We start from the raw sequence: 111,202 nt of genomic DNA, 5'->3' as shown, positions 1-111,202 counted from the left end.
GTATGTCAAATGTGTTGCTCTGATTGGTTAAAATAAATAAAGTGCTGATTAGCTAGTAGCCAGGCAGGAAGGATAGGGTAGGCGGGACAAGGAAGAGGAGAAGGCTGGGAACAGGAAGGCTGGGAGAGACACTGCCAGCCGCTGCCATGAGAAGCAACATGTAAAGAAACCGGTAAGCCACAAGCCATGTGGCAAAGTATAGACTAACAGAAATGGGTTAATTTAAGATAGAAGAAGAAGATAACAAGAAGCCTGCCACAGCCATACAGTTTGTAAACAATATAAGTCTCTGTGTGTTTTCTTGGTTGGGTCTGAGAGACTGTGGGACTGGCGGGTAAGAGAGATTTGTCTTGACTGTGGGCCAGGCAAGAAAACTCTAACTACAGTACCACTGGGCCCACAGCCACTCAGACCCAAGTAAACACACAGAGATTTACATTACTTATAAACTGTATGGCCATGGCAGGCTTCTTGCTATCTAGTTCTTATATCTTAAATTAACCCATTCTATTAATCTATAAGTTGCCACATGGCTTGGGGCTTACCAGTACTTTACATCTTACTTCTCATGGTGGCAGCTGGCAGCATCTCCTGACTCAGAATTCTCCTCTCTCCTGTCCCGCCTATACTATACTTCCTGCCTGGCTACTGGCCAATCAATGTCTCATTTATCAATCAATCAGAGCAACACATTCATGGCATACAGAGCCATATCCACATCAGCGTAAGATGCTGGACTGCAGAATCATTCTTCTTTTCGGTGATGAGATCTCCTGAGGAACTGTTCTCCGCAACAGTGGCACCGGTCTCCATCAACAGTGCACAGGGCTTCAGTTTCTCTGCATCCTCACCAGAACTCACTGTTTTCTAGGGTTTTCTCAATAATAGCCATCACAGTGGTGTAAAACTGGATTTCATTTAAGTTTGAATATGCTTTTCTTGTGGTCAGGAATATCAAGGAACTTTTATTTGCTTATTTTATTTTATTTGCTTATTTGTATTTTTCTTTGGGAAAATGTTGATCCAAGTCCTTTGCTCACTTTTTAACTAAGTTTATTGTTGAATGTGACCAAAGTTCATAGCATAATGTATGAAAATGACACAGTGAAACTATTCATTTTTGTACAATTGATATTTGCTAACAAAGTAAAAAAAAAAAATACAGAACTAACCAACTATTAGAGTTCCAACAATAGACATCTTATTTTAAAGTGAAGTATAACGTCATAACAGCATTATTGCTCAGTCAACTTTATGACCCCTGAAGCTCCCACTCACAGTGCAAATAAAAGGCAGTGACTGCAAAGAGGAACTCTGGAGACGATGTGCAGTGAGTCACACACTTAGCCCTCCCTCCTTCCCTCCCAGGAGGAGACAGCTGCCCCACCTCCAGCTCCAGCAACTGGTTTCAGTTAGATTACCTGAGATGGCTGAAGTGAGTAGGGCTTTTGAGGACACAAATGGGACTTCAGTTAAAAAATGTTAGCCAACTTTCTTCCCAGTGGAGTGAAAGAGAAGCCGCTGCCCCAGGCAAATTGTTCTCAGGGTTTGTGGAAACCACATACTCAGGAATTCACCCAAGCTAGGCAAGAAAGGCAGCTCTTGTCTACGAAGATGTCTAGAAAGATAAAACGAACTTGGGGTGGGGGAGGGGGGATGTGCAGAAACTGAAGGGACACCAGACTAGCAAGGGAAGTGACAATCCATAACATTCTAGAAGGAATTATGGGATGGGTTTCCACTTTGCTGAAGAGATGAACTGCAGTGTCAAATTTAAATGCACTGACTTTTGCTTTACTGTGTAAAATGAAGTTCATAACTTAAAAAGAGACTGCTAGCAGAAACTCTAGTGTAGCTTACCAAATGTTTTCTAATGTGGTTGTACAATATATTAGCCCCCAATCAAAACCTAATTTTAGGTTTAAGGAGAAGGTAACAGGAAATGTAAAATAAGAATTCTGCGGATAATAAAGGATTTTAAATTATTAAAGAACTCTACCAAAACTATTATTTAATTTGTATGTTTTATAATAAATAAAGACAGAGTCATTTTACAATTAGTTGAGATTTCTTTCCTTTCAGGAAACAGTAAGATCATCTGAGAGCCCAGGATTATCTTGTACCAATACAGCAATGGTGGCGGTTTGATATTCCACTTCTAGGTTAATCCAAAAAGGAGTTTCACTAGTTCATGAGCCACACAGCCGACGCCCACTGCAGGAAGCAGCTTGATGACGTTAGGGGTAAGACCCCTGTAAAATCCCCTCTTTCCTTCTTTAGTGTATATTTCTTTAATGAGCTGCAACATAGGTATTGTTTCATTTTTCCGGATAGCTATAAATTTTAAAACACAGTATAATTCAATATTTAATACTTACTTATTAATCTAGCCCAAAGATAATGAGAATTTATAGAAATTGAAACCATTTCAGAGGATACTCATATATAGAATGATCCTATGTTGATCAATAGGATAGTAACTATATATGTGACTGTTTAATTAAAATTAAATTAAATTTCTGCTTCTTCAGTCATATTAGTACATTTCAAATGCCTGACAGCCGCATGTAACTAGTGGCTACTATACTGGGCAGTACAGATATAGATGATTTCATCAGTGCAGAAAGTTCCCTTGAACAACTTGCAAGTCTTTCATGAGAGACTTCACAGAAGCATTTGGAAGTAGGACTGAAGGGTAGTTGAACAGAAGAAGGCATGAGTGATGCTAGGCGTGGAAATTCTCCACCTCAATTTTGATATAAATTGAACCCAAAGCCCAACTGAGAAAGAAAAAGCTAAAGCATTATCACCCACCATGAGACCCTGAATTTACTCAAAAGATAGTAGCATTGTGTTGCTTTTGCATCTTTGAACAGTGATCTTTTTTCATTTGTTAAAGTCTAAATCCCTAATATTTCACCAAGAAAATAAAACACACAATCCTTAATATCACCTCCTTGAGCAGACTGAAGTACAGGGAGTCCCAAAGCAGTTTATAACAGTAACAGCAAAACCAAGAAGAGCGACGTGCCTCTGTGGATTAGCTGTTGCTTTGATTTAAAGACAGAAACCCTATACTGCTCTACATGGCACTTCCTAGTTTAAAATTCTCTTAAAGAGATCATCAGTAACCAGAGCAAATGACGGCCCCAGACAGAGCTCTGGAGGGGGGAAAACAAAAACATTTGAAACTTATAAAAGTTTCCAAGAGAAATCATTCAATGGTTAAGAGCACTTGCTGCTCTTCCAGACGACCTAAGTTCAGTTCCCAGGACCCACATGGAGGCACGTGACCGTCTCTAACTCCAGCTCCTAGAGATCTAGTGCACTCTTCTGGCTGCTTCAGGCACTGCACTTAGGGAGAACATGTAGATATATGCAAGCAACACACTCATACACATAAAATAAAATAAATAAATCTTTAAAATAATAACAACAATACATTCAGATCTAATGTTTTAAACTGGTTAGCTTTTCCTTTATCAATTCTATTGGTTTTTCTGTTTTTCAAACCATCAATTCATACTTACTTGAAACATATTCTTACCTTAGTGATGGCATCACTAAACTAAACTACTGAAACACTCACCTGCCTGCATGCGAGTTCTAACAAGGTTCAGGGGGAAGCTGGCTAACTGACCACAAGTATGCGACAGTGTGCTGCATCCCAGCACGATCATTAACCCGGGGTTCACTGAGTTCACGGAGTAGTGTTCCAGCCAATAGTTCTTCAGAAGCTGCTGGAGAAGAGAGGACCTTTGATCTCGCAGCTCTAAGCAGAATTAAGTCTCGGGCCTGAGCCTCACACTCTACATTTGTATGTCTACGTTTCTTATGTGTTGTTGTCTGGCTTTGTTTTTACTTTTGTTTTTTGTTTGTTTGTTTGTTTGTTCCTTTTATTTTGTTTTGTTTGGTGTTCCTTTTATTGTTTTGGTTTTAAAGACCAGAGCAATAATTCTGGACATTCCCACAGAAACTAGCACAATAGCATTTTTATGCCAATCTCAAATCTGTCCTGAGACAAATGTATGATTGTGACCATGAAATGCCTGTGACCCTGCCTGATAAGACTACACTGTCAGGGTTTCACTTTTAGGCTGGCTCTCATCTTTAACCCATGTTTATTATTTTCCTTGATTCTAATCTTCACAACCATGCAAGAATAGTTCTGTTTTCTCAACCTTATCTGCACATCAGATTCTTCTCTGCAGTTAGAAAATCTGAATCCCAGGCTGTTGAGAAATATTTGTTTAACTATGCAAAGGTGTGTTGCTGTTTTACCTTGCCTGCCCAAGGCACCTGATTGGTCTAATAAAAAGTCGAACGGCCAATAGCATGGGAGGAGGTATAGGCAGGACTTCTGGGCAGGGAGAGTAAGTAGAAGGAGGAATTTAGGCTTGAAGAAGAAAGAAAAAGATACAAGGGAGATGCCAGGGGCCAGACAGACATGGAGGAAGCAGGAAAGTAGGATATACATAATGAAAGGTAAAAAGCCCTGAGGCAAAACATAGATAAATAGAAACAGTTAAATTAAGTTAGAAGGGCTAGTGGGACAAGCCCAAGTGAAGGCTGAGTATTCATAATCAATAGTAAGTCTCTGTGTCTTTATTTAGGAGTTGGTTTGGCAGCACAAAGAATATTCCAACTGCAACAGTTCTTCCTGGGATAATTAAATCAGAATACCTCAGGATGTGACCAAGGGGGTCTATTCTTTTAAAGATCTACAAGTGGATGATTCTGATGCATTCCAGGGCTTAAAAACTACTATTTTATCAGAAGTTATGTCTATAATCATCATTACCAAGAAGTACGTTACAAAAAATAAACAAACAAAAATGAAAATGACTAGATTACCAGATGTCTAAGAGAAAGGCAAATAAAACACTCAATTTGATTCTTGATCAGAAGCTATTTCATGAAAAGCCATATCTATATTTCAAAATAAAAATCTTGTGTCACATTGTCAAATATAATGTATAATGTAATACTTTGAGAATGAACTCACCTCAAAGATGGCGAGATCTAAGCCTGCATATGGTACGATGCCTATCATGTTGGGAACGTAGCCTTTGAAGAAGGTCCGAATGCCCTCTGTCTTCAGAAGTTTTCTGCCACAATCAATAATCCCAGAATACTGGCCAGTTTTACCTAAAATCAGCCTGGTCTTCATCACCTAGGTGTAAAAGACAGTAATGTAATAATAGGGTAATGATTAGATTCACCTGGATTATGTAGCAATCTAGTAAGGTTTGTTATATCATGCTTACAAATTTTATAAAAAATTATAGCTTATGCCTGTAATCTCAACACACAGGAGACCAGGACAAGGGATTGCCAGCCAACAAGCTCAGTGTTAGCCTGGGCTGAATAGTGATTTCCAGGCTAACTTGGACTATAGAGTAAGATACTGTCTCAAATAACCAAACACAAACAAACAACAACAATAAAAACACCTCAAACAGTGCAAAACTAAGTGTCTACTTATTAAAATTTCCTTTCCTTGGTTCAACCTGCTATTTCCACTAAAAATGCCTTTCTTCATAATCCCTTGTGTTCAAAGCCTATGCCATGATCACACATTCTGGTCATGTCTTTGATCAAATTCTTAACAAGAAATAAATAAATTCTCCCCTTTGAGTTTCCCTAGCACTATATAGTGAGCTATCTTCTATAACTTTTTTCAATTTTGGATCATTGATATTGATGTATATATTTTATTTTCCCTTATAGACGATGGAATACATGATCAAAATCCCCATCTCAGTCCCCCTTGGATCCTACATGGCACCTAGTAAAATATCTTAAGTTCAGCATGCATACAATCCATATTCACCTACCAAGTGACTAAACGAATGTATTTTCTTGGTCTATCTACAACATCATTTGTCTCAAACAACAACAAAGTATATTGAGACTGATACTTTATACAAGATTCAAATCATACAAAGTTACTATAGTGATCTGGAAGCAATTTTGGGTTCTTAGTTGCATTAAAAGCATTATTTTAATTAAAATGTTATAATAATACATACCTCCATGGGATAAATACAGGTTTGGGAAGTTGCACCAGCCATGGAACCAGCTATAAATCTTTGAAGAACTCCTAAATTAGATCCATCAAAACTAAGAAGTTTCTTATACTGTATAAATAAAAATATTGAAATGTATAGTATTGCTGAAATATATGCCTTTCAAGTTTTATAACAGTAACTACGAGTATAAAATTATATTAAAATATATTATATATCAGGTGCTGAATATTAGTACGACCTAGTACAATACTAAATTTTAGTTTCTATGTAATAGATAAGTTAAAGCTCTCTATTCAGCTTTTTTCTTTTCTTCATTTATTCTATGGAATAATTCAATAGCTACATTAAATTACTTAAGTCTATTCATGAATATGTTATATCATAAGCAGCATGTAAATAGCATAAACAGGAGTTGTACTTTTCTCTCTTTTTGACACTCTGCTTTACACATAGAAGTCAGTGTGTCTGGTAACTAGATAACTAGAAACAGCATGGCAGACTCTCTGGTTACAAAGAGTATAGTAAGGAAGATTAGGACAGTAAAGCTTCTGAGGACTCTGTTAGCCTGCAGGCCACCCTTGTTAGCCATATACAAGAATTAGGGTAGAAGTACAGAGATGGTTCAGTGGCTAAGAACACTTGCTGTTCTTGCAGAGGACTGGGCTCAGTTCCCAACATCCACTTGTGGGCTTACAACCATTCTTAACTCCAATCCCAGGGGATCTAGTATTCTCTTCTGACCTCCACAGACAGTAGGCATACACACAATAAACATATATGCATGCAGGCATACACCTGTAAAAAAAAAAAAAAAAGTTAGGATGCATGTTGTTTGTGGCCTGGGACTTTGCATGTCAGACTTTCAAGGTGACAGAATGCTTTACTTGGCAGAGAAAATTCCAAAGCAGTGTAGCATTCAGGCTGCAGCATGCATTGGCCTCTTTTAGGCCATAAGAACTGGGGGGTGGGATGAGAAGAGCTGAAAGACTCAGAAAATCTACAGCCTGTCCAGAAAAGGGGGTATATAGAAAACTTGCTAAGAGATCAATGCCGTTAAAAAGGAGCCATGTAGCTGAATATAGTGGTGCATGCCTATAATCCCAGCTACTGGGAGACTGAGGTAGCCTTCAAAACAGCAAAATTTCATCTTAAATTTTTTTTAAAAATGAGGGGGTGGGGTAAATGCCTTTTAAAAAAACTAAAATCAAAAATAAAAAGGGTATATTACAGTTGGTATCACAGAAATAAAAATAATTATAAGATACTAGTATGAAGAACTAAAGACCAATAAACTACATAACTTTGTCCCCTAAAATAAAGTCATTACCTGAAATAAGAAGAAACAGAAAACCTGAACAGACCAATAACAAATAAGGAGACAGGATCACCAATCAAAAATCTCCAAACAAAAGAAAACCAATAGTCAGATGGCTTTAATTTAAAAAAAAAAAAAAAAAAAAAAAAAAAAAAAAAAAAAAAAAAAAAAAAAAAAAAACTGATGTTACTCTTTCTCCACTCTTTAAGAAAAATAAAAAGGATACTCCTAAATTCACTTTAAGAGGCCAGCATCACACTGGTTCCAAGCCAAAAACATAATAAAATAAAACAAGAGGCAGTATCCCAAGTGAATATAGATGAAAAAATCCTCAATAAAACACTAGCAAACCAAACTTAAGAGCACACTTCAAAGATCAGCTCCTAGGATGAAGTGGCATGTATTGAAGACAAAGGTTTAGCACACTCACCCGGATCAACATGGTACAACACCTGAGCAAAAGGAAAAACAAACGGTAATACTGTGCAGCCTCTAGAAGCACTCTATAATAATAAAGCACGAATGAAAAGAAAAACCAGTAACATTTACACTGACAATTCTTGCTTATATACACTTGTGCTCTCTTTCACAAACGTCTAAACTTACAAAAAATTAAATTTAAAACATAACCATTTAAAGCCCCATAGTCAATAACACTTTACCTGTTCGTAGGCCGCTACCTTGAGTGCTGTCTCTGGAGCGATTTTTATAACATTCACACCATTTCCTCGCCAAAGAGAAAAAGGTCCTCCTTCTCTTATCATCTGCTTGAACTCATCAACCAATCTCATTTTACTCATTCTTGAACGACGCACCTAGAAATAAGTGGCAAATGTATTTAAATTCATTTTGCTGGTAATATAGAACTACTTCATTGCTGGTGAAGTAATTATACCTGTATACTTCATAATTTTCAACAGCTGTTTAATTTTCCTTCAGTCACATAAATCAATGTTAGTATTTTTTCTTGTTCCCAGATACACATAAAAATCATGTAGCCTTCCCTCTATCCATTGTTTTGCATCCCATGCTTCAAATAAAGTAAAATCACAGAAATAAACATTTCCTGCATTTTCAATTGCATGCTGTTCGGTATAGATGATAAAAATCACCCACCACCTTGCCTTCCAAGGTTATGAGTCACCTTTGTGCAGTGTATCCAGGTGGTATATTCTACCTACCCAATAATCAGTTAGGAGCTATCTCCATTATCAGATCTACTACTGCAGTATTACCATAGTGCATATGTTCAAGCATCCTTTATTATACTTCACTAAGGCCCCAAAGCTCAGCAGTAGTGATGTTTGCAATATGCATGTGCCAGAGCCAACATAAAGTGCTTCCTTAAGTGAGAGATGAAAAGTCGTGTAACTTGCATTAGGGTATATTACTATGATTGTTGTACTTTAGTATTAATGCTGGTAATCTCTTATTTTGCTTAATTTATGAATTAAATTTTATCGTGTGTATGTATGTATGTATGTATGTATGTATGTGTGTGTGTATAGAGTAAAATACAGTATTCTAGAGTTTATAACTATCTGCAGTGTAAGGTAACCAATGGGAAAATTCCCCCAGAGATGGGGACTATTGTAATCTAAAACATCAAAGAAAAATAAAGACAACTTATGGAAGACAGAGACCCTCAGCATAAGCAAAGTGTGTGGTTGCTACCAAAAGTACCCCAAGATTATTAAAGAGCACATTGAAATATTGAAATGCATTGAAAATTGAACTGGATGAAAATACATCAAACTTTCAAGGTGAATACATTGAGACTTCAGGGTATTGTGGATTGTATCGTAGCTCTCAAATATGTCGAAGCCCAGACTCCTATTCCCTCAGGGTGTGGTCCTATTTGGATGGGGTCTTTGCAGATGAAGTCAAGCTGATCTAATATTACCTTTATCCTTATAAAAGGGAAATTTTAACATAGAGAAATAGCACACCAAGAAGGAAGGCAATATGAAGTATCCAAGTCAAGGAAAGGCACCGGGAGCAGACTCCCTCAGCACCCTGGGAGCAGCTGGCTCTGCTGTCTACTTGACTGGTCCTCCAGAACTACAACAACACACTTCTGATTTTATGCCAGGCTGCAGTATTTTGTTACTGAATTGAATTTCTAACAAAGGGAGCTGTGGGAATTACAGGTCAGCTAATGTCTATCTCCATGCTTTCCTGTGTTTTTGTGTTTGTCATCTTATGGTTTTAAAAAAATGTGTGTGTGAGAGAGAGAGACAGACAGACAGAGTCTGACCTGAAATTTGCTATGTTACTGAGGATGACCTTAGACTCCTGATTCTCTTGCCTCCCCTTCCCAAGTGCTAAGAGTACAGGCCTGTATCATTACACTTGGCTTTAATTCATTTCTTATCTACTCTCCCTCCATATTCTCTATTTTTCGATATTTTCCTTTCCTTTTTCACATCCTTTTCCTACTCTGTCTGCTTTAGTTCTTTCCTTTTTTCATTCTTTCCACAACCCCACATTTGCTCCATATTTTTTAATTTGAGATTTCTTTGTTTAATAATTTCATACATAATGTGTTTTGATCAAATGTCTTTCATCCACCCCCTTCCATCCTCCCCATCCCTTCCATCACTTTTCTCTCTCAACTTCATGTGCTTTTTAATCCACTGTGCCCACTCAATGCGCAAGTATGTGCATGGGTCTAGAACCATCTCCTGGAGCACAGCCTCTCAGGGGCCAGCCACATCCTTGGAGATGACACTCCCTCTCTCAGCAGCCATCAATTGCCAATTGCTTCACAGAGACAGGATTTCATAAAGGAGCCTCCCATGCCCATGCTGTGGTTTTAGCTGGCTTGATCTCATTCAGATCTTGTGCATGTGGTTGCAGCTGCTGCGAGTGCACGTGTGCAGCAGCCCCATCATGTCCAGCAAACACTGTTTCACTGCAGATGCTGCTGCATGCTTTTTCACTCTCCCTAATCCAATGACGCATGTGTAGCCTTAGAGATCTAATCATCTCTACTTCGGTGTACCTACAATGTTCTTTCCCAGGTTGTGTGAAGCAAAACCTCTAAAGTAACAATTACTCTTTTCAATATCATATCACCATCGCAGATTTATATGTCTGTAATGTTCTGGACAATAAGAACTATGCTCGTTCATCTTTGCATTTCTAGCACCTAACGTGGAATAAGCACATAAGCCATCTTTCTTCTTAATTTTCCCTCTTGGCCCCGTTTCCATGTCTGTCACCTCTTAACCATGTCTCCTCTGTGTAGCACTGTAAATGTAGCCGAATTTCTAAGCAGTCTTATTCAATAAAGAACACGGAGCCAAATATAGGGGTGAAAGCCTTAGAGATCAGGGAAATAGTGAGAGCCACCAAGCACCTTACCTCACCAGCTCTGTAGCTTCCAAAATGTGAGCTACTTCTTGTCTACCCACGCCTTTCTTGCCCTGCTGTTCTGCCCTCTCATTGGCTCTTAGCCCAGCTACCTCGTTTCCTTGTCACTGCCTGTCTGTACAGACCTCCAGGTCTCTATGGTTGGCACTGGGATGAAAAGTGTGAGTCACCACACCTGGCTCTGTTCCCTAGTGTGGCCTTGAATACACAGAGATCCCGCCTGCCAAGTGATCAGATTAAGGGTGTGTGCTCTCACTGCCTGACTTTTGTGTTAATAGCTTGCTATTTCCTCTGATCTCCAGGCAAACTTTATTTATTAACATACAAATAAAATATCACCACAAACGTCCATATTATTTCTTTTATATGTAATTTTTAAAATTTTTATTGCAGGCTCAGGAACTGGGAAAACTTGGTTTTCTACTTTAACATGTAACAGAACATTTTCAACTCTGTCTTTCCTAACAATTGTCCAAATTTAGCTTCCTAGCTGAATAGAATATGGGTTACACATGGAATCAAACACATAGAAGGGTAATGGGTTAGTTGCTCTATTACCATAACTAAGCTATATTCCCCGTATTTGAGATGATTAAACTAAAGCCTTTATTTCCATTGGATAAATTAACCAAGATATTATTATATAGCTACATGAGACATAAGAAGAAGAAATAAAATAGTATCTATTCTCCCTTGGTATTCCTATGGTACTAGTGTGTTTTCTGTCCAGTTATAATGGCATTTCAATATTTACTATCTAATTATCTATTTGCCTGATGTATTATAATTCCTCTAATGTTAAAAACTTGTGTCTAATGCCCCTGAAGACCTAATACAGGAAGCAGTGGTGCACTTTAATGCCAGCACTCAGGAGGCAGAGGGAGGAGAATCTCTGTGAGTTCGAGGCCAGCCTGGGCTACAGTGTGAGTTCTAGGAAAGGTGCCAAAGCTACACAGAGAAACCCTGTCTCGGATAAATAAATAAATAAATAAATAAATAAATAAATAAATAAAACCTAATAGATAACATACTCTGCTAAACAGGTATGGAATAAATAAATGAAGCTCCCTTAATCCAAAATAATATCCTTCTAACACAATATATATTCTAAAAATTACATATAAATTTAATATTTAAGCAGAGTCACAGATTTTGAGAAAATGAGGAACAATTACAGACAAATTACAAAGTTCTTAATTAGGTAACATTACAATTTTACATAATTATCATAGTATACTATAATAACTATCCATAATTCATCACCAAAGGTTACCAATATCACCAAAACAGCAAAGAACAATAAAACACCCAGATATATCATTTTAATTACCAATTTAAATTCACTATGTTGTTTCTTGATTTTTATATTCTTATAGCAAAAGTATTTATCAAGTATTGAATTATAATTATGAATTTTAATAATTATTGGGTAGACTAGTTATGCTTCTGAAAAACAGTCTAATAGAGGAGTTCTGTTGTTATTTGAAGGTAAAATTCATTTGAGTATTGTATGAGGTCGTGTTTTCACACTGTGAGGAGGCAGGCAGCATACAGGCATGGACTCCTTTCGCCTCAAATCTTTAGAGATTTCTTTCATGGCAGCGAGGCAGTGGAGTTCCCACCATGTGGCAAGGAGCAGAGAGAGCCTGGCTCCCCTTTTCCTGTCCTTCTCCCCTGAGGCCCAGTCTAAGAGAGTGCTGCCCACCTTCAGGGTGATTCCTCTCCCTTAGTGAATCCTCCAGCAAATGCCCTGATAGACCACTCAGGCGAGTGCTTTGTTAATCTGCTAGGCTCAGCTTAGTCCAGTGAAACTGACATTCAAGATTAATCATTCCAAACACCTCAGGAGCCTCTTGAAGAAAATGACGAAATATTTTGATAGTAAAGAGAAAATCATTTAAATTTTCAAGAAAGCATATAATTTCAATGAGAAGTACTATGACATCTGCCAGACACTTAAAAGTAACGTTTTAATGATCAAGGACTCTCCATTCCCTTCAAGGCACACAAACTACCTGCATCAAGACTTTCAAGCGGTCCAAAGGCGCCGTGCACGTCCGCGCAATCGCACTCGCTATTCCCGCTGCGACCAAGCGTTTCCACCATTCCCCCGACCTCTTCTCTTGCTCTGTGAATTCATCAGGAATACTTATACTCTCTCCTATATCAATTATCTGATGAGAGAAAAAAGAATTACACACTGAAATGGAAACACTTGAGAAATAACAGCATAACTTTCTACAAAGCTCAAGAAAAACTTTTCACACAGACCAAAACTTCAACATTTATTTTTCAAATATGTCACTTCCTATACTGAAGATTGACAATTTGCTTAGTACTCGGTGCTTATACTCAAATTACTTGGTATAACACATTCACATACAGATTTAAAATAAAATTTTCATTAAATTAGCTGTTAATTTAAAATAATTCTCAAATCATTTAAATAATCTCTTCCATGAAAACAATGTAAACCTGAGAGCAGGGAACACGTACGTCATTTACACCGTGTCTGCCACATACTAGGTGAGGAATAAATACTGAATAAATCTCCACACATTATTCCAAATTCACACATATGAGTCAAAGTCGGGAGGCAAGAACAGCAACTTACACACTCTGACTTACTCAGTGACCTTCTGTTGACCAATTTTCTCTTTAAAAATGTGTATTACAATGAGTTTATATTTAGTAATTTTACCTTTAGCAACCATAATTTATTTCCTGAGGAGTATTTTTTAAGTGTTGAAGCATCGCGTTTCAGTGACTAGCTCCAAACTAGACTTGGATTCTATTACTGTCGATGAGATAGGTAAGTGGCTGCTCTTCTTAGCTTCCCACTTTGATTTATTCATTCTGTTAACACCCTTTCAGGAACCTTCTCAAATTGTTTTCCCTCTGCCCACAAAGGTTTCTTCTTGACTCAATCGCTTCCTGTCTAATAATGCACAATCATGATTGATTAGTGTACTCTGTTTATTGTTGGCTACTCTTGTACAAAGCAAGCCCGATGAGGCCGACAACCTGGTCTCCCTGTGTGCTGTTGGAAACCTAGATCTCAGCTCCTGAAGACAAGTGTGCTCAATAAACATTGTTGAAGCAAACGTCAACATGCCAGGCTCTGGGCTTTGTATTAGTGACACAGCCATGGTGAAGGTGGTTTCTGCCTCTAGCTTTTACAGAGCTCTGTTATTATTATCTCTATAATACGAGACATAGGAAAAAGATACAATCAACTACAATACAGAACAATAACCACAACAAGAAATAAAAGTGCCCAGGGAAAATCCTACGGAACACTGAATGCCCAAATTGGACTTGATGGGTTAGGAAAGTGGAGACAAAGGTGAATAGGCGGGGAAAGAGGAGTGGATCTGGGAGGAGTTGGATAAGGGATAAATATGATCAAAACACATTGCACAAAATCTCAAAGAACTAATAAAAATAAAATAGTATTTTAAAAATAAAAATCACAAATTTAAAATGGAAGAAAAGAATTCTTTATAGTTAAAGTAACTTAGAAGCCTCAAAGCCCAAATTTGAATTCAAGTGTCAGGACCTCAGAGGCCATTGCTTTATACTATCTTTCTATACCCAAAGGAATGTTCTAGGCAACAAAAATGGTATGCTTAAAGATATTACTTATTCTAAGAACCACAAGATTATATATAGACAAGGAAAGGGATATTTTTAAAAAAATAATAAAATGGCAAAGGTCAATGAGATGGTTCTGCAGATAGAGATGATGGCCACCAAGCCTGGCAAACTGAGTTCATTTTCCAAAACCTATGTACTGACTCTTGCCAGTTTTCCGGTCCTCTCTACAAACCCGCCATGGTGTGAGCACACATACTTACACTAGATTTCATATCTTTCTAAGGGTTTAGATAATCATTCATTAGAAAGCAGAAAGTGATGATGGGTTCATGAGTTTGAAATGCCCACTGTTCGCTAGGTTGGTTGTCAAGAACAAAGAATTTAAGTTTTGAGTTTATATTGTTTCATTCCATGTACAAAATTAGGTTGATCTGTCTAGAGAGGACCTGATATCACAGACCAGCTAATTAGAAAAGGAAATGAAAGTAAGGGATGGCTGAAAGAGAGAAAAAACAGAGGAGTCAGAATAACAAACCACAGACCACAAATTTAAATGCCTTTGGAGGCCAGGCATGAAGTCTCATGCAGGCATCAGGAGAAAGCCCACAGAAAATGGACGTATCTGCCTCTTCACTTTAGCCAGTTTTACCCAGTTTTTCTTATGTAAAATGCATATTGGGGCTCTGTGTTCTTCTAATGTTCCCAGAGAAACCAGAAAGCTGGGATTTATCTATGAAATTCCTCTATTTTTAAGCAATATGTCAGCCAAACAGCACACTTAGCCTTTGATGGATACCTAGGAACTTGTGCCAGAGTGAGCTCCACTCGGTCATACCCACGCCCAGTTTGGGTGATGTTGAGATAACACTTTTATCTTGGGCTTTAAAGGTGGTGGTGGAACAAGTTAGGAATAGAGACTCTGGGAATGATGGGATTTATTTGGGATGTGGCAGTGTAAAATTTGGAACTAAAGAGCAGAATGCAATGGGATGGATGTTGGTGTCCTCCCTCCAATTTCATACACTTAAATCCTAACCCCAGTGTGAATGTGTGTCTTAAGAAGAGACCTGGGAGCTATCTGACTCTTTTTTATTCAATCTGTGAGGGACAAAATATTCCTCTATAACCAGGAAGAAAATTCTGCTAAAAATCGGACTATGGGAGTATGCACCTTTAGCTCAGGGCTCTAGCTGCTAGAACGAAAATACATTGTTTAAGCCACCACACCTGTGTTAGCTTCTTATAGCAGACCATGTTAAGACAAATAAAATCACAATCAATTTTCACTTTTAAAGCAGCTAGAATCAAGAAACTATAAAACCTATGTAGAAAAATAAAAACTCCAGTTAATTGGACTTTAAAAAATAAATGATGAAGAGTAAAGAGGGGTTGCTTACTTTACCAGGTTCAGTGACACTATAGAGCCATGAGCATCAAAAACAGTTCAATAGGGCTATAAAATCAGACAAACATTTAGAAGAGACACACAAAGAAAACTCTGAGAATATTGAGCTATCAGTGGAAGTTTGATATCTGAGCAAAGAGGTACTGTATTAAGAATAAATATGGAATCCATAGATTGGTAAGATTGTGTTGAGAAAATTCCTCAATACAGGAAAACATACAAACACAGCCTTCCCTTAGCCATGTACAAATGCAACTACAGAAGTGTTAAGACCTAAATATAAGAGATGGAACTACATCAATAGAGGTAAAAAAGACCAAGCAATAGTGAAGAAGTCTTTAAAATGCAGGAGTTGAAAGCCCATTGACTTTTGATGCATTGAGTATCAAAACATAAGGATTCCTGTTCAATTAAGAACAATGTGGAGAAAACAAGCAAGTGGGCAAATAACATAGTAGGGAGAAAAGGGATTTGCAAGTCTTAAGTTCAAGAATATGTATCTACAATAAATATGCAATTCCTATGAATAAATAAGAACAAGATAGAAAACTCATCAAAAACAGGCAAAGGCTGTGAACAGACATTCATGTAAAATAACATGAACACATCTGATCTCTTATGAAAATATTTTCAAACTGCATGGAGAATAGGTGATATTCAGTGAGGAATGAGATGGAACCTTATGCCCAGTGGATGGTAAATGTTTGAAAACTGGATGGTGACAAGCAGGAATGGCACTATTAGGAGGTGTGGCTTTGTTTGGAATAGGTATGGCCTTGTTAGAGGAAGTGTGTCACTGTGGAGGCAGGCTTTGAGGTTTCCTATGCTCAAGATACTGCCCAGTGTGTTAGGCAACTTCCTACTGCCTGCAAGAAGTAGGACTCTCAGCTACTATTCCAGCACCACTTCTGTCTGCACGCTGCCATGGTCCCTATCATGATGATAATGGACTGACCTCTGAGACTGTGAGCCCCCTATAAAATGTTTTCTTTATAAGAGTTGCCGTGGTCAGGATGTCTCTTCACGGCAATAGAAACCCTAACTAAGACATAGCCACACCTGGCAGGATCTCATAAGCATTTCCTACCAGGTAACCCACAGCCACCACACTCTCCTAAAAACGTGAGAAAGTTACAGAAACCAAGAAACAAAGCACCCACCCAGCAAAGACAAGGTCAGATAATAGCACCTAGAATTCCAATCATCCCAAACCCGGATTCCTAGACTGCAGGAGGCTGTAGGTGTACACAGTATGTGACAACCAGTGCTCAACAGGTCCACCCACCAGATGAATAACGCTCTGCTGGGGAACCCTAGTAGGCAAAGTCCATGGGGTCACTGGTTGTGGAAACTGGTTGTTTTATGTCTGTAACTTTGTCATGTGCCACCACTTACCTTCCTAAAAAGAACAGCTGTAGGGTTCTTTCCACAGCCCATTGGTAGTGTGTTTTACATCTTTGGGCACACAAAGAGCTGTGAATGGTCAGAAAGATGATTTCTGCTTACGCTGTACAATTCTGATAATACTAGAATACTTTTCATAACTAACACAGGAAAGTAAACAGTATTCTTAGTCGCAAATACAGCTAATTTTAGATTTCAGAGCAAATTCAAAACAATCTAGCTGCCCCTGCAGAGAAAACACAAACATAAGTTCCAGGTGTTTATTGCTGAATCAAGGCCAAAACTGAAGTAACTTTGGGAGACAGAACCTCCTGCAGCAATTCTCTTTCTGCATGTACCCTAACCACTTAAGGTTCATCCAACTAACTGCTATTGTTAAGTGCTGAAATTCAATGCCATTCACTGTCTGGGAAAGAGCTACATGCACGGCCAAGTGCTACTCACTGGCCAGTCAGTGTGACATCTCTAACCTGAGAAAAACTGTGTGACTTATCATGTGTAATAAGAATGGGTTGGACCCTGAAAATGTAACATTTAATTGTCCAGAGTTTGGCTTTGAGAGGGAGAAGGAGGAGTGAGAGAGTGTGTGTAGGTGTGCAGAGGGAGCTGAGGAGAGAGGATGAGTAGACAGGAGAAAGAGGGCAAGAGAGATTTTCAGAAAGAGATTCTGAGATGTATGTCTGTGTAAAGATCTGAGCAGAGGTGAAAGTGTGTGTGTGTGTGTGTGTGTGTGTGTGTGTGTGTGTGTGTGTGTGTATGTGTGTGTTGAGAGAGCAGGAGATGTGTGCAGAGAGAGCTGGGTAGAAGATGAGTAGCTTTGTAGAAGAGAGAGCTTGTATAGCTATATGGAAAAGAAACAGAGGAGAAATGTGTGCGTAGAGGAGAGTGAGTGAGAGAATGAGTGAGTGAATGGTGTAAAAGTGTGTGTGTGTGTGTGTGTGTGTGTGTGTGTGTGTGTGTGTAAAAGACTTGCTGCTATGTAGAGGAGCAATGTGAAGAGATGCGGAGGGAGTGTGTGAGTGTGTATTAGAGTGTGGGGGAGGTGTGCAGAGGAAGCTGAGGAGAGGGGATGAGTAGTTAGGCAGGGGAGAGAGCTAGAGAGATTTTCAGACAGGATTTTTTAAGATGAAGTAAAAGAGAAAGTTACTATCAGAAAGTGTATGTTTCCTTATTTTTTCCCCTCAGATAGAAAAAGTCTAGCCCTCACCACATTCATGGAATTTTTTTTGCATACCCTGGTGCTGACTGGAGGCTGGGCCTCCCAGTTAGCATTACTAGACATCAGCATGAACACATAATCAGTAATAACCAGGGCACTATGTCTCCAGTGGAGCCCAGCAACTCTACCATAGTAGACCCTGAGAAATGCAACATAGCTGAAGACAAGACAAGGACTTCAAAATAACCTTTATAAATATGTTAGAGGTCCTTTAAAGGGATATGAATACATCCATTAATAAATCTATGAAAACACAAACTGAAATAAAATGAAGAACATAGTTCAAGACTTGCAAGTAAAAATGGAATCAATAAAAAAAAAAATCAAACTGAGGGATAAATGGAAAAGAAAAATGTAGGAACTCAAATGGGAACCCCAGAGGCAAGCCTCACCAACAGAATGTAATTGGAAGAGAAACTCAGGCATTGAAGACATGACAGAAGAAATGGATATATTAGTTTAAAAAAAATGTTGAATCTAAAACATGCAGAAACTCTGGGACACTATGAAAAGAACAAGTCTAAGGATTAAGGAAGGAAAAGAAACAGAGGTCAAAGGCACAGAAATTATCTTCAACAAAATGATAGAAGAAAATGCCCCTAACCTAAAGAAGGGGGTACCTATCAAGGTACAAGAAGCATAGAGAATATTAAACAGATTGGACCAGAAAATCAATTCCTCACAGCACATAATAATCAAAACACTAAAGGTACAACAAAATATTAAAAGCTACAAGAGAAGACCAAATAACAGGGAAAGGCAGAAAAACACCTGACTTCTTAATGGAGACTCTGAAGCCAGAAGGGCCTGAACAGATGTTCTACAAACTCTAAGAGACTACAGATGCCAGACAAGAATGCTATGCCCAGCAAAACTTTCAAGAACAATATATGGAGAAAGAAAGAAATCCCATGATGAAACCAAATTCACAAAGTATCTATCTACAAATCCAGCCCTATAGAAAGTGCTAGAAGAAAAATTTCAACCTGAAGACGTTAACCACACCCAAGAAAACACAAGGGATAAATAATATCAGAACAGCAAATCAAAGAAGAAGAGGAAAAAACCCACATCTGTGGGGGCCCACAGAGACTCCATGGTGTGGCCTTACTCCATATTGGCTCAAGGTCAGAGATCTCGTTTTTGTCCCCCAAGGCTGCATAATAGGATGTTTTGGCCAAAGGTGTGGTTACTAGTTGTCTCATACTTCAAGGCCTAATTACAGGATATTTTACCATAAGGCATGGCTACCAGATGTTTTAAAAACTGAGGAAGTGTTTACACTTGTCTGTGCTTTGTACCTTGAGCCATTGTGTCCTTGAGAGGAAGAGGTCTTCTGCCTCTCCACTTACTGGTGTATAAAAATCCCATGAGGGATAAACTCAGGGTGACTATGGTATTGACCCAGAGCCCTCCTGATGCTATTCTGTGTCTCTGTCTTTTTCTTTGCATCTCTATTTTTTATATCTATTATTTCTCAATCCTCACTCCTCCCTTCAAGACTGTTTGATAGTCAGGCAGGACCTGACACACTGTAACAACAAAATAACAGGAATCAACAAACTCTGCTCATTGATAACTATCCACATAAATGGTTTCAATTCCCCAACAAAAGCACACAGACTAACAACTGATGCAAAACAGGATCTATCCCTCAGCTGCATCCAAGAAACACAACTTAGCATCAAGGATAGACATCACCTCAGGGTAAAAGGATGAAAAAATAAATTCTAAGCAAATGGACCTAAGAAGCAAGCTGGGTGTAGCCTTCTTAATATCTGGCAAAATAGACTTCAAAACAAAACAAATCAGAAAAGAGACGGAAAGACACTACATACTCAAAAGATAAGTACACCAAGAGAACATTGCAATTGTTTACATCTATGAAGGAAACACAAGGACACATGAGTTCATAAAAGAAACACTACCACAGTTGAAGTCACATATTGACCCTCACGTAGTGATAGTGGGTGAATTTGATACTACACTCCTGCCAATAGACAAATCATCCAGACAAAAACTAAACAGAGAAATTCTGGAGTCAGCCGACATCATGAAACACCATGACCAAAAGCAACTTGGGGAGTAAAGAGTTTATTTCACTCAGAATCCCATATAACAGTTCATCATCAAAAGCAGTGAGGGCAGGAAATCATGCAGAGCAGGAACCTGGAGCCAAGAGCTGATGCAGAAGCCATGGAAGAGTATTGCTTACTGGCTTGTTCATCGGACGGCTTGCTCAACCTGCTTTCTTATAGAGCCCAGGACCACCAGCCCAGGTGGTGCCACCCACAAAGGGCTGGGCCCTCCTCCTTCAGTCACTAATTAAAATATGTCCTATAGGCTTGCCTGCAGCCAAATCTTATGGAGGCGTTTTCTTAACTGAGATTCCCTTCTCTCAGATCATCAGCTTGTGTCTAGAGGCAGTAAAGACCTTTGACAAAATCTAATAGTCCCTCTTGATAAAAGTCCTAGAAACATTAAGAAACAAGGAACATACATAAACATAATAAAGGCAGTTTACAGCAAGCCCATAGGCAATATCAATCTAATTGGAAAAAAATTTAAAGCATTTTCACTTAAATCAGGAACAAGTCAAGGTTTTCTATTCTCTCCATTCCTGTCCAAGTCTTAGCTAGAGCAATAAAGCAACTGAAGGAGATCAAGGAGGGACAAACAGGAAAGGAAGAAGTCAAAGTATCTTTAATTGCAGATAATATGGTAGTATACATAAATGACCCTTAAAAATCTACTAGAAAACTCCTACAGCTAATAAACACTTTCAGCAAAGTAGCAGAATGCAAAATTAACACACAAAAATCAGTGTCCCTTCTATATACACATGACAACCTCACTGAAAAAGAAATTAGGGAAACCTGAGATCTACAATGATGACTTTCCTGTGAAATGGTAGTACAAAGCTTATGGGAGAAACCAACCAAGATGTGATTTGATTTGGGGGCCATTCCATGAGATGTAACCCATACCCAACACTGCTTGGGTGGTCGAAGACAGGAGACTAGACAGAGGCCAGGCACCTAGGAGAAAATCAAATACTACTACTCTGCAAACAGAAAGTAGCAATAAAATGACTCCCAATGACACTCTGCTGTACTCATAGACCAGTGCCTTGTTCAGCCATCATCAGAGAAGCTTCCTCTTGCGGCAGATGGGAATAATACAGACACCCACAGCCAGACAATGTGCAGAGAATGAGAGACCTTGGAACACTCAACTCTAGAGCATGTATCTCAGTCAAATCCCTCCCCTCAGGGCTCAGAAGAAGTATAAAGAATGTGAGAGCCAGAGGGGATGGAGGACACCAAGGAAGCAAGACCTTCTAAACGCCAGGACCGATGTACATATTAACTCACAAAGACTGTGGCGGTATGCATAAGGCCTGCATGGATCTGTACCAGAGGAGAAGTGGACACATGCCCTATCCCTAACCCAGAAGCTAGCTCCAATTAACCACTTGCCAATGACAAATTCGTTTCTCCACCAGAGATAACTGGGAAAACAAACCACTCTTGAGAATAGGCCTAATGTCCAGCAGGAGATAGTCAACACAAAATGAACTCAGGGGCATCTTAGGAAGTTCTTTGTCTCATTATGTTGTGTCAGGGCATTTTTAACCTTACAGGTCCTTTGCAAATATATTATGGATTCTGGTTTTGTGTTTTTATGGGATTCCTGTGTCTGTGAACATGTGTGTGTCTCTGTATCTATATGTGCTTCTCATGTTTTTTCTCTTTATTTTTCTTTTTCTTTTATTTTCTTTTTAATTTTCCTTTATTAACTTTTTTTCATTTATTTTACATACAGTTCCCCTCCCTCCTCTCCTCCAGTTCCCTCATCCCCTCCGCACTCCATCTACCCCATTCCCCATCCACTCCTCCATCTCCATTCAGAAAGGAGCAGACAGGCTTGAACAAAGCATGGCACACTGAGTTGAGGTAGGACCAAGCTCCTCCTGCTGCATAAAAGGCTGAGCAAAGTACTCCAGCATGGGGAACAGGTTCACAAAAGCCAGCTAAGCACCAGGGGATGGGTCCTGATCTCACTAAGAGCCTTACAAACACAGCAAGCTACACACTGTCACACACACATGCAGAGGGCCTAGGTCAATCTCATGCAAGCTCCCTAACTGTTTGTTGATCCAGGGTCCATGTGCTCTCACCAGCTCATGTCAACTGTGGGTTCCTCTGTCATAGCCTTGACACCACCCCCCCCACCACCCCCCGCTCATACAATCCCTCCTCCCTTTCTTCAGGAGGACTCCTGGAGGTCGGCCTAGTGCTTGGCTGTAGATCTTTGCATCTGCTTCCATCAGTTACTGAATAGTGTATTTCTGATGACAATTAGAGTAGTCACCAATCTGATTACAGGAGAAGGCCAGTTCAGGGCATCCTCTCCACTATTGCTAGGAGTCTTAGCTGGGGTCATCCTTGTGGATTCCTGGGGGTTTTCCTGGCACCAGGTTTCTCCCTGACCTCGAAATGCAACCCCCATCAAGATGTCTCTTTCATTACTCTCCCCCATTCCACTGGGGGAATGGAAACTGTAGTCAGAATATATTATATGGAAAAAAATTGATTCCCAATAAAATAAAGATGTAATAATACATCCCAAGTAGTAGTTATAGGAGATAAATTAAGTGAACATAGAAAGGCTGGTCAAAAAGTAAGAAATCAGATGTGTTATCAAAATACCATAGAAATCAAAACCAGATGAGAAATGATGTTACATCTTCCTCACATGTTCAAACATTCAGGAACACAGATGAAACAAAGTGGCTAGCCTAATAAGTGTTTATTGAAAACACGTGTTCTTAGATTGTTTTAAACACATTAACTAACGTACTAATTGAACTCTGAAAACTCATACAGCTATCTCCACTATCTCACGGGAGAAACTGAGGCACAGATATACTGAGAGTGGGTGTGAGGTGTGGGTTCAAACGTGTGCACTCTGACTCCAGAGCTAGTGGTCTTCTTTCTTGTGGACTGTCTATGGAGAGAAGACAGAACACTGGTGAGAACTGTGTGTTGTGGGTACAGTATTTTAACGCCCCGCCTTGCATCTAAAGAACTTAAAAGACTTTCAATACAGACTTTCCTTTACTCCTTACAACTTCAAGTCAAGGGGCTTATGAGACTTAAAAGAGCAGATAACTTGTACATTCGTTCCCTTTTTACTCTAAATTCTGAAATCTTAATATGTAATTTTATATTCCCAATGCCAAAAGACCCACTCAAGCATGGGATTATCTGTGTAGAAAGAAAACACGTATTTTTCACTTTTCTAGGACAACACAACTACATATAACAACACTATTTTTAACACAGAATAGACCCTTTTAGTAGGCACCTATTAAGATGTAGGTTTTAACAAGCAAACTGTGGTTTCTATGTTTGCACATAAAATACTAACATTCCTTACTAAATAAGAATATTGTTAAAAGTAAATAACACATCTTTAGCCATTGAGACTAGAACTATAATGGGAACTATATAATAATATTTACCACTACAACAGTTAAAGAAAGATAAAAAATAGTAAAATGCAGAGTAACCTTACAGTAGAATGCTTCCAGAAACGAATAATTTCATTGATATTTTTTGCAGGGTGGAGGAAAAAGTAGTCTCTCCATTCATCCCAGTCTATTGTCATTGACCCATCGCTATCCATGCTGAAATACAATTTTAATGGTGTTTATAAGACTTGTAGCAGCACTGGTACGCACATTACTCAAACACTTCTGGGGTCTTTGTCATTGAAGCCACTCCTTTGGATTTTATCAGTATCACTGTATTTTCATTTTTCCTTCTTAAGGAATAGACTGTCTTTTAGAGCAACATCAGATTTTAAGAGAAATGGAGAGGATGCTATAGACAGCTCTTGTATATCGCCATACCTATGCTCTCCTATTGGTTACATCTTACACACTTGTGGTTTACTTGTTACAATCATGACTAATGGCTGACACATTATTCGTAACTAAATTTTATACTTTATTTTCAGACATCCTTCATTTTAAACTAATGTTCTTTTAGCCTCAGTGTCACACTGAGATATAACACTCTATTCAGTTATCATGCTTCCTGAAGCTCTTCCCTACTATGGCAGTTTCCAGACTTTTCTTATTTTAACAATGTTGACATTTCCAAAGAGCACCGATGATAGGGCTAGAGAGACAGCCCAGCATGTAAAATGCCTGCTTGGCAACCACAAGGATTTGAGTTCAGTCCCCAGAACCTATGCAAAAATAAGCCAGGCACGCTGAGGAAGCAGAAACTAGAAGGTCTCCTTCCCTGGCTCACTGGCCAGCCAGCCTCCCATGTGCAGGATGTTCTAGCCACTGGGAGACCCCATCTCAGCAAAGGAAAACAAGCAAACAGACAGAAAGGTGGATGGAGCCTGTGGAACCTGAGCCGGCTTCCACATGCACATATACACATAAGCAGGAGGACACACACACACACACACACACACACACACACACACACACACACACCATACGCACATGCACACACAGGAGTACTGATCAGATGTTTTGTATACTGTCCCTTCACTGGAATCCACTATATATTGCTCTTTTAATTGTTTATTTGAATGTAATTTCCACATGTTCCTCATATTTCTTGAAGAGAAAGATTATTTTAAAGTCATATGCATATCTCTAGCACTAAGCAGTCAAATGACTAAGTTAATAAATCTGACTAAATAACTTTGTATCTTTTGGATCTTCTAGTATTATTTTTGTCTTTGACCTTCTTTTCCTTGGTGGCTTTCAAATCAACTTTAAAGTAACCTTTTATACATAAACTCATTTTTTTATACCCAATACTCCATTTTTACCATGTAAAACTCAGTGTTAACTCAGCCTTCAAACATCTCCAGAGAAGATGGCTCAGTGGGTAAAAAGTGCTTGCCACACAAGGCTAATGACCTGGAACCCACGGTGGAAGGAGAGGACTGACTCCTGAAAGTCGTCTGCCACCTGCCACACATGTGTCATGGCACATGTATGTCTGCACACACACAATAATAAAAATTCAAATTTCATCTTAAAAAAAAATGTTTCTCTAAGTGTGCCTGGAATTTTAGTGGTATTTTTCTAAATGGAAATTTTGTGAAACAAAATTCATTCACCTGACAAGGAGCCTCGTGTCATTTCCAGCTCCAGTGAAAGTATTGTGAACATTCATGCACTGACAAAATGCAGGTAATGAGTGTCCACTGGCACTGTGGGCAGAACTGTGTCCTGTGCAGGGAAGGGAAACAGATGAGCCAATTTTCCATGCTGGTTGCTGGCTTGGGATAGTTTCCAAACAGTAGCATGCAGAAGTGGGAGAACAAGGAGAGAATGAATGGGTAGAACAAACAGATGTGCAACTCAGAGCTCCCAGAGAGCCGGCACTCACAGGGTAAATTATGTATTTAACTGGCCAAATACTAAGTTACAACTGACCCATCAGCCTGACCATAAAACAACTGCAGGACCTGGATGTGGCAGCTCCTACTTGCATTCCCTGAATTCTGGAGGCTGAGACAGAAGAGGTGAGTTCCAGGGCCATTCTGAGCTACCAAGTCGGGCTCCATAACCCTCATCTCAAACAAACAAATAGACCAAAGGGACAAAAGAAAAGAAAGTACTGAAGGTCGTGTGCTTCATTGGGAGTCTGTAGCTGAGCTACATGAGGAAGAAAGGAAGAACAAAGGTGTCCATTTACACAACAGTCCTGTGGAACATACAAGGAGCACTTGCAATAGAGCTTTCCTCCCTGAGTAGAGTTCAGTGGTAGAGAGCTTGCCCAGCACGTGTCGGGTCATAGGTGCAATGCCCAGGACTACGACCAAAATCAAAATCTATTCTTACTTATAACAGAAATCTGGAAATTGATGAACCAATTCTATAATTTAGCAATTTGTAATAACAATGATAAACACAGATAAAGAACACATATACTATTTTAAGCAAATTTAACTTACAATGGTAAGCAAAAGAACTCACAGGACAACTTCATAAATACAACAGAGACAACTCCGGCAGGTTTTCTTCTGACCTCCACATGCATGGGTACCACATATGTGCCAGCAGCCACATACATACATACATACATACATACATACATACATACATACATACATATGTACGTATGTACATACATACATACTAAAACCATAAAAATTTAAAAATAAGATTGGGAGATTTTCAGTAAAATTGCTTTTTTTAAAAGACACACATAAAAGCTGTGGTTAAAAATGAAGAAGAACATAACTATCAATTTGGAGATGGTAAACAGATAATAAGAACATGATGAACAGCTCCCACAGGCCCCATGATGGTCGCTGCAGTCAATATGGTGGCAGCTTGCACCACAGCTCTGTGACAGGCTCGGCATCACAGGTGCCTCCCACCTATCGCTGCCAGAATAGCCAAGACTAGCAGTCAAAAAGCTTGAGACATAGCCATGACCATAAGTTTGTAAACAATTTAAGCCTCTGAGTGATTATTTTATAAGTGGCTGCAGGACTGAGGGGCCAGGCGGGACAAGACAAAACTTTCAACTACATTTGGCTGCCCAACATACTGGCTCAAATTTCCACCTAAAACCTGAGAGAACTTAATAAAACGGATTCTAAAATGGAGCCAAAAACACTTCCTACTTCATGTCTCATGTAGGCTGTGAGACAATGCAGGATTCAGGCTTGACTTGCAGCATAGCAGATTCCTGCTATGGTACACAGAGGCATCTCCAAGCCAGGCAGCACACTGCATGGTGGATTTAGCTTTTGCTAGTACAGGAAAAAAAAAAAAAAGAAGAAGGTTTCTGTGCTACACACTGCTGGATGGAGACATGAACGCACTGCCTCCCAGAGTCAGCAGAGAGCATGGCTCCCAAAGCTGGAGATGAATTATCTCCGCCATGTTGAAAAGCTGAAATGGATGGAGTCAGCAGCCAAGGATGCTGCTTTAGTCCTAAACATGCAGTTTAGCAGTTTAAAATCTCTCCTGGTCAGAGGATTATAGTTTCACAATAAGTCAGATTCAGATGAAATGAAACTCTAAATGGTTTATAGTTGTGTAAAAACATACATAGGCTGGAAGAGAGAGGAAAAAGAGGATAGACAGTTATAAAAAAAATATTTTTAAAAAATGAAGACTTTAAAGAGACAGTAAAAAGTAATATAAAAAAATAAGCCACATAAAGACAGAAATCACACACAGAGTCTGGATTATATTGTCTTTGGGATTTTTAACTACAGAAAGACATTTGATTGTAAAGGCTACTAAATTAAACAAATATATATATATATATATATATATATATATATATATATATATATATATTTATTTATTTTAAAGGTATCTTGACTTCAAAATTTATGTCTAAGGATATGTTGCTTTGGAAAAGAGGTTCTGCTTTTGTTTCCACAGAAGATGAGAACCTATGGACTGCTTCCAAGCTAATATGGTTTGACCAGCCAAGACCCCCTGAAAGGTCTCCAATGACACCATGGCCCAAATGATCCAAAATCCAAAATCAGCTTCAGAATAACTGGCTGAGACAATTCATCCTCACAGACTACAGCCAAGATTTAACTATAATTCTTAATGTTCTCAGGATCCCCATAAGATTACCAGTGCCCCAATCAGCAAAAAGTAGTATGAGATGCTACACCCAAGTTCCCAAAATATTTTTTTATAAATGTTTATTTTTATTTAAAGAGGGTTGATTATAAATACAATCTCTTTCTAAAAATAAAAGGGGGATATTATAGATATGTTAGGATGAAAGGGTAGATTATTAAATGTACTTTTAAAGAGCAACAACTTGTTTAAAATGTTTTACATTGCTATAGATTTTAGTTTATTACAAATTTAAAGTCAATTTTGTTAAACTATATGTATATTTCTACTCTTGTTTAAGGTACTATGTTTATGCAATTCATTTAAAATTATAAAATATAATTAAAAATAGATTAATAGTCATCTATGATAATCATACTTATAGTCATGTTAGTTAAGTTTTTTAGGTATACATAGGTATATTTTAATTAGGTAGGTAATGCTCAAACACTTCAAAGACTTACAAAATATGACATTTAAAATGTTTTTAAAACTTACACTTTCTGGGCAGTGAGACACATCTGCTCCTGGCAGCACCAATTACTTCAAAGAAAAAGATGGGCATTGAAGATACTCTATATGGAGTTTATCTTCTTGACAAAAATAGCCACTTGGGCAAGAAACTGCTCTTAACTGGACTGCTGATCATATGTTATATAAACTAGATAAACAAGACCCATAGGAAGGTGACCACTAAACTTTACAAGGCAAAATGGTTCTTCAGGTTCCTGCTTTGCAGAGGAGACTGCCAAATATTCTACAGGACGCAAAGAGAAGTGACTAAAAAAACTCTAATCCTATTGGCTAAAGATGAATGCCCCAACATTACAGAGGTACTTTGGATGACTGTCCAGGCAGCCAGCTATCTCTGTCATTTCCAAAATTTTGGAAGTTGTTTACAATGCATTTCCTGTTACTTAGGTAATATTATATCCTTCTGAGGTCTTTGATGTAGTTAAAGACTAGATAGTTATAATTTTCCTTGGTTATAATAAAAGATAAATTAGATATGAAACCTTAACTCACAAATATAGGATAAACTATATCCTTTAATTTTACCAAATACAAATAGACTAGATATTGTAACTGTAATTCTTGCTTGATAACTGTTGTTATATATATATATATATATATATATATATATATATATATATATATATATATAACATATATATATATATATATGTTATATATATATGTATATAATTTTACTATATTAAAGCTAAACCTTCCTTTTTGATTAGATAGAAAAGGGGAAATGCTGTGGGATGTCTTTCTGTATGTTGTGAATATATGTTGCTCCCATTGATTAATAAATAAGCTGCTTTGGTGTATGGCAAGGCAGCTTAGAGGCAGGCAGGAAATCCAACAAGAGAGACAGGAAGAAGAGGGGTGGAGTCTAGAAGACACCAGCTGCTGCTGAAGGAACAACATGCCAGCAGACTGGTAAAGCCACAGAACACGTGGCAAAACACAGATAAATAGGAATGGGTTAATTTAAAATAAAAGAGCTAGCTAGCAATATGCCTGCCATAGGCCATGCAATTGGTAATTAATATAAGCCTCTGAGTAATTATTTTATAAGCGGCTGTGGGGCTGCGAACTAGGTGGGACCAGAGAAACGTGGGACCTTGGGGCCAGGCAGGATTGGAAAACTTTCCAACTATAGCACATGTGTTAAGAATTGGCATGTCTGTGCAATGTTCCTCAATCAATAAAATCTCAGTTGTAAAAAAAAATAATATGAGAATATGATGAAAAAACATGTCAATATATTTGAAATATTATTTATTTATATATTTATTATTAGTACACTAATTGTCATAATAATGGGTTTCATTAGGTAATTTTCATATATGTACATGTCTTTAGATCATAATTTGCTTCCCCTTTATACTTTCTTATTCCCCCCAACTTCTTCTGTTCTCTTCCCAAGGAGGAACTTACACTTCCATGTTGTGTGTACTGTGTTCATGTGTGTGTGTGTGTGTGTGTGTGTGTGTGTGTGTGTGTGTGTGTGACCCAATGTGCTTAGTTAGGTTTAGTTAGATTTGCTTACAGGAACATGAAGATTTGCTTAATGGAGCATGGGCACCTAACCACTGAAGAAAATGTCTCCCCTCCCGTCAAGCAGAAACTACATATATATCCTCAGGGGTGGGACCCATGAGTCCCCTCATTCCATGACAGGATACTGATGAGCCCAAAATGGTGAAATCTTGTGCAGGAAACCACAGATGCTGTGAGTTACGAGTGCAAAGACCATACCACGCCCTAAGTCACGTTCCACACAACTTCTCCCCAACTTCCTTTGGCTCTTACATCCTTTTAGCCCTCTATAGTGATACTCCCTGAGCCTTTTAGGGGGTGGTAGAGATGCCCCACTTACGGCTGAGCATCCAACGCTCACTCACTCCTAGCATGTTGATTCAGATACCTCTGACCGCTGCAAAGAGAAGCGTCTCTGACCAAAGCTGACAGCAATAGTAATCCTCTGCTAGACAAAAATAGTTACTTAGAAGGTGATTTGATAGACACATCATAGCCATTCAGCAAAACGACAGTAGCTTCACCAGATGGCCCATGATCTCACATGCGTGCATGAGTGTGTGTGTGTGTGTGTGTGTGTGTGTGTGTGTGTGTGTGCATGCATGCAGGTGCACTCTTCTGTGCTGGCATGTGTGGAGAACTACAGTTGACCTTAGATTGTGTTTCCTCCATCGAGTCTCCAGCTTTTTTTTTTTTTTTTTTTTTTTTTTTTTTTTTGGTTTTTTGAGACAGGGTTTCTCTGTAGCTTTGGAGCCCGTTCTGGACTAGCTCTGTAGACCAGGCTGGCCTCAAACTCACAGAGATCCACCTGCCTCTGCCTCCTGAGTGCTGGGATTAAAGGCGTGTGCCACAGCTTATTTTTTAAGATAGACTCTAAACCCAAAGGTCAGAGTGTGGTGATATTTTATTTGTACTTAAATGTGATTTTATTTGTATATTAATAAAGTTGCCTTGGGGTCAGAGCAAGCCAGAGCAGAAGCTGAGCAGTGGTGGTACACGCCTTTAATCCCAGCACTTGGAAGGCAGAGCTAGGAGGATCTCTGTGTGTTCAAGGACACAGCCAGCATGGTGACACACGCCTTTAATCTCAACCTACCATAGAAGACCTGGAGGTCTGTATAGACAGGCAGTGACTAGGAGGTCATGTGGCTGGGTTTACAACCAATGAGAAGGCAGAACAGAAAGTCTATATAAAAGACAGGACACAGGAAGTAGGTCTCTTGCTGAGAGGAAAGACAGAGCAGCAGTGAAGGGTAAGGTTTTCAGCTCTCAGCTATTGCTCTGACCTCTTGGCTTTTAACTCTGCAATTGGCTCTGTGTTTCTTACTTAACAAGATGGTTACATCTATAGTCAGAGTTTCATCTAGATTGTCTGGATAGCAGACACCCAAGATCTCACTGTCTCCACCCCTGCTACTGGATCACAGGCACAAGCCATTCTGTTAGCTTTACATGAGTTTTGAGGATGGGACTTGGGTCCTCATGCCCATGCAGCAAGCACTTTCCCCACTGAGCCATTTCCCCAACCCCACAGACGGTCTTCAACAGGGTTCTTTGTTTTGTTGTTGTTTGATGTTTTGAGGTCTTTATAGACTTTTAAATATTAATCCTCTGTTGGAGTACAGCTGACAGAATTTTTCTCCAGCTCTCCACTGGGTTGTCTATCCTCATTGCTTTTTAATTCCATATGGTCTCGTTTGTAAATTGCTGCCCTTACTTATTCAGCAACTGCAGTCCTGTTCAGAAAGTCTTTACCTACACCTACATCTTGGAGTGTTTCCCCTGCTTTTCCTCTGCAGTCTCAGAAGGTCTTTGATGCAGTTTGAGTTAATTATTGTGTGGGCTGAGAGATAAGGGACTGGTTTCATTCTCAGCACATCCAGTTTCCCTAACACCCTAAAGGCTGTCTTCTCTCCAGTGTATACTTTGGCATCCTTGTCAAAAAGCATGTGGCATAGTTGCCTGGACTTATATCTGGGTCCTCTATTCTCTTCTGTTGATCTCCCTGTCTGATTTTGTGCCAGTGCCATGATGTTTTTATTACTGTAGCTCTGTAATATAATTTGAATTCAGGTACAGTAATACCTCCAGCACTGTTCTTTTTTGCTCGATATTTGCCTTGGCTACACAGGGTCTTTTATGCTTCTATATAAATTTTAAGATTCTTTTCTTTCTATGGAAAATGGTGGTAGGTATTTTTGACAGATATTGGGTTGAATCTGTAGAGTGCTTCTCATAGGACACACATGGACACACTCACGCGCGCGCGCGCACACACACACACACACACACGCACACGAACACACAAATACAGCTTTAAAAACACAACTTTTTTAAACTGACTTAAGAAGGACTAGAAAGTATGAATGGTTCTGTAACTGTTAGTGAAATTTAATTAGAATTCTCCCACATAGAAAACACAAGATTTTGTGCAAGTTCTTTTAAACTTTTAAGAAATGAAGAACTGTAATGATTAATATTAATTGTCAACTGAACACCTAAGAGACAAGCCTCCAGGCACACCTGTTCAGGACTGTCTAGGTTAAGATTATCCTCTGAGATTGTCAGTGAGGGGTTATCTTGATTATGTTAATTGATGGGAAGACCTGTCTGTGGTGATATATTGTGTACCCTAATAAACTTTGCCTGAAGATCAGGCACTAGATTAAACACAGATGCCAGACCGTGGTGGCACACACCTTTAATCCTAGTACTCAGAAGGCAGAGATCTGTCTGGATCTCTGTGAGTTCAAAGCCACCCTGGACTACATGAGATTGATTCAGTCTAGGAGAGAAACAGAGTCAGGCAGTGGTGGCTCACACCTTTTAATCCCAGTACTGGAAAGCACACACGCCTTTAATCCCAGGAAGTGATGGCTAGGTGGAGAAAGGTACATAAGGTGTGAAGAGACAGGAACTAAAGGCTTTTCAGCTGAAGTGTCTCTTTCAGGTAGAGGCTTTTTCAGCTGAGGAAGCTCATTCAACTAGAGACCTATTGGCTGAAGCTCTCTCAGGCTGAGGAGTTTGTGAGGTAAGAGGTGGTGGCTATGGCTTGCTCTGCGTCTCTGATCTTCAGGCAAAGTTTATTAAGGTGTACAACATATCACCACACCTGCCCATCATGAGCAGTTCTGTTCTTCCTGGACTGTATAAAGTGCAGAAAAGTGAGCTGAGTGCAGGTGTGCATGAGTTAGCTCATGGCTCTCTGTTCTTGCCTATGGATGTAACATGACCTGCTGCTGGAACTGAGAGTCAGATAAACATTTGTCCTTTAAGTTGCTTAGGTCAAGTTATTCTATCACAGCAACAGGAAACATAACTAGGACAATAATCCAACTCTATTCTATGTTTTACAAGAAGACCCCCAACTCATTCCTGGTCAATATACCCTAAAAGGCAAAATTAAGAGAGTCAGCACAGAAGAGCGATTTGGACAATCTCTCTTATGAAAACAATTGCAAAAATTAGGAACAAATTTTAGCAAATTGCATACATCACAAGTGTGTGTGTGTGTGTGTGCATGTACATTCGATTTGTGTGCATGTGGAGGCAAGAGGCCAATCTTTGACGTCATTCCTCAGGAGTCATCTACTTCATTGGCTTTTTTTTTTAATTAAGGTCCCTCACTGAGATCTGGGGTGTCTTGGTTAGGTTTCTGTTGCTGTTATGAGGCCATGACCAAAAGCAACTTGAGGAGAAAAGGGTTCATTTCATCTTACAGTTTATAGTCTATCATATAGGGAACTCAAAAACAGAAGCTCAGGACAGGATCACGGAGGCAGGAACTGAAGCAGAGGCCATAAAGGAACACTGCTTACTGGCTTGTTCCCATAGCTTGATCATTGGTTTCTTACACAACCCAGGACCACCTTACCCAGGGGTGGTGCCCACTGAGTAGGCTGAGTCTTCCTTCATCAGTCATTAACCAAGAAAATGCCCCAGCAATCTGCCTATAGGCAATCTGATAAAGGTGTTTTCTCAGTTGAGGTTCCTCTTCCCAGATAACTTTAGCTTGTGTCAAGTACACACACACACACACACACACACACACTCACACACACACACACACACACACACACACACTCACACAGGACTCGCTGACTAGGCTGGGTTGGCTGGCTAAAGGGTCCAAGGAATTAATCTGTCTCCACATTCCCAAGCATGCCACCATCCCTAGATTTTATGTGGCTGCTGGGGATCGAACTCAAGTCTCATGCTTCACAACAAGCACTTAACCAACTCCCCAGAGCCCATGAGAAAAAAAATTCAATGTGTTTACCACAAGTATGGGTGCAGATGAATTAATAAAGTCAAAACTGAATAACATACTGCACTTACAGACTCAAGAAATATATGTCATCTCATAAATGTAAACCCATTTGAATTTTAAAACACTCTCTCTATAAAATGAGAGAAGGAACTTGAAATGTCACATGTATAGCAATTAGTTTCTGGCACAGACCATAAAACACAAAACTAATAAAAAAAACAGAAGCACAGGCTGACCTTGTCAGGATGTCGTTCGCCTGAGCGAGAGAAATGTGGATTCCCAATGATTTCACTGCATCAATTATTTCTGTAGCATCTATTATTCCTTTAAAAAGTGAAAAATACAAAGATAAGTATCTGAAAAGATGACAAAGCAAAATATGCTTAGAATGCAACTATATTTGATTTAAAAGCCTATGTTTGGTGGGTCTTTACTCCCAAATTCATAACTCAAAGCCTAAGAACTCCAAAAGGTTGGCATCAAGTTTACATTCAGCAGAAAAGTCCCTTTAAATTGAGACAAGATAAGTTTTACTTAGTTATTTGTCTAATTAAATGTGAACACTCATATTTCAGAACAGAAGAATTTATGAGTATAATAGCTCATAGCCCAGACATCACTTAGGATATTAGATATCACAGGCACACTGCATTACTCTAAACTCCAATTTCTAAATTTCAAACCACATCTGGCCCCACAGATTTGACTATTATACCTACTGAAAAGAACTGAGAAAGTTAGTGCTAAAGACCTGACTCAGGGGACAAGAATAAAGGTCTGTTTATAAAGTAAGCTTCAAAAGATCCAACACCCTTAGAGAACCAAGCTCTTTGAACAGGAACATGTACTGTGTTAAATAATTCAAATGATACATGAATGTGTGTGTGTGTGTGTGTGTGTGTGTGTGTAATGTGTACATATAACTAAATTATATTTATGTATATATCATATATAATTAGATATATGTGTATACATATATATAATGAAGTTTTTCCCTCTTGCTGAGCAGGCCTGAAGTCCAATAAAAGATCTGTTGGCAGTAAAAAACAATGGTATCATGAAATTTGCAGCCAAATGGATGGAACTAGAAAATGTTGAGTGAGGTAACCCAGACTCAGAAGGACAAACATATTATGTACTCACTCATAAGTGGATACTAATGAGGGAAGGGATGGCCACTCACATCTGCAACTCACAATCCAGAGAGGCTAGCTAACAGGGAAAGACCCTAGGAAGGACACATGGATGACCCTGTGAAGGAGAAGTAGATGAGATCTACATGAGTGGACTGGGGGGATGGTGACAGAGGGCAAGGAGTTGGGGATGAAAACATAGGGAAATGGGAGGGTCAAGCTGGAACAGGGACAGAGTGGGAGGGCAGTGAGGGAGATACCATGATAGATGAGGACATCCTGGGAATAGGAAGAGGCAGGGTGCTGGGGAGGCTCTCAGGAATCCACAAGATTGACCCTACCTTGGTCTGATGGCAGTGGTCCAGAGGGTGCCTGGACCAGTCTGCTCTGGTGACCAGCCTAGCAAATAACCTAGCTGTCATCATAGAGCCTTTGTCCAGTGTTTGATGGAGGCAGATACAGAGATCACAGCCAGGCACCAGGCTGAGCTCCAGGAATCCAATTGATGAGAAAGAGATACTGCAGGTGAGGGACATCAAGATCATGATGGGAGGATGTGCAGAGATGACTGGCCACACTAGTGGAAGCCCATGAACTGTGGACTGGTGGCTGGGAAGTCCCCATGGGACTGGACTAGGCCCTCTGGATACGGAAGATGGTTGATTGGCTCCAACTGTTTGGGGAGCACCCAGGCGAGGGGATCGGAATCTGTCCCTGGTCTATGAGCAGGCTTCTGGAATCCAGTGCCTGTGTGTGACACCTTGCACAGACTTGGTGCAGTGGGAAGGAGCTTGGACCTGCCTAGGCTCAGTGTGCTGGGCTCTGCTGACTCCCCATGGGAGACCTCCGTTTGGGGGATGTGGGGATGCCAGGTGGCTTGGGAGAGAGGGCTAGGAGGTAGGAGGAGGGAGGAGGGGGGATCTGTGGATAGTATGTGGAGTGAGTAGAAATTTTCTTCATAAAGAAAAATGATAAAAAAGAGAGAGCGCTGTTGGTTTTTACCAAGGCATGTATGCATATGTATATATTTATGCCTACTATACAGTTCATTTTCATGTTGCTAGATGTTGTGAAGGGGAAATTTAAAAAATCCATATTCTCCTCAAACTCCAAAACACAAATATAACACGTATCACTTTCCAAATCAAAAAATAAAGTCAGATTCTTTTCTCTTTACTTTTCTTATATCTTTCTGTTTTTTAAGATTGTAATGTGATTACATCATTTCCCCCTTCCTTTTCCTCCTTCCAACCCTTCCCATACACCCTCCCCTGCCCTCTCAAATACATGGCTTCTTTTTAATTGTTGTGATATATGTGTGTGTCAATATATTTATATCTGTATATATTCTTAAATATGTAAATACACCCTGATTAGTCCACATAGTGTTACTTGTATATACATGTTTTAAGGCTCATCATTTGTTCCTTAATGACCAAGTGGTATGCCCTTCCCTGGGGAAGACTATCTAGCTCTCAGAATTCCTTAGCTGCATGTCACTCTTTGTCTGAGGTTGAAGTTTCTTGAGCTTTCCTCCTCCCACATTAGTATGTCTATTGGAGTAATCCTTGTTTGGGTATTGTTTAGGCAGTCATGTTGGTGAGACTCAGAAGGTGTAACTTTCTGTTCCTCTTCAATAATGTCCCCTGAACCTTAGGTGCAGGAGTTGTATTAGAGATGAGATCAGTTGGAACTGGGCTCCACAGCTCTGCATTTTGATCAGTTGTGATCTTCTAGAATGGTCTCCATCTGTTGCAAAGAGAAATGTCCTTGATGAGGAGGAGTGAAGACCACACTGATCTGTGGGCATAAGGACAAATACTTATAAAGTAGTTAGGGATTGTGCTGGTTTGGTAAGTGGTAGTTATAGGTTCTCCTCCAGGATCCATGACTTCACTAGCCCTGGGTAACTGGCTAGGTTTCCAGTACCAGCCAAGATTTCCCTCTTGTTGAGCAAGCCATAAGTCCAATAAGAGAGCTGTTGGTTACTGCCAAGGTATTTGTGTCACTACCATACCCTTAGGGTTATTGTGCCATGCTGGCTATTGTCGTGGATCCTAGGCATGTCCAAGTGCCACAGTGTGTACGTGGAGGTGAAAAGACAACTTTCAAGAATCAGTTCTCTTCTTCCAGTGTGGGATCAGGGACCAAACTCAGGTTGTCAGGTTTGCACAGCAAGCGCCTTTCTCCCAGAACCATCTCACTGATAATCCTGTGGATTATCCTGATAAATCATGAATTCATGTATCATTCTTATATCAACTTTACTGTCACCTGGTTTTTAAAAAAAAATACATAAAAAAGCTGCCATAAATGCAGTCATACTTTTCATTTGTATAAACCATTTATAGAAATTATGTATGAGAAACTATATACATGTGAGGCATTACTAATCCATCAACAAAAATACTTTTTCATACAGAGTTCTCAATTTTTCTTTATAAGAATCAAATGTCTCAAGCTCCAGACTAGGCAGTTTACTGGCCTACAAACAAATGTTTCTTCAAATGATAAGCTCTAATCCTTACTTAAGGAACTGCAAATATTATGCTCATCTGTTAAATTGTTTTAATTGACAACCTGCTATGTAAATCACCATCTTCACTAGGGTTACTACTGCTACAATGAAGCAGCATGATCAAAAAGCAACTTGGGAAGGAAAGGGTTTATTTCACCCACAGTTCCCTATAACAGCTCATCAAAAAACAGTGGGGGCAGGAACCCAAGCAGGGCAGGAATCTGGAGCCAAGAGCTGATGCAGAGGCTGTGGAACAGTGTTGCTTACTGGCTTGCTCTCCATGGCTCACTCAGCCTGCTTTCTTATACAACCCAACTAATTAAGAAATGCCCTACAGGCTTGCCTACAGCTTGATCATATAGAAGCATTTTTCTCAGTTGACATTCCTCTCGCTCAGATGACTTTAGTTTGTATCAAGTTGACATATTATCTATCACAATCACTATACTAAATGTAATCTAATTCAAAGACTGATAAACTCCCCTAAGGACTTGGCAAATTCATATGAGAGTATTAATATTTTTTTAAATATTTTACATTAGAAACTCCAGTAGTACAATCAGTTAGCACATGGTACTTCTGTAAAGTATATTACATTGTGCTAAATGTATATTAGTTGAAAGATTATAAGCAAAATGGGTGAATAAGAGAGAGTCAAAAATGAAGTTTTGTAAAGGATGAACAAGACACTACCAAAAACATAAAACAGTTCCATAAAAGGAATAGTATGAGCAAAGTGTGACTATTTATTTCACAAAGATCTATTTCAGACTCACACAGTATTAAAAAGTCATGATAATTCATGTGACTCGGGGGAGCATAAAAGGGGCTCTATGATGCTAGTGATGTTCTGCTTCCTAATCTGGAAGCTGTTTTCAAGTTGCATATTTATCTTATAAAAATTTATGGAGTTTACAATTATAGTTTGTAATTCATTAAAATTATAACTTATCCATTTTACTGAATAGATTATACCAATAAGCATCTCTCTTCATGCAATCTCTCCAACTGAGTACCTGGGCTTCTTCCCTAGATGCTCAAGAGGCAGCCCATCAAGACCATAAGCCCTGTGTACAAGTCTTATTAACTTTGCTCACATCTACAAAACCAAAGAAAGTTAAATAACCAGTTCACTAAGACACAGGCCCACACAAAAGCAAAAGTCCTAAAAGCTGTGATTCACTGGGGTAGCCAATGTAAAGCAAAAATACTTAGCCATCCTGAGTTTTTGTTCCCTCATCTGAAAACATGGCTCCTATGAAGACAGTGTGAGATTTAAAAAAAAAAAAATACAGAAAATGCCCTGAACAAACGTAGTATATAGGAAAATATAATAAAAAGGAATTCAGTTCTGTTTCCTCAATCCCCAAAAAGCTCCATGCAAGAAAGAACACTGGTGGTGAAATTATGCTTACTTTATTTACACATTTCCAACTCTGTTTTTTGACCATATGAACAGAACAGAGCAGGAATTCCGAGAAATTTGGGTAGGAATGTTCAAAAGATTAGTTCACAGTAGGACTTGAATGCCTCCAGCTGGTCAGTCTGATAGTACATCAGCCCTCGTGCACCCATCTGCCTCACAAACTGCCCTATAGCCTAAAAAGCTCCCTGCAGCAATGGGTAGAGTCTGGTAAGGACTTAATCCTGTCTACTATTAATGCTTCACTTGTGGTTAACTGAAGACCAGAGGAGGAAAAGTCAGATGCAGTGAGCCAGGGCCAGTACTTAGACTGTGGGGAAAGCATTGGCTCTAGGATCAATGGGAAAATGTTGGAACACAGTGTTAAACTCTTGAACACAAAGGGAATATGAAATAAGGGTTTATTGAGCTATATTAAATGACATCCAAAAGGTGAAAGAACCAGTCCTGGTACAAATCCTCTGAAGTACCAGCACAAAGTCAGACATCAGTTGAAGGGGGAAACATCTTCTAGACCTAAAGAGCCAGGGTGTTATGTGATGAAATTTTGTAGAAAAGAAATACAAGACCTACAGATAAAGGACTGAGACCATGTGAAATGTCAAGAGACCTGGGGTAGGAGGTTAGGCCATAAAGAAAAGTTCCTATTACTCTTGACTAGTTAGATGGTTCTAAAACAAATGTGATGTGGTCTTGGTGTGTGATCTTCCAGCACACAAGAAAAGAATGTGCCATTTTCTTTTCCGCTGATTTCACTTGAATCCACAGATTACAATGACCACCTTTATATCTTTATCTCCATTCTGTGACCTGCAACTTAACTTAGAACATTCCAAAATTCTCTTATCACTAGTAAGTACCCTCTCCTAGCCACCTTGCAAGCACTTTGCAGACTCAGAAGAAAGAGGTTGCATGTACATACGAACTGAAAAGGATGTACCTTAAGACTCTACTATCCTGGTATCAGATAATTCACAACATAAAACAGAGGGGAAAGTATATCAATTTTTATAAGACTGTTGTGGCAAAGCACCCAGAGCTAGATGGTTTAATTCACAACTCCAAAATCAAGGTGTGAGTAGCACTATGGACCTTCTGATAGTTCCAGGGTAGGATCTGTTCTCTGTCTCTCTCCTAGTCTCAAGCTTTCATTGGCATATAGATATAGCATTACAAGTCTTTCTGTCATTATATAACAGTCTTGGCATCACCACCATGATCATCTTTTATGAGAGTACCATTCCATAACAGAATAAAGCCTCATCCTAATACCCTAAACTGATTACACATACAGAGATCATGTTCTCAAATAAGGCCCCTTTCTGGTATGCTGGAGGCTAAGACCTCAGCATATCTTTTTGAAGAGATGCAGCTCAGCCCATAACAAATGAAGGTCTATTAGCAGATGTATTAGTCAAGGTTCTGTAAAGGAACAAAACTGGTTAAATGAACATATATCACAAACAGGATTTATTACATTGGTTTAGACAACATGGTCTGGGTAGTCCAACACTGGTTGTCTATATGCTGAAAAGGCTGAAAACTTCAGAGAGGTTCAGTGCATGGGGCTGGATAGCTCATCAGTCTCATCTTAGAATGAAGGCCCAGAGGTTTCCTGGAGCCACTGGTCTTCAGTTCAGTTTTTAAAGCTGCCTTACTTTTCTATTGCTGCAATAAAACACCATGACAGAGGCAACAAAAGAAAGGGTTTAATGAGGCTTGTGGCTTCAGACATTTAGAGTCCATGATGGTGAGCAAAAGCATGGCAGCAGGAGAGCTCACATCTTGATCCACAAGTAAGAGGCAGAAGGCACACTGGGAATTAAGCAAGGCTTATGAAACCTCAGTGACACACCTCCTCCAGCAAGGCCACACCTCCTAATACTTCCCAAACAGTTCCGCCAACTGGGGCCAAGTTATTACACATATGGACTTGACAGGGACCATTCTCACTCAAACCACCACAAAGACTAAAAAAGCTGGGTTCCAGCGTCAGTCAAAGGATGGTAGAGCAGCAGCAGTAACAAGAGTAGATGAATTCACAAGGCAAAAATAGAACCTCTTTTACCTCAGACCTCTTCATACATTGCTGAAGAGTGCTGCCCTGAAGCCTTCTACCCATATACCAACCCAACCGATACACCACACACCCATCATCTGCCCCACGTTGGGCGCCATATATTGGTGAAATTATTAAGGCCACTCCACGTAGTTAAAAGGGAGGTTTATTTTGTGGGGTAACTTACAAATGAAGGGATAGGTTGCAAGGTCTGGGAAAGGTATGGTGCAGTCTGGCAGTGTTCTCTGGAGAACTCTGCTCGGTCTACCTCCAGTGTCCAGGGTCCTGGAACCAAGAGAAGCCTCTCCTCTCAATCCTGGGTCTTCAGCGTCCTCCCTCAGCCCCGCCTTGTGGGCGTGACCATTACCGAAGCCTCAGTGGGGGTTGGAACTTCCAGGTCAAGGCTGGAATGGCTACCCACTACATTAATTCTTCCAAAAAGTCTCTTAGTAGATTACAAATTAATTCAAGTTGGTAACCAAGATTAATCATCACAATAGGGATAACAGAAACACTATATTTTCCTAAAGGCATTTTAACTTCACTAATTATCTGAGGGTTTTCAGCTCCGCAAATGGTCGTGGTGGTAACAGTCAAGAACAGCATAAAAGTCCACAACACTGGAGTATATCTATGTTAGGGCAGCAAATGACCAGATCTAATTAACCAGACTATAACTAGGTCTAAAAACCTGCGTAAATAATGATGGCACTACTGTTTATAAATGATCAGAACTAACAGTATAAGAATGATTAGATGATTCACATACTGTTACCAGAGTTGTTAGGGTCATAGCCAGGCTAACAAGCCACACTGGGCCACCTGTCCTCAATAAGCCAATTAAAAACAAAATGAGGTTGGAGAAATGACTCAATAATTAAGAATGTGGACAACTCTTGCAGGGGACCAAAATTTGGTTGCCAGGACCCATGTCAGGCTGTTCACAATTGTCTGTAACTCTAGCTCCAGGGAATCTGAAGCATCTGGCCCCCATGGGTACCTGCACTGCACATACCCATGCACAGACACACATACACATACATGCACACATACGTACACATTTTTAAAAAGTAAAAATAAATCAGAATTAAGAAAAAATTAAAAAGGTACAGTGGTGAAAACAAGAAAGGGGGGCAGTTCTTAAGCACAGCCATATTAGAAAGAAAGTGGTCCAGTGCCATACCACCCACCAGGTCCATCTTTCCATACAGTTCAGGTTTAAGCAGAGAGCCAGAGGTATACGGAATGAAGCAGTCCCTGCTCCAGCCTCGCCTTTTCAGCAACATGACAGGTTGTCAGAGCTGTGTGAAGTCTTTCCAGGAGAAAACCTCTCCTTCTGGTGGAAAACAAGCCAGTCTTTTCCTTCTCCCAGCAGAACATTCCTTAGGAAAGTCCTATGACCTGGAATCCATTGCTTCCATAGTCTGATAGCCAAAGGAAGTAGGGCATAGTGTCTCTAGAATATCTTCACTCCTTCCAGGAAAGCCACACACTGAACTATTTCCCAGACACTAAAAATTATGTTTGCAAAAGAAATAAAAACACAATATAACATTAAAACAAACATGGGACACAAAACTACACACACATGACTGTGAGTTCATTTAAAGAAAAAAGAAACCAAGAGAGAAACAAAGTCTATAAGGAATTATGAAACTGATCAAAATGTAAAAAATTGATCTCTAAATAGCAGTGTTAACTGTCAACTTGACAGAACCTAGAATCACCTGGGAGATGACCCTCTGGGCACACCTGGGGGACAATCTCGACTATATTAATTGAGAAGGGAAACCCTGCCCACTGTGGGTGGCACCATCCTTAGATGGTGTCCCAAACTATATAAACTAGAGAAATCAAACTGGAATCCATTCATCTCTCTCTGTCGACCAGCTGCTTCAAGCTCCTGCCATTCTGACTGCCCACCAGGATGGACTGCACCCTTGAACTGTGAACCAGAAGAACCTTTTCTCCTTCTATTGATTTTATCAGTTTTCTTCTTTGACAGTTTCATGTATGTACATAATAAATTTCAGTGATTTTCACATCCTATTACACCCTCTCTCATCCCCCTTTTCCCAGTGAAACCTTTTTTCTTCCCAAGAAATTCCTCTGCTATTTCCATGTCTTTTTCCATGTGACCCACTGAGTTTAACTGGGTTGTTTGTGAAACTGTAAGAGGTCATTTACTGGACCACAGGCAGCTTATTAGGAATTACATCACTGAAAAAAGTGGCTATTGTAGAATATTATTTTAAGGTGTGTTACTTTTGTTTATGTTGCATTTGTTGAACTCTGTGAAGCTGTGTTGTGCCTGTCTAAAACACCTGATGGTTTAATAAACTGAACGGCCAACAGCAAGGCAGGAGAAAGGATAGGTGGTACTGGCAGGCAGAGAGAATACAGAAGGAGAAATCCGGGAGGAGGAAAAAGAAGAAATAGCCAGAGAAGGAGGAGAATTCCAGGGGCTAGCTACCCAGCTACACAGAAAGCCACAGAGTAAGAGTTAAGATTTATAGAAGTAACAGAATGGGAAAAGCCCAGAGGCAAAAGATAGATGGGACAATTTAAGTTAAGAAAAGTTGGCAAGAAACAAGTCAAGCTAAGGCCGGACATTTACAAGTAAAAGTAAGCCTTCCATGTATGATTTATTTGGGAGCTGGGTGGTAGGAAGACCAAAGACCAAACACACAAGTGACACCTGTTCCCCTAGCCACCATTAACTGCTCAAAATCCCTAAGGAATGGTGGGGCCTCCTGTGGAAAGATTGACAGGCCCAATCATATTTATCTCTTGTGCAGATAATCACAGTGATTGTGAGTTCATCGGTGTAACAGCCATTTCATTCCACACACCTCCCCATCCTCTGGCTTTTCCGTTCTGATTTTCTCAGCTGGGGACTCAATGTTCCCTTGAGTCTTGGAGGGTAATACAGAGGACTTATTTACAGGTAAGCATTCCTTTATTCTTGGCAGTTATTCAACCAGTTATGAGTCTGCATTAACTACTGCCATAAGATGCTTCTCTGACAAAGGCTAAGAGCAACACTAATCTTTGGATATAAACGTGTATTTAGAAAGCAGGGGACCAGGTGTTGATGCAGAAAAAACATAGTGGTTCGCCTGAGTCCTATGATCTCTCTACCCCCAACTCTTGAACAGGTTTACAGTACCAGACAAGAATTCTCTTCTTTGCAGCAGGCCTAAAGTCCAATCAGGAAGTAGTTAGTTGCCCCTATAACATTCATGAAACCATTGCTCCCATGGATATAGCTCGCCTGGCCAGTCGTTTGTTTAGCTCTCAAGGTTCAGGGCTGAGATGACTTTCTCCCCAGAAGCCTGCATCTCACCTTTCAGCATATGAAAGCTAGACAGCAGGGGGCATGTTCCCAGGTCAGAACCAGCGTATTTCTCCATGTTCTGTGACCAAAGAGTGTGCTGTCTTCAGCAATACTCTTACCATCTATTTCTGGAAGACACGAGCAATGGCAATAGTTTGGGGAGGGGTGGGGAGTCTTTGTGGCCTCCCTTGGTCAATATTTTGTTTGTTTGTTTGTTTGTTGTTTTTTGAGACAAGGTTTCTCTGTGTAGTTTTGGTGCCAGTCCTGGATCTCACTCTGTAGCCCAGGCTAGCCTCAAACTCACAGAGATGCGCCTGGCGCTGCCTCCCAGTGCTTGGATTAAAGGTGTGCGCTACTGCCTCCCAGCTGGTCAAAGTATTTTATCACGGCAATAAGAAAAGAAACTAAGAGCAGGATTATACGAAATGTTTATTTTCTTTCAGAAGTTTTCTGTATCACCTAAATTTCCTGAAACAAATATATTCTCAAAATTATTAAGACTGTCATTTTTTAGAGTGTCATGTGCGTGCATGCATATGTGTGTGTGTGTGTGTGTGTGTGTGTGTGTGTGTGTGTGTGAGAGAGAGAGAGAGAGAGAGAGAGAGAGAGAGAGAGAGAGAGAGAGATGTGGGGCATGTGTGCCACAGAACACCTGTAGAGGTCAGAAGACACCTTTCCAGAGTGGCTGTCTCCTTGTGCTTTTATATCAATTCCCAGGAATCAACCCAGAGTGATGGCTTGTGGCCAGCTCACAAATGTCATTTTTAAACTTCCATACCAAATTTTCTATTTATTTACTACAAAAGAAAAATAGGACAGTCAGGAGGAAGTGGTGGCGCATACTTTTTATACCCAAGTGCTGGCACTTGGGAGGCAAAGTCAGATGGATCTCCATGAGTCTGAGGCCAACCTGGTCTACAAAGTAACTTCCAGGACAGCCAGGGCAAACACACACACACACACACACACACACACACACACACAAAGAAAAAAGATAAGACTACCCAATACACAAAGTTTAAATTTAGAGGATATAAACCTCTGTAACTCATTATATAAAAAATATAAGATATCGGACCAACCCTCAGCTCCCATCCACCCCAGAACTCCCATCTGGACCAGAGGTGAGTACCTGGGGTTATAGCCAGAGAGGCAACTGCACTTGGGTCCCACCGCCAGAAGCAGGCCACCACGGAGGACCTGACCAACTTGGACCCAGTTTCCTGCCAATCAGTGGGCCCTGCGGGAAGACTCCCCTTTTCTAAGACTGCAGAAAAACACTGCAGTCTCCCACCCTGCCCCCACACCCATCTGCCTGAGACCCCAGCCACTTCCTGAGAATCAGAGACCAGCCCCAATCTTCTATCCTGCCCTGGAACTCCCATCTGGACCAGAGACCAGAGGAACTCCATTCTGGACAAGAGGAGCTCCCATCTGGACAAAATAAGGAGACCCCAGGGACTTCCCGAGACTCAGAGTCCAGCCCCCCAGCTCCCATTAGGCCAGCACTCTCATCTGGACCAGCGTTCCCATCTGGCCCAGAGCTTCCATCTGGACCAGAGAGAGGCTCCCTAAATCTGTCAGCTCTGTCTGGACCAACTACAATGATAAGACCAAGAACAAACCCAAAGGGAGATGGACAGATGTCAAGGCAGAAGTACATACAACAAAATAAAGAGCAATACAGCATCACCAGAACCTAGCCCTTCACCAACAGCTAGACCTGAACATCACGGAATGGAAGAAGAAGAAGAAAACAACCTTATAAGTAACATCATGAAGAGGCTAGAGCCTTATATACAAGAAATCAAAAATAAAGTAGAGGAACAGACAAACAAAAAATGGGAAGAACGCTATAAAAAAACTAGAGGAAAGGACAATTAAAACAGAAGAAAACAATAAATCCTTGAAAGAAAATCATGAAAAAGCAAGGGAGACAGTCCAAGACCTGAAGAGAGAAATAGAAAAAATGAAGAAGACACTAGCAGAAGGAATGTTGGAAATAGAAAATCTGAGTAAACAAACAGGAACTTCAGAGGCAAGTATAACCAACAGAATGCAAGAGATGGAAGAGAGGATCTCTGGTGTTGAAGATACGGTAGAAGAAATACATTCATCAGTCAAAGAAAACACTAAAACCAACAAAGTCATGACCCAAAATATCCAAGAAATTTGGGACACCATGAAAAGACCAAAGCTACAAATAATAGGGATAGAGAAAGGAGAAGAATACCAACTCAATGGCACAGAAAATATATTTAACAACATCATAGAAGAAAACTGTCCCAACTTAAAGAAGGAAATGCCTTTGAAGATACAAGAAGCCTATAGAACACCAAACAGACTAGACCCCCAAAAAACGTCCCCTCACCACATAATAATTAAACAATTAAACGTACAGAATATTAAGGGCAGCAAAGGAAAAAGGCCAAGTGACTTACAAAGGCAAACCCATCAGAATAACACCCGATTTCTTGATGGAGACTTTGAAAGACAGAAGGACCTGGACAGATATAATGCAGACACTAAGAGACCATGGATGCCAGCCTAGACTAATATACCCAGAAAAACATTCAATCATCATAGATGGAGTGAACAAGACCTTCCAAGACAAAACCAGATTTAAACAATACTTATCCACAAACCCAGCCCTACAGAAAGCACTAGAAGGAAAATTCCAACCTAAGGAAGGCAGATACACCTATGAAAACACAGGCAATAGATAACACCACAGCAGTAAATCCCAAAGAAGAGAAGTACACACACACTACCACCAAAAAATAAAAATAACAAAAGGAATGAACAATCACTGGTCATTAATATCCCTTAATATCAATGGATTTAATTCACCCATAAAAGGACACAGACTAACAGAATGGATACAAAAACAGGACCCATCTTTCTGCTGCATACAAGAAACACACCTCAAAGACAAAGACAGACACCTCCTAAGAATAAAAGGCTGGGAAAAGACTTTTCAATCAAATGGTCTTCAGAAGCAAGCTGGTGTAGCCATCCTAATATCCAGCAAAATAGACTTCAAACTAAAATCAATCAAAAGACATGATGAAGGACATTATATACTCATTGCAGGAAAGATCCACCAAGATGAAGTCTCAATTCTGAACATTTATGCCCCAAACACAAGGGCACCCACATATGTAAAAGAAACATTACTAAAGCTTAAATCACATATAAAACCCCACACATTAATAGTGGGAGACTTCAACACCCCACATTTACCTCTGTATAGATCAGCCAAATTGAAACTTAACAGATACATAATGGACTTAACTGATGTTATGGCTCAAATGAACTTAGTCGATATCTACAGAACATTCCACCCAAACAAAAAAGAATAGACCTTCTTCTCAGCACCCCATGGAAACTTCTCTAAAATTGACCACATACTTGGCCACAAAGCAAATCTCAACAGATACAAAAAAGATTGGAATAACCTCCTGTGTTCTATCAGACCACCATGGTTTAAAGTTAGATTTCAACAACAGAAAAAACTACAGAAATCCTACAATCTCATGGAAACTGAATAATGCTCAACTGAATCACCAATGGGTTGAGGAAGAAATAAAGAAAGAAATTAAAGACTTCCTAGACATCAATGAAAATGAATACACCACATACCCAAACTTATGGGATTCTATGAAAGCAGTGCTAAGAGGGAAATTCATAGAACTGAATGCCCACATAAAGAAGCTGGAGAAATCTCACACTAGTGACTTGATAGCACACGTAAAAGCCCTTGAACAGGAAGAAGCAAAGTCTCCCAGGAGGAACAGACGCCAGGATATTATCAAATTGAGAGCTGAAATCAATAAAATAGAAATAAAGAGAACAATACAAAGGATTAATGAAACAAAGAATTGGTTCTTTGAGAAGATCAACAAGATAGACAAGCCCTTATCCAAACTAACCAAAATACAGAGAGAGAGCATCCAAATTAACAAAATCAGAAATGAAAAGGGGGACATAACAACAGACAATGAGGAAATCCAGAGAATCATCAGGTCATACTTCAAAAACCTCTACTCCAGGAAACTGGAAAATATAAAAGAAATGGACAATTTTCTGGATAGGTACCACATACCTAAGTTAAATCAAGACCAGATAAACCATTTAAATAGTCCAATAACCCCTAAGGAAATAGAATCAGTCATTAAAGTCTCCCAACCAAAAAAAGCCCTGGACCTGATGGTTTCACTGCAGAATTCTACCAGATCTTCAAAGAAGACTTAATACCAATACTCTTTAAATTGTTCCACACAATAGAAGCAGAAGGTATATTACCAAACTCCTTCTATGAGGCTACAATTACCCTGATTCCTAAACCAAACAAAGATACAACAAAGAAAGACAACTACAGACCGATCTCCCTCATGAACATTGATGCAAAAATACTCAATAAAATTCTGGCAAACAGACTCCAAGAACACATCAAAACATTTATCCACTATGATCAAGTAGGCTTCATCCCAGGGATGCAAGGGTGGTTCAACATACGAAAGTCCATCAATGTAATACACCATATAAACAAACTCAAAGAAAAAAACCACATGATCATCTCACTAAATGCAGAAAAGGCATTTGACAAAATCCAACACCCTTCATGATAAAGGTCTTGGAGTGATCAGGAATACAGGGAACATACATAAACATAATAAAGGCAATCTACAGCAAGACAACAGCCAACATCAAATTAAATGGAGAGAGATTCAAAGTAATACCACTAAACTCAGGAACAAGGCAAGGCTGTCCCCTCTCCCCCTACTTATTCAATATAGTAATTGAAGTTCTAGCCAGAGCTATAAGACAACATAAAGAGATTAAGGGGATACAAATTGGAAAGGAAGAAGTCAAGCTCTCCCTATTTGCAGATGACATGTTAGTATAAATGAGTAACCCCAAAAATTCAACCAAGGAACTGATACAGCTAATAAAATCCTTCAGCAACATAGCAGGATACAAGATCAACTCAAAAAAATCAGTAGCCCTCCTATATACAATGGACAAACAGGCTGAGAAAGAAATCAGAGATACATTACCCTTTACAATAGCCACAAATGATACAAAATACCTTGGGGTTACACTAACTAAGCATGTGAAGGACCTATATGACAAGAACTCTAAGTCCCTGAAAAAAGAAATTGAAGAAGATGTCAGAAAATGGAAAGATCTCCCATGCTCATGGATAGGCAGGATTAACATAGTAAAAATGGCAATCTTACCAAAAGCAATCTACAGATTCAACACAATTCCCATCAAATTACCAACACAATTCTTCACAGATCTGGAAAGAATAATACTCAACTTCATATGGAAAAACAAAAAACCCAGGATAGCCAAAAGAATCCTGTACAATAAAACAACCTCTGGAGGCATCACAATCCCCGACCCCAAGCTCTACTATAGAGCTACCATAATAAAAAACAGCTTGGTACTGGCATAAAAACTGACATGTGGACCAATGGAATCAAATTGAAGACCCTGACATTAACCCGCACACCTATGAACATATAATTTTTGACAAAGAAGCAAAAAATGTACAATGGAAAAGAGAAAGCATCTTCAACAAATGGTGCTGGCATAACTGGATGTCAATGTGTAGAAGGCTGCAAATAGATCCATATCTGTCACCGTACACAAAACTTAAATCCAAGTGGATCAAAGACCTCAACATAAATCCAGCTACTCTGAACCTGATAGAAGAGAAAGTAGGAAGTACTCTTGAACACATTGGCACCGAGGTCACTTTCTAAATATAACACCAGTAGCACAGACACTGAGAGAAACAATCAATCAATGGGACCTGTTGAAACTGAGAAGCTTTTGTAGAGCAAAGAACACTGTCAACAAGACAAAGTGACAGCCTACAGAATGGGAAAAGGTCTTCACCAACCCCACATCTGACAGAGGGCTGATATCCAGAATATATAAAGAACTCAAGAAATTAGACATCAAAATGCCCAACAGTCCACTTAAGAAATGGACTATAGAACTAAACAGAGAATTCTCCACAGAGGAAGTTCAAATGGCTGAAAGACATTTGAGGAATTGCTCAACATCCCTAATTATCTGGGAAATGCAAATCAAAATGACTCTGAGATATCACCTTACACCTGTCAGAGTGGCTAAGATCAAAAGCACAGAAGACAGCTTATGGTGGAGAGGATGTGGAGCAAGGGGAATTCTCCTCCACTGCTGGTGGGAGTGCAAGCTTGTACAGCCACTTTGGAAATCAATATGGCACTTCCTTAGAAAATTGGGAATCCCTCTCCCCCAAGACCCAGCTGTAGCACTCTTGGGCATATACCCAAGGAATGCTCAATCATACCACAAGGGCATTTGCTCAGCTATGTTCGTATCAGCTTTGTTTATAATAGCCAGAACCTAAAATCAACCTAGATGCCCTTCAACTGAAGAATGGATAAAGAAAATATGGTACATATACACAATGGAGTACTACTCAGCAGAGAAAAACAAGGACATCATGAGGTTGGCAGGCAAATGGATGGATCTAGAAAAAATCATCCTGAGTGAGGTAACCCAGACTCAGAGGACAAACATGGTATGTACTCACTCATAGGAAGATACTAGATGTAAAACAAAGATGACTAGACTGCTACACAACTCCAGGGAGGCTACCTAGAAAATGGGACCCTAGGAAAGACCCAGGGATCACCCAATGACAGAGAAATGGATGAGATCTACATTAACAACCTGGACGACAGTGGGAGTAATGAAGGGCAAGATTTGAGGGAAAGAAAGCTTAGGGGACCAGGAGATCCCAACTGGATCAAGAACAGAAAGGGAGAATGAGGAATAAAATACCATGTTAAATGAAGACCCCATGAGAACAGGCAGAGTGCTGGAGAGGTCCCCAGAAATCCACAATGATACATCCTCTGTTGACTGCTGGCAATGGTCGAGAGAAAGCCTGATCTGACCTAGTCTGGTGATCAGATGACTAAACACCCTAACAGTCGTCTTGGAACTCTTATCCAATAACTGATGGAAGTGGATGCAGAGATCCTCAGCCAGGCCCCAGGTGGAACTCCAGGTGTCCAACTGTTGAGAAAGAGGAGGGACTGCAAGAGCATGAATTGTTGAATCCAAGATTGCAAAAAGCACAGGGACAAATAGCCAATCGAATGGAAGCACATGAATTATGAACCAAAGGCTGTGGAGCCCCCAGCTGGATCAGGCCCTCTGGATAAGTGAGACAATTGAATAGCTTGATCTGTTTGGGAGGCACCCAGGCTATGGGACCAGGACCTGTCCTTAGTGCATGAGCTGGCTGTTTAGAACCTTGGGCTTACACAGGGACACTTTGCTCAGTCTGGAAGGAGGGGACTGGACCTGCCTGTACTGAATCCACCAGGTTTAAATGAATCCCCAGGGGTGTCTTGGTCCTGGAGGACATGGGAATGGAGGGGAGGGGCTGGGGGGAAGGTGAGGGTGGGGGCGGGAGGGGTGAGGACAGGGGAACCCATGGCTGATGTGTAAAATTAAAACACATAATAATAAAGAAAAAACATAAAAATAAATAAATAATTTAAATATATATAAGATATCAGGTGTGGCAGGTGTGGCGGCCCATGCCTTTGATCCCAGTACTCAGGATGCAGAGGCAGATGGATCTCTATCTGCATAGTAAGTTCCAGGCCAGCCAGGGCTCCATAGTGAAACTCTGTCTCAAAGAGTAAATAAATTAAATTTTTAAAAAAGGGCTAGAGCAGTGTTTCTCAACCTGTAGGTCACGACCCCTTTGGGTTGGACAACTCTTTCACAGGGGTCACCTAAGAAAACAGATTGGAAAACAGATCATTACAATTCATAACAGTAGCAAAGTTACAGTTAAGAAGTAGCAACAAAAATAACTTTATGCCAGGCTGGGGTGACACATGCCTTTAATCCCAGCATTTCTCAGGAGGCAGAGGCAGGCAGATCTCTGTGAGTTCAAATCTCACCTGGTCTACAGAGTGAGTTCCAGGGTAGGCTCCAGAGCTACACTGGGAAACTCTGTCTCAAAAAAACAAACAAAATTATGATGATCATGATCATGATCATGATCATGATCATGATGATGATTATATGGTTGGGGTCACCACAACATGAGGAACTATTTTATATATATATGAATGTGCTGGACACATTAGTGAACATCTTTTAACTCAGCACTCAAAAAGCAGAGTGAGTTCAAGGCCAGCTTGGTCTACATAGCAAGTTCCAGACTAAGCAAAGGCTACACAGTGAGATTTGCAACCTCAAGTTGCTTTTGGTTATGATGTTTTATCACAGCAATAGAAACCCAAAGGCATCTATTACATTATTCTCAGTAATACAAAAATTATTGCTAGATAATAAATTGGATCTGACAGTAAGAAGACATGAAAAAGGCTAGGAAAATTAATCATTAGTACTAGCACTTATACATCAAACTAACTGTGGATAAAACATACACATACCATCATTGTTTTTGTCCAGACTCTTAAATGCCAGTTTCATTTTCTTCTCATGGTCTTGAAGGTACTTCACAAATTCTTCAAAATCCAGTGCTTTATCATCATTGGAATCTGCACTTTGAAAAATTTCCTATAAGAGAAGAAATGCATTGTAACAACCATATGTAAAGCCACTATACCATGCTACCGTTAACACATTTCACTCATACTATTTATGGTGTCTGTCAGTGTCCATTACCTAGTTTTTAAATCATTAGTGTAAGCCTAAACACATTAAATTATTCAAAATTTTTTTAATTTATACAGTAATGAGGACAACAGCCATCACATCATCTCAAATAAATGTGAATTTATAAGTAAATATTTACTTCAGATATACATACCTCACAGGCTTAAAGATACTAAGGTATATAGCCTTTGCTATTAGAGAAAAAAATCTGTCTACTAAATGTGATAAATATGAAATTCTAGTATGTTCCTTGGATTAATAGTTTGAGATCTAGCCTTGTAAAGTAAGCATGTATGTCCAAGTCTCACTAAGTCATTAGGCTTTTTAAAGTAAAAAAGTTAACATTATAGGGCTAGATAGATGGCTCAACAGTTAAGAACACTAGCGCTCTTCCAGGGGACCTGGGTTCAGTACCCAGCACCCACATGGTAGCTGTAACTTCAGTTCCAAAGAATCTAGCACCCTCTCTGGACTCCACAGGCACCAAACACAAACATAGTACACTTACATAAATACATACAAAACACTTATACACCTAAATATAAATAAATCTTTCAAAAACAACATGTAAAAAAATGTATATTCCCAGAAGACTGAAAAACTAGATCACAGTACACAACACACACTGAATACTGCACATACCATACATTGTACAGCACATAATACACATCACACACTGCACACTGTCCAGCACATACTGCACAGCATACACCACATACTGCATGCCACACATTGAATACCACACACTGCACATCGCACACACTGAACATTGGACACACTGCATACTGTATACTGTGCATTGTACACCACACACTGCAAATTGAATACCACACACTGCACATCACACACTGTACACCTCACACTGTATTTTGCACACTGTACACCACACACTGCACATCTCACACACTACACATTGGACACACTGTACACCACACACTGCACACCTCAGACTGTATATTGCACACTGTACCCCACACACTGCACATTGCACACACTACACATCACACACACTGTACACAGTGTATTGCACACAACACACTGCTGGGAATAAAAAGACAAAAAGTTACAGTCTCTAGCATGAAGCAAATTATAGATACTAAAGATGACTCACATAACCAAAGGTGAAATAATACAAGGAATTCAAGGTACAGTAAGCTTGGAGATATTAAATGAAATGAAAATACTGAAAGACTCCTATAAGCCTTCATAGTGGAAGACTGCTTGAGCTGAGATTCACAAGGAAAAACATTTGCTAAGCAGATAAACAGAAGTCAACATTTCTATAATATGTGAAATATTTGCATGGAGATAGAACAGATGTTAGTTATAAAAATACAGTAATACTAATGTTGATAATAACCATCAAAATATATTGAGCACTTAGTCCTAAGCAAGTTATGGATATAAGTTAATTTTATATCTATCCTGCTGTGAAATAATCTTTCTGTACACTTTAAATATGTCAACTGAGATTGGTTTAATAAAGAAGTTGACTGGTCAATAGCTGAACAGGATAAGGTTTGGTGGGAGAGTCAAACTGAGAATGCTGGGAGAAAGAAGGGCAGAGGTGTCACTAGCAGAGACAGAGAGAAGCAAGATGGGCATGCTGTACTGATAAAAGGTACCAAGCCACATGGCAAAGTGTAGATAAAAAATATGGGTTAATTGGGTTGGGGATTTAGCTCAGTGGTAGAGTGCTTGCCTAGCAAGCGCAAGGCCCTGGGTTCAATCCTCAGATCAAAAAAAAAAAAAAAAAAAAGGTTAATTGAAAATATGAGTTAGCTAGTAACAAGCCTGAGCTATTGGCCAGGCACTTGTAATTAATATTGAGACTTTGAGTGGTTATTAAAGAGCAGCTTCCAGCACAGGAAAACTCCACCTACACTATTCAATTTGCTAAAGACAAAAATGAAAGGAAGAAAAGATTTTTTTTTTAAAAAAAGGGAGAAATGCTACAAAAATCATCTCAAATTAATGGTTCAGGTTGGTGGTTTCCAGTAAGTAGGACATATATGGTGCTTATATGATATCTTAGTTAGGGTTTCTATTATTATGAAGAGACATAATAACTACAGCAACTCTCATAAAGGAAAAACTTTAATTGGGGTGGCTTACATTTTCAGAGGTTTAGTCCATTACCATCATGTTGCAACATGTCATGCAGGCAGACATGGTGCTGAAGAAGGAGATGAGAATTCTACATCTTGATCCACAAGCAGCAAGAAGACTGAGTCTACACTGACTATAGCTTGAGCATAGGAGACCTGAAAGCCCACCCTGACAGTGACATACTTCCTTCAACAAGGCCACACACACCTACTCCAACAAAGCTACACCTCCTAATAGTGCCACTCCCTTTGGGGGATATTTTCTTTCAACCCACCACACATGACAACAGTATTAAATCACAGTTTGAGAAAATTAGTCTTTGTTTCAAGTGTAGCAAGAGATTCCACAGAGCCATTGCATCTGGCTTGAACTCTGGAGTGCCAGCACCTAGGCTTTGAAGGTTTAAAGTCAGGGATTCTTATCTGAGTTCTTCCTGAAGGATTTCAGAGCCTTTGCAAAACTTAGTCTTAGGACCATGGTTGAGAATTGCTTAGGCAAATGGTTCCTTCAAACAACTCCAGGTAAGAAGTTTGGGTATGTGGAAATTGACTTGGAATTGACTGGGAATTTGGAAATTGACTAAGAATAATTTGTGTAACAATAAAAAAAACTAAGGCTTTTGCAAAGCTGCAAGTCTCAGTCCATCAGAAGTTGGACATTCCTATTGCAGAGAGCCTAAAATTCATCTTGGAGTGACCCTTCGTGGATGGACCCGAGCAAAACAGAACACCGATGTTCAAGTATCATTCACTCTGACTGTATCATGGGAAATGTCTGTATTGTTCTAACATGCCTCAAAACTTACCAACTTCTTACAGAAAAATATAGCAGAGTAGAAGTCCATCCATTACAAAGAATCATAGAGACTGGAATTGCTGGACCCAGAAAGCCAAGGAGTAGCTCCACTCATCCAAAATTCCTGCCCAATGACAACAGACAAGGACAGCCCAATACACATGCATTTTAGAAAAGCACAGTAACTCAATTTCATGAGCAAAGTCATCAGCAGAGCCAAATAGCAGAGACCATGCAACAAACTCTACTTACCTAATCATCACTTTGCCCTTCCAGAATCATAGGCTAAACTAAATAGTGGGTGTATAGTCATGACAAAACACAAAATACACAGACCAGCCAAATGGACTGCCTGCTCAAACACATAAACAATACAAGGCATTAAGGATTATGAAGAATCAGGGATTTGGACTCACTTTTCAGGCCCAGCAGCAAGCAGAAAATCACACAGTACTAGCCCAAGGTCACCATTCTGTTGCCCTCTGGGCTCTGTAATTCCTGTACAGTCTCAGGTCCAAAGCTACTGAGTCAGGTTGGGCGGCAGTGGCGCATGCCTTTAATCCCAGCACTCGGGAGGCAGAGCATGTGAAATTAGCCTGAAATGCACCATTACAGTGAGATATTTCTTCACCAGGCATTTAGGAATTACCAAGTGGAAAACATAACAGCTTTTAGGTTAAAGATCACATGAAGGATTCAATTTCCCTGACATGATGCAACTTTCTTGATTACGAGCACTTAGCTCAATTTCAGATCATTGAACAGGGAGAGCAACACCCCAGCATGTTGTGACATGCTTGCAGGCTTGGGAGTATTCCTCCCAGCAGACTCCAGGGCAAGGGTGCAGAAGACTACGTTTTAGAAGCTGACATCATGGTACCAAGATATTGAAACTGAAAACTGGCCAGTTTGCAAGGCCTGGTGGTTGTTATCCACTACTTACTTGGTTTTAAACTATGCAGAACCAGGTCCTATAAAGACAGCACTTCCAATAGATATCAACTTGAAGAATTTAAATTGGTCCTTATCTCTCACCCTGCATATAAAGCAGTTCCAAATGAATCAAAGATCTCAATGTTAGATGTGAAACTGAAAGTTCCAAAGGACAGAGTAGGGAGTACACTTAAGGCTAGAGTAAGGACTTTCGGAATAGGACCCCTCAAGAAGGAAATAGGGCCAAGGATCAACAAGTGGGGTTTCGTGAGATTAAAAGGCTTCTGTAATGCAAACTGTTAATCAACTAAAGAGGCAACCTATAGAACAAAAGAAGAAAAAAAATCTTTGCCAGGCATTAGTATCTCGACTACACAAAGAACTCAAGAAACCAAACAAAACCAAACAAGCCCATTTAAAAATAGATTAACGAACTGAACAGAGAGTTCTGAAAAGAAGAAATGCGTTTGGCTAAGAATTCATTAGTGTTAAACTTCTTTAGCTATCAAGTCAATGGAAATTAAAATGGCATTGAGATTTCATTGTACACCAGTCAAAACGGCTATCATCACTTAAGAAAAACAGGTTTGCTTTGGCCAAAGGCTAACACAGTCCTGACCCTTCTGGACAGGAAATATTCAGAACCTCAGAATCTCCTTCCAAAAGCCCAGGAAGTTTTGTCACTACAGATAATGACTATTTTGAGAATGTTGACATGTTTCACTGGGGCTGTTATTCTGCATAAAGAACCCCCACAAAAGGGAAACCCACTCCTCCACAAGCTCAGGAAAGCTCTGGAAATTTCTGAAAGGGGCAGGGCGGCAGGTTGGCTCCACTCGGTGGGGCAACAGTATTTCCCACATTCCCAGTGCCCCATTCTCGCTCGGTGGCTCACCTTCTCGGAGTTGGAACCAAAGGAGGAACTCCAGTTGTACAGCCCTTCCTTGAGCTCCAAGATGTCCACCACACCATCCCCATTGCGGTCCAGGTCTTCGAAGAGGATCTCATAGGCCAGGCGGTCATAATCACTCTGGCAGGCCGCGGGGGGCAGCACGAAGCCCCGCAGCCAGCGCAGCATGGCCCCGCGGGCGGCCGCCACGATCCTCCCGGGGCACGGCTCCGCTGTGGCGACGTCTGGGCTGTGCGCCCACAGCAACCGCCTGAGACGCGAGCGCCACGGTTCTTCCGCGGAACCCTGGCGAACCCGGAGCGCTGCCCGGTGGGAACCGGGGCTCCGCGCGCCACGCCGCGCACCTCCCGCACGGGAAGCTGGGCGCTGGGACCGCCCGAAGCTGGGACCACCCAGCCCTGAAGCCGCCGTCGGAAGAGGTTGTGAGTGTGAAGTCCTGCGAAAGGCTGCAAAGGGCAGCACAGTGGCCGGTAAGTGTGCAATCTGCTCGCGCACAATTAGCAAGAAGAAGCTTCCCCCGGGCCTCTCTCGAAGATCACTAAGGGTCGAGTCTCCTCTGTGGGCTTCTTTAGGAAGAAGAATACAGCCCCGTGAAACAGATTGGCAGCCTGTTCAAAATGACCGTTATCTACCTGGCCCAGGGAACCAGGACTGAGTTTGTACCGATTCGTTCGCTATTGACTGTTCCTCACATTCAGGGCTTGAGTGAAGTGGCTGTGCCCCATGCTGAGGGGGGAGGGATGCAAGTGGAACTTTTCCCCTTTGGTATCCGGTGCCCTAAAGCCACCCCTCACTCCAAGAAGACCAGCAGGCAGGCAGGCATCTGGACTGTGTGGAGACTCATCCTACCTAGTCTAAAGAAGGAAGGGAACAGCCTACCCTCCTATCTGTCCCCCGCTGCTGTCTCAAAGAAATGGTTTCCTATTGACCCATTTCCTCCTCCTCATTTCTCATTTCCTTTTGAGGAGACTGCGTTCAGCCGTTACCACCACCACCTGCCTTATTGAACTTCTGTATCACAAAACTCAAGAGACGCTTTAAAGGCTTTGATTTACTTAACCAGGTCTTATGTCCACAGTGCTGGCCACGCTCTTCATCTTGAAACATCTCCTTTGTCTTCTGGAATACTACAAGCTACTTCCTCCCCTCTTCCTCTCTCTCTTATGCCCCCTTCACAGGCTCCTTTGTGATAGAAAGATAACTCAGTCGTCATTTCTGTGAAGCTTTGTGCCCTATGGTCACATTCTCTGAAAGCTAGCAAGAGAGTATAGGCCCAGTTTTTTGTTTTTAGGTTGTTTTTTTTTAATATGTGTAAGTGTATACTCTGTGTGTGTGTGTGTGTGTGTGTGTGTGTGTGTGTGTGTGTGTGTGTCCCAGCACATCCCAGAAGATGGTATAGGACACCCACACACACACACCCCCAGAGCTGGAGTTACAGGTGGTTGTGGGCCTGAGAACCGAACTCTGATCATCTGGAAGAGCAACAAAAGCTCTTAACAGCTGATCCATTTTCCAACTCCCAAAACCTGTGTCTTTAAATGAATAATTTTTTCTTGTTCAAGCCCAAATCTTATACCATAAAGTTCATTTATTTCTTAAAGTAGTACTGCTTTACATGTATTTTATGATGTTACTTATTTCATATATGTCTTTTTATACCACGTTTCTAAATGCTAATGGTATAAATATAACATAACATTGAACCTGCTCTCATAGAACACTCAACATCTGAAACACTCTAGGGTGAAATGCACCTTAAGTGATGTAATAAATACGTGACCAAATCTCATAAAATATGTATTTGAATTGTATTACTTCATTGAATAAATTCATAAATTAACAATAAAGCAAAGCTATTAAGAAGACTTTAGAAAATGTAAGTACTGAGCATTTATAATTATTAAAGACCATTTTTCTTTAAAAGATAATTGTAAGAAACAAACAACATATTGTGGAGATTATAACATGTCGGAGCTAAATATATGACAGTAATAAAAAGGATACAAAGGAGAACATGGATGTATTATGGCTAAAAACTCTTTCATGGTATGTGATAAACATATTTTAAATACATATAAGCCAGCTGTGTTGGCTGCTTTTTAATCCCAGTAATCAAGAGCCTGAAGCAGACCTATGAGTTCAAGGGTAGTTTGGGCTACATAGTGAAATTCTAAGATGCTATCAAAACAGATAGGGGCAGGAAAGAAGGAGGAAGAAGAAATGGGAAAGAGGATAGGAAACTTCAATAACAATATCAACCAGTTAAGATTTCTAGAGCACTATGTGCAACAGTAACAGAATATCTATCTTTTTCCTTCACTTGCACATGTAAAAATCACTAGAAGGGACTGGAGAAATGTCTGCAGTTAAAAGCACTGGCTGCTCTTTCAGAGGTCCCAGTGTCTACATGGCAGTTCACAACTGTCTGTAACTCCAGCTCTAGGGGATCTTGTACTTTATTCCTGGCCTCCTCAAGCACCAGGCACATACATGGTGCATAGACATACATGCAAACAAAACACATATATTTTTACATTGTAACAACCATGTATGGTACATAAAACAAGTGAATACATTTTAAATGATTGAACTTATACAGAGTATACTCTCTGACTCCAGTAGAATTACAATAGAAATTAATCACAAAAAGATAGAAGTACCAAAATATGGGCAAATTAAATAACATTAATTTTAATGACATGCTAAATTTGAAATCACAAAGGGATTTATAAAATATTTTGAAATCTTAAAGGGCAACAACAAGTCCACCTACTACATCAAATACATCAGAATAACATGCAGTCTTCCGTGGCAACCCTAAAAGCTAGGAAAGCGTGAAACAGCATATTCCAACCCTGAAAATAAACAACTAAGACGGCATTAGCCAGCAAAGCTGTCTTTTGAACCTGATAGTGAAATAAGACATTTAATAGCTGGGCAGTGGTGGTGTACGCCTTTAATCCCAGCACTTGGGAGACAGAGCCAGGTGGATCTCTGTGAGTTCGAGGCCAGCCTGGGCTACAAGTGAGTTCCAGGAAAGGCGCAAAGCTACACAGAGAAACCCTGTCTCGAAAAACCAAAAAAAAAAAAAAAAAAAAAAAAGACAATTAAAAACAGACATAGACTAGGGCAATTCATGACCACCCAGCCAGCACTGCGGCAGATTCTTAAAGAGATGCTATACACAAAGACACAGAGAAAGAAATCCTAATTACAATACCACAAGAGTGAGTAAATTTCATGATGGGAATGAACAAACAAAAGAGAACTTAAAAGGAATCCATTATGTCAACACACTAAACCAGCAAACCCCTAATACTAACAGAAGAGAGATAAATGAATAAACAGTATCCTTCAAAAGGAATAACAACCAATAAAATCACAGGAATTAGTAAATGCCCCCTAACTGTTAAATCGCAGTAGTTCCACCAAACAGGTACAGCCTGGCTGGCCAGATTCAAAGACTAGGGCCTACAAGATTACCTGGTGAGTAAAGACACTTACACCTGGTGACCTAAGTTCCTAGAACCCATGTAAAGATCTGACTCCACAAAGTTGTTCACTGGCCTCCATATCCATGCTACATATCATACACAAAATAATAACAAAGTTTTTTAAAACTAAATTCAACTACCTCTTGTCTCCAAGAAACACACCTACAAACTAAAAGTCAAACAATAGACTCCAATCTATCAAGCAAGTAAAAGCCAAAAACAGGCTAGTTGTAACTATTGTGATATCTGATAAAGTAGACTTCAAAATTAGAAGAAATGACCACTACATACTAATAAAAAAATTCCTATCAAGAAGACATAACACATGTAAATATATATGCACTGAATAGTGGGGCTCCTCATTTCAAAAACTAAACACAATGAATATAAAAGGTCTGATAAGTCCTGATACAATAATATTAAGTAACTTCAAAACCCCACTCTTATCTTTAAATAAGTCATTCAAACTAAAAATCAAGAGAGAAACCAGTGTTAAACTACGCCTTAAATCAAATGGACCTAACAAATATCTACAGAGCATTCCATCCATCAGAAATGAAATACAGTCTCAGCAGCCCATGGAAATCTTCTCTAAAATATACCATCCTATGTCACAAAGTGAGTCTTAACAAATACAAAATTGCGGATCTTCTCAGGTGATAATGGAATAAACTAGAAATCAGTAGCAACAGAAACTATAGACTACATAAATACTTGGAGGACTGAACAATATACCCTTGAGTGATCAGTGGATCATTGAAGAAATCAGGAAGGAATTTTTTTTTATTTCCAGAATCAAATGGAAATAAAAGCACAGCTTACTAGAATCTCAGTGATGCACCTAAGGCAGTTCTAAGAAGAGTTGTAACTATGAGTGACTGCATTTTTAAAAGTCTGATCTCAAGTAAATAACCTAATGATGCAATAGAAGGTCTTAGAAAAATAAGAACAAGCCAAACCCAAAAGTAGTGGGTAGAAAGAAATAGTAAATATCAAAGCAGAGACCAATTAAATGAAAGTTAAAAGAATAATAAACAACAAAAACTTTATTCTCTGAATAAAACAGAAGATTTTGTCAAAGCTCCAGGCAAACTAATCCAAAGAAATAAAAACCACAAATTGATAAAAATTGCAGATGGAAAGATGGAGGTTTTAACAGATTCCAGTGAAATCCAGAGAATCATTGAAAAGTGTTTTGAATTATTTTATTCCAAAAAACTGGAAAATCTAGAAGAAATTGATAGCTTCCTAGACACATATTACCTACCAAAATCAAATGAAGATGTAAAGAACTTAAGCAGATCCATATCAAGCAATGGTTTGAAGTAGTAATGAGAGTCTTCCCACCAAGCCAAACTAGTGGGAACTCATGAACTGTGGACCAATAGCTGTAGAGCCTCCATGGAACTAGACTAGGCCCTCTGCATAAGCGAGACAGTTGTTTAGCTTGACCTGCTTAAGGGGCCCCTAGCAATGGGATCAGGATCTGTATCTGCTGCACGAGCGGGCTTTTTGGAGCCCAGTGCCTATGTTGGGACACCTTATACAGCCTTGGTTCAGGGGAAGGGACTTGGACCTGACTCAACTGAATGTACCAGGCTCTGCTGATGGAGTCCTTGCCTTGAAGGAGGTGGGAATGGGGAGGTGGATTGGGGGGAGGCTGGGGGGCACCTGTGGTTGGAAAAAAAGAAAAAAATGTACTTTGAGTAGTTGGTTATGATAGCTTTGAAAGAAATCCATGTTAAAAGTTTTCAGGTATGGTGAAGCAAATTTGTGACTGCTTGGGTGAATTTTGTGATTCTTCCTTCTTAATGTTATTCTAATTTTTCCAGGAATTCAGAAAATGTTAGATTACTAAGAGGCTGGTATATTACACAAGTCTGTTTCTTTAGAAAATATCAGTGATGATCATATCAGGATGGTGCCTTAAGAAAAGGGAGTTTTGTGTTCTTTCCTCACTGAGCATACTTTACTATCTGCCTCTAGGTCCTTGGCTTTTAAAACTAGTAATTCTGATTAAAAAGTGGACTGATTATGAAGAAAAAAAAAAGAGTCTCCCCACCAAGAAAAGTCTGAAACCAAGTCCCACCAAACCTTTCAGGGAGAACTGTCACTTACACCCTCAAAGTGTTCCACAGAATGGAAGGAAACACTGCCAAGCCTATCCTGCACAGCCACTATAATCTTGGTATCAAAACTGGACAAAGACAAAAAAAGAAAACTAGCATCTATGTGTTTGACGAACACAAATCCCAAACTTCGCAGTAAACTCCGTACAAATAGTTATCAATAACACATTGAGACAGCCATTCACTATGACAAAGTTGGTTTCATACCAGGAATGTAAGCCATTCAACATACACAAATTAATGTAATTCTACATTTAGTTAGATACAGGACAGAAGTTACACGATCATTGCAATGGATACAGAAATGGCCACTCCAGCCAGAAGAACAGGTAGGCAAAGCAGGCAGACTCACTGCTGGACCAGAATTCCAGATAGGCCTCCTGCCCATGGACCTCCTCCACTGTCAGTGGGCCCCCCACCCTCTACTCATCATCTTGTCCCAACCCTCAACTTAGGCAGAGACTCCTTGCTGGACCAGAGGCTATCTTTGCTTTGAGAACTCCAGGTAGGTACCTGCATACAGACCTTCTCCACTCTCTTGGTACCCCCCTCTGCTGCCCCCAGACACTATCCCCAATCACTCTTCCCCTCCTCACCTCACCACCATGCCACAGCCCCCAACTCAGATGGAGATCCCTACTCGACAAGATGCCACTCTGGCCACCAGAAGTCCAGCCCCAAACTCAGGCAGAGAGCCCCTGCTCAACCACAGTCCACACAAACCAGAGGACCAGAGAGGAAGCCAAGGAACCAAACACCCACCTAACAAAGACAAACTTAGAAATCATCACCTAGATCTATAATCACCCCAAACCCAGATGACTAGATGCCAGGGTAAGAATCAACAACAGCCAGGTTAATATTTCACCACCAGAGGCCAGCTATCCTACTACAGAAAGCCCTGAATATTCCAACATAGCTGAAGCATAAGAAAAAGACCTTAGGTCTTTCTGGACCTGGCCAAGCAGGAGGCACCATCATGGGTGTTGACATTCGCCACAACAAAGACCAAAAGGTTCTCAAGGAGCCCAAGAGCCAAGACATCTACCTGCGGCTGCTAGTGAAGCTGTACAGGTTTCTGACCAGACAAACCAACTCGACCTTCGATCGGGTTGTGCTGAAAAGGTTATTTATGAGTCGCACTAACCAGCCACCTCTGTCCCTGTCCGAGATGATCTGAAAAATGAAGCTTCCTGGCCGAGAGAACAAGACAGCAGTGGTTGTGGGGACGGTCACAGAAGACGTGCGGATTCTTGAAGTGCCCAAACTGAAGGTGTGTGCACTGCAGGTGAGCAGCCAAGCCCGAAGTCGCATCCTCAAGGCTGGGAGTAAGATCCTCACCTTCGACCAACTGGCCCTGGAGTCACCCAGGGGCCTTGGCATTGTGCTCCTGTCTGGTCCTCAGAAGGGCCGAGACCCAAGAGGTATACCAGCATTTTGGCAAGGCCTCAGGAACCCCACACAGCCATACCAAACCCTATGTGGGCTCCAAGGGCCGGAAGTTCGAACACGCCAAAGGCAGAAGGGCTAGCCGGGGCTACAAAAACTAACCTTGGATCTTAAGCCGGGTAGTGGTGGCGGCGGCGGCGCACGTCTTCCAGACTCAGGAGGCAGAGCCAGGCGGATCTCTGTGAGTTTGAGGCCAGCCTGGTCTACAGAGTGAGTTCCAGGAAAGGCACAAAGCTACACAGAGAAACCTTGTCTCGAAAAAAATAAATAAATAAATAAATAAATAAATAAATAAATAAATACCTTAAAACCAACCTTTTGATGATGTTTGAAGTTCTTAAAGAAGAATTGAATAAATCCCTTAAAGAAATCAAGAAAAAGATTGGAGGAAATGGATAAATCTCCATAGAAAGCCAAAAACAAAAACAAAACAAAAAACAGTTGAAGGAAATGAATAAAATGTTTCAAGACTTGAAATTGGAAGTAGAAGCAATAAGAAAAACACAAACTAAGGAGATTCTGGAAATGGAAAATGGGTATGCAAACAGAAACTACAGATGCAAGTTTGACTATACAGGAGAAAGAAGAGAGAATCTCAGTCACTGAAGATATGATAGAAGAAATAGATACATTGGTCAAAGAAAATGTTAAATCTAAAAAATTCCTGACACAAAACATCCAGGAAATCTGGGACATTATGAAAAGACTAAACCTAAGAATAACAGGAATAGGAGAAGAATCCCAGCTTAAAGGCCCAGAAAATGTTTTTAACAAAATCACAGAAGAAATTTTTCTTATAAAATAACTTAAAGAAAGGCATCCCCATAAAGGTACAAGAAGTATGTAGAACACCAAATAGATTGGACCAGAAAATAAAATCTCCTCACCACATAATAATCAAGACACTAAACACACAGAACACAGAAAAATATTAAAATACTTAGTAACTTACGAAGATAGACCTATTAGAATTACACCTGACTTCTCACTGTAGACTCTAAAAGCCAGAAAGGCCTGGGAAAAAAATGTACTGCAGACTCTTAAGAAACCACAGTTTCTATCCCAGACTACTATACACAGCAAAATTTTCAATCACTATAGATGAAGAAGACACAAACTTCCATGATAAAGTCAAATTCAAACAATATCTATCTACAAATCCAGCTCTACAGAAGATACTAAAAAGAAAACTCCAACCCAAGGAGGTTAACTACACCATGAAAACACAGGATATAAATCTCACACCAGCAAAACTAAAAGAGGGGAAGTACCCACACACCACCAATAACAACAAAATAACAGGAATTAACAATCATTTGTCATTGATATCTCTCAATATCAGTAGGACCAATTCCCCAAGAAAAAAAGCACATGATAACAGAATGGATGTGAAAACAGGATCCATCCTTCTGCTGCATACAAGAAACACCCCTCAACATCAAAGATAGACATTGCCCCTGAGTAAAGGGTTGAAAAAAGATTTTCCAAGCAAATGGACCTAAGAAACACCTGGTCTAGCCATTCTAATATCTTCAAATAAAATAAACTTCAAATTTAATCAAAAGAAATGGGGACATATACTTCATATTCATCAAAGGAAAAATCCACCAAGATGATCTTCCAATTCTTAACATCTATGCCCTGAATGCAATGACATCCGTGTTTGTAAAAGAAACATTACTAGTGCTTAAATCACATATCAACACTCATACATTGATAGTGGGAGACTTCAATATGCCACTCTCACCAACAAACAGGGCATCCAGCCAAAAACTATACAGAGAATACTAGAGCTAACAGATGTTATAAACCAAATAGATAGACCTAACAGATATCTATAGAACATTTCACCCAAACTCAAAAGGATATACCTTCTTCTCAACACCTTACAGAACTTTCTCCAAAATTCACTACATACTTGGTCACAAAGCAAGTCTGAACAGATACAATAAAATTGAAATAACTCCCTGTATTCTATCAGACTACCACAGATTAAAGCTGTATTTTAATAATAACAGAAAACTTACAAACTCATAGAAAGTGAACAGTTCTCCACTGAATGAAAGCTGGGTCAAGACAAAAATAAAGAAATTAAGCACTTTCTAGAATTCAATGAAAATGAATACACAACATACCTTAACTTATGAGGCACAATGAAAGCAGTTCTAAGAGGAAAGTATATAGTACTAAATGCTTACATAAAAATATTGGAGAGATTTCACACTAGCAATTTAACAGCATACCTGAAAGCTCTAGAACAAAAAGAAGTAATCACATCCAATAAGAGTAGATGGCAGGAAATAATCAAACTGGCGTGAAATCAATAAAATAGAAACAAAGAGAACACTACAAAGAATCAGTGAAACAAAGAGTTAGTTCTTTGAGAAAATCAATAAGATAGGCAAACCCCTGTCCAAACTAACAAAGGAGAGAGAATATTCAATAAGAAACAAAAAGGGGACATAACAACAGACACCAGGGAAATCCAAAGAATCATTAGGTCATACTTTAAAAACCTGTACTCCACAACTTTGGAAAATCTAAAAGAAATAGACAATTTTCTTGATAGATACCATTTACCAACGTTAAATCAAGATCAAATAAACAATTTAAATATACCTATAACTCCTAAGAAAATAGAAGCAGTCATTAAAATCTTCCAACCAAAATAAGCCCAGGGCCAAACAGTTTTAATGCAGAATTCTACTAGACTTTCAAAGAAGATATAATACTAAGAATCCTCAAGTTATTCCACAATATAAAAACAGAAGGAACATTGCCAAATTCATTTTATGAGGACACAGTCATCCTAATATCCAAGCCACAAAAAAGATTCAACAGAGAAGGAGAATTACAGACCAATTTCCCTCATAAACATAGATGCAAACATAAAATATTTGCAAACTGAATCCAAGAACACATCAAAAAAATCATCCACCATGACCAAGTAGGCTTCATCCTAGAGATGTAGGGATGGTTCAATAATAAAAAAAAAAAATCAGTTAATGTAATCTACCATATAAAGAAACAAAGAAAAAATGTGATCATCTCATTAGATGCTGAAAAGCCTTCAGCAAAATCCAATTCCCCTTCATGATAAAAGTCTTGCGCATATCAGGGATACAAGGGACATACATACCTAAATTTATAATAAAGGCAATTTACAGCAAGCCTATAGCCAAGATCAAATTAAATGGAGAGAAATTCAAAACATTTCCACTAAAATCAGGACTAAGACAAGGCTATCCATTCTCTATCTATTCAATATAGTACTTGAAGTTCTAGCTAGAGCAATAAGATAACTGAAGAAGATCACTGGGATAAGAATTGGAAAGGAAGAAGTCAATGTATCGTTATTTGCAGATGATATGATATAGCGACCCAAAAAATTCTACCAGGAAACTCATACCACTAATAAACACTTTCAGCAAAGTGGTTGGATAAAATTAACTCAAAACAATCAGTAGCCCTCCTATCTATAAATGACAAATGGGCTGAGAAATAAATAGGAATACAACACCATAGCCATAGCCATAGATAATATAAAATAACTTGGGGTGACTCTAACCAAGCAAGTGAAAGACTTACATGACAAAAACTTCAAGTCTTCAAAGAAAGAAATTGAAGAAGATATGAAAAGATGGAAAGATCTCTCAGGCTCATGGATTGGTAAGATTAACATAGCAAAAATGGCCATCTTTTTTTTTCCTTTTTTTATTTATTATATTTGTGTTTTAATTTCACACATCAGCAATGGGTTCCCCTGTCCTCCCCCCTCCCAGCCCCACCCCCACCTTCCCCCCAGTCCCTCCCCTCCATTTCCATCTCCTCCAGGGACAAGACTCCCCTGGTGGATTCAGTACAGGCAGCTCCTGTCCCCTCCTTCCAGGCTGAGCAAAGTGTCCCTGTGTAAGCCCAAGGTTCCAAGCAGCCAGCTCATGCACTAAGGACAGGTCCTGGTCCCACAGCCTGGGTGCCTCCCAAACAGTTCAAGCTATTCAATTGTCTCACTTATCCAGAGGGCCTGATCCAGTTGGGGGCTCCACAGTTTTTGGCTCATAATTCATGTGTTTCCATTAGTTTGGCTATTTGTCCCTGTGCTTTTCCAATCTTGGTCTCAACAATTTACACTCTTACAGTCCCTCCTCTTTCTCATCAATTGGACTCCTGGAGCTCCACCTGGGGCCTGGCAGAGGATCTCTGCATCCACTTCCATCAACTGAAGAATGGATAAAGAAAATATGGTACATATACACAATGGAGTACTACTCAGCAGGGAAAAACAATGACATCATGAGGTTTGCAGGCAAATGGATGGATCTAGAAAAAATCATCCTGAGTGAGGTAACCCAGACTCAGAAGGATGAACATGGTATGTACTCACTCATAGTAGGATACTAGATGTAAAACAAAGATGACTAGACTGCTACACAACTCCAGGGAGGCTACCTAGAAAACGGGACCCTAGGAAAGACACAGGAATTGCCCAGTGACAGAAATGGATGAGACCTACATGAACAACCTGGATGAGAGTGGGAGTAATTAAGGGCAAGATTTGAGGGAAAGAAAACTTAGGGGAGCAGGAGATCCCAGCTGGACCAAGAACAGAAAGAGAGAACAAGGAATAACAGACCATGATAAAAAAAAAAAAATGGCCATCTTACCAAAAGCAATCTACAGATACAATGCAATCCCAATCAAAATTCCCACACAAAATTCTTTACAGACCTTGAAAGGACAACACTCAACTTCATATGAAAAAACAAAACAAAACAAACAAAAAAAAAAAAAAAAAAAACAACAAAAAAAAAAAAAAACAGGACAACTAAAACAATCCTGTACAGTAAAAGAACTTCCAGGGGTATCACCATGCTTTATTTCAAGCTATACCACACAGCTGTAGTAATAACACACGTTATTGGCATAAAAACAGATCCCTTGATCAATGGAACCAAATTAAAAACAGATGTAAATCCACACACCTATGGACACCTGATTTTTGATAAGTTCCCAGGCCAAAGCTGCCACACCCACTTTTATTACATTGCCCACTCAGGCTTCTGCTGCTGCTGCTGCTGCCGCCACTGCTCACCCTGGCCCCTCATGCCTCACAGCCCCTCTGCCACAGCTGTTGCAGTAGATTTGGTAAGGCACCTGGGAAGTCCAAAGAACATCTTTCCACATTAAGAATGGGAAATATCACAATGCTGGGACTTAGGACTCTGTATAGTGCCACAATGGATGGCTTGAAAATAGAAAAAAATAAATGAAGGGGTAACTGACTTAGCTAGAGTTAACGTAATGCTGCTTATAATTACTACCAGCTTGGTAATATGTATTTTATCCTTTAAAAAGTGGTTTGGTAACTGTGACAAATATGAAAAGTTGACTGATAAGATACAAGCCTTATAAAAACGTATTAGAAAATAAGAAAAATACTCAGACACAGACAGAGGAATTTAGACAAAAATTACCACACCACTGCATGATGAAACTGAAGAAGAGCAGCTTAGGGGTTTTAGAAAACCTACCATGGTTTATCCAGTTACTATACAAGAACAACCAGCAGAGAATAGGCACCCCTGAAATTATACAGAAGTTAAACAGAATCCTATAGAAATATTATATTTGAGGAGATTTAAAGAAGCAGTCCTTTTATATGGTATGCATTGACCTTATGTGAAGCAGATGTTAAATTCATGGGCAACTCATAACAGAATTATCCCAAAGACTGGAAAGAATTTAGCTACAGTAATTTTGGGAGCTGGTACTTGGTTACACTGGCAAACATGGTGGCCAGAGGAAGCTAGAGTATTAGAACAACAAAATAAGGCTAGAGGCATTAATATTTCCCAAGACCAGCTTCTAGATGAAGGCCAATATGCTGAGTTGCAAAGACAGTTCAAATTGATGATCCCACTTCCGTCCAGTGTCATTTAGCAGCCTTAAATGATTGGGACAAGGTTAAAGAATCAGGAAAGAGAGATGAGTCATTTACTAAAATTATGCAAGGCCCAAAAGAGCCTTCACTGATTTATCGCCAAGATTGACTTAAGTTGTAAATAGAATAGTATCAGATCCAGAATTCAAACAAATATTAACTGAATCTTTGGCTTTTGAAAGTGCTAATTCAGAATATAAAAGAGTGGTTAGACCTTTAAAGGTAAGATCTGCACTGATAGATGAATGGATTAGAAATACAGCTGATACTGGATCTCACGATTATGATGCTACTTTGATAGAAGTGATTTCTAAATATTTTAAGAAAAATAAAAATGTCAGATGTTTCAATTGTGGTAAACAAGGTCATCTGAAAAGGGATTGTAGGCAAGGCATTCCTCAAAACAATGTTTTTTCTAAAGATGTTCCAAACAAAAGGCCCCAGCCTTCTAGAGTGTGCAGAAGGTATGACAAAGGCTGGCATTGGACTAATGAATTCAGATCAACAAGGGACAGACAAGGTCACTCTTGCCATTAAGAAACAACTTCGGGGCTCTTTCACAGGCCCCAATATCAAATTTTGTTCAATTATTCTCTGTCAGCATTGGAGAAACTCATCCATAGAGAAATTAAAAGATTTAATGTCTGTTATTAAAAACCATACTGGTCTGGATGTGATCAAGAACAGAACAGCTTTAGTAGAATTGTAATTCTATGAAAATTGTAAGAAAGATCATAAAACAAATATTTTGGCAAACTTCTGTAAATGATCAAAGACCAAGGCTAAAAATAGAAATGAATGACATTGTAATTCACGGCTATTGGACACAGCTGTAGATGTAATCATAATTTCACCAAAATCTTGGCATCTAGATTGGCCTTTTCAGGAAGTAAATATTGAGCTTTTAGGGATTGGAACTTCATCTCAGGTAAAACAAGGTATAAGGCCTGAAGGACAGATAGGAAAATTAAAGCCATATGTGGCTAACATGGCAATGAATTTATGGGGATGTGATTTTTACAGCAATAGAAAACACAGATTAACATTCCTCCAATCTCAGAACAAACCATAAAATAAAGAACGCTACTGAGAGAAATATTAAAAGGTATTATCAAGAACAGTCACCAATCATTCAGGTTGTACATAAGGAAGACATAATAGCTGTTGTTCTTTCAAAGGTACCAATAGCCTTATGATTATTGGTTAACTGGCAAAGCTGTGTGAGTGGAACAATAGCCTTTGATATCAGAAAAATTATGGGCACTAGAACATCTGGGAACTAGGAGCAGCTAAATACTCAATACACTGACAAATCAACCAGTCTTTGGAATTTTTCTATATTTGTTATTAAAAAGAAATCTGGAAAACAGAGAATGGTAATTGATCTGAGAGCTATAAATGAGGTGATTCAGCCAATGGGCTCTTTGCAGCCTGGAATTACCTTGCGTTCTGTATTGCCTAAAAGATGGTCTATTGTAGTGATTGATTTAAAAGACTGCTTTTTTACTATACTTTTACAAAAACAGGATCGAGAAAATTTTCCCTTCACAGTGCCTACTTTTAATAATTCCCAGCCTGTTAAAAGATATCTTTTAACAGGTACTTCCACAAGGAATATTAAACAGTCCCACTTTATGTCAATATTTTGTACAATAGCCATTAGAAATAATTCATAAACAGTTTCCTCAATCTATAATTTACCATTATATGGATGATATCTTACTGGCTGATTTAGACACAATACCTTAGGGGGAAATGTTTGATAAAGTAAAGAGAATTTGCCTTGTTGGGTATTACAAATTACTCCTGGAAAAACACAAAGATGAGATTCTATTGATAACCTAGGATACAAGATAGGTTTATAGAAAATTCAACCACAGAAAGTACAAATCAGAAGAGATCAATTACTAACTCTAAATGATTTTCAAAAGTTTCTGGGAGATATTAACTGGCTAATGCCCACAATTGGATTAACTACTCAAAAGCTAAGTAATTTATTTCAAACTTTACAAGGTAATAATGTCTTAAACAGTCCAAGAAAATTATTAGCAGAGGCTGAGAGAGAATTGGCTCTGGTGTAAGAGACATTACAGGATGCACATGTGGATCTCTTGAATCCAGGGCTTGATTGTATACTAGTCATACTACCTTCTACACATTCCCCTACAGGAATTCTTATGCACAGAGAAATAATATCTTAGAATGTACATTTTTTTACCATACAAACAGGAAAAATTAAAGACCTAGGAAGAGAAGGTTTCTAAATTGATTCTGAAAGGAAAACTGAGACTTTGTCAATTAGCTAAAACTCTAAGAGTTTAATTTTTAAAAAATACCATGTTAATAGCAAAGGTTGGAAGAAAGATTTTTCCATCACTTGGCATCAAGCCAAGTAAATTATAAGAAAATGTTCTGCTTGCTCCTTGTGTAACCAAACTCCACTACCTGCAGGAAGTAACACAAAATGTACTCAAAGAAAATAAATTTGGCAAATGGATGTGTTTCATTTTGCTGAGTTTGGGATATTAAAGTGCACCATACCATAAATACATATTCAGGATTTCAATGGGCAACTGCTTTGAGTTCTGAAAAGGTTGATTCTGTAATTACAAAATTATTAGAAGTTATGGCCATAATGGGAATACCTGTACAAATTAATACTGACAATGCTCTAGCATATATCTCTAATAAAATGAATCAGTTTTTTGCATATTACAAAAAAAAATATTACAGGTATGCCACACAACTCTATGGGACAAGCAGTTATAGAAAGATCTAGTTGCACTATAAAAGATATGTGTAATAAGTAAAAAGGGATAATAAAGAGCCCTAGCATTAGATTGCACAATGCTTTATTGACTTTCAGTTTTTTAAATGCTAACAAGAAAGAAATGACAGCTGCAGAGATACATTGGATAATAGAAAAACTACTGAAATAAATCAGCCTATATACTTAAAAATGTGTTGACCTCAGAATGGAAACCAGAATATGTGTTCTTTTGGGGAAGAAGTTTTGCTTTTGTTTCCACAGGGAAAGAAAGACTATGGATACCATCAAGATTGATAAAGATTACATTTGAACAGAGACTTCTTGATTAGGAGATACAATAGTTCATCAGTTTGGTCATTCAAACTCAATTAACTTATAAGACTAATAAATGCCTTGCATTTGATCAGGAATGGGAATAAAGAAAAATTTTATTATTAAAAGATACTTTTTCTGTTGCCAAAGATAATTTTGCCTTAACAAAGATATGACCTGCCAAAAACAGAACTCCCCAAAGTTAGGATTGGGGCAGGATTTTGTTTTTGCCTTTCCGGGAGAATAAAAGCATCCAACTAAGGAATCTAAAGACCACTGGAAAGATGAGACATCTGAAGAAGAAGAATAAATCATCAAGAGAAAATGTCCCAAGAAAAAGAGTAAATTGGCCTAATGGTATAGCACACCTTCAACAGTGTAGAATTTCATAAATCTTCTCAAATGCTTGTTTTTGCTGCCCTCTACAAACATAAAAAACAAATGGTCTTTTTGTGGCCCCAATTCAATTAAAATTCAAAGCTGGCTTTGGAGTTGGAATGTGGCTCTCTCCTTCTCTAAATGCAAGCATGCTTGTTAAAGGAAAATCCAAAATAGAGTATTTTCTTCAAATTTGACAAGTACAAATGGACTGGACATTGTGAATATAATTCTAACTTTTTAACTGTCCTTATTGTATATAGTTTTACTGTATTAGACTTAAAACCTTTTCTTTTTATTTAGATAATGCCTGATAATTGTTCTTATTGTATATGGTTTTACTGTGTTAGAGTTAAAACCTTTCATTTTTATTTAGACAAAAATGGGGAAACATTCAGAATATTTGATCACACTGTGAAACTCCAAGCCTGTGTTAATAAAATTAACCTTGGATCAGTGGGTAGGGCCAGGGACTAGTTGACAAGAATTAGCCAGAGAGAGTGCAAAGGACCCAGGAAGATGGATAGAGAAATATACAAGAAAGAGAAGGGAGGGATGTGGAGACTTGCAGGCCTTTTGGTTTAGAATGAGTGGAGAGATGCAATCTTGCTGGGTCTCTCACCAAAGACCAAGGTCAGCTGGTTGCTTCTTAGTTTGTCTGATATACCAGGTTTTCACCCCAACATTTGACCTCAGAGACTTTATTGGTAAATATAGCAACTTAGATTTTTTTTTAAAAAAAAAGCACAGCTGCTGTTATTTTACCAAAAGAAACTGAAAAAGAGTTTCAGAGAAAATAGGAAAGTTTACTATTAAAGAAACCATGGGACAGTGGTGGCACACACCTTTATCCCAGTATTAGAGGGGAGGGAAGTTGTAAAGGCAGGTGGGTATCTGTGATGCACAACCAGCCTGGTCTACAAAGTTCAAGGACAGCCAGGGCTATACAGAGAAACCCTGTCTGGGTTGGGAGACAGGGTGTTATCTTTATATGTTATGGCTGTTAGCTTGATGTTTTTGTCGGACACCTAACAGTGGAAGAGGGGGTGTCTATGACTTTGGCCTGTTCTTGGGACTCTTCTCCTCCTCCTGGGTCACCTTGTCCAGGCTTGATATAAGAGTTTGTGCCTACCCTGCAGTCTCCACACCCTGCCCCCACACCCATCTGCTGGAGACCCCAGCCACTTCCTGAGACTCAGAGATCAACCCCCAGCTCCCTTCTGCCCTGGAACTCCCATATGGACCAGAGACTGCAGGCAGACCCTGCAGTCTCCACACCCTTCCCCCACACCCATCTGCCTGAGACCCCAGCCACTTCCTGAGAATCAGAGACCAGCCCCCAGCTTCCATCCTGCCCTGGAACTCTGATCTGGACCAGAGACCAGAGGAACTCCCATCTAGACGAGAGGAGCTCCCATCTGGACAAAATAAGGAGACCCCAGGGACTTCCCGAGACTCAGAGTCCAGCCCCCCAGCTCCTATCAGGCCAGCACTCTCATCTGGACCAGCGCTCCCATGTGGCCCAGAGCTTCCATCTGTACCAGACAAAGGCTCCCTAAATCTGTCAACTCTCTCTCTCGACCAAGTACACTGATAAGACCAAGAACAAACACAAGAGGAGATGGGCAGACGTCAAGGCAGAAGTACATACAACAAAATAAAGAGCAATACAGCATCGCCAGAACCTAGCCCTTCTCTAACAGCTAGACCTGAAAATCAAGGAATGGAAGAAGAAGAAGAAGAAGAAGAAGAAGAAGAAGAAGAAGAAGAAGAAGAAGAAGAAGAAAACAACCTTATAAGTAACATCATGAAGAGACTAGAGCCTTATATACAAGAAATCAAAAGTAAATAGAGGAACAGACAAACAAAAAAGGGGAAGAACGCTATAAAAAAAAAAAAACGAGAGGAAAGGACAATTAAAACAGAAGAAAACAATAAGTCCTTGAAAGAAAATCATGAAAAAGCAAGGGTGACAGTCCAAGATCTGAAGAGGGAAATAGAAAAAATGAAGAAGACACTAGCAGAAGGAATGCTGGAAATAGAAAATCTGAGTAAACAAACAGGAACTTCAGAGGCAAGTATAACCAACAGAATGCAAGAGATGGAAGAGAGGATCTCTGGTGTTGAAGATACGGTAGAAGAAATAGATTCATCAGTCAAAGAAAACACTAAAACCAACAAAGTCATTACCCAAAATGCCCAAGAAATTTGGGACACCATGAAAAGACCAAACCTACAAATAATAGGGATAGAGAAAGGAGAAGAATACCAACTCAAAGGCACAGAAAATATATTTAACAAGATCATAGAAGAAAACTTTCCCAACTTAAAGAAGGAAATGCCTATGAAGATACAAGAAGCCTATAGAACACCAAACAGACTAGACCCCCAAAAAACGTCCCCTCACCACATAATAATTAAACAACTAAATGTACAGAATAAAGAAAGAATATTAAGGGCAGCAAAGGAAAAAGGCCAAGTGACTTATAAAGGCAAACCCATCAGAATAACACCCGAATTCTCTATGGAGACTTTGAAAGCCAGAAGGACCTGGACAGATATAATGCAGACACTAAGAGACCATGGATGCCAGCCTAGACTAATATACCCAGAAAAACTTTCAATCATCATAGATGGAGTGAACAAGACCTTCCAAGACAAAACCAGATTTAAACAATACTGATCCACAAAGCCAGCCCTACAGAAAACACTAGAAGGAAAATTCCAACCTAAGGAAGGCAGATACACCTATGAAAACACAGGCAATAGATAACACCACAGCAGTAAACCCCAAAGAAGAGGAGTACACACACACTACAACCAAAAAATAAAAATAACAACAGGAATGAACAATCACTGGTCATTAATATCCCTTAATATCAATGGACTTAATTCACCTATAAAAAGACACAGACTAACAGAATGGATATGAAAACAGGACCCATCTTTCTGCTGCATACAAGAAACACACCTCAAATTCAAAAATAGACACCTCCTAAGAATAAAAGGCTGGGAAAAGACTTTCCAATCAAATGGTCTTCAGAAGCAAGCTGGTGTAGCCATCCTAATATCCAGCAAAATAGACTTCAAACTAAAATCAATCAAAAGAGATGATGAAGGACATTATATACCCATCACTGGAAAGATCCACCAAGATGAAGTCTCAATTCTGAACATTTATGCCCCAAACACAAGGGCACCCACATATGTAAAAGAAACATTACTAAAGTTTAAATCACATATAAAACCCCACACATTAATAGTGGGAGAATTCAACACCCCACTTTCACCTCTGGACAGATCTGCCAAATTGAAACTTAACAGAGACATAATGGACTTAACTGATATTATGACTCAAATGGACTTAATCGATATCTACAGAACATTCCACCCAAACAAAAAAGAATATACCTTCTTCTCAGCACCCCATGGAACCTTCTCTAAAATCGACCACATACTTGGCCACAAAGCAAATCTGAACAGATACAAAACAATTGGAATAACCTCCTGTGTTCTATCAGACCACCATGGTTTAAAGATAGATTTCAACAACAGAAAAAACTACAGAAATCCTACAATCTCATGGAAACTGAATAATGCTCAACTGAATCACCAATGGGGAAAGGAAGAAATAAAAGACTTCCTAGAGATCAATGAAAATGAATACACCACATACCCAAACTTATGGGATACTATGAAAGCAGTGCTAAGAGGGAAATTCATAGTACTGAATGCCCAAATAAAAAGCTGGAGAAATCTCACACTAGTGACTTGACAGCACACCTTAAAGCCCTTGAACAGGAAGAAGCAAAGTCTCCCAGAAGGAACAGATGCCAGGAAATTATCAAATTGAGAGCTGAAATCAATAAAATAGAAATAAAGAGAACAATACAAAGGATTAATTAAACAAAGAGTTGGTTCTTTGAGAAGATCAACAAAACAGACAAGCTCTTGTCCAAACTAACCAAAAGACAGAGAGAGAGAGCATCCAAATTAACAAAATCAGAAATGAAAAGGGGGACATAACAACAGACAATGAGGAAATCCAGAGAATCATCAGGTCATACTTCAAAAACCTCTACTCCAGGAAACTGGAAAATATAAAAGAAATGGATAGTTTTCTGGATAGGTCCCACATATCTAAGTTAAATCAAGACCAGATAAACCATTTAAATAGTCCAATAACCCCTAAGGAAATAGAATCAGTCATTAAAAGTCTCCCAACCAAAAGAAGCCCTGAACCAGATGGTTTCACTGCAGAATTCTACCAGATCTTCAAAGAAGACTTAATACCAATACTCTTTAAATTGTTCCACACAATAGAAGCAGAACATATATTACCAAACTCCTTCTATGAGGCTACAATTACCCTGATTCCTAAACCAAACAAAGATACAACAAAGAAAGACAACTACAGACCGATCTCCCTCATGAACATTGATGCAAAAATACTCAATAAAATTCTGGCAAACAGACTCCAAGAACACATCAAAACAATTATCCACCATGATCAAGTAGGCTTCATCCCAGGGATGCAAGGGTGGTTCAACATACGAAAGTCCGTTAATGTAATACACCATATAAACAAACTCAAAGAAAAAAAAAAAACACATGATCATCTCACTAGATGCAGAAAAGGCATGTGACAAAATCCAACACCCCTTCATGATAAAGCTCTTGGAGTGATCAGGAATACAGGGAACATACCTAAGCATAATAAAGGCAATCTACAGCAAGACAACAGCCAACATCAAATTAAATGGAGAGAAACTCAAAGTAATACCACTAAACTCAAGAACAAGGCAAGGCTGTCCCATCTCCCCATACTTATTCAATATAGTACTTGAAGTGCTAGCCAGAGCTATAAGACAACATAAAGAGATTAAGGGGATACAAATTGGAAAGGAAGGAGTCAAGCTCTCCCTATTTGCAGATGACATGATAGTATACATGAGTAACCCCAAAAATTCAACCAAGGAACTGATACAGCTAATAAAATCCTTCAGCAACATAGCAGGATACAAGATCAACTCAAAAAAATCAGTAACCCTCCTATATACAATAGACAAACAGGCTGAGAAGGAAATCAGAGATACATCACCCTTTACAATAGCCACAAATGATATAAAATACCTTGGGGTTACTATAACTAAGCATGTGAAGGACCTATATGACAAGAACTTTAAGTCCCTGAAAAAAGAAATTGAAGAAGATGTCAGAAAATGGAAAGATCTCCCATGCTCATGGATAGGCAGGATTAACATAGTAAAAATGGTGATCTTACCAAAACCAATCTACAGATTCAACACAATCCCCATCAAATTACCACACAATTCATCACAGATCTGGAAAGAATAATACTCAACTTCATATGGAAAAACAGAAAACCCAGGATAGCCAAAAGAATCCTGTACAATAAAACAACCTCTGGAGGCATCACAATCCCTGACTTCAAGCTCTACTATAGAGCTACCATAATAAAAACAGCTTGGTACTGCCATAAAAAACTGACATGTGGACCAATGGAATCGAGTTGAAGACCCTGACATTAACCTGCACACCTACGAACATACAATTTTTGATAAAGAAGCCAAAAATATACAATGGAAAAGAGAAAGCATCTTCAACAAATGGTGCTGGCATAACCGGATGTCAATGTGTAGAAGGCTGCAAATAGATCCATATCTGTCACCATGCACAAAACTTAAGTCCTAGTGGATCAAAGAACTCAACATACATCCAGTTACTCTGAACCTGATAGAAGAGAAAGTAGGAAGTACTCTTGAACGCATTGGCACCAGAGATCACTTTCTAAATATAACACCAGTAGCACAGACACTGAGAGAAACAATCAATCAATGGGACCTGTTGAAACTGAGAAGCTTTTGTAGAGCAAAGAACACTGTCAACAAGACAAAGTGACAGCCTACAGAATGGGAAAAGGTCTTCACCAACCCCACATCTGACAGAGGGCTGATATCCAGAATATATAAAGAACTCAAGAAATTAGACATCAAAATGCCCAACAGTCCACTTAAGAAATGGGCTATAGAAGTAAACAGAGAATTCTCCACAGAGAAAGTTCAAATGGCTGAAAGACATTTAAGGAATTGCTGAACATCCCTAATTGTCCGGGAAATGCAAATCAAAACGACTCTGAGATGTCACCTTACACCTGTCAGAATGGCTAAGATCAAAAGCACAGAAGACAGCTTATGGTGGAGAGGATGTGGAGCAAGGGGAACTCTCCTCCACTACTGGTGGGAATGCAAGCTTGTACAACCACTTTGGAACTCAATATGGCACTTCCTTAGAAAATTGGGAATCCATCTCCCCCTAGACCCAGCTGTAGCACTCTTGGGCATATACCCAAGGAATGATCAATCATATTACAAGGGCATTTGCTCAGCTATGTTCATATCAGCATTGTTTGTAATAGCCAGAACCTGGAAACAACCTAGATGCCCTTCAACTGAAGAATGGATAAAGAAAATATGGTACATATACACAATGGAGTACTACTCAGCAGAGAAAAACAATGGTATCATGAGGTTTGCAGGCAAATGGATGGATCTAGAAAAAATCATCCTGAGTGAGGTAACCCAGACTCAGAAGGACAAACATGGTATGTACTCACTCGTAGGAGGATATTAGATGTAAAACAAAGATGACTAGACTGCTACACAACTCCAGGGAGGCTACCTAGAAAACGGGACCCTAGGAAAGACCCAGGGATCACCCAATGACAGAGAAATGGATGAGATCTACCTGGATGACAGTGGGAGTAATGAAGGGCAAGATTTGAGGGAAAGAAAGCTTATGGGAGCAGGAGATCCCAGCTGGATCAAGAACAAAAAGGGAGAACGAAGAATAAAAGACCATGATAAATGAAGACCACATGAGAACAGGAATAGGCAGAGTGCTCAAGAGGTCCCCAGAAATCCACAATGATATATCCTCTGTTGACTGCTGGCAATGATCGAGAGAAAGCCTGATCTGACCTAGTCTGGTGATCAGATGACTAAACACCCTAATAGTCGTCTTGGAACTCTCATCCAGTAACTGATGGATGTGGATGCAGAGATCCTCAGCCAGGCCCCAGGTGGAGCTCCAGGTGTCCAACTGTTGAGAAGGAGGAGGGACTGCAAGAGCATGAATTGTTGAATCCAAGATTGCAAAAAGCACAGGGACAAATAGCCAAACGAATGGAAGCACATGAATTATGAACCAACGGCTGTGGAGCCCCCAGCTGGATCAGGCCCTCTGGATAAGTGAGACAATTGAATAGTTTGATCTGTTGGGGAGGCTCCCAGGCTGTGGGACCTAGACCTGTCCTTGGTGCTTGAGCTGGCTGTTTAGAACCTTGGGCTTACACAGGGACACTTTGCTCTGTCTGGAAGGAGGGGACTGGACCTGCCTGTACTGAATCCACCAGGTTTAAATGAGTCCCCAGGGGTGTCTTGGTCCTGGAGGACATGGGAATGGAGGGGAGGGGCTGGGGGGAAGGTGGCAGTGGGGGCAGGAGGGAGGAGGACAGGGGAACCCATGGCTGATGTATAAAATTAAAACACATAATAATAATAATAATAATAATAATAATAATAATAATAATAAAGAAAAAATGAAAAATTATACTCCAAATGTTTTATTAAATTTAACTTATTTGAATACCTGTGTATATAAGAAGGTCTGTATTGGAATATCTGTGCACCTATTAACTTTGGCTACAGGCTAGGTTAAGTATCCTTATCTAAACCCCACTGAACCAATCTGGGGTAATGAGATGATCAGTGGCTTCATGGTAGTACCCCATAATGGGGCAAAATGACTTACAAGAAATTGCACCAGGTTTGAGAAGGAGCTAAATAAAGTAATGTCTCCCTTCTTAAAAAAAAAAAAAAAAAAAAAAAAGTGTGTGCCTAGTCTTATTGTAACTTGTTGTGCCATATTTGGTTAATATCACTGGGCAGCCTGCTCTTTTCTTAAGGGAAATGAAAGAGGAGTGAGTGGAAGAGAGGCGAGGTGGGGTCAGGGACCAGGAGGAGTAGAGGTAGGAGAGGCTGCGGTCCATCTGTATTGTATGAGAGAAGAATAAATAAAATAAATAAATGAACAAATAAAAAGAAACCATGACAAGAAGTTGCTTCTAGGATGAGAGAACTGCAGAAGATGCCAAATATGAAAACCCTAGTAAAATAGAAAGTGAGGACGGGGCACAGTGTCTAGAATGGGGGGGATCAGCATTTTCTGACAGATGGTTGGGCAGCAATCAGTTGTAGAGAGTCAGAGACTAATTAGATCTCTGTCTAGGTCATACTGCACATAAAAGTAAATTCCAGAAGACATAAAGGATGGAAGGATGAAACTTTAGAATGTTCTGAAAAAAAAATCTAAAATATCTTTGTTATCTCACTGTGAAAAGGCAGTTTCAAAAAAAGAAGCATAAACAAAAGTGTTCTTTTAAGCAGAAGATAAAAAATTTGATTTGGTGAAGTTGATAGCATGTTTGCAATAACGTAAGTCATTATAAAAATGAAAAATAGAGACTGAGGATGTGAGTTAGTTGATAGAGTGCTTGCCTAGCATGCACAAAACCCTGGGTTCAATTCAGCACTCCATAAATTGGTTGTGTTGGTTCATGCCTATAATCTCAGTGCTTAGAAAGAGTTGCAGGCCAACCTGGGCTATGTGAAACAATGATGACCATGATATTATTGATGATGATGATGATGATGATGATGATAAAAGCCACAAACATAATGAAAATTACAGACCTTGCAACTAACAAAATGGTAGTATTCAGAAAGCATAAGGAATTCCATAGGTTAGTCAGAAAAAGATGAATATGACCTAATAAATGGGCAAGGAATCTGAATAGGGGCCCACATAACCTATAACTTACTAGTTCTACATAGCAGCAGTACTCACCTCACTATGTCCTCGGTTCCTCTTTGCTCCCACTTAGATAACAGGATCTATCATCTACTTAATTCTTCTTGGTGCCTGAGACTGAACTGAGGGCCTTGTGCTGAAATCCCTAACCCTAGGATCCATCTTTTTTATATATAATATTATGTAATGAATGTTACTTTTATACAATTCTGCCTACATATTACCTGGATATAATTATAAGTCTCACAATTTAACAGAAAAATAGAGAAGCATGATAAGTACCCTAACACTCTGAACATTTGCTTAAATTTTGTATATGTGTACTGCATTTACATCATTTTCTCCCTCCATCTCCTCCTTCCTCCCCTTGACTCCTTCCCAAGTTCGTTGCCTCTTTTTCTTTCACTGTTATTGTTGCATATATATGATGCATTATTATATAAATACCACCTGCTGAGTCCAGTTAGTGTTGCTTATATGTGCATTATTTTAGGGATGACCACTTGGTAGTGGATAACCAGTCAAGGGGCTCATCCTTCGGTAAAGCTGATTCTCCCTTCTCAGCCCATATAGATCTTCTAGTGGTTGGGCCTTATGAGATTTCCATCAGCCGTGGTGGCATGTCCACTGACAGTGTCATTGTTGAAATCTCCTTTAGACAACCATATTGTTGAGAATTCATGTGTACAGCTTCCCTGTTAGGTGTGGAAGAAACAATTTCAGTTCTGATGAGATACACATGCACTTACATGTGTGTCGTTTGGGGGTAAACATAACATGATTCCCTGCAGCATTTTCAAACATCCTTAGTGTTATTTATCCCTCCTCCCTCCCTCTCACACAGTATTGTCCCTTAGTGTTATTTATCCCTCCTCCCTCCCTCTCACACAGTATTATCCTTTGTCATCTTAATTCCTTATACATCCCTTCATTCCATGATCCTGTTTCCATTTACTTATACATTTGACAAAGCCAGAGCCTTGAGAAGATCCAATCATCCTTGTTTTTGTACTGTATGCCTTCACTGTCATTTTCTATAGACACTCTCCCAGTGCAACCAAACAGCAGATGCAAGGCCCAGTGAGAGCGTGTGGATAAGGCAGAAGACTAGACTGGTCCAGTGGCTTCTATTTCATCAAAGAAGATGAAGCACCAAGAGAATCAGAAAGATGGGAGTCAAGGACTGGAAGTCTGAAGGCAGAAGAGACTAGAGACGGTTATGAAGAATGAGAAGGCTGTGGTACAAGGGAAACCAGAGAGATTTTGGCCACTGTGAGTACTAATTTGTTGGCATGCACTGATAGGGTATCAGTTTTCGGGACCGTGTGTTATGTACCTTAGATTTGGGCACATGCCTGTCAGTATATGATAGGAATGGACCATTACATCAGGACCTGTGTCAGGAGTGCAAGTGCAAGCTCCTCTCTGCTGTGAGATGCAGCCCTCCCAATCTAGTCTACAGAGGTTCTGCACCTGTTTATTCTACTTAGTTCCTGTGACGAAACAGTCATTCCAGAGGAGACAGGCTTATGACGGCAATGGAAACTTCATTTCAGCCCTGGACTGAACAAATGGATATGTGACAGAGATGAAATGAGCCCGGCTCTTAGGATCCTGGTATCTTCTGTCTCCCATGGAAGATGCCAGTTCTAAGCAAGAAAAATCTCCATTATTAATGCACATGTCTCCAGAATAACAGAGAATAAAAATGTCTGTTAAATTGCAGTCAAAATTGCTGTGAATTCAAAATTTAAAACTGCTAAAATAAGTGTCATGTTTTAAATAGTGTCAATATATTAGAAATATCTGTTTTGCTGATTTTATGAATGTATAAAGTTTTTAATGAAAAAATTAAAAAATTTAACTGTAGAAATTGCTAGAGTTAATTAGCTGTTAATTAATTAATTAACATCTCATTAATCTGGATTTTGCTTGTGACTTTTGCTTGTTTGTTTGTTTGTTGTATATACACTAAATAAGCAGAATGATGTTGCTAGGCATATGAAGACTAAACAAGTAGCCTCTAACATTATGAAGCTCACAGAGACAAAATTATTATGTATGTCTAGTTGAAGTATTATTTATTTTATCTATGAAAATATTCTACATATTTAGCAAATGAACAATCTTTTCTTATATTTTAACTTTATTGCCTTTTAGAAACAATTTAGGTTAGGGGAGATTATGTGTAATTTTGAGCTTGGGCAGTAGAGGACAGCAAAGCATCAGAAGGACTGCTTAGGAATGCCTTTGTAGACCACCATGCAGACATTTTTCTAGACATAGAATTCATTCAATGACTTTTCCCTTGGAATCGATGGCATATCTTAGCTATAAATATAGAAAGTATGTATTTCTATTGTTTTTAAAATTCATTCATGATTTGCCAAAATACATTTTAAAATAAATGTTTTACTGTTTTATTCTTCTTTTTTATGTTATCCCTCTATGTTATAATATCATAACTGAGGACAAACATTGCATCAGTTTTCTCACAAATGTTGTAGTTTATCAGTCTTACTGGTGTCTTTCCAAGTTAATGATCAAGTAAAAGCCAGCGATAAAAACACCATGCCAACTATGGCTGTTGAAAGAATAATATCCCCATGTTATCTGTGAGCAGCATATCTCTGCAGCATGGAATTTGATAACCCTTTATTTACATCAGTTCCTTTGGCTATACTTCATATAAACAATATCCACATGACCATAACATTTCAAAATGCAACTGTAGCGAAGCATTCTATGTTAAACCATTGCATTTTTGAGAAAAGAGAAACTGTCGCTGGCAGAGCGTGCTATTTACGGTTGCTGTGGAAGTCCCCCTTGCTCCCTTTCACTTTGGTAGGGCATTGACTGCAGTTGTTTATGGAACACCCAGTTGATCCTAAACTACGGACGTTCAGAGAAAGAGGGTTTTGGTTGTTTTTTGTTTTGTTTTGTTTTGATGTTTGAGTTGAGACAGCTGTTTCTTGGAGCTGCTACAACAAACTACCAGAAACTGGGTGATTTAAAACAGAAATTTAAGAGTTCAAGAGGCCAGGAGATCAAAATCAAGGAGGTCAGAATCAGTCCCTGCTGGAGCCTCCGAGGGAGAATGCACCCTAGACTTTTTCCTGGTTTCTCATGGCTGCCATAAGCCCCTGCTTTCCTTGGCTCATAGCCACATGGTTCTAATCTTTGCTTCATCACACATGGCAGTCACTCTGTGTGTCTCTCTGTCTTCCCATGACCAAGATCTCGTCATTGGATTCAAGGCTCACTCTAACCCATTTTCACCCCATCCTAACTAAGAACGCCTTCAAAGACTCCTATTTTCACTAACTTTAAATCCTGAGGTTTCAGGTAGACAGGAATATTGAGGAAACTCATTATTTAACCCAGTACAAGAAGTAAGGCTATAATAAAAGGGAAGACTAATGCTTCCCTTGATGGAGATAACAGGAATAACTGAGTATTTTATATTCAGAATAAATGCATCCAAACATAAACTCAAATGAGTGTTTTTTAATTTATGTGTTCATATATTTATTTATTGAGACAGGGTCTTCACTGTGTATCCCTGGTGACCTGAAACTCACTGTGTAGACCAGGCTGGTCCTAAGTTCATAGAGATCTGCCTGGCTCTGCCTTCCAACTGGCGGAATGAAAGTCAAATGCTACCACTCTCTCAGATTCTACTTATTTTATGCTCATATTACTTGTTGCCTGTTCTGGGGAGGTTTTCAATTATCTTACAAAATAATTAATATGCGTCATGCACAATATAAAATGAATGCTATTCATTGTCAAAAATAGTATGTATTTCTTTGCTGGGTGGTGTGGCACATGCCTTTAATCCCAGCACTCGGGAGGCAGAGCCAGGCAGATCTCTGTGAGTTCGAGGCCAGCCTGGGCTACAGAGTGAATTCCAGGACAGGCACCAAAGCCACACAGAGAAACCCTGCCTCAAAATTTAAAAAAAAAAAAAAAATTAAATTGGAAAAAAAGTGTTGTTGTTTGGTTGGTTTTTTTTTTTTTTTTATTAAGTCTGGAGGATTAGTAGTAATTCAGTAAGAAAGGAAGATACAACAAAAATCCTTGCTATAAGTAAAGTCCAAAATGTTCTATGTATAAAAATTCACCTTCACCTTATTGAAAGGGTGACAGAGAACATCTCAGTAGTCTACCAGATAATGTGTGTTTTTCAAGCTATGGGGGAAAAAAAAAGACCAAGTGTTAAAATCTATGTCATACACTGAATTGAAAATAACCCTAAATAGCCACAAAATAATCGTTTCCTGACTCTTCACCTGTAGATGACACCACTAGCCAGTCCTCACTTAAGAATTTTATCCAAATGAAGTTCCGGAGCCAAGTTCCAATCTAACTGTGATTCATATTACCTTAGAAACATTTTCACAATTTTTAGATAGAATAGTCAAGACATGAAAATACAGATGATAGAGGAAAATAGGGTCATGAGTTACTCAATGAAAGCAAAACATTCTGAAAAATGCACCATTGAGCATCAGTGTCATATAGACATCAAGTGTTCTCACAAAAACCTAGATGCTGTGGTCCACTGCACATCTAGGCTCTGTCATTTAGCCACAGTTAGTGAATGAGCTCTGTTGTTAACCAAAACATCATGCCACACATGATTCTGTAATCAGTTGTCTTATCATAAAAAGGAAGCAATGCATCATTTCCTTAAGTGAGCAAAGTTTTTTTATAGCAATAATTGTTTTAAAACATATCACTGAGTGATGAAGATTGTACATAGTATCTTTTTTAAACTCCTAAAATAATCACAACAACAGGGAGCTGTTTGCCAACTGTTATGTTAAAATAAAGACCAGAATGCCTAAACACAACTCAGTTGAGGCGTTTTCAGGAACTGGAGAGAACTAACCCAATAGTCCAACTTATTCACAACAATAAATGTTTTTAGGTAGCTGAGCTGTCTGTGGCCAGTGCACCCCTGATATCCTGGCTACTGGGGTTGCCGAGGCAAGAAGAGAGGGAAAGGGGGAAAGGGATAAATGAAGAAGAACCAAAGAGAAATTGAACATCCTGAATGAAAACTTGGAAGTACTGAGAACCGATGTCCCAAGCATATTTCTCTCTGTTATTGCATTCTGGAGTCCTAAAACTCTCCCCCCCACCACCATCAACCACCAATATTCTAATTCTAAAGTGCAGGCAACCCAGAGTAAGTCTCTGTGCAAGCAGAGGCTAGATGTCCACCGAGAATTTGTGTTCCTCATTCCTTAGTGTTGATGCTCCAAAAGGTGACGACCAGGTCAGGACCTTCATTCTCTGGTCCCAGTTACATGTAGCATCTAACTACATGGAATGTGAGTAGACGTGACGTGTGACATTTACAGGTCAAAGTTTTCAAGAAAGCAGGGGGAGGGGGGCAGGAAAGTAACTGTGATAGAACACATGCTTAGCATGTGAGGCATTAGGTTCGATCCCCAGTCTAAAAAAAAAGAGGGAGGAAGGAAGAAAGGGAGGGAGGGAGGAAGGAAGGAAGGAAGGAAGGAAGGAAGGAAGGAAGGAAGGAAGGGAGGAAGAATATTTTTCACACCATGGTTTGCTTTTTGACCATCCAGAAGTAGAAGGCACCAAGGCCCAAGGAGGTACTAGGACTCCCCATGGGAGAAACCCAGGTCTCAGAATGTCAGAACCACCTGCCAAGCAGGAACACTCACATTAGATTATGATATGGATGAGAAACAAATGCATGTGTTTTAAAGCCATTGAAACTTGGAGGGTTATTTGGGTAATTAGCATTACCATGATCACCCTTCCCACGTACACAGTTCCTAGGGACAGTTTTCCTACTACCCACGAGAAAACAGACTTACAAACACAATAGTCAGAAACTCCTAAAAGCTATCTAGATCAGTCCTATTCTTTAACATGATCCACAATGAGATCTCAGGAAAGAAAGAAAGCAAAAGAGAGATTAAGGTAAAGAGTACTGATCCAGAGACAACCCAAGTCATCCATGGAATCAGGGGAAAAAATGAAGCTGGGCACACACCTTTAATCTCAGCACTCAGGAGGCAGAAGCAGGCTGATCTTTATTAGTTTAGGGCCAGCCTGGTCGACATAGTGAGACCCTCTCTCAAAAATAAATGAATAAATATAAAAATAAGCATTGAAAGCTCTTAACTTGTGCTCATAGAGAAAGTTGTCAAGATATTTCTGCCCCTAAAACTAGAATGAGATTACCCCTACCTCTTAGCCTGACCTCCCCATGCACTAAAACAAAAGAAGAATCCTTAGAGGGGCTGGAGAGACGGCTCTGTAGTAAAAAGCAATAGCTGCTCTCCCAGAGGACTCAGGCTTGATTCCCCACACCCACATCCCAGCCCACAACCAGCTAGAACTCCAGTCCCAGGAGTGTGGGGTGGAGGGTGGAGGGTGCAACATCCCCTTCAGGCTCTCCAGGCACCATATTCATTCACACAGTGCACTAACATACATGCAAGCAAACACAGAGAGAGACAGAGAGACAGAGAGAGAGAGACAGAGAGAGAGAGAGAGAGAGAGAGAGAGAGAGAGAGAGAGAGAGAGGGAGATCAACAGATAAAACCCCAGAGATTTTAAAAAGCGTAAGCAGGTAAGGTGTGGTATCCAGTAGAATAGAAAAGAGAAAAGACAGCAGAATGAAACAGCTTGGGCTGGGTCTTTAAATTTTGTATTACTATTATCTATTCATTTTTAGGGTGAGTGTCGTGGCGCCCTTACGAAGGTCAGAAGACAATTTGCAGGAATTGGGTCTCCTGCGGACTGAACTCCGGTCATCTGGCTAGGTGCTGTGCGCCTTTGCTGTGCCCCCAGCCCATGACTAGCTTATAAAAAGTATAGACAAATGATAGGCAGGTGACAGATACAAAGACAGACAGACAGTCTCTGGAGTTACAAAATGGTGTGTTTACCATTAAGGTAAACGGACCAGTACTGCAATGCTAATTAACCAAATAAAGCCTCCAAGTTTCAACGGCTTTAAAATGCATGCGTTTGGTTCTCATCTGTATCATAGTCTAGTGTGAGTGTTCCTGCTTGGCAGGTGGTTTGCCATTCATGATAGTGAATAATGCCACTCATGCTAAGAGTAATGAGCGACAAGCAAAACAAATGACAGCATGTTGCATGTCCTGTGGGATTTTTATGAAGCAGGGCTTTGCTGGCTGGCCTCGTCCCTGTTACATTGTGAGTCACTTTCTCTCCCTACATAAATGTTCACTTTCTACTTCATTTTGCACTTTCTCCCAACGTTCTTTCAGTGGTGCTGAGAATCAAACCAAGGCTCATACGTACTCTGTAAACAAGTTAGCTCTGAACTATACCCCGACCCTCGTGAAATTTTAGAACGCCAGATATGGAAAACATTTTTGGTTTTGGTTTGGTTTGGTTTGGTTTGGTTTGGTTTGGTTTAGTTTAGTCGTTTGGTTTGGTTGTTTTGTTTGGTTTGGTTTTGGGGCAGTTTCACATAGCCCAGACTGGCCTTTAGGTCTGGTCCTCTTTCTCAGCTTCCCAAGGGCTGGGATTGCAGCCTGTCATTCGCACACCAGAGAGGAGCTGCATCATTAATTCTTACTATTGCAGTAAGAACATGTAACATCATAGCCATCTCTTTAACCAAACATCCAGTTTGTAGTACAGTACTGCTGGCTGCAAGCACATGTTTTCGTATCTAGAGCTTAATCAACTCGGATAACTGAAACTCTACACCCAGAGAACAGCATCTCCCATCGCCTCCTCCCCAATCCTAGAAACTACCCTTCCACTTTCTGCTTCTATGGGTCTGACTGTTTGGATGCTTCATGAAAGTGGAATCACACAGGCTGTCATCGTGTGGCAAGTTTATTTCACTCAGCACAGTGCCATTCATATTGTCACAAGTGACACCATTTCCTTCGTATGGCTTAGATAACATTCTATCTTATGTATACATTTTCTTGATCTGCCATCGTCAACTCCATATCTGGATTCTTATGCACAACGCTGCAATGCACACAGGGAGTTTTTCCAAGGCTTCTGGGGAGGAAGTTTTTTATAAGGAACAATAAAAACTAGTATCTCACTGCAAACCCTGGACTAGAACAGAACAGAGCAGGGCCTTCTCAGTTCTCTAGAGGAAAGAGATTTGTTATGCTGGGTGTGGAGGTGCCTGCCTTTAATCCCAGCACACAGGAGGTGGAGACAGGTGGATTTCTTGAGTCAGAAGACAGCCAGATCTACATAGTAAGTTCCAGGCCAGTTAGGGATACATAGTGAGACTCTGTCTTTAAAGGAAGTAAACACAACTCTTTGAATGTAGAATTCTGTATTCTGTCAAACTATATATCAATGTGAAGGCACGCTCAAGACATTTTCAGATTTACACCTACTCTGAAATTTCCTCTCCCAACTGCTTTTTCTGTTGAAATATTTGGAAATAATCCAGAGACATGAGGTACAAACAGACAAAGAGGGAAATGAAGAATGTTAAGAAGAAGTGAGGTGAGCCAGGAGTTTCCTCCAGAGCAGTCCCAAGTACAAATCAATAGTAATAGTGAATCCCAATATGATGCCTTCAAGAAGGAAACTAAAATACAGTCTGGAAAAAAGATCAAATGGCCGTGGAAATGAATGATACCAGCGACATGGTGAAGAGAACATGTGTTTCCTTTGAAGACAAAGAGAAGACAAATTGAAATTCCAGGACAGACAAAGAACAAAAACTGTATTTGAAAGTCATGTTACAAATTACAAACCAGTTCAAATGTGTCACCATTTTAAGCAGATTTCCAAAATTATGAAAGATGGGCTTATTTAGTTTGGAAAGAAAAACAGTTTCTCTATGACTCCCTAAAAAAAGGAAATGTGATTTTTTGGGGGTTTTTTTGTTTTGTTTTTTTGGTTTTGGTTTTTCGAGACAGGGTTTCTCTGTGTAGCTTTGCACCTTTCCTGGAACTCGCTTTGGAAATGTGATTTTTTGCACATAGTGTGTCTAGGCAGTAAATAAAAATTAGTCACAATAATATAAACTAGGGGAAGATGTCTTCCAAGTTCTCTCTACCTCACACAAAAATATCCAACATCCCAACGTTCCACACCCCCATGGCTAACGCATTAGTCCCGGGTATTTTCAGTTTTCTTGTACCGTGACAAAATGCCGGCTGCAGACAGCCTAAGCAAGGAGGGGTGTGCGGCACGGTTTGGCCGGGCCGAGTGTGGGGAGCAGTGGGTCACATGGAGAAGGCATGGAGCGACTCCAACCAGTGACAGAAGCTTGATACTTCTGTCCACAAGGAAGTAGCCAAGGACACCACTGTCCCAAGAGCCTGCCTTCAGGACCTGGCTTCCTCCTGCTAGGTCCTCCTTCCTAAAGGCTGACAGCATCACAGAACAGTGCCACCAGCTGAGGATCAGAATACAGACACATGGACCAGTTCGGATTCAGACCATAACACATGTCTATTTTAAAAGCAGACAAAATGACATTAAATCTTTGGGTTTTTGCTTAGTGATAGCTATCTGTATGGGCTTCACAATGTCCCTATTAGCCAAAATTAGTCACTGTGTGAGCTCCAGGGCAGTCTCTGCTACTACATGTCAGCTCCTGGAGAATTCACCCAGTATTTTACCACGTGATCTTATTTTCGCCCCTCTGCATCGTGTGGGTTGGCTTGGCCCCTTTATGAGATTGCCAAAAGCAAGAGCAACACACAAAAGCAAAGATCTGTCAGTAAGCAGAAAGAGATTCGCTCCTCTCACCGAAAACAGCGCTTGCCTCGGAAGCAAGGCCCCAGCACTGGTGGACAGTGTAGCCAGATGTCAGGGTCCCGGGGAGCACCTGCTTCTGCCCTTCTCATGGAGCCCTGTGGGACTCTGCTTCTTTCCAATTGCTGTCAAAAAACGAATGGGAAGACAGCTCGGGCAATGACAGCATGTGAGAACTACAAAGAGGTCTTTGTGATGGTTTCCTAGTCTTTACAAAACTCAAGGGCTGAGCCATTTATTCACCAGCCAACCCTGGCATCTGATACAAATGCCTTCGCAGACCCTAGAAAGCCAGGCGGAGTAATATAGACAGCCCCTGTCAAGATGCACAGGAGAAATTCGGGTTCTCCACACTTGTTTTTATCCCCAGAGGACAAGGGCAAAAGGGGGAGCTGATGCCAAGGAGCAAAAGCTTCTTGTGTCCCCCAGCACATCTTTAGGATGCGGATAAGGCTGTCACCTAGCAACAAAGGTCTACATAGCCACGTTACAAAGGTAAATGACAAGTCATACAAGGTGTTTTTTCAAAGGACTGAAATCATTATTTGTAAAGTGTTAGATTTTGAAAGATGGCCTGAAGATTATATAACAGACCCCGAGTTATAGATGTACGTATGTTGTTTATTATACTTATTAACTAACAAATTTGGGAGACTGCTTTGCAGGACTGGGGCATAGCTTGGTAGATCACTAGCATGCACAAGGCTCTGGGTTCAATCCCCAGCACCTGAACAAACAAGGAAGATGAGGATAAAAGAAAGGAGAAGACATCTATTACAGGAATAGAATTTTTAACAGACTTTTATTTAGTGTGTGTGTGTGTGTGTGTGTGTGTGTGTGTGTGTGTGTGAGAATGCCATGTGTGTGGGGTGTACCATGGAGGCCAGAAGAAGGCACTAGGGCACCAGATCCCCTGGAGCTGGCATTGCTGGTGGTTGTGAGCCACCTGACGTGAGTGACAGGAAGCACACACAGGTCCTCTGCAAGATCAGCCGGTATTCTTACGAGCTGAGCCAGCTCTCCAGCCCCAATTTGAGAATAATGTCATACCATTGTTTTTTTTAACAGTGGTCGGTCCCCAAGGACTGGCATTCTTGATTCTTAAAAGAAAAACCTGGATATCATATATAAACATAAGTTTATAAACTTAAACCTGACTCTCAATTTTCTAAAATAGTGAAACAACATGCAGAAAGATCACTTCTCTTACATTTTTTAAATGTCAGAACTCTGTCCCTCTGACCCTCAACTCCTCCAGTGCTGTGGAAGCAAGGCCTTTCTGAAGCATCTGTAACTGGGAGTTTCTGTGAGGCCAGCATACAGCTCGCTCCCTTCCTCCTCAGTCTCAATCCCATCCATCCTGGAGGCCAAGCACCCAGGAGTGATTCTCATCCTCCTCTCCCACACTTTCCCTTCCACTTCCTGCTGAACAGGACTCAAAACTACATCCTGAGCTTTCCACATTCCGTGGTTAAAGGCAGTCCACATCCATCTTATCTCACATTTAATCTGGTACAGTAGTCACTTTTTAAACAAAAATAATAATGGAAACCTCATAATTCTGAGTGTGGATCAGGCATTCTTTAAGCCCTTTGCACATTTTGCTGCATTCTATCCTCTTAACAATTCCATAAGAGACTCTAGTACATTCCCACTTCAAGCTGATGAAACCAACTTGCCCAAAGTCACACAGTGAGCTTTTTGGCTAGTCACAATTGTAAACTTGATTGAATTAAGAAGCATCCGGGATATTGGTAAAGAACACTTCTGGGTGTGTCTGTGAGGGTGTTTTCTGCAAGGATTATACTAAAAGGGACCTGAATGTGTAAGAACCATTCAGTGCTTTGCAGGCCATTCTCTCGGGGTCTGCTTTTTGGTGGTCATAGAGTGAGCAGCTTAGCCCTTGCATCCCCTGTAGTGCCATAATGTTAATCACAGCCCAGGAACAATGGAGCCAGCAGACGGTAGACTGAAACCTCTGACCCATGAGACAAAAGGAATCTTTCACGTTTGCAGCAGGTATTTTATCAAAGCAACAGGAGTGACTAATTAACCTAGGACGTGGAGGAGTCAGTGACCAGCCCCTTAGTCTTCTAAACTGATTTCCACACTGCAGCCCGGGAGGTTGCTTAAAATAAATAACTCCTATATATACACGGGAGCAGAAGTTCTTGGAAGACAGAGAAAACAGCTTTGCTCTTCCTAGCCTGTTCAAGTCAGCACTACAGACGTATTCTTTCCCAGCAGCTAGGGCATGTCCTTTGCTCCCCGCCCCCACCCACTTCGTCAAATAGTATCATTTCAATAGTGAAAATGCCCAGTGTGGCATGTTGGTCAAAACTCTGAACTTCCTTTTCAGCGACTGCTTCCTCTCCAGTATCCTCCCAAACTTGCTTGGACTGGTGGCTTTTGTGGTGGGAGCCCTCTCCTCCCTTCTGGCTCTCTTCCACTTCATTCTCTCCGCTGACCTTTGGCCAGCGTGGGGTGGAAGGAAAGATAAGGGCCAGGAGTGCCTCCTGTAACAGGCACAGCTGTCTACAGCTTTGACACACTCTGGCCACAGAAGGGGCAGTGGAATCACGTTCTTGGGGTAACTTATTTCTGAGACAGATAAAGCGATGGAACACGTGACAAAACATAGATTAATAGAAATAGGTTAATTTAAGATATAAGAGCTAGCTAGCAAGAGGCCTAACATAGGCCATACAGTTTGTAAATAATATTTTTTAAAAGATTTATTTATTATATATACAGTATTCTGCCTGCATGTGTCCCTGCAGGCCAGAAGAGGGCGCTAGATCTCATTACAAGTGGTTGTGAGCCACCATGTGGTTGCTGGGAATTGAACTCAAGACCTCTCTGGAAGAGCAGTCAGTGGTGCCCTTAGTTGGTGCCATTTCTCCAGTCCCAGTTTGTAAATAATATTAAGCCTCCAAGTAATTATTTGATAAGTGGCTGCAGGACCATGGGGAGCCGGGCGGGACTGGAGAAAACTTTCAATTACATGAAACCTTAATTACAGTTTTGAACATAATTTAGGAAACTCTGGAGTTCCTGTTACTTATTGACTGGGTAACATTGGTAGAGTTGCCTCATCTGCCTCAGTTTATTCATCTGGAAAATGGAAGACCTAGTGACTAAATCATTGAATATGATGTCTAAATCAATGAGTCCATAAAGTGCTTAGGCCAGAGCCATGTCTGATACACACGGTTTGATAGCCACTTGCTAATATTGCTGTCATTCCAGAACTTTCCAGAGTTTAAACTGACTAGGTGGAGGGAAGAAGTTTTCCTGCCTTGTAGAGGAAATTTTAAAACCATAGCTAATCAGACCCTACATAGGCAGGCAAAAAGGCTCACAAACAGTCCACGTTTACAATGTTCTAGAGCTCACAACTACTCACCCCCCTTGCTACAGCCACTTACCTGGAGGCAGGTACGTTGTTCTGACCCGTGCTTGTCACACTAATACAAGGCAAGCAAATATGGCCTGAAAAGAGGCTCTACAAAGGAAGCATGGCTAAGACATGCTAAAGACGTCACTAAAAAAAAACTTAGAGTTAAAACAAAACACCGCATACTTTTGACAAAACTCGTTTCCAAATCTATTATTTACCTGTGCTTCTTTTTCCAGATATGTGAAATTGTTTTCCTTTTTTATTATCCATATGGCTGTTCTGGCGATTTTGCATCAAGTCTTAGCCATCACTTTTCTGCTACTTTCTCTTTTGAGAAAACCAGCTTGCCAAGCATTCAGACTCAGCTTTTCTCAGCCCTTTGAAACATGCCAAAGAAAGGAAATGATACTATGTATCTCAACATACCCAAAGTCTGGGTCCCCCTCCCCCTAAGTTAACCTAATAGTCCCCAACTAGCTGTTTATTAAGACAGCCTTTAAGGTTTGAAGGAGAATTAAAAATGAGGACAGTTAGAGACTGGAGAGGCCGCTCGGTGGTTGGGAGCACTGGTTGCTCTTCAAGGATTCAACCCTCAGCACCCACATGGCGACTCACAACCAACTCAACTTCAGTGCCAGGGAATCTGATACCCTCCTCTGGCCTCTGCGGCCACTGCATACACATGGTACAAAAACACATGCAGGCACAACAGCCATACTCACATAATAACTAATTAACATTAAAATAATAGCAAAATCAGGAAAGTGAATGATGACTTTATAAATACCCTTCTAGATGGAGTCACAGCATATCCCCGCTGTAAATTCAGACTGAAAATGCAAAACTGTAAGAAGCAGGACATAAAGTATTGCTTGGGACATTTTGTGTTATAAGTGCACTCCCTTGTAATAACAAGTTTTCCTCATTCACCTAGGTAGTCCCAGAGTAAAACTAGTCATTTTTACAAACTACTGTTTGAAAACCTATTTAAAAAAAAAAAAAAAAAAACTGTTGTTTTACATTTGTTTAGCTTCATTCTGAAACCAATACTTCTTAGAAATAATTCCAACTGGGAAGTTATATTTCACTTCATGACAGCAATTGTCTCTGAGCTAGCGATCTTAAATGTATTAACAATATCAGATTAATCTAAAAAGTCCTTCATTTTAAAGTTCAAAGAGCTTCTGAGCCTTCTGTCCTTCCTGGGGTGAGGACTTCTTTGTAGGTATAAATAGGGATCTTTTGTGCTATTTTGAGAATCTCCTTGGTTAGAGAGTTAGAATGAGGTATGAAAATCTATATGCCTCCAACACCGTCTAATGAGGAAGGTCAAGTTAAGGTTGCAGGAAGCATTTTCTCCAGTTCATCAATATGAGAACATAAATATGTTTAAGTAATAAGGGAAACAACTTTAAATACAAGTGACCAAGTCATTCATTATTATTAAAGTGCAAAGATCCAAGATGATGTCCTCATTGCACTTCTACACACACACACACACACACACACACACACACACACACACACACATACACACTTCTGGAATGTAAATATTCCTTGTAAGAATATATTTTGTCTGTCTAAGTCTGTTTCTCCCTCTGTATTTGGAAGTGTCAGCACACTCTATCAAGAAGATTTGGGTTATTGAGTCAATCTTTACTTTCTCTTATTCCATACTTTTATACACACTGGGCTTCTCAGTCCTGTTGGTTATAGCTTTACAATAACCTTTCATGAGCCTGCTCCTCTCCATGAGTCTCTTGTAGTTTCTAATGCAGGATTGCCTACTAATGCAGAAGGATTGCCTGGGATAACTGGCTTTATAATGGGTCCCTACACTTGACTTTTCCCCATCCCAGAATAAATTGAATACTGTCGAAACTGGCCTCAAATTCACTATGTAGCTGAGGATGACCTTCAATTTCTCATCCTCTTGCCTCCAGCTCCCAAATTCTGGGATTATAAACAGACACCTATCAAATAGAACCAGGCTTCTGGCATGCTAAGCTAGTGCTGCTCTCCAGTCTCAGACTAATTTCCTCAGTGAACATCTATGTTTGTTCACTTCTTTGTCCAAATGCTTTCAAACTTACAAATAAAGTCTAGACTTCCCAAGCCTCAGTCATCTTTCCCTCTGGGTTCACAGATCATCTTTCTTGTGTTTTAACTTGAATTCTCTCTAACTTCATCTTTTTCCGGTCTCAGAAATGGCCTTGTTTCCTTCCTCGCCTTTGTAGTTCTCACACTTCCTTCAAGACTCGAGGCCTAACTCCACATCCTCCACGAAGTCTTCTGGAACTGTTTGTCTGGAGTGTCTGCTTCCTCCTGTGAGGTCCTCTGCAGAGTCGCCTGTAAACGGCTCCCTCCCTTTCCCTACACTCAATCCTGCCCTTGGTTAGTTTCAACGCTCTAAAGGATTTCATAGTAATATTCTGGTCAACTAAACAAGAATAATTGAAGAGATAGAAATGTATATACCTAACAGATCCATCTTTTGTGAAAGAATATATAATCTAACGTAGAAAACCACTGTACTTGATACATGAGACACTACTAGCAGGGAAGAGAAAAGCACATTGAAAACAGTAAATATTTATGTCCAAGCACCACTATAAAAGAGACTTTTCTGAGAAACATCTCCTCAAAACATTTTCCTAATGAATATACTCTGTTACAAAGTTTATGAGTAGGTTTTTTTAATGGCGCGCGCGCGCGCGCGTGTGTGTGTGTGTGTGTGTGTGTGTGTGTGTGTGTGTGTGTGTGTGTATGACTGTCAGCATACATGTGGGTGGAAGGTACCCAGGGATGCCAGGAAAGGGCATCAGATCCTTTGAAGCTGTAGTTACAGATGTTTATGAGTCACCTGCTGTGGTTGCTGGGACCTGAACTCTGGTCTTCTGACAGAGCAGTAAACAGTCTTAACCATTGAGCCACCTCCCCAGCCCCTTGTCAATGGTTTCTAATGGACAAACAAGCAAACTCTTCCATTTCTATTTCTGTATTGTTAGTACAAGAAAGTGCTGCTGAATGGGCTCTCAGCAGTTCAAATATGAAATACTGTCATCTCTTAATATTCCCCAAATGAATTTATCACCTCACAAGTCATTTCCTGATGAACAAATTCTGTATTTCACTATGGAACTCTGAGATCATCTTTTAGACATTTGGATTCATTTTTGTGTGTGTTTACCTAGCAAAGTACCTGCTACATAAGAAAATAAAAATATATTGAATGAATGAATCACCCAACCAGCCATCAAACAGTCACAAAATGAGAGTGTTCACAGTGTTGGCTAGATAGTATTACTTCTGGGTGATCGAGCTGATAAAAAGCTGGACAGAAAATAGGCACTCAGCATAGATTAGTTGAGTTCGGTGATTGTAATTTTAGCACGTAGATAACATGTGCCTCTGGTTGATACTCTCTTCTTTGAGTACATGGTGGCTTTTGCATGTAATTAGCAAGAACTTATTTAGTCTTCCTCAATGCTAACTCCTTGAGGACAAAGACATCATAGTGATACAGCTTTCCTCTCTTGATCTCATGTGATGCTTAGAAGACACTCAGATGTTTGCTGAGTGAGTCTAGGCCTCTGCTCTCCCGTACGGTAGTCATGAGCTACATGAAGCTATTGGAACAAATTGAAATTAAGTAAAATTTAAATGCGGTTTACTAGCCACATTAGCCACGTTTCAAGTGACTAGTGACTACTGTACTGTACAGAACAGAGACTACTCCCAACATTGCACAAGGCCCTACTGGACAGCGTTGGTCTAGACAATTTCCTTCATTTTGCAGAACAGAATGAGCCCAAGGAAGTTCTCATTCGCTCAGATTAAACCATGAGAAGCAGTGCTGGAACTCCATGACCATGACCCAGTCCTGTCTGTTAGAGCGTGCCTCCCACTGAATATTTCAGAATCCCAACTGTAGCCTGAACTTGGAGTGCAGTGATGCAGGGAGTATTGTCTTCCTCTCAGGATTGCGACAGAAGCTATTTTACCTAATCAGCTGGCTGTTTTATTAAAAAATAATATGTAACAAGAAAGAAAAAAGTACCTGAGAAGCCTGTACTGGTAATGCTGAAGGAGAGACCAGTGCAGAGTTTAAAGATGCTTTGAAGGTATCTAGCTGAGCAAATATCATAATACTCTGGCTTGTGCCAATTTAGCTCTATAACCCAGTCATAGGTCAGGGTCTGATTTGATGAGGGCTCTTTTGCTTTTCTCCAGCTTCATTTAAATCATTTCTTTATAACAATTTATTTTTTTAAATCATCAGACTCTCAAGCAACAGGTCAATAACATCTGCTAAGATTTGGAGTTCAAGGCTAGAGAGATAGTCCAGCAGTTAAGGCCTTCCTACAGCACCTGAAGAGGACCTGCACTTGTCTCTCAGCACCCACATCTGGCAGCTTACAACCACGTGTATCCCCAATTTACAAAAACCTTGGAGTTCAAAGTCGGTTTGGTTCAAATTCCCAAAAAGTTGTCTCAGATGTTTTAGAAAACATCAGCACTTTCTGCCAACAGGTATTTGCTTATGGAATTAGTATTGAATATTCCACAGAAGGAAGACTCTAATTCATCTGATGGGACAGGAATAATAATGGAGATATGATTATGGTTCAGTCCCAATCCTACTGAACAGCAGTCTTTGAAGGGGGCCAGGAAGTAAGAGCCAAATGGGAGTGAGATATGGACCACCACCACCCCCAAATGCCACTGGCCTAGACAGGCCTCCATGCACTTTTTCTGCTTGTAACTACTTTCAGCAGAGACATTTTTATACGACTTGGTATATATAGGTACATAAAGAGTATACAAACCAAGCATCACTGAAGTGTATTTTCTGGAATGCCTTATTAGCACATAGGTTTCATTGTTCATACATATTGTTCTACTTTTTTTTTTTTTCTGTTCTGATAAAATGCTGACCCAAAACAACAATCACAGTCCATCACTGAGGGAAATCAGGGCTGGGACTCAAGCAGGAACAGAGACAGGAGCCATGGCGGGACAATGCTTACTGTGGCCTCTGTCATACCTCCCAGGACCAACTGCCCAAGAGTGGGCCTCCACAGTGGGCCGGGCCTCCACAGTGGGCCGGGCCCCAACACATAAATCAACCACCAAGAAAATAGCACACAGACAATCTGACGGAGTTGATTCCTCCAGGTGATTCCAGTATGTCAAGTTGACAAAAACTAGCCAGCACACGTGTATAATGCCACTTCCACCCCCATTGCCTTCTCTCACCCCGACTTACACTGAAACCCTTGTTTCCCCTCAAGAAACCCCAACTGCCATGTCTTTTGTGTGTGTGACCCACTGAGTTTGGGTTGTGGATTTTTTAACTTTTTTATTGATTATTTGTGGATTTCATATCATGCATCTTGATCCCATTCATCTCCCCATCCCTTCATCTCCACCCTGCCTTGCAACCTCCCCCCAAAATAAAATAAAATAAAAATTTTTTTAAAAAACCTCCTCTCTCCTCATAGAAGCTGTGGTGTGACACAGTGAGTCACACAGTACACCCTTTAGTCCACATATCTTCACTTGCAAGTGTGCGTTTGAATGCGTCATAGGTCTGGTTCGAGGCCTCTGGCTTCTGCTACACCCTCGATACTGGGCCCTCATTGGGACTCCTCTTGGACATCCTGTTGTTGCCCTGTGTTGTGGAGATCCCTGCAGTTTCTGATCGGCAGGCTTGGTCCCTTCACGTGCTCCAGCAGTTGATTGATGGGGTGAATATTGGGGTGGGCCAACTTATGGCCCTGGTTCTGGGCCTCAGTGACAGCTGGGTTGGTCAGCCTGCCAGCTCTCCTTCATCCTCACCACCAGGGCAAGCCCAGCTGGTTCGCCGGATTCAGCAGGCAGCAAGGAGCGGAGCCAGTTCTGCTCTCATGAGCTCACGGCCAGCTCATCCTCACCACCAGGGCCAGCTCCAGGGTGCTGCCCAGGCGAGGTGCAGGGGACAGTCTCCCAAGTGCTACAGCTGGTGAGGGGCAGGACCAGTTTTCCTGTCTGCTGCAGGTGGTGAGAGGCGACGGAGGGAGGTCATCTTTTCCTCACCCACACCACCAATTTGGCAAAAACGAGGGGGGTCAGGGCCAGCTCTCCAACTCTCATACCCTTGGGGCCAGCTCACTCACATCCCCGCCAACCGGCTCAGCTCTACTGTGCTGCCCAGGAGAGGTGCAGGGCCCACTCTCCTGAGTGCTACAACCAGTGAGGGGCAGCGCCAAGTCTGTGCAGCCCTAGCCTCACAGGCTTCGGTGGTAACAGGAGCCCTGGACAGCAACACAGACCGCAGCTGTGGCGGTTCCATAGACCCAGATATGGCCCTCGGCATCAGCCCAGGCCTGGATATCACCGTGGCCCCGTGTGGCAAGCAGGCCACCCATCTCCATTTGCTCCTGACCCTCTTCTCCTCCTTCGATCTGCCTCTCTCCACAGGACATGAACCATTGTGCCTCTCTTTCTCTCCTATATCCCACCATGTATTTGCTCTCTCGTGCTTTCTTCTCCCCACCCAGGGCAAGCAACCCCAGGCAGGCGCATGGATTCACTGTGTTTTAATAAGGCTGTTTGTACAGTAGGGGTGGGAGGTTATTTACTGAAGTATGAGCAGCTTTTCAGTGGCTACACCACTGAAACAAATGACCCCCCTTTCCCCAGAACCATTAACTGCCAATAATCCCACAGGAGTTGGGGCACCTCTTAAATGCCTCTCCATTCACGATAAAATGTTAATGGCCCCAATCTTGTGCTGGTTGGTAACCGTTACCGTGGATTCATGAGTGCAACAACCATGTCATGCCCAGAAGACTTTGCATTAATATTATGTTCGTTTATTTATTTATTTGTACATGTATATACACACACACTTGTGTAGTGGATAGCCATCCCAGCATTGGCCTGGAAGTTCCAAGCCCCATTGAGGCTTCGGTAATGGTCACGCCCGGGAGGCGGGGCGGAGGAGGAAGCTGAAGACCCAGAATTGAGAGGAGAGGTCCCTCTTGGTTCTGGGACCCTGGACGCTGGAGATAGACTGGGCAGAGTTCTCCAGAGAACACCGCCGGACTGCGCTATACCTTTGCCAGACCCTGCAACCTACCCCTTCATTTGTAAGTTACCCCACAAAATAAACCTCCCTTTTAACTACGTGGAGTGGCCTTAATAATTTCACCAATACACTTGTATGTACACGTCGGCCAGGATGCTTGTGCTGAAGGTCAGAAGACACAGCTCAGGTAAGTTTTAGCTCTGAGTCCTGGGGATGGAATGCAGGTCATCAGGCTTCGCTTGACAGAAAGCACCTTTAACCACTGAGCCATCCCAGGAGCCCCGGAAGCCATTTTGAAAGTCCTTGTTCTCATAACTGCACAACCTTTCCTGTAAGAGAAGAAAACTTTGTCTAGACATATTTGAAAAATGGCGCAGTCGGTAACATGCGATATCAAATCTGAACTGCGATGATTCAGGAAGCATCCCTTGGTGTTCTGCCGCATAACGACCCACGGAGCACAAAGCGTGCATGTCATGTGTTTAGAATCAAGGCTGCGGGGAAGTGTGATGCAACACAGCCAAGGTGCCAGAAACACACTGGCCGCATCACACATTTTACTAGGATTCAGAAAACTTAATGATGGTAAATTATTCACTGCCCCCCACATTAGTCACACAACCCTGTGTGAAGTCGCCGCCCACAGTTTAAGAAACTAGGGCCCGGGGCACTCCAGATGGTCAGAGTTGTTCAGCTGAAGCACTTTTTGACCCACTCCAGTTATATCCTGACAGGAAAGAAGTTGAATAAACACCACCACTTGTGACAGACAATTGGAGACCTGAATGTTTGCTTTTAAAAACTACAAAGACAATTTGCCACCTTTGCATAGAAATTTGAACCTAGATTAAAACAAAAGTACAGTGAAGGACGTCAAGTTTTAGAATTCAAATAGGAACCTCAGAAAGTAATTGTGGTTTTTTTCCCCTTGAAATATATTGCTCTTCTATCAATCACTAATTAAGAAAATGCCCTACAGTCTGATCTTATGGGGGGGGGACATTTTCTCAATTGAGGCTCCCTCCTCCCAGCTGACTCTAGCGTGTGTCAAAGTGACATAAAAATTAGCGAGCACAAGGTATATGGGAAGTGACAAGATATCGCTCTTGCTCCTTTCCCACCCCACCCTCCATCCCAAACCTAGGGCTACGTGTTCAAAGCTACATCCCCATCCACTTTTTGTTGGCTTTGCTTTATTATTATCATTGTTATTATTATTTTTTATTATTTACTTTGAGACAAGGTCTTGCTGGCCTTGAATTTGTCTTCCTCTGTCTCAGCCTCCCACATAGCTGAGATTACAGGCCTACGCCACCAGACCCAGCTCACTCTTTTTCCTGTTGATGACTACAACCTCTCTGCTCTCCGGATGGATTCCTAGCTCTTCCATTCACTTTGATTATGTCCAGGAGAAACTGCTTGAAGTTAGCAACCCCAGTGATTCCACCTTCCACCTTCCACAAGAAGCATGCAATCAAGGGTGGACTTTGCAACCTGCTTCTGTTTCTTTTTCTTTCTCTCCCCAACCCCTTTGGAACACAAGCTTTTCTGTGGGCACCATGATGGCCTGATGGTGATTTAAATTATTATAAGATGTGTGTGTGTGTGTGTGTGTGTGTGTGTATACAGGTACCCACGGAGGCCAGAAGTGGATGCCCAATCCCTTGAGCTGTAGTTATCCACACTTGTGAGCTGCCTTATGTGGGTGCTGACATCTGAACTCCAGTGTTCTGATAGATGCTATACCATCTTTTCAACCCCTGTAACCATCTCTTATACAGTAATATTAAACTTGAATTTAGTTGTGTCAGGACTTTTATACAACTATAAATCATTATAAATTTGTAAATTAAATACAACATAATACAATTAAACAAATATTGCAAATTAACAACAACTGAAGGTTCACTTAGACAATAAACATTTGTTTTAGAAGTTATGATCTGCTCTAGGCACACAATATGTACTTTAGTGGTTTGACAAATTAAATGTTTAAGCACTAAGCTAGAATGTCATCCTAGCATGAATGAAGCCCTGAGTTCAATCCCTAGAAAAACAAAAAGAAAAAAGAAAAACTAAACATTTAACAGAAATAGTCTAGTCACAAAAGGACAAATACCATTATATGAGTTCCCTAGGTTAGTCAAATCCACAAAGAAACAATAGAATGAATGGTCCAGGGGCTGTGGGAGATAGATTAGTTACTGTTCGATGGATAAAGAGTCTCCATTCTTCAAGATGGAGAATTCTGGGAAGGATAGTGGTGCCCAAGATGAACTTAATGTTACTGAACTATACATTTAAAAGATTAAAGATGGTATGTTTTATGTATATTTTACTGTATTTTAAAAATAATAATTAAAGGCCTTAAAGTATTATTCAATGTAGACCATATTCTTAGCAGACAAGACATCCTAGGTTCAATTTCCAGAACCAGTAGTAAGAACTCTATTACTATTATTTTTTAATTGAATGATAATGTCTCACTCCTTCCAGACCAGTATTCTAGCCAATGGAATTGGGAAAACAAGTAGGATCTTTGCTGTAAGGTGCCAGTAGGAGACCCAGGGTGATGGGGGCTTGATTCCCCCATTGTCCAAGATTATCTTTGACGACATTAACATCTGGCTGTCAGGTAAAGAGCGAAAAGACCACATGCATGAGGCTTTTATGGGCCATGCCTGGGAGTCGCACACTAACTGGAAGGGGGAGTCAAACTATTTGCTCAAGCAGACACGGTTCACGATGACCCCGAATTTTATGCCATAGTCTATCTGTTTGGTCACCAAATAACCATGTCATCCTCTTGACAAAACAAATAATATGCTGGTTCCCTCCCCAAGTGAGATGGCCCAAACTCTCAGACGGTCACTGCATGTAAGTTTGACAGTACAGGACACCGAGGTCATGCTGAAGAGTTCACATGAGGCCTGGATGTAATCCCACATCCTACTGTGGGTCCCACAGCAGATATTAGGAAAATGTCTGGACATAGTCTTGACTGAGTCAGCTGAGAGGAAGGGGAATATGCTTAGAGGCCAAGAACGTTTCTGAACATTCTACAGCGTACATAACAGTCCCCACAGCACATGGTCTGGTACAACGTATTACCAGTTCATGAGCCAAGAGCTAATGGAACGTCTTCCCCTACTCCTAAACAATGACAGGACACATGCCATGTGGTAAACAGTTCCAGCTCTGAAAGCAAAGGGGCGGGGCCAGGCCATCATTAATATCTAATTCTGCCACTGTGACAGCATAATGGTGAGATGCCTCCTTTGCCATGGTCCTCCATGGTCACTTTTCTGGCCTCTGGAATTTTTTTTCTACTGTGGAATTTGAAGTGGGTGTTAGGAAGTACCACTTCCTTGGGGGAAAGCACAGCTTTTAAAACAGATCTGTGCTGGACAGTGGTAGCACCCGCCTTTAATCCCAACACTCAGGAAGCAGAGGCAGGTGAATCTCTGTGAGTTCAAGACCAGCCTGGTCTACAGAGTGAGATCCAGCACAGCCAAGGCTACACAGAGAAACCCTGTCTCAAAAAACAACAAAAAACAAAAACCACAACAACAAAAACAACTGAGACTTATCAGTCTGTTTCCAGTCAGTTCCATGAGCCACCAACATTAAAGTGTCCTACAGATAATTCTCAGTCCTGATTTATGTCTTTGCTGCTTTGATACTAGGCCTTTTCCTTTCAGTTTAAGGCGGTTCCTTGGAGACCATTAGCCTGCAATGTGGAGCCACATCCTAACCTAATCTTTGTTGCATGGCTGAGTCTTAATGGGCCCTCATTGCTCAAAAGCTTTTTCAATCTCATTTTCTATCCTTTGAAGAACAGAGCAGCCCATTTTTCCAAACCCCAGAGGCTTTGTGTTTCCAGTACTTTATTTTCTTTTCATCCATGCCTGCAAACCTGCTCATGATTGCATGAGTCCATCTCGTGTTGGCGGTATCTTGTTGAATGCAGCCAATAAACGTAACTGACAGCATTCCCATTTTCCAATATTTTTCATAACGCTATGGTTTTATAGGCATCATGTTTTCCTTCCAAATCATTGCAGGCACCTCTGATCAAATGTCTTGTGCTGTGATTTGTTGAACTGTGTATGAAATCTAAGCCTTGTTATGAAATATTAAGAAGTGGGCCCTTCAAGAGGTGATTAGAGCAGTACTCTCATGAATGGATTTATTCAATCATGTAATTAATGGATTGATGGGTTAATGGGCCATCTAGAGTGAGTCTGCTATAAAAGCCAGTTTGGCTGGGTCTCTTTCTAGTTCCTCGGCTCTCCCCGTGCACTACTTTGGCATTTGTCAGCCTTTGACCCTGGACCAGAACCATGTGCCAGAATAAACCTCTTCTTCTCTTTATTTAGCCGATCTGTGGTATTATTCCTTTATTAACAAAAAAAAAAAAAAAAAAGGACCAAGGCACTTGTCAAGGATTTCTATTTTTCCACCTCCAATGTTTCCTCACTCCTGCCTGAGTAGTTAGAGATTTTTATAATTTTGCCCTGCCTTCTGTAACAGTTTTTGTATTAAAGCATTGCTAGCTATTTGTGGCAAGAATACTTCAAACATTTATACTGGAAAAAAAAATGTTTTTTACACAACACTTCAGTGTAAGCGTTCCTGATCAGGGGTGCAAAAGTGAGGTTCACCTCTGCTACACAATCATCTAGGGACCCAGGCTCTGCCATCTTTATTATGTAACTTCTAAAGTTTCCCTTGACATCAAAATCCAACCAGCAGATGCCAGAAGTAAAGGAAGGTGATCTGTGGGAGGTTTCTATGGAGCCTGGAATTGGTGCCGTGATTTCTCTCAAGTGGCAAGGGGATTTAAATAAAAATGGATTATGCATCTTTCAGGAAATGTTCTCAAAGGAAGAGAACACACCTTCCTTCCACCTTCTTGTCATATTTAATCCACTGTTACTTTGGAGTTGTATTTACAGCTAGCCTAGCTTTAACTTGCACGATTGCTTCGGCTATAGCTACTTTTTCTACCTGTTTGCTTTGAACAGGAAATGTCCTCCACAGGCTCATGTTGGTGAGGACTTGGGCCCCAGCTGGTGGCACTGTTTTAGGAGGTGGGGAAAACTAGGAGATGGGTCTGGGAGGAGGAAATGAGTCATCAGAAGAGGGGTGGCTTTGAAGTGTATTTTGTCTCTGCTCCCTTCCAGTTTCTTTCATTCTGCTTCCTGGCCACGGTGAGGTGAGCAGCCTCTACCACAAGCTCTCCTACCAGGATACTCTGCCTTACCGTGGTCCCAAAGCAACAGATCTAGCTATGCACTGGAACTATGAACCAAAATAAACCCTTCTTTTAAAATAGTCCTTTTTGAGGATTGTCACAGAGACAGAAAGTCCGACTACCACTCCACCTCCTCCTTCCCTTTTCGGTGACCACCTCGCCCTTCCCACACTAGAGTGTACTGTACGAACTGTCAAACCTTTGGGCAGCAAATAATCTTGGAATGTGTCCTTCAGCTCTGTCATGTCACCTGAGGTGAAAAACAGCTTAGTCCAAGTCATTTCAAGAAATACTTATTGACGACCTGGTAATATCAGATATATCAAACTTCACACAAAAGATACAAAGATGACTAACCAACCATCAGCGCCTTTGCAAAACTTGCACAATGAAGGTTGCCATCCTTAGGTATGCTACCATACTATTTGAAGAACTTGGAAATGTTAAAGAAAAATTACACCCCTGAGACTCCCCTGGCAATCAAACTATAGGTTCAAATAAGTTCTGCTAAAGAGATGTACTTAAGATAAAAACCGGTGTGGGTAAATACAGGCTATCTCCTGGCATTTGTGGCCATTTGCAAGCAAGTTATGACGACAGGAATATGCTAGACTCCTCTTAAGGTCCTCATGATGGAAAAGTCAGCAACAGAGTCCTATTATCAGCCCCACATCTACATTCTAAGCAGAATAAGCCTGCCTGGTGCTGTTGGAACACATAGTCTCCAAATCTCACTGGCCTAATACAAGTTTCTTCCTCCATCCAAAGTGTTCACTGCAGGTGTGGGCAGTTGCTCTTTGCTCTTACACAGAGATCAGATCAGAGCTCTCTTGATTCTGTGGCTATTCCATCCTAAGTCAAGGTCTTCCCCATACCTCTCTATAACTATTGTGGCAGGGGAGAGACGGTCCAGAAAACTGTTCAAAGACTTGTTTTATCTCATCCTGGAAGTGGAGTGTTACTTCTCATATAATCTTGGCTAGAACGGTGGTCCTCAACATGTGGGCCACAACCCCTTTGGCAACCCTCTGTCTCCAAAAATACTTAATTATTGATTCATCACCGTTATGGAGAAGGGAAAATAACTTGATGGTTGGGGTCACCACAACATGGGGAACTGTGTTGAAGGGTCTCAGCATTAGGAAGGTTGAGGACCGCTGGGTTAGAACAAGACACAAAGCTACACCTGCCTACAAGTAGACTGGGAAGTGCAAACTCTCACATGTCAGAAGCTGAAGGAGGACCAAGCAGGTGATGTGACTTGGAATTCGATACCCTGCAGATTTCCAATCCTCAGTCCCTTCCCAGGACTTCAGAAGTACCGAAAGGCTGACTTTTTTTTCCCTCAAAGTATTTAGCATTGTTTTGGACTCCAGTGGGGAATGCTGGCTGGATCAAGTGTGTGCTCACAGCTTTCTGTCCTCTTGTTTGGCTCTGTTCCACCCCTCTATGCCCCACATGGCTGTCTCCTCTAAACTGCGTTTGTCAGGCTCTTTGTTTTCTGGCTTTGGGCTAGCTTGGGCTCATGGGAAGCACCTGCAGGAGATCAGAAGTGAGGGGGTGAGAGGGATCAGGGTTATTTCTCCCCACCTCTCTGCCCTCTGCTCTGTACCGAGTCCTTTCATTGAGCTTTCCTTTTCTAAATACTGGGAGTACAAAGCTGTTTCCTGCCTTCATCCTGACTCATCCCAGGTGTTTAATAGTCAAACTGCATGCTGTTTTCCAGTGTCACTACAGCTGGAGAGCCTTATAAAATGCAGATCTGAATACATCACTCCTCTGGTTTAAAGCATCAATGGCTCTCAATTACACCCGTTTCCAAGTAGGACTCCGAATTGCAGACAGACAGAGCTAATTTCAGTTCCCTCTGCAACACAGTACCTCTTCCTCTGAGCCTCTGCTCATGAGAACAGGATAGAAACTGCTCCCCACCCCCACCATATCTCCAGGCCTCAGCTCTAGTATCATTAATCCCAGAAAGCCTTCCTTAAACCTACTTGACTTGGCTACATGTGTTATCTTCTTAGCACAGCAATCTCCCTTCTCCATCACTTACAGACAGCTGCTACATTGCACTACAACTCTCTGCTTATTTCCCTACATCCTCCATAGATGCA

At 40.3% G+C, this 111,202-nt stretch overlaps 1 protein-coding gene and 1 pseudogene across 1 annotated transcript; one reads left to right on the top strand and one right to left on the bottom strand.

The window, feature by feature from the left end:
- Positions 1–2,029: 2,029 nt before the first annotated feature.
- LOC118585877 (calcium-binding mitochondrial carrier protein SCaMC-1-like) lies at positions 2,030–58,397 on the bottom strand. The gene is made up of 10 exons (XM_036190847.1): positions 58,215–58,397; positions 53,257–53,383; positions 34,540–34,627; positions 23,928–24,039; positions 12,738–12,896; positions 8,010–8,162; positions 6,033–6,140; positions 5,006–5,173; positions 3,590–3,737; positions 2,030–2,334 (listed from the first exon to the last, which is right to left on the bottom strand). The coding sequence occupies exons 1-10, from the start codon at positions 58,395–58,397 to the stop codon at positions 2,159–2,161; spliced, it is 1,422 nt and encodes a 473-aa protein (XP_036046740.1). The 3' UTR covers positions 2,030–2,158.
- Positions 58,398–64,831: 6,434 nt separating this feature from the next.
- LOC118585189 lies at positions 64,832–65,402 on the top strand (annotated as a pseudogene).
- Positions 65,403–111,202: the final 45,800 nt, after the last annotated feature.

Source organism: Onychomys torridus, chromosome 6 (genome assembly GCF_903995425.1).
Source record: "Onychomys torridus chromosome 6, mOncTor1.1, whole genome shotgun sequence".
Classification (NCBI taxonomy): domain Eukaryota; kingdom Metazoa; phylum Chordata; class Mammalia; order Rodentia; family Cricetidae; genus Onychomys; species Onychomys torridus.
Note: the sequence above shows the minus strand (reverse complement) of the source record. Positions and strands in the feature narration are given on the sequence as shown.

What these genes read in the sequence shown, in the direction of transcription:
- LOC118585877 (XM_036190847.1), bottom strand. Translation starts at nt 58,397, where the DNA reads ATGCTGCGCTGGCTGCGGGGCTTCGTGCTGCCCCCCGCGGCCTGCCAG. An exon ending in TCTGGACAAAAACAATGATG is followed by an intron (nt 34,628 to 53,256) that starts GTATGTGTATGT and finishes CACTTTTTAAAG; the next exon opens with GAATAATAGATGCTACAGAA. An exon ending in GCTTGAAAGTCTTGATGCAG is followed by an intron (nt 8,163 to 12,737) that starts GTAGTTTGTGTG and finishes ACTTATTTCTAG; the next exon opens with GTGCGTCGTTCAAGAATGAG.